The following is a 144179-nucleotide window of genomic DNA, read 5'->3' as shown; positions in this document are numbered from 1 at the left end:
ACTTTCTGCCCCAGTCAGTCCTCCAGAGGCTCTCCAGCCAGTGGAGGGGCACTAGGGGCCCCAGAGATTTTCATGTTGGGGGGGGGGGGCACGTTGATATTGGTGTGTAGGTAGGGATTGGGGGAGAACTCCGTAGTATGTGTCTGAAGGAGGCTAAGAACAGGGGGAGCAGCACCCTCTGGTGCGGAGAGTGGAGTGATCCCACTCTGAAGGGTTTGCTCTGGGAACCGACCCACTGCCTTATCCTGCCCTCCCAGAGCGCCTACGTTCCTCACTTTGCTCTCTCCTCTCACTCCCTTCTCTCCACCTCCTCCTCTCTCCTCTCACTCTCTCCTCTCACTCTCTCCTCTCCACCTCCTATCTCCTCTCACTCTCTCCTCTCCACCTCCTCCTCTCTCCTCTCACTCTCTCCTCTCCACCTCCTCCTCTCTCCTCTCACTCTCTCCTCTCCACCTCCTCCTCTCACTCTCTCCTCTCCACATCCTCCTCTCATTCTCTCCTCTCCACCTTCTCCTCTCACTCTCTCCTCTCCACCTCCTCCTCCTCTCTCCTCTCACTCTCTCCTCTCCACCTCCTCTCTCCTCTCACTCTCTCCTCTCCTCCTCTCTCCTCTCACTCTCTCCTCTCCACCTCCTCCTCTCACTCTCTCCTCTCCACCTCCGCTCTCCTCTCACTCTCTCCTCTCCACCTCCCCTCTCTCCTCTCACTCTCTCCTCTCACTCTCTCCTCTCCACCTCCCCCCCCTCTCTCTCTCTCCTCTCACTCTCTCCTCTCCACCTCCTCCTCTCACTCTCTCCTCTCCACCTCCGCTCTCCTCTCACTCTCTCCTCTCCACCTCCCCTCTCTCCTCTCACTCTCTCCTCTCCACCTCCCCCTCTCACTCTCTCCTCTCCACCTCCCCTCTCTCCTCTCACTCTCTCCTCTCCACCTCCCCCCCTCTCTCTCTCTCTCCAGCGTGTCCTCCTCGACCGCCCGCCTGCCTTAAAAATAAGTGCAGATTAGGAGATGGAGCATGTTTAATATAATTACACATGGACTTCTTGTAATGCAGGACCACGTGAGGCAGAGCTAATCCCTAAACAGCTACCTGCGGGGACGACGATGTGGAACAGCTGTTTGGACTGCAGCAACTGAACCGCGTGAACTAGGATACTCTGCTCCACAATACAGCATTTTAAATAGTGTTCCGTTAAAGAGAGCAGTGTTAGCCGATGGTTTCGTCAATGTGGCTCTGTGGCCTTCGTAACACAATCACACAAAAGACGACAGCTCTGCGGCTATGCAGGAGGGCCTTGAAAAAGACACGAGGCCGACCGTCGTCCCTTTAGATCGTCCCGTTGCTTCGTTTATTTTATTTAGATCCACTCATATCAGCAGCTCTTCTTCCTGGGATAAATATAAAATAATAAAACACAAAACGTACAAATACATGACAAAGTACAGAACAGTTATAGACAAGAACATCATAAGATACATTTAATTAAAACGTTGATTACTGTGCACTGTCCCCTGTACAAATACAAATACAAAAATTAACTCAAACTCAAACATTACATTACATTTTAAATAAATACATCATAACTATGAAGATTAAAACATGAGATTAATAGCAGGGGGACATTGACGTGCCTGAGTGTGACATCATAACTATGAAGGTTAAAACATGAGATCAATAGCAGGGGGGACATTGAGTGTTTTTTAACGATGATAACAATTTGTTATAACATCCTTGTTACAGCACTGGAGAAGGTAAACTAAGCATTATTAAAAGTGAATTAAAAGTGAATACTTCACCAATCTATGGAAAACCAAAGCTCCAAAGGCTGGACCTAATATTGTGTACTGACTGTTAGCACTTGGTGGTCTATAGCAGATTCCTACAACAATGGGTTTAGGTGAGTCAGATGAACCTGTAGTCATATTAAATTCAACAGTATTTGACATTTGAAATCTAAGCTTTACTGTACATTCTGTATATGTTATAACCATGTATTGCTACCACTATATCAAAATGTATTGTCTAAGTGAGTTTGAGATAGGGGTGGCAGGTAGCCTAGTGGTTAGAGCGTTGGACTAGTAACCGAAAGTTTGCAAGATCGAACCCCCGAGCTGTCGTTCTGCCCCTGAACAGGCAGTTAACCCACTGTTCCCAGGGCCGTCATTGAAAATAAGAGTTTGTTCTTAACTGACTTACCTAGTTAAATAAAGGTAAAATAATTTAAAAAATAAAACATAATATCCTTGTTACAGTACTGGGTAAATAAACTGGTGTAATAGTAGACATGATTACAATAAAACAACATTTGTATAATTGATTTTAAGATCTTTACATCTTCCGTTTAAAACAAAATCGATCATCAGTTGTAATTTTCAGGAAAAGACTGGAACATTGCTATGAAATGCAAATCAAAATGTCTTCCTCACAAGATGCCGCTGGCCCTGTGTGAATACATCTTTGAGTGTTAGGAATTGAATGGTGCTCAATCACATGATTAGGCTCCATTTACTGCCAGACCTGACGATCTACAGGGGCAGACTGGGACAAGAAGTCAGCCCTGGCATTTCAGTCACACCAGCACACATCACTGCACGTGCTCAACCCCCCCCCCCCCCCCCCTTACCTCCCTGTCTGTCTCTGCATCTCGCCTGTCTGTCTGTCTGTCTGTCTGTGCATCTCTTCTGTCTGTCTGTCTGTCCGTCCGTCCGTCCGAGATGAGTAATGTAGGGTATGTAAACATTATATAAAGTGGCATTGTTTAAAGTGACTAGTGATACATTTATTACATCCAATGTTTTCCATTATTAAAGTGGCTGGAGTTGAGTCAGTGTGTTGGCAGCAGCCACTCACTATGTTAGTGATGGCTGTTTAACAGTCTGATGGCCTTGAGATAGAAGCTGTTTTTCAGTCTCTCGATCACAGCTTTGATGCACCTGTACTGACCTCGCCTTCTGGATGATAGCGGGGTGAACAGGGAGTGGCTCGGGTGGTTGTTGTCCTTGATGATCTTTATGGCCTTCCTGTGACATCAGGTGGTGTAGGTGTCCTGGAGGGCAGGTGGTTTGCCCCCCCGGTGATGCGTTGTGCAGACCTCACTACTCTCTGGAGAGCCTTGCGGTTGTGGGCGGAGCAGTTGCCGTACCAGGCGGTGATACAGCCCGACAGGATGCTCTCGATTGTGCATCTGTAAAAGTTTGTGAGTGTTTTTGGTGACAAGACACATTTCTTCAGCCTCCTGAGATTGAAGAGGCGCTGCTGCGCCTTCTTCACCACGCTGTCTGTGTGGGTGGACCAATTCAGTTTGTCCGTGATGTGTACGCCAAGGAACTTAAAACTTTTCACCTTCTCCACTACTGTCCCGTCGATGTGGATAGGGGGGTGCTCCCTCTGCTGTTTCCTGAAGTCCACAATCATCTCCTTTGTTTTGTTGACGTTGAGTGTGAGGTTATTTTCCTGACACCACATTCCGAGGGCCCTCACCTCCTCCCTGTAGGCCGTCTCGTCGTTGTTGGTAAACAGGCCTACAACTGTAGTGTCGTCTGCAAACTTGATGATTGATTTGGAGGCGTGCGTGGCCACGCAGTCGTGGGTGAACAGGGAGTACAGGAGAGGGCTCAGAATGCACCCTTGTGGGGCCCCAGTGTTGAGGATCAGCGGGATGGAGATGTTGTTTCCACCACCTGGGGCGGCCCGTCAGGAAGTCCAGGACCCAGTTGTACAAGGTGGGATCGAGACCCAGGGTCTCGAGCTTAATGACGAGTTTGGAGGGTACTGTGGTGTTAAATGCTGAGCTGTAATCAATGAATAGGATTCTTACATAGGTATTCCTCTTGTCCAGCCCACACTGTGCTGGGCCCAGCAACATCCTAGTTGTGAATGAATAAACACATTTATTAGATGAAGAAGATTAGTGCTAATATATAATATAATAATATAATAATATAATATAATATATAATACCTTATGGAAGCCAACTACTTATACTGTTAATAGAAGTGCCTGGCTGTCATAGATGCCACCCCCCCCCCCCCGCCCATCCCCCTAAGGGTTAATTACTATTACATATAGAGCCAAACAAATAAAATGGCAGTATCTCTCTCTCTCTCCCTCCCTCCCTCCCCTTGACTGCAGCTGAGCTGTCTGTGCTGCTAAGCCTAGCATCACTGAGACCAGAAGACCAGGTTGACCACACTGCCTGTGCTGGAACCAGCGACATTCCAGGGTAACACTTTATTTAAAGGTTCATTTACTAATGATTAGTAAATGTTTTATTCATGTGGGAGTAATGATTAATAAATGGTGAACACACGATTTATAAACGCCTTATGAATTGTTTATTATATTAGACAAAGAAGAAAACCACTGAATACATACCTTATAATACTTTATAACAGTTTATAAATGCCTTATGAATTGTTTATTATATTAGACAAATAAGAAAACCACTGAATACCTTATAATACTTTATAACAGCCTAACGACATCTTTCAAATGTTCCCCCCTGCCCACTAAGCGTTGCAATATTAGGCTACATATAATTCAATAGAGGAGGTATAGAACTGCCAGCTCCAACTTCTTATGGTTTAGATCCGGCTGCCGAGATCGCTATGACAACAGCCAGTTGAAAGTGCAGGGCGCCAAATTCAAAACAACAGAAATCTCATAATTAAAATTCCTCAAACATACAAGTATTTGACACCATTTTTAAAGATAAACTTGTTGTTAATTCCACCACAGTGTCCGGTTTCAAAAAGGCTTTATAGCGAAAGCACACCATGCGATTATGTTATGTGAGTGCCTAGTCACAGAAAAACACAGCCATTTTTTCAGCCAAAGAGAGGAGTCACAAAAAGCAGAAATAGAAATATATTAAATAAAATTCATCACTAACCGTTGATCTTCATCTGATGTTTTGTTCGATAAAGTTAATATTTATATCCAAAAATCTCAGTTTACATTGGCGCGTTATGTTCACTAGTTCCAAAACATCTGGTGATTTTGCACAGAGTCACATCAATTTACAGAAACACTCATAATAAACATTGATAAAAGATACAAGTGTTAAACATAGAATTATAGATCCTTAATGCAACTGCTGTATCAGATTTTTTTTAAACTTCACGGAAAAAGCACACCAAGAAATAATCTGAGTACAGCGCTCAGACACAAAAACAAGCCATACAGATGTGGAGTGAGAAATAGCATTATAAATATTCACTTACCTTTGATGATCTTCATCAGAATGCACTCCCAGGAATCCCAGTTCCAAAATAAATGTTTCTTTATTCGATAAAGTCCATCATATATGTCCAAATACCTCCTTGTTGTTCGACATTTTGTTCACAAATCCAAATTCATGAGGCGCGATCACTAGGTCCAGACGAAAAGTCAAAAGGTTCCGTTACAGTCCTTAGAAACATGTCAAACGATGTATAGAATCAATCTTTAGGATGTTTTTAATATAAATCTTCAATAATGTTCCACCCGGAGAATTCCTTTGTCTTTTAGAAATGCAATGGAACGCAGGTCGCTCTCACGGGTGAGCTCGTGATCAGCTCATGGCACTTGCCAGACCTCTGGTTGAAACAGCTGTCATTCTCTCCCCCTTCACAGGTAGAAGCCTGAAACAAGGTTCTAAAGACTGTTGACATCTAGTGGAAGCCTTAGGACGTGTAATATGACCCCATAGACATTGTATATTCGATAGGCAATGAGTTGAAAAACCACAATCCTCATATTTCCCACTTCCTGGTTTAATTTTTTCTCATGTTTTTGCCTGCCATATGAGTTCTGTTATACTCACAGACATCATTCAAACAGTTTTAGAAACTTCAGCGTGTTTTCCAGCCAAATCTACTAATAATACGCATATCTTAGCTTCTGGGCCTGAGCAGCAGGCAGTTTACTCTGGGCGATCTAGAAGAAAAAGAAACGCACACCTATTAAAGACGAGGTGCTGGCTAGCGGAGTAGAAACTTTAAAATAAAAGAGAGCCGCACACTCTAGGAGCTCAGATGCAAAAATGTAATACCAACCAACCAGCCAAGCTGTCTTCATCAGGGTATAATCACAAACACTGTGGAATGACTCGTTTATATAGTGTCAAAAGACACAGGTGTCTGTAATCATGGCCAAGAGTGGCCTAATATCATTGGTTAATAATCAAATATTAAAATGTCATACAAAGAACAGCATACAAACAAATGGATAGCATACAATTATAGATTAATTTAACTACACAAGTTTACACACAATTACAATGGCAAAGTTACAATAATCACAAGAATGGCTTCAGATCAAAGTCTACGTTGAGACCGAAGGGAGCAAGGGTCTTTAAATTAAAGATCCAGGCAGCCTCTCGTTTTAACAATAAATTATCAAGGTCACCCCCTCTCCTAGGGAGGGTGACATGTTCGATGCCAATGTAACGCAGAGATGAATTCGAGTGGCCTGCCTCCAAGAAGTGGGCCGCAACTGGATAAGTAAAGTTTTTACACCTAATGGTGCTAAGATGCTCTGAGATACGTACTTTTAATTTGCGCTTTGTTTTACCTACATAATTTTTACCACAAGGACAAGTTATAAGGTAAATAACTGCCTTAGTGGAGCACGTAATAACACCTTTTATTGGGATCGATTTCCCTGTTTGTGGGTGTTTGAAGGATCTACATTTATAAGTGCCATTGCATTGAGCACAGCCATTACATTTGTAATTTCCATCCAGTAGGGGAACAAATAGACGTTGTTCAGGAATATCTTGAGGTGGTAAATCAGAGTGTACCAATTGGTCTCTGAGATTTCTGTCCCACGAGAATACGACCAAGGGAAGGTCCGAAAACACATTACCAAGACTATCATCGGATTTTAGGATGTGCCAATGTTTGTGAACAATTCCCTTAATTTGTTCAGAGGAATTTGAATAGCGGGTAGTTAGAACGCAAGAATGCGTCTTTTTGCAAGACTGACCTTGAAAAAGGTCATGTCTCATTTTGTTTTGAATTTTCTCAATGGCAATATTAATCTGATCATTCTTGTAGCTTCTCTCTTTGAACTTTCTTTGCATCTCAGCCATATTTCTGTTGAAATCGGATTGTTTTTTGCAAATTCTTATAATTCGACAGAATTGGCTGTAGGGCAAACTATTTTTCAAGTTTACTCTGGGTACCTTATTCATCCAAGCTACTCAATACTGCCCCCCAGCCATAAGAAGTTTTTAATGTGTTGACTGTATAATACAACCAATGACTACATTAAAGAACTGGCAGTCTCTCTCTCTCTGGTTCCTTCTCTCTCTCTGTTTCCTTCTATTGAATTCAATATAATATAATATAATACAATATATATAATATTGTAATATATAATATAATATAATATATATAATATATGTAATATATTATATAATATAATACAGTATATATAATATTGTAATATATAATAATATAATATATATATTATATAATATAATATATTACATATATAGTATATAATATAATATAATACAATATATATAATATATGTAATATATTATATAATATAATACAGTATATATAATATTGTAATATATAATAATATATATTATATAATATAATATATGTAATATATAGTATATAATATAATACAATATATATATATAATATATGTAACATATAATATATAATATAATACAATAGATATATAATATTGTAATAGATAATAATATAATATATATTATATAATATAATAAATATAATATATATAATATATAATATATAATATATAATATAATATAATTCAATATATATAATATGTAATATATAATATATATAATATATGTAATATATTATATAATATAATACAGTATATATAATATTGTAATATATAATAATATATATTATATTATATAATATATGTAATATATCGTATATAATATAATATAATACAATATATATAATATATGGAACATATAATATATAATATAATACAATATATATATAACATTGTAATATATAATAATATAATATATATTATATAATATAATATATAATATAATATAATTCAATATATATAATATATGTAACATATTATATAATATACAACCTTCTGTGTTTGTCAAAGAATGACGCCATATCTTTCTATGCGTATCTTTTCTGCCAACTAGTGACTTTGCCTTTCAGCAAATGAAATAATTTTCGTCTTTACAGTCTATGTAATCTGACACCAGTCACGTGTTACTCCATGAATCCGTAATCTGACACCAGTCACGTGTTACTACATGAATCCGTAATCTGACACCAGTCACGTGTTACTACATGAATCCATAATCTGACACCAGTCACGTGTTACTCCATGAATCCGTAATCTGACACCAGTCACGTGTTACTCCATGAATCCGTAATCTGACACCAGTCACGTGTTACTACATGAATCCATAATCTGACACCAGTCACGTGTTACTCCATGAATCCGTAATCTGACACCAGTCACGTGTTACTACATGAATCCGTAATCTGACACCAGTCACGTGTTACTACATGAATCCATAATCTGACACCAGTCACGTGTTACTACATGAATCCGTAATCTGACACCAGTCACGTGTTACTCCATGAATCCGTAATCTGACACCAGTCACGTGTTACTACATGAATCCGTAATCTGACACCAGTCACGTGTTACTCCATGAATCCGTAATCTGACACCAGTCACGTGTTACTACATGAATCCGCTGTAGAGACTGATTCAGAAGTGAATTGAACATTGATAAAACAAATCAAATACACCGAATTGGGGTATGGCCTATGACAGGAGAATGCTACCTGCCCCAATGCAAAATGCAGACTGTAAAGTTTGGTGGAGGGGGAATAATGGTTTGGGGCTGTTTTTCATGATTCAGGCCCCTTAGTTCCAGTGAAGGTAAACCTTAACACTACAGCTTACAATTACATTCTAGACGATTCTGTGCTTCCAACTTTGCGGCCATGGTTTGATGAAGGCCCTTTCAGCATGACAATGACCTCAAAGAGCCCTGACCTCAACTGCATCGAACGCCTTCGGTGTCGCCCAACATCAGTGTCCGACCTCACTAATGATCTTGTGGCTGAATGGAAGCAAGTCCCCGCAGCAATGTTCCAACATCTAGTAGAAAGCCTTCCCAGAAGAGTGGAGGCTGTTATAGCAGCAATGTTCCAACATCTAGTGGAAAGCCTTCCCAGAAGAGTGGAGGCTCTTATAGCAGCAATGTACCAACATCTAGTGGAAAGCCTTCCCAGAAGAGTGAAGGCTGTTATAGCAGCAATGTTCCAACATCTAGTGGAAAGCCTTCCCAGAAGAGTGGAGGCTGTTATAGCAGCAATGTTCCAACATCTAGTGGAAAGCCTTCCCAGAAGAGTGGAGGCTGTTATAGCAGCAATGTTCCAACATCTAGTGGAAAGCCTTCCCAGAAGAGTGGAGGCTGTTATAGCAGCAATATTCCAACATCTACTGGAAAGCCTTCCCAGAAGAGTGGAGGCTGTTATAGCAGCAATGTTCCAACATCTAGTGGAAAGCCTTCCCTGAAGAGTGGAGGCTGTTATAGCAGCAATGTTCCAACATCTAGTGGAAAGCCTTCCCTGAAGAGTGGAGGCTGTTATAGCAGCAAAGGGAGGACCAACTCCATATTAATGCTTATTATTTTGGAATGAGATGTTTGATGAGCAGCTGTCCACATACTTTTGGTCATGCAATGTATATGATATAGTACCAGTCAAAAGTTTGGACACACCTACTCATTTATTTTTTATTGTTTCCTACTCATTCAAGGGGTTTTCTTTATTTTTAACATTTTCTATATTGTAGAATAACAGGGAAGACATCAACTATGAAATAAGACATATGGAATCATGTAGTAACCAAAAAAGTGTTAAACTTCAAAGTATCCACCCTTTGCCTTGATGACAGCTTTGTACACTCTTGGTTTTCTCTCAACCAGCTTCATGAGGAATGCTTTTTCAACAGTCTTGAAGGAGTCCCCACATATGCTGAGCACTTGTTGGCTGATTTTGTTTCACTCTGCAGTAAACTCAACCCACAATGATTTTATTGTCATGAAAATTATTTCTGTTCCAGGTTTATTTTTTTTTCAGTATAAGGACTATGATTTGGAAGCCTTTAGGTACAAATGCATTATTCAAACCAAATTAAATTGTATTTGCACGAAAAAGGAACACTTAAAAGAAGCTTAACAGCATTGGGGGGAGGGGGGGGATATGATGTCTTAGATATCTATTAGATTTGATGGCCCTGCAACAAGATAACTACACAGGGTGGTTTATCCAGGAGGCGTTGGCCAATCAGCAACTTTCACACTTCTTTTGATTCTCTATTTGATTCCAGAACAGAAACAAACAAACAGGAAATCAGCAGTTAAAATGCTTTTTTAGTTTTGGGGGTTTTAGGGTTTGAGGGTGGTCATAAATAGCTAATGTGTGTGTGTGTGTGTGTGTGTGTGTGTGTGTGTGTGTGTGTGTGTGTGTGTGTGTGTGTGTGTGTGTGTGTGTGTGTGTGTGTGTGTGTGAACCTCTGCTACCGTGTGTGTATATGTGTGTGCGTGTGAACCTCTGCTACCGTGTGTGTATGTGTGTGTGCGTGTGAACCTCTGCTACCGTGTGTGTATGTGTGTGTGCGTGTGAACCTCTGCTACCGTGTGTGTATGTGTGTGTGCGTGTGAACCTCTGCTACCGTGTGTGTATGTGTGTGTGCGTGTGAACCTCTGCTACCGTGTGTGTATGTGTGTGCGTGTGAACCTCTGCTACCGTGTGTGTATGTGTGTGTGTGAACCTCTGTTACCGTGTGTGTATATGTGTGCGTGTGAACCTCTGCTACCGTGTGTGTATGTGTGTGTGTGTGTGAACCTCTGCTACCGTGTGTGTATATGTGTGTGCTTGTGAACCTCTGCTACCGTGTGTGTATATGAACCTCTGCTATAGTGTGTGTATGTGTGTGTGCATGTGAACCTCTGCTACCGTGTGTGTATATGTGTGTGCGTGTGAACCTCTGCTACCGTGTGTGTATGTGTGTGTGCATGTGAACCTCTGCTACCGTGTGTGTATGTGTGTGTGCGTGTGAACCTCTGCTACCGTGTGTGTATATGTGTGTGCGTGTGAACCTCTGCTACCGTGTGTGTATGTGTGTGTGCGTGTGAACCTCTGCTACCGTGTGTGTATGTGTGTGTGCATGTGAACCTCTGCTACCGTGTGTGTATGTGTGTGTGCGTGTGAACCTCTGCTACCGTGTGTGTATATGTGTGTGCGTGTGAACCTCTGCTACCGTGTGTGTATGTGTGTGTGAGTGTGAACCTCTGCTACCGTGTGTGTGCGTGTGAACCTCTGCTACCGTGTGTGTATGTGTGTGTGTGTGCGTGTGAACCTCTGCTACCGTGTGTGTATGTGTGTGTGTGTGTGAACCTCTGCTACCGTGTGTGTATGTGTGTGTGCGTGTGAACCTCTGCTACCGTGTGTGTATGTGTGTGTGCGTGTGAACCTCTGCTACCGTGTGTGTATGTGTGTGCGTGTGAACCTCTGCTACCGTGTGTGTATGTGTGTGTGTGAACCTCTGTTACCGTGTGTGTATATGTGTGCGTGTGAACCTCTGCTACCGTGTGTGTATGTGTGTGTGTGTGTGAACCTCTGCTACCGTGTGTGTATATGTGTGTGCGTGTGAACCTCTGCTACCGTGTGTGTATATGAACCTCTGCTATAGTGTGTGTATGTGTGTGTGCATGTGAACCTCTGCTACCGTGTGTGTATATGTGTGTGCGTGTGAACCTCTGCTACCGTGTGTGTATGTGTGTGTGCATGTGAACCTCTGCTACCGTGTGTGTATGTGTGTGTGCGTGTGAACCTCTGCTACCGTGTGTGTATATGTGTGTGCGTGTGAACCTCTGCTACCGTGTGTGTATGTGTGTGTGAGTGTGAACCTCTGCTACCGTGTGTGTGCGTGTGAACCTCTGCTACCGTGTGTGTATGTGTGTGTGTGTATGTGTGAACCTCTGCTACCGTGTGTGTATATGTGTGTGCGTGTGAACCTTTGCTACCGTGTGTGTATGTGTGTGTGCGTGTGAACCTCTGCTACCGTGTGTGTATGTGTGTGCGTGTGAACCTCTGCTACCGTGTGTGTATGTGTGTGTGTGAACCTCTGTTACCGTGTGTGTATATGTGTGCGTGTGAACCTCTGCTACCGTGTGTGTATGTGTGTGTGTGTGTGAACCTCTGCTACCGTGTGTGTATATGTGTGTGCGTGTGAACCTCTGCTACCGTGTGTGTATATGAACCTCTGCTATAGTGTGTGTATGTGTGTGTGCATGTGAACCTCTGCTACCGTGTGTGTATATGTGTGTGCGTGTGAACCTCTGCTACCGTGTGTGTATGTGTGTGTGCATGTGAACCTCTGCTACCGTGTGTGTATATGTGTGTGCGTGTGAACCTCTGCTACCGTGTGTGTATATGTGTGTGCGTGTGAACCTCTGCTACCGTGTGTGTATGTGTGTGTGAGTGTGAACCTCTGCTACCGTGTGTGTGCGTGTGAACCTCTGCTACCGTGTGTGTATGTGTGTGTGTGTATGTGTGAACCTCTGCTACCGTGTGTGTATATGTGTGTGCGTGTGAACCTTTGCTACCGTGTGTGTATGTGTGTGTGCGTGTGAACCTCTGCTACCGTGTGTGTATGTGTGTGTGTGAACCTCTGCTACCGTGTGTGTATGTGTGTGTGTGAACCTCTGCTACCGTGTGTGTATATGTGTGTGTGAACCTCTGCTACCGTGTGTGTATGTGTGTGTGTGAACCTCTGCTACCGTGTGTGTATATGTGTGTGTGAACCTCTGCTACCGTGTGTGTATGTGTGTGTGTGAACCTCTGCTGGCTCGCTCAGAAACCCAGAGGACAGTTAGAATGTTTAACACGGTACACAGAAACATTTAAATTCTCAATCTGATGAAGAGAAGGAACAACAACAACAACAACAACAACAACAACAACGGCAGCAGCGGCAGCAGAAGCAGACAGATTAGTCATGCTATCAGACCATGATCCACTACTGCCAGACAGATTAGTCATGCTATCAGACCATGATCCACTACTGCCAGACAGATTAGTCATGTTATCAGACCATGATCCACTACTGCCAGACAGATTAATCATGCTATCAGACCATGATCCACTACTGCCAGACAGATTAGTCATGCTATCAGACCATGATCCACTACTGCCAGACAGATTAGTCATGCTATCAGACCATGATCCACTACTGCCAGACAGATTAGTCATGCTATCAGACCATGATCCACTACTGCCAGACAGATTAGTCATGTTATCAGACCATGATCCACTACTGCCAGACAGATTAGTCATGCTATCAGACCATGATCCACTACTGCCAGACAGATTAGTCATGCTATCAGACCATGATCCACTACTGCCAGACAGATTAGTCATGCTATCAGACCATGATCCACTACTGCCAGACAGATTAGTCATGCTATCAGACCATGATCCACTACTGCCAGACAGATTAGTCATGCTATCAGACCATGATCCACTACTGCCAGACAGATTAGTCATGCTATCAGACCATGATCCACTACTGCCAGACAGATTAGTCATGCTATCAGACCATGATCCACTACTGCCAGACAGATTAGTCATGCTATCAGACCATGATCCACTACTGCCAGACAGATTAGTCATGCTATCAGACCATGATCCACTACTGCCAGACAGATTAGTCATGCTATCAGACCATGATCCACTACTGCCAGACAGATTAGTCATGCTATCAGACCATGATCCACTACTGCCAGACAGATTAGTCATGCTATCAGACCACGATCCACTACTGCTTCACACGGAAACGCAGCCTGGGAAGGAAAAGTGGAGCAACATTTCCGCTGGTCTATGGCAGCTGAACTGCCCTCATACTTTCCTTTCACTCTAGTCACTGTGACTTGGCCCAACAACAATCAGATGTGAAGAAAACACACTCGGGTAGCCATTTTTGAGATCTCAACCTTATAGCTCTGCTCTGTTCTGTGATAACTGTCATCAACATCACACGGGAGGCTGCGTTTACAACCCATTGTGGTTCTGGTTGGGTGTATAAAAACAAATTTAAAAAGCTGTGTTCACAGCCAAACTGTGTTCGGGTGGTTGGGTGCAAAAAGTTTTTAAAAACCAGAACTGTGTTCTTAGGCCTCAGCATTAATGTTACTGTTTGTTTCATGAAACATTCATACGTTTTCATTCATCAATCATTTAGTAAGGAAATGATTGCAGTTAAACATGAAGTGTCATCCCACATTGCGTAGTGGGGAAAAAAAAAAGAAAAAGCTTTTTAAGTCATAAATTATGACTTGGCGTTGGTTCATTCTCTCTGCCAAGGGCCTATCCTCCCATCTCACCACTCTGCCAAGGGCCTATCCTCCCATCTCACCACTCTGCCAAGGGCCTATCTCACCACCCTGCCAAGGGCCTATCCTCCCATCTCACCACTCTACCAAGGGCCTATCCTCCCATCTCACCACTCTGCCAAGGGCCTATCCTCCCATCTCACCACTCTGCCAAGGGCCTATCCTCCCATCTCACCACTCTGCCAAGGGCCTATCCTCCCATCTCACCACTCTGCCAAGGGCCTATCCTCCCATCTCACCACTCTGCCAAGGGCCTATCCTCCCATCTCACCACTCTGCCAAGGGCCTATCCTCCCATCTCACCACTCTGCCAAGGGCCTATCCTCCCATCTCACCACTCTGCCAAGGGCCTATCCTCCCATCTCACCACTCTGCCAAGGGCCTATCCTCCCATCTCACCACTCTGCCAATGGCCTATCCTCCCATCTCACCACTCTGCCAAGGGCCTATCCTCCCATCTCACCATTCTGCCAAGGGACTATCCTCCCATCTCACCACTCTGCCAAGGGCCTATCCTCCCATCTCACCACTCTGCCAAGGGCCTATCCTCCCATCTCACCACTCTGCCAAGGGCCTATCCTCCCATCTCACCACTCTGCCAAGGGCCTATCCTCCCATCTCACCACTCTGCCAAGGGCCTATCCTCCCATCTCACCACTCTGCCAAGGGCCTATCCTCCCATCTCACCACTCTGCCAAGGGCCTATCCTCCCATCTCACCACTCTGCCAAGGGCCTATCCTCCCATCTCACCACTCTGCCAAGGGCCTATCCTCCCATCTCACCACTCTGCCAAGGGCCCATCCTCCCATCTCACCACTCTGCCAAGGGCCTATCCTCCCATCTCACCACTCTGCAGTAGTTCCTTCCTCCACTCAACACATTTTCATTTCAGATGGTGAAGAAACAACACTCCCTTGGAGCAGAATTCTTGTAGCAAGAGTGGCTTCCCGAAACATAGTGTGAATCCCAAACAGCCGACTATTCTCTAGACTTTAGACCAGAGCCCTATAGAGAAATAGTGCACTACTTTGGACCAGAGCCCTATAGAGAACTAGTGCACTACTTTGGACCAGAGCCCTATAGAGAAGTAGTGCACTACTTTGGACCAGATTCCTATAGAGAAGTAGTGTACTATATAGGGACTAGCGTGTCATTTGGGATGCAGATTTTCTTTCATAGGTTGCAGTACTGTACCTACCTACTGAGAGTGGTTTTCCCAAACCACATCATTTTACCTCAGCTGAATCTCACTCAAATGCTGTCCATAAATATATATTTATGTTTATGTTATAGTAAAATAAAGTTATACCACTGGTGTTCACAAAGCACAGAGGAAGGATTATTTTTATAGTCAGAACGCAAATTGGTATCAGTTTATGAGAATCTGTTGCATGTAAATAGCATTATGTAAGAGAGAGATTTTGGTGATTTGTTGCTTTTTTTTTGGGGGCCAAATAAAATAAATGCCTCAATGAATCCACTTATCATCCCCCTTTTGTGGATATTTAAACTCATGTAACACTGTATAATAATGTATGTAGGGTCATCTCCAAACCTTGTACTGATGGGTAGTCTGCACCAAGGCACAGAATAGTGTTCTTTTGTTTAATGCAACAACGAGACATCTGTTTGTTCTGTTGTTTGAAACCCATCCAGCCTGTTACAGTTGGTCCTCGGGGGGTCACTTCCTGCTTCTCACTAAACCATTTATAATGTTCCTAAATCATTAATAGAGATTCCAACTGAAGTTCCTGTGGAGAGGAATGGAATAGGGAAAGTGGCTGGTGCCTGGGTCAGGGTTAATCACTCATGTGTCCACACTTTTTTACCTTTATTTAACTAGGCAAGTCAGTTAATTAAGAACAAATTCTTATTTTCAATGACTGCCTAGGAACAGTGGGTTAACTGCCTGTTCAGGGGCAGAACGACAGATTTGTACCTTGTCAGCTCGGGGATTTGAACTTGCAACCTTCAGGTTACTATTCTAAAGCTCTAACCACTAGGCTACCCTGCCGCCTCTACACTCTAACCACTAGGCTACCTGCCGCCTCTACACTCTAACCACTAGGCTACCTGCTGCCTCTACACTCTAACCATTAGGCTACCTGCCGCCTCTACACTCTAACCACTAGGCTACCTGCCGCCTCTACACTCTAACCACTAGGCTTTTAAAGGTCCTCAATGATGTCACCACTACCCTCGTTTCAAACAAGGGTAGTGGCATGACTGATGGGAGGATAGGCCCTTGGCAGAGTGGTGAGATGGGAGGATAGGCCCTTGGCAGAGTGGTGAGTACTATTTTTATTGACTTGGCCAAAGCTTTTGATGTGGTCGACCATTCCAGTCTTGTCAGGCGGCTAAGGAGTATTGATGTTTCAGAGGGGTCCTTGGCCTGGCTTGCTAACTACTTCTCTCAAAGATTTCAGGGTATAAAGTCAGAATATCTGCTGTCTCAGCTAGAGGTCGACCGATTAATCAGAATGGCCGATTTCAAGTTCTCATAACAATCGGAAATTGGTATATTTTGGGCACCGATTTGCCGATTTAAACCCATTTTTTATTTATTTCACCTTTATTTAACCAGGTAGGCAAGTTGAGAACAAGTTCTCATTTACAACTGCGACCTGGCCAAGATAAAGCAGAGCAGTTCGACACATACAACAACACAGAGTTACACATAAACAAATGTACAGTCAATAACACAATATAAAAATCTATGTACAGTGTGTGTAAATGTAGAAGAGTGGGGAGTTAGGCAATAAATAGGCAATAGAGGTGAAATAATTACAATTTAGCATTAACACTGGAGTGATAGATGTGCAGATGATGATGTGCAAGTAGAGATACTGGGGGGGAAATGAGCAAGAGGGTAAGTAACAATATGGGGATGAGGTAGTTTGGTGGGCTATTTACAGATGGGCTGTGTACAGGTGCAGTGATCGGTAAGGTACTCTGACAGCTGATGCTTAGAGTTAGAGAGGGAGATTTCAGACTCCAGCTTCAGTGATTTTTGCCATTTGTTCCAGTCATTGGCAGCAGAGAACTGGAAGGAAAGGCGGCCAAAGGAAGTGTTGGCTTTGGGGATGACCAGTGAAATATACCTGCTGGAGCGTGTGCTACGGGTGGGTGTTGCTATGGTGACAAGTGAGCTCAGATAAGGCGGGACTTTACCTAAAGACTTATAGATGACCTGGAGCCAGTGGGTTTGGCAACGAATATGTAGTGAGGGCCAGCAAACAAGAGCATACAGGTAGGTCGCAGTGGTGCGAACCAGCAACACAATGACAATTAGCGCGCGCTAACTAGCTAGCCATTTCACTTCGGTTACACGATCCTCATCTCGGGAGTTGATAAGCTTGAAGTCATAAACAGCACAATGCTTGATGCACAACGAAGAGCTGCTGTCAAAACGCACGAAAGTGCTGTTTGAATTAATGTTTACGTGCCTGCTTCTGCCTACCACCGCTCAGTCAGATACTTAGATACTTGTATGCTTGTATGCTCAGTCAGATTATATGCAACGCAGGATGTTGTATGTTAGATCATATCTAGTAATATCATCAACCATGTGTAGTTAACTAGTGATTATGATTGATTGTTTTTTATAAGATAAGTTTAATGCTAGCTAGCAACTTACCTTGGCTTACTGCATTCGCGTAACATCATTGATGGGCTCCAAGATGGCGTAGCAGTAAGTGTCCTGTCGTATCGTCTCTCTGTAAATATCGTCTCTTTTTCGTTTTAGATATTTTTAGATGTTTTTTATTTCTTCGCATATCTTTAAAAACATTTTGCTAAACCTAAGCTTCCAAATACTCTTCTGCAGCCCGCCAATGTAGCTACTTTTCCTAAAGTAGTTATATTTACTTCAGAACCGGACCCCCTCAACTGAAGCTAGCCAGCTAACTACCAGCTATGCTAGTGGTCTTCAGCTAACCGGTCATCAACTAACCTTTAGCTCGGAAAGCTCTCGCCAGTTCAAACAACGCGACGCGAAGCATAACGGACCTATTTCATTTTTTTTTTTTTACCCCCGGATTCCCACCACAAACGGAACATTCTTCAGCTGGATCTTCGCAACTAGCTATCGAGCTAAACAGCAACCCTGGTTGATTACTCCTGGCTAGCGTTTCCACCCACGTAGCTTGAAGCTAGCCCGGCCAGAGCTCCTAGCATACTCCTGGGCTACAATACCTTGACTACGACCGGTCTATCGATATCACTGCATGAAGAGGAATAAACAGACTCACCCCATCGCGACGTCCTCCAAAGGCTAACTCTCTAGCCCTCGCTATCTCCTTGCTTGCTAGTTCGGCATGCTAACTGCTAGCTTGTTTAGCCCAGGCCCGCTAACTACTACCTTGTTTACCCCGGCCTGCTAATCTGTTAGCTTGTTAGCACAGGCCTGCTAACCGTCTTCGTCGCCGCGTCCCAAAAACGCAGTGGCCCATATGTACTCTATCTCTTCCCGATTTAAAAAAAAATTGTTTATACCTTCCGGAAACCTGCCTCACCCAATGTGATACGGAATCGCTATTATCTTTATTTTTAGAACACACTCAAGAACCTCCAGAAGCTAACCAGCTAGCTAGCTACAAGCTATTTAGTCATTGTTAGTTTTCTTAACCTGGATAACACTCGCCAGCCCAGCCCCCCTGCCCCATCCACCGCTGCCCCCTGGACTCTGATCACTTGGCTACATAGCTGATGCACGCTGGACTGTCCATTAATCACGGTACTCCATTCTGCTTGTTTGTTTTATCTGTCGGCCGAGTTGCCTAGTCACCTAGTCTCACCTGCTGTTGTTATGCTAGCTGATTAGCTGTTGTCTCACCCACTGTTTTAGCTAGCTTTCCCAATTCAACACCTGTGCTTACTGTATGCCTCGCTGTATGTCTCTCTCAAATGTCAATATGCCTTGTATACTGTTGCTCAGGTTAGTTATCATTGTTTTAGTTCACAATGGAGCCCCTAGTCCCATTCCTCAGACCCCTGATACCTCCTTTGTCCCACCTCCCACATATGCGGTGACCTCACCCATTACAACCAGCATGTCCAGAGATAAAACCAATCTCATCATCACCCAGTGCCTGGGCTTACCTCCGCTGTACCCGCACCCCACCATACCCCTGTCTGTGCATTATGCCCTGAATATATTCTACCATGCCCAGAAACCTGCTCCTCTTATTCTCTGTCCCCAACGCTCTAGGCGACCAGTTTTGATAGCCCTTAGCCGCACCCTCATACTACTCCTTCTCTGTTCCGCGGGTGATGTGGAGGTAAACCCAGGCCCTGCATGTCCCCAGGCACCCTCATTTGTTGACTTCTGTGATCAAAAAAGCCTTGGTTTCATGTATGTCAACATTAGAAGCCTCCTCCCTAAGTTTGTTTTACTCACTGCTTTAGCACACTCTGCTAACCCTGATGTCCTTGCCGTGTCTGAATCCTGGCTCAGGAAGGCCACCAAAAATTCAGAGATTTCCATACCCAACTATAACATCTTCCGTCAAGATAGAACTGCCAAAGGGGGAGGAGTCGCAGTCTACTGCAGAGATAGCCTGCAAAGTAATGTCATACTTTCCAGGTCCATACCCAAACAGTTCGAACTACTAATTCTGAAAATTACTCTCTCCAGAAATAAGTCTCTCACTGTTGCCGCCTGCTACCGACCCCCCTCAGCTCCCAGCTGTGCCCTGGACACCATTTGTGAATTGATTGCCCCCCATCTAGCTTCTGAGTTTGTTCTGTTAGGTGACCTAAACTGGGATATGCTTAACACCCCAGCAGTCCTACAATCTAAGCTAGATGCCCTCAATCTCACACAAATCATCAAGGAACCCACCAGGTACAACCCTAACTCTGTAAGCAAGGGCACCCTCATAGACGTCATCCTGACCAACTGGCCCTCCAAATACACCTCCGCTGTCTTCAACCAGGATCTCAGCGACCACTGCCTCATTGCCTGTATCCGCTACGGTGCCGCAGTCAAACGACCACCCCTCATCACTGTCAAACGCTCCCTAAAACACTTCTGTGAGCAGGCCTTTCTAATCGACCTGGCTCGGGTATCCTGGAAGGACATTGACCTCATCCCGTCAGTTGAGGATGCCTGGTCATTCTTTAAGAGTAACTTCCTCACCATATTAGATAAGCATGCTCCGTTCAAAAAATGCAGAACTAAGAACAGATACAGCCCTTGGTTCACTCCAGACCTGACTGCCCTCGACCAGCACAAAAACATCCTGTGGCGGACTGCAATAGCATCGAACAGTCCCCGCGATATGCAACTGTTCAGGGAAGTCAGGAACCAATACACGCAGTCAGTCAGGAAAGCTAAGGCCAGCTTCTTCAGGCAGAAGTTTGCATCCTGTAGCTCCAACTCCAAAAGTTCTGGGACACTGTGAAGTCCATGGAGAACAAGAGCACCTCCTCCCAGCTGCCCACTGCACTGAGGCTAGGGAACACGGTCACCACCGACAAATCCATGATTATCGAACACTTCAACAAGCATTTCTCAACGGCTGGCCATGCCTTCCGCCTGGCTACTCCTACCTCGGCCAACAGCTCCGGCCCCCCCGCAGCTCCTCGCCCAAGCCTCTCCAGGTTCTCCTTTACCCAAATCCAGATAGCAGATGTTCTGAAAGAGCTGCAAAACCTGGACCCGTATAAATCAGCTGGGCTTGACAATCTGGACCCTCTATTTCTGAAACTATCCGCCGCCATTGTCGCAACCCCTATTACCAGCCTGTTCAACCTCTCTTTCATATCGTCTGAGATCCCCAAGGATTGGAAAGCTGCCGCAGTCATCCCCCTCTTCAAAGGGGGAGACACCCTGGACCCAAACTGTTACAGACCTATATCCATCCTGCCCTGCCTATCTAAGGTCTTCGAAAGCCAAGTCAACAAACAGGTCACTGACCATCTCGAATTCCACCGTACCTTCTCCGCTATGCAATCTGGTTTCCGAGCCGGTCACGGGTGCACCTCAGCCACACTCAAGGTACTAAACGACATCATAACCGCCATCGATAAAAGACAGTACTGTGCAGCCGTCTTCATCGACCTTGCCAAGGCTTTCGACTCTGTCAATCACCATATTCTTATCGGCAGACTCAGTAGCATCGGTTTTTCGGATGACTGCCTTGCCTGGTTCACCAATTACTTTGCGGGCAGAGTTCAGTGTGTCAAATCGGAGGGCATGTTGTCCGGTTCTCTGGCAGTCTCTATGGGGGTGCCACAGGGTTCAATTCTCGGGCCGACTCTTTTCTCTGTGTATATCAATGATGTTGCTCTTGCTGCGGGCGATTCCCTGATCCACCTCTACGCAGACGACACCATTCTATACACTTTCGGCCCGTCATTGGACACTGTGCTATCTAACCTCCAATCGAGCTTCAATGCCATACAACACTCTTTCCGTGGCCTCCAACTGCTCTTAAACGCTAGTAAAATCAAATGCATGCTTTTCAACCGATCGCTGCCTGCACCCGCTTGCCCGACTAGCATCACCACACTGGATGGTTCCGACCTTGAATATGTGGACACCTATAAGTACCTAGGTGTCTGGCTAGACTGCAAACTCTCCTTCCAGACCCATATCAAACATCTCCAATCGGCAACAAAGCCTCCTTCACTCACGCTGCCAAGCTTACCCTAGTAAAACTGACTATCCTACCGATCCTCGACTTCGGCGATGTCATCTACAAAATTGCTTCCAACACTCTTCTCAGCAAACTGGATGCAGTTTATCACAGTGCCATCCGTTTTGTCACTAAAGCACCTTATACTACCCACCACTGCGACTTGTATGCTCTAGTCGGCTGGCCCTCGCTACATATTCGTTGCCAGATCCACTGGCTCCAGGTCATCTACAAGGCCATGCTAGGCAAAGCTCCGCCTTATCTCAGCTCACTGGTCACGATGGCAACACCCATCCGTAGCACGCGCTCCAGCAGGTGTATCTCATTGATCATCCCTAAAGCCAACACCTCATTCGGCCGCCTTTCGTTCCAGTACTCTGCTGCCAGTGACTGGAACGAATTGTAAAAATCGCTGAAGTTGGAGACTTTTATCTCCCTCACTAACTTCAAACATCAGCTATCTGAGCAGCTAACCGACCGCTGCAGCTGTACATAATCTATTGGTAAATAGCCCACCCATTTTCACCTACCTCATCCCCACAGTTTTTATTTATTTACTTTTCTGCTCTTTTGCACACCAATATCTCTACCTGTACATGATCATCTGATCATTTATCACTCCAGTGTTAATCTGCAATATTGTAATTACTCGCCTCTCTCCTCATGCCTTTTGCACACATTGTATATAGACTCCCCTTTTTTCTCTACTGTGTTATTGACTTGTTAATTGTTTACTCCATGTGTAACTCTGTGTTGTCTGTTCACACTGCTATGCTTTATCTTGGCCAGGTCGCAGTTGCAAATGAGAACCTGTTCTCAACTAGCCTACCTGGTTAAATAAAGGTGAAATAAATTTAAAAAATTAAAAAACAGGCAGTCTCCTTGTGGAGTGCAACGAGAGAGAAGCAGGTCGTTATTGCGTTGGACTCATTAACTGTAAGGTTTCAAGTTTGGATCCCCCGAGCCGACAAGGTGCAAATCTGTCGTTCTGCCCCTGAACAAGGCAGTTAACCCACCGTTTCTAGGCCGTCATTTAAAATAAGAATTTGTTCTTAACTGACTTGCCTAGTTAAATAAAGGTGAAAATATATATATATATATATTGTCCCCCTACTGTATTATAATTATGTAATAATTATGTACTATAATTATGTAGATACTGTATTTACAGTAGGGGGGCCATTATATAGATACTGTATTTACAGTAGGGGGGTATTATGTAGATACTGTATTTACAGTAGGGGGCCATTATATAGATACTGTAGTTACAGTAGGGGGGCCATTATATAGATACTGTATTTACAGTAGGGGGCCATTATATAGATACTGTAGTTACAGTAGGGGGCCATTATATAGATACTGTAGTTACAGTATGGGGGCCATTATATAGATACTGTAGTTACAGTAGGGGGGCCATTATATAGATACTGTATTTACAGTAGGGGGCCATTATATAGATACTGTAGTTACAGTAGGGGGCCATTATATAAATACTGTATTTACAGTATGGGGGGGCATTATATAGATACTTTATTTATAGTAGGGGGCCATTATATAGATACTGTATTTACAGTAGGGGGCCATTATATAGATACTGTATTTACAGTAAGGGGCCATTATATAGATACTGTATTTACAGTAGGGGCCATTATATAGATACTGTAGTTACAGTAGGGGGCCATTATATAGATACTGTATTTACAGTAGGGGCCATTATATAGATACTGTAGTTACAGTAGGGGGGCCATTATATAGATACTGTAGTTACAGTATGGGGGCCATTATATAGATACTGTAGTTACAGTAGGGGGGCCATTATATAGATACTGTATTTACAGTAGGGGGGCCATTATATAGATACTGTAGTTACAGTAGGGGGGCCATTATATAAATACTGTATTTACAGTATGGGGGGGGGCATTATATAGATACTTTATTTACAGTAGGGGGCCATTATATAGATACTGTATTTACAGTAGGGGGCCATTATATAGATACTGTATTTACAGTAGGGGGCCATTATATAGATACTGTATTTACAGTATGGGGGCCATTATATAGATACTGTATTTACAGTAGGGGGGCCATTATATAGATACTGTAGTTACAGTAGGGGGCCATTATATAGATACTGTAGTTACAGTAGGGGGACCATTATATAGATACTGTAGTTACAGTATGGGGGGCCATTATATAGATACTGTAGTTACAGTATGGGGGGGGGCATTATATAGATACTGTAGTTACAGTAGGGGGACCATTATATAGATACTGTATTGACAGTATGGGGGCCATTATATAGATACTGTATTGACAGTATGGGGGCCATTATATAGATACTGTATTTACAGTAGGGGGACCCTGCGTTTCAGCTCAAGGTCACCTGCATCTCCCTCAGGGTAGATCAAGCCTTGCAAGCCACCTGATCCCGCGAGCTTACATGAGTGGTTCTCTGCTTGGCTGTAATCAGTCTGTTACAAGTAATTACTGGGCTGGCAATTATGAGGCAAGTCTCGCGAGGACATCCTTCCAAATGTTTTATTTTATTGTTGTTGACTCGAGCAAAGCCTGGTGTACCGTGTCTGAGGCTAGCCTTAGAAAGAGAGAGAGAAGATATACACTGTGTCAAATTTCATTAAGGAGATAATTATTCAATCTAACAGATGTAATGTCTCTGTCATTTCCTGTTGTCTCCTAGATGCACTGTATCTAGGGGACAACAGGAAATGACAGAGACATTTACAACTGCGACCTGGCTTCTACACCTGCATTGCTTGCTGTTTGGGGTTTTAGGCTGGGTTTCTGTACAGCACTTTGAGATATCAGCTGATGTACGAAGGGCTATATAAATACATTTGATTTGATTTGATAAGTGCATTAGCTACACCAACATTAGCTACACCAACATTAGCTACTGTTGGTGTAGCTAATGTTGGTGTAGCTAATGTTGGTGTAGCTAATGTTGGTGTAGCTAATGTTGGTGTAGCTAATGCACTTATCAAATCAAATCAAAGGTATTTATAAAGCCCTTCTTACATCCGCTGATATCTCAAAGTGCTGTACAGAAACCCAGCCTAAAACCCCTAAACAGCAAGCAATGCAGGTGTAGAAGCACGGTGGCTAGGAAAAACTCCCTAGAAAGGCCAAAACCTAGGAAGAAACCTAGAGAGGAACAAGGCTATGTGGGGTGGCCAGTCCTCTTCTGGCTGTGCCGGGTGGAGATTATAACATAACTATTATCAGGTGCCTAAATCCATCTTAACAATTAACCACGTGTCTCTGCTCCCATATCTTTTTTTGTGTGTGTTTGATACCAAACATGCATGAATAAAACAATACCCCCTTTGTATCTCCAGGGGTCTGATGGGGCTTCCAGGCAGAAAGATAACTGGAGGAGTGAGTACCAGATGCTCAACAGGCTCTGCTCACACTTACTGGTCTGAGGCCAAACCACACGAACAGCAACATTTGGACACTTTGTGGAACACAAAGCCTTCACTATCTCATCCTGGAATATCCAAGGCCTGAGGTCATCTGCCTTTGGCCTAAAGAGCAGGAACCTGGACTTCACCAAAGAAATCGGTAATACAGACATTGTCATCCTGCAAGAAACCTGGTATAGAGGAGACGGACCCACTGGTTGCCCTCTAGGTTACAGAGAGCTGGTAGTCCCATCCACCAAACTACCAGGTGGGTGGTATAGAGGAGATGGACCCACTGGTTGTTCTCTAGGTTACAGAGAGCTGGTAGTCCCATCCACCACACTACCAGGTGGGTGGTATAGAGGAGATGAACCCACTGGTTGTCCTCTAGGTTACAGAGAGCTGGAAGTCCCATCCACCACACTACCAGGTGGGTGGTATAGAGGAGACGGACCCACTGGTTGTCCTCTAGGTTACAGAGAGCTGGTAGTCCCATCCACCACACTACCAGGTGGGTGGTATAGAGGAGATGGACCCACTGGTTGTCCTCTAGGTTACAGAGAGCTGGAAGTCCCATCCACCACACTACCAGGTGGGTGGTATAGAGGAGACGGACCCACTGGTTGTCCTCTAGGTTACAGAGAGCTGGTAGTCCCATCCACCAAACTACCAGGTGGGTGGTATAGAGGAGACGGACCCACTGGTTGCCCTCTAGGTTACAGAGGGCTGGTCGTCCCATCCACCACACTACCAGGTGTGAAACAGGGTATAGAGGAGACGGACCCACTGGTTGCCCTCTAGGTTACAGAGAGCTGGTAGTCCCATCCACCAAACTACCAGGTGGGTGGTATAGAGGAGATGGACCCACTGGTTGCCCTCTAGGTTACAGAGAGCTGGTAGTCCCATCCACCAAACTACCAGGTGGGTGGTATAGAGGATACGGACCCACTGGTTGCCCTCTAGGTTACAGAGGGCTGGTCGTCCCATCCACCACACTACCAGGTGTGAAACAGGGAAGGGACTCAAGGGTTATGCTAATTTGGTATAGAGCAGACCTAACTCACTCCATTAAATTAATCAAAACAGGAACATTCTACATTTGGCTAGAAATTCAAAAGGAAATTATCCTAACAGAGAAAAAAGTCCTCCTGTGTGCTACCTATATACCCCCACTAGAATCCCCATACTTTAATGAAGACAGCTTCTCCATCCTAGAGGGGGAAATCAATCATTTCCAGGCCCAGGGACATGTACTAGTCTGTGGTGACCTAAATGCCAGAACCGGACAAGAACCTGACACCCTCAGCACACAGGGGGACAAACACCTGCCTGCAGGTGACAGCATTCCCTCCCACATATGCCCCTCTAGGCACAACTACGACAACATAACCAACAAAAATGGGTCACAACTCCTGCAGCTCTGTCGCACGCTGGTTATGTACATAGTCAACGGTAGGCTTCAAGGGGACTTCTATGGCAGGTACACAATAACTCATCACTTGGCAGTAGTACTGTAGACTATTTTATCATGAACCTCAACCCAGAGTCTCTCAGAGCATTCACAGTCAGCCCACTGACACCCCTGTCAGACCACAGCAAAATCACAGTGTACTTGAACAGAGCAATACTCAATCATGAGGCATCAAAGCCAAAGGAACTGAATAACATTAAGAAATGCTATAGATGGAAGGAAAGCAGTTTGGAAACCTACCAAAAAAACAATTAGGCAACAACAAATTCAATCCCTTTTAGACAATTTCCTGGGTAAAACGTTCCACTGTAATAGTGAAGGTGTAAACTTGGCAGTAGAAAACCTCAACAGAATATTTGACCTCTCAGCTTCCCTATTCAAATCTAAACATTTCAAGCAGAAAACATAAGAAAATTAACAACAATGATAAATAGTTTGATGAAGAATGCAAAAAACCTAAGAAAAGAAAGTGAGAAACCTATCCAACCAAAAACATAAAGACCCAGAAATCCTGAGCCTACTGTCGTGGAAAATTACATAATTAGTCACGCTATCCTGTGTTATACAGCTTAAAGAATAGTCTCTTGTTATATGCTAGTGTTTTTTCTAACCTGATACAAACGTATCTCTGTGTGACTTAGTCATAAGGAGGGTTGCCATGCCGACAACAACTCAACGCCGGAGACTGGGCGTATAGCTAAGATCCGCTTGGGTGCAACGGCATCATGTGACATCCCGTGGATTTACTTTCTACGGGAAGTCACATGTTGTAATGGACGGGGCGGGGCGGTGAGTTGGAAGCAGGTGAAACGTTGTAATAAAACAACAAAAACCAAGAACACGACACTAACAGAAGACCGATACACAAGAACAATACCAACTGGTGAGTGAACCTGGGAGAGTGACATGTAAAGGGGAAGAAATTATGAAGGTAATGAAGGTGTGAATCATAATGATTTACATGTACGCGTAATGATGAGTACCAGGTGTGCGTAACGATGAATCTCAGGACCGGTGGCTAGTACTCTGGCGACGTCATACGCCGGAGAAGGAGGAGCAGGATCAGACATGTATGGAAACTTGCAGAAAGGAGCACATTATAGTGTTTTGCTGTTGTGAATGCAGTTAGATGGTTGAGACCATCAGGCAAATCAAACGCGTGCTATCTTAAATCTACACAGACAATTAATGACCTTTTACATACTATCTGCTGATTGCCACGTATACAAAAGGGATGTGCTTCTCTATAAAAGCTGAGAACCAACACTGTTCATTGGGCCTTAACTGCACAACTGTTGAAGTGCATAGTTGACTGCTTCAATTTTGCAAATCTTATAATAAAGTTGTTTTGAAGAATACAGTCTCTCTCCTTTTGGGTAGAATTAACACCACAATTTGGCGATGAGGATGGGATGCCAACTCCGCTTGCTTATTGCTCCCAGGGAGACCGAGGTTAACTGGGCTGCGTTAGATGTGGCAGGGAGTCCCACACAGGAAAGGCACCCACCTCAGACCTGGCAGACTGACAATAAAAGGTCACTCTAAGATGTGTGGTTTTGTCACACTTCCCGTTGACTCAACTTTTGAGGGAGCGTTCAATTGACATGTTGATTGCATAAATGTCCACCAGAGCTGTTGCCAGAGAATTGAATGTTCATTTCTCTAACATAAGCCGCCTCCAATGCCATTTTAGAGAATTTGCAGTATGTCCAACAGGCCTCACAACCCGCAGACCAGGTGTAACCACGCCAGCCCAGGACCTCCACATCCGACTTCTACACCTAGGGGATCGTCTGAGACCAGCCACCCGGACAGCTGATGAAAATTCGGAATATTTCTGTCGGTAATAAAGCCCTTTTTTGGGGGGGAAACTCATTCTGATTGGCTGCGCCTGACTCCTCAGTGGGTGGGTGCCCTCCCAGGCCCACCCATGGCTGCGCCCCTGCCCAGTCATGTGAAATCCATAGATTAGGGATTTAATTGATTTTATTGACTGATTTCCTTACATGAACTGTAACTCACAAACATTTGCGTTTATATTTTTGTTCAGTGTACATTGGAGAAAGACTGACACTTAAGTGTGTGGTCCGTTTGTATTACCTTGTGAATTAAATGAAAAATATAGTGGCTGGCTGGACTCTACTTGGAGAGAATGGGGTCCACCGAGAGACTGAAGTGAGATGAGTGGAGACCCCACACATACTTCAGCGTAGTGTCTGATGTTCTCCCAGAACCCCCCTGTCCCAACCCCTCAGTTTAACCCCCTTCTCCTCTAACAAACAAGTAATAATAGTGAATCAACATTCTCTCCTAATCTGTCCAGAACTCTTATTTCATTTTGAAGCAGGTTTGCAAGTCACAAAAAATCTTTTTTTTTTGTAGTATAGTTGAAATCATTCCTTCTCTCTCTCTCTCTCTCCCAAGCCAAACCCTTCCCCAAAACCCCGATGGAATTCAGTTCATTCTAACAATATACTGTTCACAGAATTATTTATTTTCTAAACATAGGATCATATGCATTTGAGCTGTACACATTAATAAAGGAAAGTGATTCTAACTTCTTGGTCTTCCACTTTAACCAAGATGGTGATTTAGAGTTTCTTATGTATCATTATGATTACACCATTAGTTGTGTTTTGGGGCTGATGAAAAAGCTGTCACTTTGTGATCTCTATATTCTATAGGAACAGATGTGTTTCTTGGAACATGGCTATATAAACATGGTTTCTTGCTAGGATATCAAGACAGCTGGAAGGTTTAATAGGACTGTTAAGGCCTCTCAAATTCCAAGAGAGAATAGCTAGCATTGCCATTGTTTTTTTGTATTTTTAAAAGAAGAATGTATTATTAATAATATAATTGTTATATTTAGTGTTGATAAATTCAGTAGCTTAACAGGAATAATTTAAAATAATTTAAAAAATACAGAATTTTTGTGTTAGCCCATATGTGACTGGCCATCTGCCTTTAGGAAACGTTATATAGCCAACACCTCATTTGGCCGCCTTTCCTTCCAGTTCTCTGCTGCCTGTGACTGGAACGAATTGCAACAATCGCTGAAGTTGGAGACTTTTATCTCCCTCACCAACTTTAAACATCTGCTATCTGAGCAGCTAACCGATCGCTGCAGCTGTACATAGTCCATCGGTAAATAGCCCACCCAATTTACCTACCTCATCCCCATACTGTTTTTATTTATTTACTTTTCTGCTCTTTTGCACACCAGTATCTCTACCTGCACATCTGATCATTTATCACTCCAGTGTTAATCTGCTAAATTGTAATTATTCGCCTACCTCCTCATGCCTTTTGCACACAATGTATATAGACTCTCTTTTTTTCTACTGTGTTATTGACTTGTTTATTGTTTACTCCATGTGTAACTCTGTGTTGCTGTCTGTTCACACTGCTATGCTTTATCTTGGCCAGGTCGCAGTTGTAAATGATAACTTGTTCTCAACTAGCCTACCTGGTTAAATAAAATAAAATAAAAATGTTGAAATACTGAAAATACACAGAAGAACGCTGTTTCTTAACGTTCGCTGAACTACTTGAGAACTAAATGTCAAACCAGTTGGAGAACATGCCTAAAACATTATAAATTATATAATTATATATATTATATAATAAATGTAACCACGTTTGAATGTTTAGGAAACGTTCTGTTAAACTAATGAAATAACTTTATTTAGTCCATTTCCTTTAACGTTGCTGGGAAAGTTCCAGAGCCAATCAAACTGTCCTGCATCACTGGTGGGAAGGTGGAATGCATTAATAACCATTAGGACAACCATGTCACCAGCCAGCTCTACGAAACGTATGCTTCTCAGAACGTTATACGCTAGCTGGGTAGGCTGGCATATTGCAGTCCAATACACTTTACACACATAGCTAACAATTAAATAGGCCAAAATACACAAAAAAAAGATAGACAATAAACACAAAACCAAACGGAAACCGCCAAAAAGCACAGTGATACTGTGTAAAACAAAAAGAACTACACATTAGAACAGATGACAGATATTGTAGCAGACTGCTGCTCTGATCTGGTTTCCCTCTCCTCTCAGAGAGCAGACTGGTCCAATGGTGTTGTAACAGGCCGTGTCCCAAAATGCCACCCTATTCCCTACGTAGTGCACTACTTTTGACCAGGGCTTACATAATGAATAGGGTGCCATTTGTGACGCAGATACAGTAACAGTGGCATGAGTCAGTCAGTCAGTCAGTCAGTCAGTCATCGAAGGGACATGATGTTCATATGGCCTCAGTCCACCAACTGTCAGGACCAGGACAGGACACTGATGGCATGGTATGAGCAGCCTACTGAGGTTATGGCCTGGTCTGGTCTGGCCTGGTCTGGTCTGGCATGGTATGGCCTGGTCTAAAGGTGAAAACAAAACGGATACATGGAAAAGTTATATTTCAGTATCGATAACATCAGTTAAACATAATGCAGTAATCTGGTCTGTCACACCACTGCTTAGATGGCTACAGGATGAAATACATGTTTACTCCCATCATGCAGGCGGTTAAACTGACCAACCTGTTTCAGATGAGTCAACCCCATCTGAGGATCTCATCAGGGGGCCACTAGAGGTTAGTAGATGGTTGATGCGGCGGCTGCCCCGTTCTGTGGTGCTGGACCCATAAAGCGTCTCAAAACAGTCAATCTGTCCATATAATCTTATTCATTATGATTTAAAAGACGAAACTGATCCTAGATCAGCATTATGGATACAGGCCGTGGTTTAAACCATCCTAAAAGCAGGCCTTCGATGCAGGACCACCAGTTGTCTACCATCTAAAATGGCCCCCTATATGCCTTATGTCAGGGCCCGTGGGTCAATTCAGTCAGTCTCAATTTACCGTTGACAGTTTGAAATGTGGTTGATCCTAGATCTGCATTATGAATACAGTTTACTGTTGACAGTTTGAATAGTAGAATACAGTTTGAAATGTGGTTGATCCTAGATCTGAATTATGAATACAGTTTACTGTTGACAGTTTGAATAGTAGAATACAGTTTGAAATGTGGTTGATCCTAGATCTGAATTATGAATACAGTTTACTGTTGACAGTTTGAAATGTGGTTGATCCTAGATCTGCATTATGAACACAGTTTACTGTTGACAGTTAGAAATGTGGTTGTGCACCAGCAGTTTTTCCTTTACATCAGTCACTCAATTAGCACATTTATTTTCTGGGGGGGGTCAGTTAGTCTAGAGGCCAACTACCTAAACTTGTAGTTAATCGAATTACTGACCGGGGGATCCCCATTGATTTTGTTAGTCACCCAGATATATTCAAAACTGCAACAACAACAACAAATCTCCACCCTATAGCAAATGTGTATAATTGCAGGAAATGTGTTACATAATTGTACAATCTTCTCTCCGCCCCATATGGCAAAATGTGTAGAATTGCCGGAAATTAACAACAACAAAAATCTCCAGTGTCAAGAGGAGGTCCGCTAAAATTAGGGCCCCCAAAACGCTAGGGCCAGCTCTGGCTGCTTAGGGCCCCCAAAACGCTAGGGCCAGCTCTGGCTGCTTAGGGCCCCCAAAACGCTAGGGCCAGCTCTGGCTGCTTAGGTCCCCCAAAACGCTAGGGCCAGCTCTGGCTGCTTAGGGCCCCAAAACGCTAGGGCCAGCTCTGACTGCTTAGGGCCCCCAAAACACTAGGGCCAGCTCTGACTGCTTAGGGCCCCCAAAACACTAGGGCCAGCTCTGGCTGCTTATGGCCCCCAAAACGCTAGGGCCAGCTCTGGCTGCCTAGGGCCCCCAAAACGCTAGGGCCAGCTCTGGCTGCTTAGGGCCCCCAAAACGCTAGGGCCAGCTCTGACTGCTTAGGGCCCCCAAAACACTAGGGCCAGCTCTGACTGCTTAGGGCCCCCAAAACACTAGGGCCAGCTCTGACTGCTTAGGGCCCCCAAAACACTAGGGCCAGCTCTGGCTGCTTATGGCCCCCAAAACGCTAGGGCCAGCTCTGGCTGCCTAGGGCCCCCAAAACGCTAGGGCCAGCTCTGGCTGCTTAGGGCCCCAAAACGCTAGGGCCAGCTCTGACTGCTTAGGGCCCCCAAAACGCTAGGGCCTCCAAAACGCTAGGGCCCCCAAAACACTAGGGCCAGCTCTGACTGCTTAGGGCCCCCAAAACACTAGGGCCAGCTCTGGCTGCTTATGGCCCCCAAAACGCTAGGGCCAGCTCTGACTGCTTAGGGCCCCCAAAACACTAGGGCCAGCTCTGACTGCTTAGGGCCCCAAAACGCTAGGGCCAGCTCTGGCTGCTTAGGGCCCCCAAAACGCTAGGGCCAGCTCTGGCTGCTTAGGGCCCCCAAAACGCTAGGGCCAGCTCTGGCTGCTTAGGGCCCCCAAAAAGCTAGGGCCAGCTCTGACTGCATGTGTGGGTATGAATAGCAGACATTTTTAATTGTAAATAAGAATAGAATGTTACAACACTTCTACATTAATGTGGATGCTAACATAATTACGGATAAACCTGAACGAATTGTGACTAATAGTGAGTGAGAAAGTTAAACATATTTACAAATGAGTGTGTGGTTTAGAAACAAAGTCTATTCTTATTTGCAATAAAAGTGACTCCAAAATGACACAATACATTATTTACCATTCATTTCTACTGGGCACAAAATAATCTGAAACACAACCGAAACAAACAGCAAATTAATCCAACAAGTTTGTAGAGTCAGAAACTTGATGTAGTCATTGAGTGGTAGTAATATGGTACCAAATACTACACTTTTGACTACTTTAACACACAAATTGATTTGTCCCAATATTGTTGGTACCCTAAAATGGAAGGACTATGTACAAAAAGTGCTGTAATTTCTAAACGGTTCACCAGATATGGATTAAAATACTCTCAAATGAAAGCTGACAGTCTGCACTTTAACCACATAGTCATTGTATGGTTTCAAATCCAAAGTGCTGGAGTACAGAGCCAAAACAACCATAACAATGTGTGACTGTCCCAATACTTTGAGTTCACTGTATTGTTCAATTTGAGCCCTGGTCAAAAGCTGTTTTTATTATATAGAGAATAGCAGGATGCCATTTCACTTTAACATAGATGTCTCTGTCCTTAGAGGTACAACCAGTAAGAGGATATTGCTGTGCATTGGGATTTCTTCATTATGTGTTTTAAAAACTTAGCCAATGGAATGATATGCCTCTAACATAACCCCCAACGCGTGGACTAACGCCGTACGCAGCTAGCAACAGCAAACAGGAAATCAAATCAAACCACCCGCGTCAATTAAAAACGGTACAATTTTAGAACGGTATCATTGATGTTTTTGATTTAAAAAATAAATAACAATTAATGTCAAGTTCACGGTGGTTTACGTTTGTAGTAGTTCATTATGCCGGTGGTAAAAGCTCTCTTTTCTGTCATTCTGGTTGCTGTGATTCTATTGAAGGAAGAACCTTCGGTTGATTTATTCTCTTCCTGTCTTCGGGCAGCAGCCACAGCTGAGCTTCGTCATGACACAATTTATGAAAACCCTTCCATAATATAAGCTACTAACTTGTCCTCTTCTGATCACTCAATTTATAAATCACAGTCAAAATGTCAAAACGGAATAGTACACACACACACATACGTTTTGTCAGAGAAATGTTTTATTTGGTCAAATGATTATTTTATTTTTTAAATAGGCCTTAACTGCCAATGCAGATGATCGATTTTTCAAAAATAACAAGGATTTTTCTCAATATGGTAAATTATGTTTATCATAAATTAAAAGACAGAAAGTGCCAAGAATTAAAATAAATGCACAGGCCTAAATGAGCTTATAACAAAAACTAATTTAGTCATCTAGCAGCCTTGATCTTGGTTTGATTAGGAGTAGCATCGTCAACAATTCTCTGTTATATTAACACAGTGTTGTCCCAGTTTAAAGAATAATTACACCACTTTTCATTTTAACAATATAAATAAACATATCAATATTTGTTTTTTAATGCAAATTAAAACATATCCCCAGCAACATCATTTTTTTTTTGTATCCACGGTAGAAATGTTAATTAATTACCAAGAGATCCTGTGTAATTACAGAAATTCCATTATTTTATTTTTGCATGTTATGTTTATACAAAAACTGAAGAGAATTACTGTAAAAAAAAAAAAATCTCTCACAATTAACTGAAATCACCTCTCGCAAATATTGTTTCCCCAAAAATTCAGAAAGAGGACAAATATAACAGAGCCCGTATTTCTGATGAAATCAACCGTTCAGCGGAAAACAAGAGCTCTCTTGAAGTGCGGTAGGCGCCCATCGATTGTGTAAGACGTTATAGCAAAGCCTTTGGTGACACGATGTGGTCAAAAAATGGCATTACATCATCCTCGTCCCCATTCAGAAGTGGACTCACGCACCTGTTGGTGCTCGAGATGCTGCTACCGTCAAACTCCTTCACCTGGGATTCTTCCCTTTTTTTGCAGTAGACTTAGTCATAAGCATGTCCACGGGGATGATCAGTGCTTGAAGACGACTGGTACATTTCGGTGCCGGAACGCTGCAATATTTTACAATAGATAACAGGAACTCCAGCAGTAGAAAACATGACGTACCCTTGGGAACTCCATTTTCCTCGTCTTTGTGAATGGTGGTTAGGAAGATTTATGTTTAAACTTTTCAAAAAAATTCAAGAGACATGAAATACCGATGTGCCTTTGAAAAAGGATTGTGTTTATTTACATTGTTTTTTTCTGAATTACATTTTTATTTATTTTTTAATGTTTTTTTTAAATGAATTGAGCGAGTTGCCTCGCCGAGGTCATTTCACCGGCAGAACAGAGGAGCACAAACTCGTATAAACGTTAGGTTGATGCGTGTGTCCCAAATGACTCCCTATACAATGCACTACTTTTGACTGATGACACCTCTGGATCAAAGCCAGACTTCAGGATGGATATCAGGCCCCCCCCCAAAAAATATATAGTGTACTTTAAAAAGGGAATTAGGGTGCGATTTGGAACACACATTTGGTTGGTCTGTATTGTGTTAAAGTGGAGCAGACCCTAACCCTCCCAGTGGCAGCTTTGGCAGACAGACAAGAGGCTAAGTCCTGGGAGGGATCGTCGCAGCAATACGGGCAGTCTTCTCCTCCTCTCTTCCTTATCAGTGACTCTCTCCTTTCTTGCCCACAACCTACGTTGAATAGAAAACACAGCCGTGTAAACAGTGCAGGAATCCTCCTCGTCCCAAAGGAATAGACGTCAACTAAAAACCTCCTACATTGTATGCAGTAGCAAATAACATTATTATTATTAGCACCAAGTGAAAATTTAAAAAAATCATATTGACATGTATAGTGGAACAACTGCACATTGTTGATTTAATTTAAATCTCCACATTAGCCTGATTTAATTGCTGAAATCAATGTAATGTACCATTGAAATTATATTGCTATGATTGTATCATTACTGTTAGGCCTCATCTGACGAGTGGCCTGATCCCAATGCAGGATACAAGAATCACAATTCAATACCGTCAACATTATAGTCTCATAGCTGTTGGGGGGGGCGACCAGATCTTACCCGTTTGAAGTCATTCATGTTCGTTGCCTGTACAGGGGTCCCAATAAAAGTAAGGTAATTGATTTTCGTTGTCTCTTCATCCCCTTGGTTGTTCTTCACAAACATCTGTTACAACACATGGGGGAAGAACACAACTTCATCATAATGGAACACAACTTCATCATAATGGAACACAACTTCATCATAATGGAACACAACTTCATCATAATGGAACACAACTTCATCATAAAGGAACACAACTTCATCATAATGGAACACAACTTCATCATAATGGAACACAACTTCATCATAATGGAATACAACTTCATCATAATGGAACACAACTTCATCATAATGGAACACAACTTCATCATAATGGAATACAACTTCATCATAATGGAATACAACTTCATCATAAAGGAACACAACTTCATCATAAAGGAACACAACTTCATCATAAAGGAACACAACTTCATCATAAAGGAACACAACTTCATCATAAAGGAACACAACTTCATCATAATGGAATACAACTTCATCATAATGGAATACAACTTCATCATAAAGGAACACAACTTCATCATAATGGAACACAACTTCATCATAATGGAATACAACTTCATCATAAAGGAACACAACTTCATCATAAAGGAACACAACTTCATCATAATGGAACACAACTTCATCATAAAGGAACACAACTTCATCATAAAGTGTTGCCCTGGCATGCTCAATAGAGAACCTACTTTTGAAAGAGCTTTCTCGTCTAGGACCATTGTCTGGGAAACTGCCCATAAAGGATATCATTCACACAGTCTTAGTTCGAACTTATGTTGCCAATCAAGCAACAAATATCTGATTTTTCTGTTCTGTAAACATGCATTCTACATTATATCACATCTGTGTGTAGCCTAGTGGGCTGTATGGTTCTACATTATATCACATCTGTGTGTAGCCTAGTGGGCTGCGGTTGAGACAACAAAAAATCATCACTATTTTGTGCCACTAGATGGCTGTATGGTTCTACATTAACACAACTCATTATTTATTTAACTAGGGAAGTCAGTTGAGAACAAATTCTTAATTAAAATTGGAATGCATGTCGGCACAACATTATATTGACAAGATAATGGGCAATGGGAATAAAAGTCTACAAAGGCAGAAGGAGGCGGGATCAGGTGGGAGCATTCTAGCCAATGAGAGAGTAGATACGCATTTGACCAACAGACACAACTCTGATATAAAATAAGTGTTTCTCAAAAGTTTCCAGGATACCACGTGCATCTATCTATCAGTAATTCATAACCTAAACATTACCAAACTTTATTTAATCAAATCAATTACATTTTATGTTGACCAAGTTCAAAGCTCATTGACCTCCATACAGAAACTCTCCCATTGGTCTGCTTCACATTTTATTCTCATGGGGGCGGAGTCAGTCCTCTGGCGTCGCCTCCTCCTCTTTGTCTGCAGTTCAGAACTGGACAACACCTCCTTCTTCTTCTTCTAGCTTGAGAACAGGAACCAACTGAGGTACATGCAGTGTTTCAATATCATGTGACCTCAGGGAGAAAAAAGAGGGAAGGAAAGAACCAGGAAATGAGAGGCCTGCAGGTGATTGGTTGGTGTTAAATGACTTACGGTGACGCTCTGGACATTCTGGAATTTGACGTATCTCAGTGGGATCAGTCCGTCGTCCTTCAAGTCCTCCTCGGCCAGGTCCAGGGTCTGTGTGGCCTCGCTACGCTCAGCATCGTCAAAGTCCATGGAGCGAGGAAGGTTCATGAAGATCTTCACACACTTTGGTGCCTGGGCTGTAAAACAGGGAGAAAAGGAAGTAGGCAGAGGGGGAGTAGGCAGAGAGGGGGGAGTAGGCAGAGAGGGGGAAAGGAAGTAGGCAGAGAGGGGGGTAGGCAGAGAGGGGGGAAAGGAAGTAGGCAGAGGGGGAAGGAAGTAGGCAGAGAGGGGGAAAGGAAGTAGGCAGAGAGGGGGGGGGAGGAGTAGGCAGAGGGGGGGGGGTAGGCAGAGAGGGGAGGGGGTAGGCAGAGAGGGGGGGAAGGAAGTAGGCAGAGAGGGGGGGAAAGGAAGTAGGCAGAGAGGGGGGATGAAGTAGGCAGAGAGGGGGGATGAAGTAGGCAGAGGGGGGGATGAAGTAGGCAGAGAGGGGGGATGAAGTAGGCAGAGGGGGGGATGAAGTAGGCAGAGAGGGGGGTGAAGTAGGCAGAGAGGGGGGGTGAAGTAGGCAGAGAGGGGGGTGAAGTAGGCAGAGAGGGGGGATGAAGTAGGCAGAGAGGGGGAAAGGCAGTAGGCAGAGAGGGGGAAAGGCAGTAGGCAGAGGGGGAGTAGGCAGAGAGGGGGAGGGGGAGTAGGCAGAGAGGGGGGGAAAGGGAGTAGGCAGAGAGGGGGAAAGGAAGCAGGCAGAGAGGGGGAAGTAGGCAGAGAGGGGGAAGTAGGCAGAGAGGGGGGAGTAGGCAGAGAGGGGGGGGAGTAGGCAGAGAGGGGGAAGTAGGCAGAGAGGGGGAAGTAGGCAGAGAGGGGGAAGTAGGCAGAGAGGGAGGAAAAGGAAGTATGCAGAGAGGGAGGAAAAGGAAGTATGCAGAGAGGGGGGAAAGGAAGTAGGCAGAGAGGGGGAAAGGAAGTAGGGAGAGAGGGGGAAAGGAAGTAGGGAGAGGGGGAAGTAGGCAGAGAGGGGGAAAAGGAAGTAGGCAGAGAGAGGGGGAAAAGGAAGTAGGCAGAGAGGGAGGAAAAGGAAGTAGGCAGAGAGGGGGAAAAGGAAGTAGGCAGAGAGGGGAAAGGGAAGTAGGCAGAGAGGGGGGGAGCAGAGAGGGGGAGGAAGTAGGCAGAGAGGGGGAAAAGGAAGTAGGCAGAGGGGGAGAGTAGGCAGAGAGGGGGAAAGGAAGTAGGCAGAGAGGGGGAAAGGAAGTAGGCAGAGAGGGGGAGTAGGCAGAGAGGGGGAGTAGGCAGAGGGGGGGAGTAGGCAGAGAGGGGGAGTAGGCAGAGAGGGGGAAAGGAAGCAGGCAGGGGGAGTAGGCAGAGAGGGGGAAAGGAAGTAGGCAGAGAGGGGGTAGGCAGAGAGGGGGCGTAGGCAGAGAGGGGGAAAGGAAGTAGGCAGAGAGGGGGAGTAGGCAGGGAGGGGGAAAGGAAGTAGGCAGAGAGGGGGAAAGGAAGTAGGCAGAGAGGGGGAAAGGAAGTAGGCAGAGAGGGGGAAAGGAAGTAGGCAGAGAGGGGGAAAGGAAGTAGGGAGAGGAAGTAGGCAGAGAGGGGAAAAGGAAGTAGGCAGAGAGGGAGGAAAAGGAAGTAGGCAGAGGGGGGAAAAGGAAGTAGGCAGAGAGGGGAAAGGGAAGTAGGCAGAGAGGGGGAAAGGGAAGTAGGCAGAGAGGGGGAAAGGGAAGTAGGCAGAGAGGGAAAAGAAGTAGGCAGAGAGGGGGGGAAAGAAGTAGGCAGAGAGGGGAAGGAAGTAGGGGAGGGGGGGAGGAAGTAGGCAGAGAAGGGGGGAAGTAGGCAGAGAAGGGGGGAAGGAAGTAGGCAGAGGGGGGGAAGGAAGTAGGCAGAGAGGGAGGGGGGAAAAGGAAGTAGGCAGAGAGGGAGGAAAAGGAAGTAGGCAGAGAGGGAGGAAAAGGAAGTAGGCAGAGAGGGAGGGAAAGGAAGTAGGCAGAGAGGGAGGAAAAGGAAGTAGGCAGAGAGGGAGGAAAAGGAAGTAGGCAGAGAGGGAGGAAAAGGAAGTAGGCAGAGAGGGAGGAAAAGGAAGTAGCCAGAGAGGGAAAGGAAGTAGGCAGAGAGGGAAAGGAAGTAGGCAGAGAGGGAAAGGAAGTAGGCAAAGTAGGCAGAGAGGGAAAGGAAGTAGGCAGAGAGGGGAAGGAAGTAGGCAGAGAGGGAAAAGTCAGTTGTACAACTGAATTCCCTCAACTTAAATGTGTCTTTTGCATTTAACCCAACCCCTCTGAATAAGAGAGGGGGGGGGGGGCAGAAAACAGGGCAACCAAAGAAAGCGTGGGAACTCAACAAAAACAAACGATAAACCACGATCTAATAAAGGACAACATCTATTCCGTCGACAAACGGTCAAATTTAAAAATGTTTTCCATTTCAACTACATGTACTTTTACTAGGAAGCGGAGCAACATTTAGGAGCTGACCAGGAAGAATAAGGACTCACCGAATTCAGAGGACAGGAGCTTCATGGAGAACAGCTTGACAGGCTGGTTGAAGGACATAGTAATTAGGAGCTGAAAAGGAGAAAATATGAGTTTAGTACTATACATCTATTAGTCTGGTCTGTCAGTGAGGGGTGATACTATACATCTATTAGTCTGGTCTGTCAGTGAGGGGTGATACTATACATCTATTAGTCTGGTCTGTCAGTGAGAGGTGATACTATACATCTATTAGTCTGGTCTGTCAGTGAGAGGTGATACTATACATCTATTAGTCTGTCAGTGAGGGGTGATACTATACATCTATTAGTCTGGTCTGTCAGTGAGAGGTGATACTATACATCTATTAGTCTGGTCTGTCAGTGAGGGGTGATACTATACATCTATTAGTCTGTCAGTGAGGGGTGATACTATACATCTATTAGTCTGGTCTGTCAGTGAGGGGTGATACTATACATCTATTAGTCTGGTCTGTCAGTGAGGGGTGATACTATACATCTATTAGTCTGGTCTGTCAGTGAGAGGTGATACTATACATCTATTAGTCTGGTCTGTCAGTGAGGGGTGATACTATACATCTATTAGTCTGGTCTGTCAGTGAGAGGTGATACTATACATCTATTAGTCTGGTCTGTCAGTGAGAGGTGATACTATACATCTATTAGACTGTCAGTGAGGGGTGATACTATACATCTATTAGTCTGGTCTGTCAGTGAGGGGTGATACTATACATCTATTAGTCTGGTCTGTCAGTGAGGGGTGATACTATACATCTATTAGTCTGGTCTGTCAGTGAGAGGTGATACTATACATCTATTAGTCTGTCAGTGAGGGGTGATACTATACATCTATTAGTCTGGTCTGTCAGTGAGAGGTGATACTATACATCTATTAGTCTGTCAGTGAGGGGTGATACTATACATCTATTAGACTGGTCTGTCAGTGAGAGGTGATACTATACATCTATTAGTCTGGTCTGTGAGGGGTGATACTATACATCTATTAGTCTGGTCTGTCAGTGAGGGGTGATACTATACATCTATTAGTCTGGTCTGTCAGTGAGGGGTGATACTATACATCTATTAGTCTGGTCTGTCAGTGAGGGGTGATACTATACATCTATTAGTCTGGTCTGTCAGTGAGAGGTGATACTATACATCTATTAGTCTGGTCTGTCAGTGAGGGGTGATACTATACATCTATTAGTCTGGTCTGTCAGTGAGGGGTGATACTATACATCTATTAGTCAGGTCTGTCAGTGAGGGGTGATACTATACATCTATTAGTCTGGTCTGTCAGTGAGGGGTGATACTATACATCTATTAGTCTGGTCTGTCAGTGAGGGGTGATACTATACATCTATTAGTCTGTCAGTGAGGGGTGATACTATACATCTATTAGTCTGGTCTGTCAGTGAGGGGTTATACTATACATCTATTAGTCTGGTCTGTCAGTGAGAGGTGATACTATACATCTATTAGTCTGTCAGTGAGGGGTGATACTATACATCTATTAGTCTGGTTTGTCAGTGAGAGGTGATACTATACATCTATTAGTCTGGTCTGTCAGTGAGGGGTGATACTATACATCTATTAGACTGGTCTGTCAGTGAGGGGTGATACTATACATCTATTAGTCTGGTCTGTCCGTGAGGGGTGATACTATACATCTATTAGTCTGGTCTGTCAGTGAGAGGTGATACTATACATCTATTAGTCTGTCAGTGAGGGGTGATACTATACATCTATTAGTCTGGTCTGTCAGTGAGGGGTGATACTATACATCTATTAGTCTGGTCTGTCAGTGAGGGGTTATACTATACATCTATTAGTCTGTCAGTGAGAGGTGATACTATACATCTATTAGTCTGGTCTGTCAGTGAGAGGTGATACTATACATCTATTAGTCTGTCAGTGAGGGGTGATACTATACATCTATTAGTCTGGTCTGTCAGTGAGAGGTGATACTATACATCTATTAGTCTGTCAGTGAGGGGTGATACTATACATCTATTAGACTGGTCTGTCAGTGAGAGGTGATACTATACATCTATTAGTCTGGTCTGTGAGGGGTGATACTATACATCTATTAGTCTGGTCTGTCAGTGAGGGGTGATACTATACATCTATTAGTCTGGTCTGTCAGTGAGGGGTGATACTATACATCTATTAGTCTGTCAGTGAGGGGTGATACTATACATCTATTAGTCAGGTCTGTCAGTGAGGGGTGATACTATACATCTATTAGTCTGGTCTGTCAGTGAGGGGTGATACTATACATCTATTAGTCTGTCAGTGAGGGGTGATACTATACATCTATTAGTCTGGTCTGTCAGTGAGGGGTTATACTATACATCTATTAGTCTGGTCTGTCAGTGAGGGGTTATACTATACATCTATTAGTCTGTCAGTGAGGGGTGATACTATACATCTATTAGACTGGTCTGTCAGTGAGGGGTGATACTATACATCTATTAGACTGGTCTGTCAGTGAGGGGTGATACTATACATCTATTAGTCTGGTCTGTCAGTGAGGGGTGATACTATACATCTATTAGTCTGTCAGTGAGGGGTGATACTATACATCTATTAGTCTGGTCTGTCAGTGAGAGGTGATACTATACATCTATTAGTCTGGTCTGTCAGTGAGGGGTGATACTATACATCTATTAGTCTGGTCTGTCAGTGAGGGGTGATACTATACATCTATTAGTCTGGTCTGTCAGTGAGGGGTGATACTATACATCTATTAGTCTGGTCTGTCAGTGAGGGGTGATACTATACATCTATTAGTCTGGTCTGTCAGTGAGGGGTTATACTATACATCTATTAGTCTGGTCTGTCAGTGAGGGGTGATACTATACATCTATTAGTCTGTCAGTGAGGGGTGATACTATACATCTATTAGTCTGGTCTGTCAGTGAGGGTGATACTATACATCTATTAGTCTGTCAGTGAGGGTGATACTATACATCTATTAGTCAGGTCTGTCAGTGAGGGGTGATACTATACATCTATTAGTCTGGTCTGTCAGTGAGGGGTGATACTATACATCTATTAGTCTGGTCTGTCAGTGAGGGGTGATACTATACATCTATTAGTCTGTCAGTGAGGGGTGATACTATACATCTATTAGTCTGGTCTGTCAGTGAGGGGTTATACTATACATCTATTAGTCTGTCAGTGAGGGGTGATACTATACATCTATTAGACTGGTCTGTCAGTGAGGGTGATACTATACATCTATTAGTCTGGTCTGTCAGTGAGGGTGATACTATACATCTATTAGTCTGGTCTGTCAGTGAGGGGTGATACTATACATCTATTAGTCTGTCAGTGAGGGGTGATAATATACATCTATTAGTCTGGTCTGTCAGTGAGAGGTGATACTATACATCTATTAGTCTGGTCTGTCAGTGAGGGGTGATACTATACATCTATTAGTCTGGTCTGTCAGTGAGGGGTGATACTATACATCTATTAGTCAGGTCTGTCAGTGAGGGGTGATACTATACATCTATTAGTCTGGTCTGTCAGTGAGGGGTGATACTATACATCTATTAGTCTGTCAGTGAGGGGTGATACTATACATCTATTAGTCTGGTTTGTCAGTGAGAGGTGATACTATACATCTATTAGTCTGGTCTGTCAGTGAGGGGTGATACTATACATCTATTAGTCTGGTCTGTCAGTGAGGGGTGATACTATACATCTATTAGTCTGTCAGTGAGGGGTGATACTATACATCTATTAGTCTGGTCTGTCAGTGAGAGGTGATACTATACATCTATTAGTCTGGTCTGTCAGTGAGGGGTGATACTATACATCTATTAGTCTGGTCTGTCAGTGAGGGGTTATACTATACATCTATTAGTCTGTCAGTGAGGGGTGATACTATACATCTATTAGTCTGGTCTGTCAGTGAGGGGTGATACTATACATCTATTAGTCTGTCAGTGAGGGGTGATACTATACATCTATTAGTCAGGTCTGTCAGTGAGGGGTGATACTATACATCTATTAGTCTGGTCTGTCAGTGAGGGGTGATACTATACATCTATTAGTCTGGTCTGTCAGTGAGGGTGATACTATACATCTATTAGTCTGTCAGTGAGGGGTGATACTATACATCTATTAGTCTGGTCTGTCAGTGAGGGGTTATACTATACATCTATTAGTCTGGTCTGTCAGTGAGGGGTTATACTATACATCTATTAGTCTGTCAGTGAGGGGTGATACTATACATCTATTAGACTGGTCTGTCAGTGAGGGGTGATACTATACATCTATTAGTCTGGTCTGTCAGTGAGGGGTGATACTATACATCTATTAGTCTGGTCTGTCAGTGAGGGTGATACTATACATCTATTAGTCTGTCAGTGAGGGGTGATAATATACATCTATTAGTCTGGTCTGTCAGTGAGAGGTGATACTATACATCTATTAGTCTGGTCTGTCAGTGAGGGGTGATACTATACATCTATTAGTCTGGTCTGTCAGTGAGGGGTGATACTATACATCTATTAGTCTGGTCTGTCAGTGAGGGGTGATACTATACATCTATTAGTCTGGTCTGTCAGTGAGGGGTGATACTATACATCTATTAGTCTGGTCTGTCAGTGAGGGGTTATACTATACATCTATTAGTCTGGTCTGTCAGTGAGGGGTGATACTATACATCTATTAGTCTGTCAGTGAGGGGTGATACTATACATCTATTAGTCTGGTCTGTCAGTGAGGGGTGATACTATACATCTATTAGTCTGTCAGTGAGGGGTGATACTATACATCTATTAGTCTGGTTTGTCAGTGAGAGGTGATACTATACATCTATTAGTCTGGTCTGTCAGTGAGGGTGATACTATACATCTATTAGTCTGGTCTGTCAGTGAGGGGTGATACTATACATCTATTAGTCTGTCAGTGAGGGGTGATACTATACATCTATTAGTCTGGTCTGTCAGTGAGAGGTGATACTATACATCTATTAGTCTGGTCTGTCAGTGAGGGGTGATACTATACATCTATTAGTCTGGTCTGTCAGTGAGGGGTTATACTATACATCTATTAGTCTGTCAGTGAGGGGTGATACTATACATCTATTAGTCTGGTCTGTCAGTGAGGGGTGATACTATACATCTATTAGTCTGGTCTGTCAGTGAGGGGTGATACTATACATCTATTAGACTGGTCTGTCAGTGAGGGGTGATACTATACATCTATTAGTCTGTCAGTGAGGGGTGATACTATACATCTATTAGACTGGTCTGTCAGTGAGAGGTGATACTATACATCTATTAGTCTGGTCTGTGAGGGGTGATACTATACATCTATTAGTCTGGTCTGTCAGTGAGAGGTGATACTATACATCTATTAGTCTGTCAGTGAGGGGTGATACTATACATCTATTAGACTGGTCTGTCAGTGAGAGGTGATACTATACATCTATTAGTCTGGTCTGTGAGGGGTGATACTATACATCTATTAGTCTGGTCTGTCAGTGAGGGGTGATACTATACATCTATTAGTCTGGTCTGTCAGTGAGGGGTGATACTATACATCTATTAGTCTGTCAGTGAGGGGTGATACTATACATCTATTAGTCAGGTCTGTCAGTGAGGGGTGATACTATACATCTATTAGTCTGGTCTGTCAGTGAGGGGTGATACTATACATCTATTAGTCTGGTCTGTCAGTGAGGGGTGATACTATACATCTATTAGTCTGTCAGTGAGGGGTGATACTATACATCTATTAGTCTGGTCTGTCAGTGAGGGGTTATACTATACATCTATTAGTCTGGTCTGTCAGTGAGGGGTTATACTATACATCTATTAGTCTGTCAGTGAGGGGTGATACTATACATCTATTAGACTGGTCTGTCAGTGAGGGGTGATACTATACATCTATTAGACTGGTCTGTCAGTGAGGGGTGATACTATACATCTATTAGTCTGGTCTGTCAGTGAGGGGTGATACTATACATCTATTAGTCTGTCAGTGAGGGGTGATACTATACATCTATTAGTCTGGTCTGTCAGTGAGAGGTGATACTATACATCTATTAGTCTGGTCTGTCAGTGAGGGGTGATACTATACATCTATTAGTCTGGTCTGTCAGTGAGGGGTGATACTATACATCTATTAGTCTGGTCTGTCAGTGAGGGGTGATACTATACATCTATTAGTCTGGTCTGTCAGTGAGGGGTGATACTATACATCTATTAGTCTGGTCTGTCAGTGAGGGGTTATACTATACATCTATTAGTCTGGTCTGTCAGTGAGGGGTGATACTATACATCTATTAGTCTGTCAGTGAGGGGTGATACTATACATCTATTAGTCTGGTCTGTCAGTGAGGGGTGATACTATACATCTATTAGTCTGTCAGTGAGGGGTGATACTATACATCTATTAGTCAGGTCTGTCAGTGAGGGGTGATACTATACATCTATTAGTCTGGTCTGTCAGTGAGGGGTGATACTATACATCTATTAGTCTGGTCTGTCAGTGAGGGGTGATACTATACATCTATTAGTCTGTCAGTGAGGGGTGATACTATACATCTATTAGTCTGGTCTGTCAGTGAGGGGTTATACTATACATCTATTAGTCTGGTCTGTCAGTGAGGGGTTATACTATACATCTATTAGTCTGTCAGTGAGGGGTGATACTATACATCTATTAGACTGGTCTGTCAGTGAGGGGTGATACTATACATCTATTAGTCTGGTCTGTCAGTGAGGGGTGATACTATACATCTATTAGTCTGGTCTGTCAGTGAGGGGTGATACTATACATCTATTAGTCTGTCAGTGAGGGGTGATAATATACATCTATTAGTCTGGTCTGTCAGTGAGAGGTGATACTATACATCTATTAGTCTGGTCTGTCAGTGAGGGGTGATACTATACATCTATTAGTCTGGTCTGTCAGTGAGGGGTGATACTATACATCTATTAGTCTGGTCTGTCAGTGAGGGGTGATACTATACATCTATTAGTCTGGTCTGTCAGTGAGGGGTGATACTATACATCTATTAGTCTGGTCTGTCAGTGAGGGGTTATACTATACATCTATTAGTCTGGTCTGTCAGTGAGGGTGATACTATACATCTATTAGTCTGTCAGTGAGGGTGATACTATACATCTATTAGTCTGGTCTGTCAGTGAGGGGTGATACTATACATCTATTAGTCTGTCAGTGAGGGTGATACTATACATCTATTAGTCTGGTTTGTCAGTGAGAGGTGATACTATACATCTATTAGTCTGGTCTGTCAGTGAGGGGTGATACTATACATCTATTAGTCTGGTCTGTCAGTGAGGGGTGATACTATACATCTATTAGTCTGTCAGTGAGGGGTGATACTATACATCTATTAGTCTGGTCTGTCAGTGAGAGGTGATACTATACATCTATTAGTCTGGTCTGTCAGTGAGGGGTGATACTATACATCTATTAGTCTGGTCTGTCAGTGAGGGGTTATACTATACATCTATTAGTCTGTCAGTGAGGGGTGATACTATACATCTATTAGTCTGGTCTGTCAGTGAGGGTGATACTATACATCTATTAGTCTGTCAGTGAGGGGTGATACTATACATCTATTAGTCAGGTCTGTCAGTGAGGGGTGATACTATACATCTATTAGTCTGGTCTGTCAGTGAGGGGTGATACTATACATCTATTAGTCTGGTCTGTCAGTGAGGGGTGATACTATACATCTATTAGTCTGTCAGTGAGGGGTGATACTATACATCTATTAGTCTGGTCTGTCAGTGAGGGGTTATACTATACATCTATTAGTCTGGTCTGTCAGTGAGGGGTTATACTATACATCTATTAGTCTGTCAGTGAGGGGTGATACTATACATCTATTAGACTGGTCTGTCAGTGAGGGGTGATACTATACATCTATTAGTCTGGTCTGTCAGTGAGGGGTGATACTATACATCTATTAGTCTGGTCTGTCAGTGAGGGGTGATACTATACATCTATTAGTCTGTCAGTGAGGGGTGATAATATACATCTATTAGTCTGGTCTGTCAGTGAGAGGTGATACTATACATCTATTAGTCTGGTCTGTCAGTGAGGGGTGATACTATACATCTAATAGTCTGGTCTGTCAGTGAGGGGTGATACTATACATCTATTAGTCTGGTCTGTCAGTGAGGGGTGATACTATACATCTATTAGTCTGGTCTGTCAGTGAGGGGTGATACTATACATCTATTAGTCTGGTCTGTCAGTGAGGGGTTATACTATACATCTATTAGTCTGGTCTGTCAGTGAGGGGTGATACTATACATCTATTAGTCTGTCAGTGAGGGGTGATACTATACATCTATTAGTCTGGTCTGTCAGTGAGGGGTGATACTATACATCTATTAGTCTGTCAGTGAGGGGTGATACTATACATCTATTAGTCTGGTTTGTCAGTGAGAGGTGATACTATACATCTATTAGTCTGGTCTGTCAGTGAGGGGTGATACTATACATCTATTAGTCTGGTCTGTCAGTGAGGGGTGATACTATACATCTATTAGTCTGTCAGTGAGGGGTGATACTATACATCTATTAGTCTGGTCTGTCAGTGAGAGGTGATACTATACATCTATTAGTCTGGTCTGTCAGTGAGGGGTGATACTATACATCTATTAGTCTGGTCTGTCAGTGAGGGGTTATACTATACATCTATTAGTCTGTCAGTGAGGGGTGATACTATACATCTATTAGTCTGGTCTGTCAGTGAGGGGTGATACTATACATCTATTAGTCTGGTCTGTCAGTGAGGGGTGATACTATACATCTATTAGACTGGTCTGTCAGTGAGGGGTGATACTATACATCTATTAGTCTGGTTTGTCAGTGAGAGGTGATACTATACATCTATTAGTCTGGTTTGTCAGTGAGAGGTGATACTATACATCTATTAGTCTGGTCTGTCAGTGAGGGGTGATACTATACATCTATTAGTCTGTCAGTGAGGGGTGATACTATACATCTATTAGTCTGGTCTGTCAGTGAGGGGTGATACTATACATCTATTAGTCTGGTCTGTCAGTGAGGGGTGATACTATACATCTATTAGTCTGGTCTGTCAGTGAGGGGTGATACTATACATCTATTAGTCTGGTCTGTCAGTGAGGGGTGATACTATACATCTATTAGTCTGTCAGTGAGGGGTGATACTATACATCTATTAGTCTGGTCTGTCAGTGAGAGGTGATACTATACATCTATTAGTCTGGTCTGTCAGTGAGGGGTGATACTATACATCTATTAGTCTGGTCTGTCAGTGAGGGGTGATACTATACATCTATTAGTCTGTCAGTGAGGGGTGATACTATACATCTATTAGTCTGGTCTGTCAGTGAGAGGTGATACTATACATCTATTAGTCTGGTCTGTCAGTGAGGGGTGATACTATACATCTATTAGTCTGGTCTGTCAGTGAGAGGTGATACTATACATCTATTAGTCTGGTCTGTCAGTGAGGGGTTATACTATACATCTATTAGTCTGTCAGTGAGGGGTGATACTATACATCTATTAGTCTGGTCTGTCAGTGAGGGGTGATACTATACATCTATTAGTCTGTCAGTGAGGGGTGATACTATACATCTATTAGTCTGGTCTGTCAGTGAGGGGTGATACTATACATCTATTAGTCTGGTCTGTCAGTGAGGGGTGATACTATACATCTATTAGTCTGTCAGTGAGGGGTGATACTATACATCTATTAGTCTGGTCTGTCAGTGAGGGGTGATACTATACATCTATTAGTCTGGTCTGTCAGTGAGGGGTGATACTATACATCTATTAGTCTGTCAGTGAGGGGTGATACTATACATCTATTAGACTGTCAGTGAGGGGTGATACTATACATCTATTAGTCTGGTCTGTCAGTGAGGGGTTATACTATACATCTGTTAGTCTGGTCTGTCAGTGAGGGGTGATACTATACATCTATCTATTAGTCTGGTCTGTCAGTGAGGGGTGATACTATACATCTATTAGTCTGGTCTGTCCGTGAGGGGTGATACTATACATCTATTAGTCTGGTCTGTCAGTGAGAGGTGATACTATACATCTATTAGTCTGTCAGTGAGGGGTGATACTATACATCTATTAGTCTGGTCTGTCAGTGAGGGGTGATACTATACATCTATTAGTCTGGTCTGTCAGTGAGAGGTGATACTATACATCTATTAGTCTGGTCTGTCAGTGAGGGGTGATACTATACATCTATTAGTCTGGTCTGTCAGTGAGGGGTGATACTATACATCTATTAGTCTGGTCTGTCAGTGAGGGGTGATACTATACATCTATTAGTCTGGTCTGTCAGTGAGGGGTGATACTATACATCTATTAGTCTGGTCTGTCAGTGAGGGGTGATACTATACATCTATTAGTCTGTCAGTGAGGGGTGATACTATACATCTATTAGTCTGGTTTGTCAGTGAGAGGTGATACTATACATCTATTAGTCTGGTCTGTCAGTGAGGGGTTATACTATACATCTATTAGTCTGTCAGTGAGGGGTGATACTATACATCTATTAGTCTGGTCTGTCAGTGAGGGGTGATACTATACATCTATTAGTCTGGTCTGTCAGTGAGGGGTGATACTATACATCTATTAGTCTGGTCTGTCAGTGAGGGGTGATACTATACATCTATTAGTCTGGTCTGTCAGTGAGAGGTGATACTATACATCTATTAGTCTGGTCTGTCAGTGAGGGGTGATACTATACATCTATTAGTCTGGTCTGTCAGTGAGGGGTGATACTATACATCTATTAGTCTGTCAGTGAGAGGTGATACTATACATCTATTAGTCTGGTCTGTCAGTGAGGGGTTATACTATACATCTATTAGTCTGTCAGTGAGGGGTGATACTATACATCTATTAGTCTGGTCTGTCAGTGAGGGGTGATACTATACATCTATTAGTCTGTCAGTGAGGGGTGATACTATACATCTATTAGACTGTCAGTGAGGGGTGATACTATACATCTATTAGTCTGGTCTGTCAGTGAGGGGTTATACTATACATCTGTTAGTCTGGTCTGTCAGTGAGGGGTGATACTATACATCTATCTATTAGTCTGGTCTGTCAGTGAGGGGTGATACTATACATCTATCTATTAGTCTGGTCTGTCAGTGAGGGGTGATACTATACATCTATTAGTCTGGTCTGTCAGTGAGGGGTGATACTATACATCTATTAGTCTGGTCTGTCAGTGAGGGGTGATACTATACATCTATTAGTCTGGTCTGTCAGTGAGGGGTGATACTATACATCTATTAGTCTGGTCTGTCAGTGAGGGGTGATACTATACATCTATTAGTCTACTTTCCACGCTGACGTCAATAGAAGGTGACGTCAATAGAAGGTGTCGTCAATAGAAGGTGTCGTCAATAGAAGGTGTCGTCAATAGAAGGTGTCGTCAACAGAAAGTGACGTCAACAGAAGGTGACGTCAATAGAAGGTGACGTCAATAGAAGGTGACGTCAATAGAAGGTGACGTCAATAGAAGGTGACGTCAATAGAAGGTGACGTCAATAGAAGGTGACGTCAATAGAAGGTGGCGTCAATAGAAGGTGGCGTCAATAGAAGGTGGCGTCAATAGAAGGTGGCGTCAATAGAAGGTGACGTCAATAGAAGGTGACGTCAATAGAAGGTGACGTCAATAGAAGGTAACATCAATAGAAGGTGACGTCAATAGAAGGTGACGTCAATAGAAGGTAACGTCAATAGAAGGTAACATCCCACACTAAGAAGGAAAAAATAGCTGTGTTCCACTTGGGTCTCGTCAATTACTTCCATAACCAGGGCAAACATTTTCGAATGAACACACTCAGACCACTCTGACCTAAAGAGAAGAACCTAACATCCATCCATCTTCAGACTCACCTGTTCATCACAGTCAGACTCCAGGTAGGTGGTGTCCTTGACTAAGCAGTTTTCAAAGCCGCTTTCATCACTCTCATTTAGACACTCACAGCCAGCTTTGTTCACAAACGGCATCAGGTCCATCTGAACACACAGACAGAGTACAAAGATATATTTTTTTAAAAGGACGCACACAAGCTGAACCCATGTTAAGTGCACGGTACAAGCGAGCACAAAAACAAAGATTTCATTCTAGTCAAGAGGTTCTACCACCTACTTGTGTAGCTTTGTAAAGCACCACCCTAAAGGTTGACACTGCTTTACTGAAATGTGAGCTTATCGTATGGTTAGCTTCGACTTATGCTAAACCTTGCTACTGCCTTCCTGTCCTGGGATACCGTCACCACAGAACCAGAAATTCCTAAAGTTTTCTGAGTCAGCATTGACAGTGCAAGACAGGGAGGGGTTCTGAGTTCACCTCCTGTCTCGGGAAGACAGGGAGGGGTTCTGAGTTCACCTCCTGTCTCGGGAAGACAGGGAGGGGTTCTGAGTTCACCTCCTGTCTCGGGAAGACAGGGAAGGGTTCTGAGTTTGCATCCCAGGTCTGGGAAGACAAGGACAGAACTCAGAAGTATATCTAGCCTAGGGCGAGTTTCCCCCCCAAAAAAACAAAGATCAGTTAGCTAGTTGCTAGGCAATAGACAAACTATGATCTTAATTCTAAAGATTATCTTTCCGTTTTGGGAAACTCACCCGAGTGATACCAATTCATTATATACTCACATATCCCTTGGGAATGTCGGAGTGATACCAATTCATTATATACTCACATATCCCTTGGGAATGTCGGAGTGATACCAATTCATTATATACTCACATATCCCTTGGGAATGTCGGAGTGATACCAATTCATTATATACTCACATATCCCTTGGGAATGTCGGAGTGATACCAATTCATCATATACTCACATATCCCTTGGGAATGTCGGAGTGATACCAATTCATTATATACTCACATATCCCTTGGGAATGTCTGAGTGATACCAATTCATCATATACTCACATATCCCTTGGGAATGTCTGAGTGATACCAATTCATCATATACTCACATATCCCTTGGGAATGTCGGAGTGATACCAATTCATCATATACTCACATATCCCTTGGGAATGTCTGAGTGATACCAATTCATCATATACTCACATATCCCCTGGGAATGTCAGAGTGATATCAATTCATCATATACTCACATATCCCTTGGGAATGTCTGAGTCCTCGTTGCTTCCAGGGTCATTTTCTACATGCTGCTTGATCTTCTCCTCTAGTCCTGAGGCATCTGCACCCTGATACAGGTCGACACGCACTTTGTTACGGAAAAACAAAAACGTTGGCGTCGCCGAGATGTTGTTGGCGGCAGCCGTTGCCTGAAAGAGAGAGAGATTGACATTCAAGTCTTAGTCCCGTGTCTCAACACACATAGCAGACTTCTTCATCTGTATTGGCTCAATGAATAACATGAGAGGACGTTGACATGTCCGAGGCTATGCATCACTTCTTGTTGACCAAGTCTCCTATGACGACGACAACAACAACATAATGGAGTACCTGGTGTTTTGATAACGACACAGTAGGCTGTATTGATAAAAGTCTTAACACAAAAACAACCTCACCTGACAGACGTGTACATCTACTTCGAGAAAAATGACATGAGGGTATTTGTTACTCAACATGTTGAAAGCAGGTGATATCCTGACACAGGGTCGACACCTGGGGAGCGAAGAAGAGTTCAATTGGAAGCTATTGTCAACTAAACCGGAAGTTTAGTTCATTGGCTAACGTGGCTTAGCTAGCTATTAACAAAGGCTGTTAAAAAAACAAAACAGAAATGCAAAAGTAAGCCTTACATGTGCAGTAGCTAAAACAATAGCTAGCTAAGCATTATTCTTCATGGCTCGCTAGTTGATGCCTATTATTAAAAACCACTAGCCAGACAGGTGGCTAGCTAGATAACATAACCTCTATGTACCACACATTATATCCCACATATCTGACTGTATTGTTAGATAGCTAGTACCAGACCTCTGTCATGCTGTTAAACAAAGTTGTCTAGCTAGCTTAGCCAGTCTGCTATTGCTAAGTCATAGCTGGCTAAGCTATCTATCTATCTAGCTAACGTTAGTTACCTAACAGCGTGGTATGTGGTCCGAGTTAAATTATCATTAGTTATTTTAAAATAGCTATTTGAAAGTATTCCAACAACTGATGTAACTGTGAAATCTGTTTTTTTAAATGGACTAACTATCTAGTTATACATTGACAAATGAAAGTGAATCATTCATTTCAGTGTAGATCATAGCTAGCTGGTAAAACCAAGGGCCTGGGAACAGATTTGAAACCTTACCCTGCCATTGTGAACTTCACTACCGCAAGCCTTGATCCGGCGTCTGCTAGTTCAGGTTGGAATTCTGAATCATTCCCGATTACTTTTACCCCGACCATTTTTACAGCTGTAAATATGTATCTTATTTATGACAGATTATATACAAAATAGTGTCACGGGTGTAAGGACACACTGTCCAAACTCAACTCTTCTGTGGAATCACACACTTTTCTGAAGCGCCTTGACGAAGGTTGGCCATTAAACCAATGAAAACCGAGCAGGGCGTGGTCAACTCCACAGCTAAAACAAAATCACAGAAATATAATGAATTTATTCTCTATAGATTTAACAAATAATGATCCAAGGTAAGTTTTTATTTCACGTGAATCAATCGAAATCAAATCAAATTGTATTTGTCACATGACCCCCGAATACAACGGGTGTAGACTGAACCCTGAAATGCTTATGAGCCCTTCCCAATGATGCAGAGTTAAACAATTATAATAAAAATACAAATATTAACAGGAGGAATAAAATACACATAATGGTGCTATATACAGGAAGTACCAGATCAATGTGGAGCTATATACAGGAAGTACCAGCTCAATGTGGAGCTATATACAGGAAGTACCAGATCAATGTGGAGCTATATACAGGAAGTACCAGATCAATGTGGAGCTATATACAGGAAGTACCAGATCAATGTGGAGCTATATACAGGAAGTACCAGATCAATGTGGAGCTATATACAGGAAGTACCAGATCAATGTGGAGCTATATACAGGAAGTACCAGATCAATGTGGAGCTATATACAGGAAGTACCAGATCAATGTGGAGCTATATACAGGAAGTACCAGATCAATGTGGAGCTATATACAGGAAGTACCAGATCAATGTGGAGCTATATACAGGAAGTACCAGATCAATGTGGAGCTATATACAGGAAGTACCAGATCAATGTGGAGCTATATACAGGAAGTACCAGATCAATGTGGAGCTATATACAGGAAGTACCAGATCAATGTGGAGCTATATACAGGAAGTACCAGATCAATGTGGAGCTATATACAGGAAGTACCAGATCAATGTGGAGCTATATACAGGAAGTACCAGATCAATGTGGAGCTATATACAGGAAGTACCAGATCAATGTGGAGCTATATACAGGAAGTACCAGTACCAGATCAATGTGGAGCTATATACAGGAAGTACCAGATCAATGTGGAGCTATATACAGGAAGTACCAGTACCAGATCAATGTGGAGCTATATACAGGGAGTACCAGATCAATGTGGAGCTATATACAGGAAGTACCAGATCAATGTGGAGCTATATACAGGAAGTACCAGATCAATGTGGAGCTATATACAGGGAGTACCAGATCAATGTGGAGCTATATACAGGAAGTACCAGATCAATGTGGAGCTATATACAGGAAGTACCAGATCAATGTGGAGGTATATACAGGAAGTACCAGATCAATGTGGAGCTATATACAGGGTTTACCAGTACCAGATCAATGTGGAGCTATATACAGGAAGTACCAGATCAATGTGGAGCTATATACAGGAAGTACCAGATCAATGTGTAGCTATATACAGGGAGTACCAGATCAATGTGGAGCTATATACAGGGAGTACCAGTACCAGATCAATGTGGAGCTATATACAGGGAGCACCAGATCAATGTGGAGCTATATACAGGAAGTACCAGATCAATGTGGAGCTATATACAGGAAGTACAAGATCAATGTGCAGCTATATACAGGAAGTACAAGATCAATGTGGAGCTATATACAGGGAGTACCAAGTCAATGTGGAGCTATATACAGGGAGTACCAGATCAATGTGGAGCTATATACAGGGAGTACCAGATCAATGTGGAGCTATATACAGGGAGTACCAGATCAATGTGGTGCTATATACAGGGAGTACCAGATCAATGTGGAGCTATATACAGGGAGTACCAGTTCAATGTGGAGCTATATACAGGGAGTACCAGTACCAGATCAATGTGGAGCTATATACGGGGAGTACCAGTACCAGATCAATGTGGAGCTATATACAGAAAGTACCAGTACCAGATCAATGTGGAGCTATATACAGGAAGTACCAGATCAATGTGGAGCTATATGCAGGGAGTACCAGTACCAGATCAATGTGGAGCTATATACAGGAAGTACCAGTACCATATCAATGTGGAGCTATATACAGGGAGTACCAGTACCAGATCAATGTGGAGCTATATACAGAAAGTACCAGTACCAGATCAATGTGGAGCTATATACAGAAAGTACCAGTTCAATGTGGAGCTATATGCAGGGAGTACCAGTACCATATCAATGTGAAGCTATATACAGGAAGTACCAGTACCAGATCAATGTGGAGCTATATACAGGAAGTACCAGATCAATGTGCAGCTATATACAGGAAGTACAAGATCAATGTGGAGCTATATACAGGGAGTACCAAGTCAATGTGGAGCTATATACAGGGAGTACCAGATCAATGTGGAGCTATATACAGGAAGTACCAGATCAATGTGGAGCTATATACAGGGAGTACCAGTTCAATGTGGAGCTATATACAGGGAGTACCAGTACCAGATCAATGTGGAGCTATATACAGGAAGTCCCAGATCAAAGTGGAGCTATATACAGGGAGTACCAGTTCAATGTGGAGCTATATACAGGGAGTACCAGATCAATGTGGAGCTATATACAGGGAGTACCAGATCAATGTGGAGCTATATACAGGAAGTACCAAGTCAATGTGGAGCTATATACAGGGAGTACCAGATCAATGTGGAGCTATATACAGGGAGTACCAGATCAATGTGGAGCTATATACAGGGAGTACCAGATCAATGTGGAGCTATATACAGGGAGTACCAGATCAATGTGGAGCTATATACAGGGAGTACCAGATCAATGTGGAGCTATATACAGGGAGTAACAGATCAATGTGGAGCTATATACAGGGAGTACCAGTACCAGATCAATGTGGAGCTATATACAGGGAGTACCAAGTCAATGTGGAGCTATATACAGGGAGTACCAGATCAATGTGGAGCTATATACAGGGAGTACCAGATCAATGTGGAGCTATATACAGGGAGTAACAGATCAATGTGGAGCTATATACAGGAAGTACCAGATCAATGTGGAGCTATATACAGGGAGTAACAGATCAATGTGGAGCTATATACAGGAAGTACCAGATCAATGTGGAGCTATATACAGGAAGTACCAGTACCAGCTCAATGTTTGAATGTGTGTTTGTGTTGTCAGTATGCGTGTGTGTGAGTATGTAATGTGTGGGGTTTTTGTGTGGGCGTGTCAGTGTAGTGTGTATACTGTATATAGTGTGTACAGTACCAGTCAAAAGTTTGGACATACCTACTCATTCAAGGGTTTTTTCTTTATTTTCACTATTTTCTACATTATAGAATAATAGTGAAGACATCAAAACTATGAAATAACAGATATGGAGTCATGTAGTAACCAAAAAAATGTGTTAAACAAATCAAAATATATATTTAGATTTTAGATTCTTCAACGTTAAAATCTGTCATCAACATTTTTGAAGAAAACATTTTTTTGGTTACTACATGACTCCATATGTGTTATTTCATAGTTTCATAGTCATAGAAAAACCCTGGAATGAGAAGATGTATCCAATCTTTTGACTGGTACCGTATATATAGTTTTGTGAGGGTGCGTAGAGTCTGATCCAGGATAGGGTCAGTGCAGATAGTCCAGATAAACATTAATGAACTATTTATCAGTCTTGTGGCTTGTGGGTGGAAGCTGCCTATTGGTCCGAGAGCCGATGCTCCGGTACCGTTTCCTGGATGGTCGCAGAGTGAACAGTCTATGGCTTGGTTGGCTTGAGTCTTGAGCAATTGTTTGGCCCCAGTGATGTACTGGGCTGTCCCTACCAAGCAGTAAAGCAGCCATTCAACATGCTCTCGAGGATGTAAGACTTTTTGTGGATTCGGGGGCCAAAATTATTTTTATCCTCCTGACTGTCGAAGAGGCGCTGTTGTGCCATTTTCATGACTGTACGGGTGTGTGTGGACCGTGTTAAGTCCTTAGTGATGTGGACGCCAATGAACTTGAAGCTCTTGACCCACCCCACTACAGCCCCCGCAAATATGGATGGGAGAATGCTCTCCCCTCTTTCTCCTGGAGTTCACGATCAGCTGCTTGGTCTTACTGACTTTGAGGGAGAGGTTGTTGTCATGGTACCACACTGCCAAATCTCTGACCTCCTCCTCCCTGTAGACTGTCTCATCGCAGTCGGAGACCAGGCATACCACTGTCATGTCGTCAGCAAACTTGATGATGGTGTTCGGGTCGTGCGTGGCCACGCAGTCGTGGGTGAACAGGGACTACAGGAGGGGACTGAGCACACACCCTTGAGGGGACCCCGTGTTGAGGGTCAGCATGCCGTAGGTGTTGGTGTTATTGCCTATCCTCAATACCTGGGGCCGTCCCGTCAGGAAGTCCAGGATCCAGTTGCAGAGGGAGGTGTCCAGTCCCAGGGTCCCCAGCTTGGTGATGAGTTTCGGAGGGGACTATGGTGTTGAACGATGGTGTCAACGAACAGCATTCTCACATAGTTATTTCCCCTCTTATCCAGATGGGAGAGGGCAGGCTGAAATGCAATTGAGATTGCGTCATCTGTGGATTTCTTGGGGCGGGATATGTGAATTGGAGTGGGTCCAGGATGTCTGGGATGATGGTGTTGATGTGTGTCATGGCCAGCCTTTAAAAGCACTTTGTCATTACAGATGTGAGTGCTACAGGGGTTATTTAGCCAGGTCATCTTGGAGCTCTTGGGAACAGGGACAATGGTGGTCAGCTTGAAACATGTTGGGATTACAGACTGGGACTAGGAGAGATTGAAAATGTCCGTGAAGACACTTGCCCTTCGTACATCAGCTGATATCTCAAAGTGCTGTACAGAAACCCAACCTAAAACCCCAAACAGCAAGCAATGCAGGTGTAGAAGCACGGTGGCTAGGAAAAACTCCCTAGAAAGGCCAAAACCTAGGAAGAAACCTAGAGAGGAACCAGGCTATGTGGGGTGGCCAGTCCTCTTCTGGCTGTGCCGGGTGGAGATTATAACAGAACATGGCCAAGATGTTCAAATGTTCATAAATGACCAGCATGGTCGAATAATAATAAGGCAGAACAGTTGAAACTGGAGCAGCAGCATGGCCAGGTGGACTGGGGACAGCAAGGAGTCATCATGTCAGGTAGTCCTGGGGCATGGTCCTAGGGCTCAGGTCAGTTGAAACTGGAACAGCAGCATGGCCAGGTGGACTGGGGACAGCAAGGAGTCATCATGTCAGGTAGTCCTGGGGCATGGTCCTAGGGCTCAGGTCCTCCGAGAGAGAGAAAGAAAGAAAGAGAGAAGGAGAGAATTAGAGAACGCACACTTAGATTCACACAGGACACCGAATAGGACAGGAGAAGTACTCCAGATATAACAAACTGACCCTAGCCCCCCGACACATAAACTACTGCAGCATAAATACTGGAGGCTGAGACAGGAGGGGTCAGGAGACACTGTGGCCCCATCCGAGGACACCCCCGGACAGGGCCAAACAGGAAGGATATAACCCCACCCTCTTTGCCAAAGCACAGCCCCCACACCACTATAAATAAATGTTTTGTATGTTTGCAATTCAGAGGGTGAATGGGCAAGACAAAATATTTTTGTGTCTTTGAACGGGGTATAGTAGTAGGTGCCAGGCACACCGGTTTGTGTCAAGAAGTGCAACGCTGCTGGGTTTTTTCACGCTCAAAAGTTTCCCGTGTGTATCAAGGATGTGCCACCACCCAAAGGACATCCAGTCAACTTGACACAACTGTGGGAAGCATTGGAGTCTACGTGGACCAGCATCCCTGTGGAACGCTTCTGACACATTGTAGACTCCATACCCCAATGAATTGAGGCTGTTCTGAGGGCAAAAGGGGGTGCAACTCAATATTAGGAAGGTGTTCCTAATGTTTTGTACACTCTGTATGTACAGTGCATTCAGAAAGAATTCAGACCCCTTGACTTTTTCCACATTTTGTTACCTTACAGCCTTATTATAAAATTGATTTTTTAAAATTCCCACCCACTCATAAGATGTACACACTATACCCCAAAATGACAAAGCAGAAACAGGTTTAGATATTTTAGAAAATGTGTACCAAAAAAAATGGAAATACTCATTTACATAAGTATTCAGATCCTTTACTCAGTACTTTGTCGAAGCACCTTTGGCAGTGATTACAGCCTCAATTCTTCTTGGGTATGACGCTACAAGCTTGGCACACCTGTATTTGGGGAGTTTCATCAATGCTGCAGACATTTTTTGGTACCCTCTCCCAGGTCTGTACCTCGGCTCAATCCTGTCTCCGAGCTCTACGACAATTCTTTCGACCTCATAGCTTGGTTTTTGCTCTGACAAGCATTGTCAATTGTGAGACCGTATATACAGTGCCTTGCACAAGTATTCATCCCCCTTGGCATTTTTCCTATTTTGTTGCATTACAACCAATAATTTGTATATATTTTTTATTTGGATTTCATGTAATGGAACAAAATAGTCCAAATTGTTGAAGTGAAATGAAAAAAAGGTTGTTTAAAAAAATTATTATAATAAATGGTGAGTGCATATAAATTATAAATGAAAAAAATAACTTGTTTCAAAATGTAAAAATAAATAAATTAAAAACAGAAAAATCGTGTGTACAGATGTATTCACCCCCTTCGCTATGAAGCCCCTAAATAATATCTGGTGCAACCAATTACCTTCAGAAGTCACATAATTAATTCAATAAAGTCAACCTGTGTGCAATCTAAGTGTCACAATTTGTCACATGATCTCAGTATATATATATACACACCTGTTCTGAAAGGCCCAAGAGTCTGCCAAGCAAGCGGCACCATGAAGACCAAAGAGCTCTCCAAACAGTTCAGAGAGTCTGCCAAGCAAGCGGCACAATGAAGACCAAAGAGCTCTCCAAACAGTTCAGAGAGTCTGCCAAGCAAGCGGCACCATGAAGACCAAAGAGCTCTCCAAACAGTTCAGAGAGTCTGCCAAGCAAGCGGCACCATGAAGACCAAAGAGCTCTCCAAACAGTTCAGAGAGTCTGCCAAGCAAGCGGCACCATGAAGACCAAAGAGCTCTCCAAACAGTTCAGAGAGTCTGCCAAGCAAGCGGCACCATGAAGACCAAAGAGCTCTCCAAACAGTTCAGAGACAAAGTTGTGGAGAAGAACAGATCAGGGTTGGGTTATAAAAAAATATCCGGAACATTGAACATCCCCACGGAGCACCATTAAATCCATTATTATAAATTGGAAAGAATATGGCACCACCACAAACCTGCCAAGAGAGGGCCGCCCACCAAAACTCACAGACCAGGCAAGGAGGGCATTAATCAGAGAGGCAACAAAGAGATCAAAGATAACCCTGAAGGAGCTGCACAGCTCCACAGTGGAGATTGGAGGAGCTGTCCATAGGACCACTTTAAGCCATACACATACCCCAGAGCTGGGCTTTACGGAAGAGGGGCCAGAAAAAAAGCCATTGGTCAGATGAGACTAAAATCTGACTAAAAATGAGACTAAACATCCCTCCCAACACCACGTAACCATCCCTCCCAACACCACGTTAACATCCCTACCAACACCACGTAAACATCCCTCCACAAGCCAATACCACGTAAACATCCCTCCCAACACCACGTAACCATCCCTCCCAACACCATGTAACCATCCCTCCCAACACCACGTAACCATCCCTCCCAACACCACGTAACCATTCCTCCCAACACCACATAACCATCCCTCCTCAAGCCAACACCACGTAACCATCCCTCCCAACACCACGTAAACATCCCTCCCAACACCACGTAACCATCCCTCCCAACACCACGTTAACATCCCTCCCAACACCACGTAACCATCCCTCCCAACACCACGTAACCATCCCTCCCAACACCACGTAACCATCCCTCCCAACACCACGTAACCATCCCTCCCAACACCACGTAACCATCCCTCCCAACACCACGTAACCATCCCTCCCAACACCACGTAACCATCCCTCCTCAAGCCAACACCACGTTAACATCCCTCCCAACACCACGTTAACATCCCTCCCAACACCACGTAACCATCCCTCCCAACACCATGTAACCATCCCTCCCAACACCACGTAACCATCCCTCCCAACACCACGTAACCATCCCTCCCAACACCACGTAACCATCCCTCCCAACACCACGTTACCATCCCTCCTCAAGCCAACACCACGTAACCATCCCTCCCAACACCACGTAACCATCCCTCCCAACACCACGTTACCATCCCTCCTCAAGCCAACACCACGTAACCATCCCTCCCAACACCACGTTACCATCCCTCCTCAAGCCAACACCACGTAACCATCCCTCCCAACACCACGTAACCATCCCTCCCAACACCACGTTACCATCCCTCCTCAAGCCAACACCACGTAACCATCCCTCCCAACACCACGTAACCATCCCTCCCAACACCACGTAACCATCCCTCCCAACACCACGTAACCATCCCTCCCAACACCACGTAACCATCCCTCCTCAAGCCAACACCACGTAACCATCCCTCCCAACACCACATAACCATCCCTCCCAACACCATGTAACCATCCCTCCCAACACCACGTAACCATCCCTCCCAACACCACGTAACCATCCCTCCTCAAGCCAACACCACGTAACCATCCCTCCCAACACCACATAACCATCCCTCCCAACACCATGTAACCATCCCTCCCAACACCACGTAACCATCCCTCCCAACACCACGTAACCATCCATCCTCAAGCCAACACCACGTAACCATCCCTCCCAACACCACATAACCATCCCTCCCAACACCACGTAACCATCCCTCCCAACACCACGTAACCATCCCTCCCAACACCACGTTAACATCCCTCCCAACACCACGTTAACATCCCTCCCAACACCACGTAACCATCCCTCCAAACCCCACGTAACCATCCCTCCCAACACCACGTAACCATCCCTCCCAACACCACGTAACCATCCCTCCCAACACCACGTAAACATCCCTCCCAACACCACATAATCATCCCTACCAACACCACGTAAACATCCCTCCACAAGCCAACACCATGTAACCATCCCTCCCAACACCACGTAACCATCCCTCCCAACACCACGTAACCATCCCTCCCAACACCACGTAACCATCCCTCCCAACACCATGTAACCATCCCTCCCAACACCATGTAACCATCCCTCCCAACACCACGCAACCATCCCTCTACAACACCACGTAAACATCCCACCCAACACCACGTAAACATCCCTCCTCAAGCCAACACCACGTAACCATCCCTCCCAACATCACGTAAACATCCCACCCAACACCACGTAACCATCCCTCCTCAAGCCAACACCACGTAACCGTCCCTCCTCAAGCCAACACCACGTAACCATCCCTCCCAAGACCACGTTAACATCCCTCCCAACACCATGTAAACATCCCTCCCAACACCACGTAACCATCCCTCCTCAAGCCAACACCACATAACCATCCCTCCCAACACCACGTAACCATCCGTCCACAAGCCAACACCACGTAACCATCCCTCCCAACACCACGTTAACATCCCTCCCAACACCACGTAACCATCCCTCCCAACACCACGTAACCATCCCTCCCAACACCACGTAACCATCCCTCCCAACACCACGTAACCATCCCTCCCAACACCACGTTAACATCCCTCCCAACACCACGTTAACATCCCTCCCAACACCACGTAACCATCCCTCCAAACACCACGTAACCATCCCTCCCAACACCACGTAACCATCCCTCCCAACACCACGTAACCATCTCTCCCAACACCATGTAACCATCCCTCCACAAGCCAACACCACGTAACCATCCCTCCCAACACCACGTTAACATCCCTCCCAACACCACGTTAACATCCCTCCCAACACCACGTAACCATCCCTCCCAACACCACGTAACCATCCCTCCCAACACCATGTAACCATCCCTCCCAACACCACGTTTAACATCCCTCCCAACACCATGTAACCATCCCTCCCAACACCACGTAACCATCCCTACCAACACCACGTAAACATCCCTCCACAAGCCAATACCACGTAAACATCCCTCCCAACACCACGTAACCATCCCTCCCAACACCACGTAACCATCCCTCCCAACACCACGTAACCATCCCTCCCAACACCACGTAACCATCCCTCCCAACACCACGTAACCATCCCTCCTCAAGCCAACACCACGTAACCATCCCTCCCAACACCACGTAACCATCCCTCCCAACACCACGTAACCATCCCTCCCAACACCACGTAACCATCCCTCCCAACACCACGTAACCATCCCTCCCAACACCACGTTAACATCCCTCCCAACAGCACGTAACCATCCCTCCCAACACCACGTAACCATCCCTCCCAACACCACGTTAACATCCCTCCCAACACCATGTAACCATCCCTCCCAACACCACGTTTAACATCCCTCCCAACACCACGTAACCATCCCTCCCAACACCACGTAACCATCCCTCCCAACACCATGTAACCATCCCTCCCAACACCACATAACCATCCCTCCCAACACCACGTAACCATCCCTCCCAACACCACGTAACCATCCCTCCCAACACCACGTTAACATCCCTCCCAACACCACGTTAACATCCCTCCCAACACCACGTAACCATCCCTCCAAACCCCACGTAACCATCCCTCCCAACACCACGTAACCATCCCTCCCAACACCACGTAACCATCCCTCCCAACACCACGTAAACATCCCTCCCAACACCACGTTAACATCCCTCCCAACACCATGTTAACATCCCTCCCAGCACCACGTAACCATCCCTCCCAACACCACGTTAACATCCCTCCCAACACCACATAACCATCCCTCCCAACACCACGTTAACATCCCTCCCAACACCACGTTAACATCCCTCCCAACACCACGTTAACATCCCTCCCAACACCATGTAACCATCCCTCCCAACACTACGTTAACATCCCTCCCAACACCACGTTAACATCCCTCCCAACACCATGTAACCATCCCTCCCAACACCACGTTAACATCCCTCCCAACACCATGTAAACATCCCTCCCAACACCACGTTAACATCCCTCCCAACACCACGTAACCATCCCTCCCAACACCACGTTAACATCCCTACCAACACCACGTTAACATCCCTCCCAACATCACGTTAACATCCCTCCCAACACCATGTAAACATTCCTCCTCAAGCCAACACCATGTTGCCATTCAATGAAAAGTATGGGGCCATAAACAAACTCGAGGCAGCATCTCTGGTGGGCAAAGACTAACTGGAGGGAGACTTAAAAAACATTTTCACACACACACACACTCACGAACACACGCACGCGCACACACACACACACACACACACACTCACACACACACACACACACACGCACTCTCACACACACACACACACACACACACACACACACACACACACACACACACACAACACACACACACACACACACACACACACACACACACACACACACACACACACACACACACACACACACACACACACACACACTCACGAACACACACACTCACGCACGCACACACACACTCACGAACACACACACACACACACACGCACGCACTCACACACACACACACACACACACACAAACACACACACTCACGAACACACACACACACACACGCACGCACACACACACACACACACACGAACACACACACACACACACACCACCACTCGAACTCTAAACCACTTTTAGACTACCTACAAAAAACAATGAGGAGCTCCCTCAGCCTCCCTTTGGCAATTCTGACCTATGAACTATTTTCCTGCTCAAACAGGATGTAGCTCAATACAGAAGTGGTTCGATAAAGCAAACACGAGGCTACAAGACTGTCTTTCGAGTACCGACTGTGATGCTCACATCGAGGAATACAACCACTGGGTCTTGCGTGAAAGCCCCTGTTCCCGGATGACTTTGTGATGTCTCTCTCTGGCCGATATGAGGATTAGACCCAGGTGGAGGAGAAGAGACCAGACATCAATGGTTAAGGATAAACATAAATACTTTACTGAGAACACGGTACACCTAGGAGAAAAACAATAAAACAATAAACAAAACAAAAACAATAAAACACTAACATTTAACATTTACATTTAAGTCATTTAGCAGACGCTCTTATCCAGAGCGTCTTACAAATTGGTGCATTCACCTTATGACATCCAGTGGAACAGTAGTGCATCTAAATCTTTTAAGGGGGTGAGAGGGATTACTTTATCCTATCCTAGGTATTCCTTAAAGAGGTGGGGTTTCAGGTGTCTCCGGAAGGTGGTGATTGACTCCGCTGTCCTGGCGTCGTGAGGGAGTTTGTTCCACCATTGGGGGGCCAGAGCAGCGAACAGTTTTGACTGGGCTGAGCGGGAACTGTACTTCCTCAGTGGTAGGGAGGCGAGCAGGCCAGAGGTGGATGAACGCAGTGCCCTTGTTTGGGTGTAGGGCCTGATCAGAGCCTGGAGGTACTGAGGTGCCGTTCCCCTCACAGCTCCGTAGGCAAGCACCATGGTCTTGTAGCGGATGCGAGCTTCAACTGGAAGCCAGTGGAGAGAGCGGAGGAGCGGGGTGACGTGAGAGAACTTGGGAAGGTTGAACACCAGACGGGCTGCGGCGTTCTGGATGAGTTGTAGGGGTTTAATGGCACAGGCAGGGAGCCCAGCCAACAGCGAGTTGCAGTAATCCAGACGGGAGATGACAAGTGCCTGGTTAGGACCTGCGCCGCTTCCTGTGTGAGGCAGGGTCGTACTCTGCGGATGTTGTAGAGCATGAACCTACAGGAACGGGCCACCGCCTTGATGTTAGTAAGAGAGAGTCTTGAAAACTCACACAGTAAACAATTCAAGCATCTGTAAATGACCACAGAAACCACACCTATTTCACCTACAATCGAGAAATAATAAGACACGATAAAAGTTTCTAGGGCGGTCTCTGTCGCCCTCTGGTGACCAGGAGGAACCCTGACAGCCGATGTGAGTAAAACCATTAAACAGGTTAACAGTCACAAGGCTGCCGGGCCAGATGGAATAGCAGGGCGCGTTATCAAAGAATGGCCAGACCAAAACATTTGATCATATTACTCCAGTACTAGCCTCCCTACACTGGCTTCCTGTCAAAGCAAGGGCTTGATTTCAAGGTTTTACTGCTAACCTACAAAGCATTACATGTGCTTGCTCCTACCTATCTCTCTGATTTGGTCCTGCCGTACATACCTACACGTACGCTACGGTCACAAGACGCAGGCCTCCTAATTGTCCCTATAATTTCTAAGCAAACAGCTGGAGGCAGGGCTTTCTCCTATAGAGCTCCATTTTTTATGGAACGGTCTGCCTACCCATGTCAGAGACGCAAACTCGGTCTCAACCTTTAAGTCTTTACTGAAGACTAATCTCTTCAGTGGGTCCTATGATTGAGTGTAGTCTGACCCAGGAGTGGGATGGTGAACGGAAAGCCTCTGGAGCAACCCTTGCTGTCTCTGCCTGGCCGGTTCCCCTCTTTCCACTGGGATTCTCTGCCTCTAACCCTATTACAGGGGCTGAGTCACTGGCTTATTGGGGCTCTCTCATAACGTCCCTGGGAGGGGTGCGTCACCTGAGTGGATTGAGTCACTGATGTGGTCATCCTGTCTGGGTTGCCCCCCCCCCCCCCCCCTTGGGTTGTGCCGTGGCGGAGATCTTTGTGGGCTATACTCAGCCTTGTCTCAGGATGGTAAGTTGGTGGTTGAAGATATCCCTCTAGTGGTGTGGGGGCTGTGCTTTGGCAAAGTGGGTGGGGTTATATCCTTCCTGCTTGGCCCTGTCCGGGGGTGTCCTCGGATGGGGCCACAGTGTCTCCTGACCCATCCTGTCTCAGCCTCCAGTATTTATGCTGCAGTAGTTTATGTGTCGGGGGGCTAGGGTCAGTTTGTTATATCTGGAGTACTTCTCCTGTCCTATTCGGTGTCCTGTGTGAATTTAAGTGTGCTCTCTCTAATTCTCTCATTCTCTCTTTCTTTCTCTCTCTCGGAGGACCTGAGGCCTAGGACCATGCCTCAGGACTACCTGACATGATGACTCCTTGCTGTCCCCAGTCCACCTGGCCGTGCTGCTGCTCCAGTTTCAACTGTTCTGCCTTATTATTATTCGATCATGCTGGTCATTTATGAACATTTGAACATCTTGGCCATGTTCTGTTATAATCTCCACCCGGCACAGCCAGAAGAGGACTGGCCACCCCACATAGCCTGGTTCCTCTCTAGGTTTCTGCCTAGGTTTTAGCCTTTTCTAGGGAGTTTTTCCTAGCCACCGTGCTTCTACACCTGCATTGCTTGCTGTTTGGGGTTTTAGGCTGGGTTTCTGTACAGCACTTTGAGATATCAGCTGATGTACGAAGGGCTATATAAATAAATTTGATTTGATTTGATTTGATTATTCAGATGTACCCATCAGTAGCTCTGAGAACAGCCCAAAAAAAAAAATATTGCAGGCAGAGTGTTGTGTAACTGCATTTCAGCAATTACTGCTTCTAAAATACAACAGTCGAGAGCAGTTTTGAAACTGCAATCTTTTTTTTTCCTACGGGAAGTATACCAAAGAAAATTTTTTATGTAATTAATGTATGGACATTAATGGGTTCAAATGGATTTTGCAACAATATATGCACGATGTAATGGATTGAATTAAATATGCATGAATCATATATAGCCTCATCCTCTATTAGCTCCATATACATCTGTCCAACATCTCTACAGTCCAACACACCAGATATGGTCCTTTCATCATGTCAGGGCGTGACTACAATGACGGTCAGGAACTGTGAACCAATCCGCGTTCAATTTACTGCACACTGTAACCAATCAACGTTCCCGACCTTTTCGGAAGTTGCATGCGCAGTTAATCATACGAGCGCTCACAAACCAACGGGAGAAGCGAAGGCCGGTTTATTTCACTATTATTATTACCTAGCTAGTAATTCATAAAAATATACAGATTTTATATAATTTCTATATGGATATGGCGGAGAAGGTAACGAAAACTGCAGGTAAACTCATTGGGTGACGTTATGTAGCTAGCTACTATACAATGCTGAAATCATGTGTCAAGTGTTTCATCAGACCGGTGTGGCTAGTTAGCTTGCATACTTGTTTAAATTATTTTATTTAACCTTTATTTAACTAGGTTAAGTCGGTTAAGAACCAATTCTTATTTTACAATGACGGCCTAACCCCCGGACAAACCCTCCCCTATCCCGGACGACGCTGGGCCAAGTGTGCGCCGCCCTATGCGACTCCCAATCATGGCCGGTTGTGATACAGCCCGGGAATCGAATCAGGGTCTGTAGTGACGCCTCTAGCACTGAGATGCAGAGCCTTAGACCGCTGCGCCACCGGGAACCCACCGGTAGCACAACCGTATCTTGACTGTCTAGCTAGCTAAAACAAGCTAGTTAAACACCGTACGCGTTTGTTTGAGTGCCCTTTTCACTTCTGTCATACCTGTCTGTACCTAGCTGAGGTTCTCAACTCCACAATATGTAAATACAGTGCATTCGGAAACTATTCAGACGCCTTGACTTTTCCCACATGTTGTTACGTTATAGCCTTATTCTAAAGTTGATTAAATATATCCCCCCCTTATCAATATATACACAATACCGCATAATAACAAAGCGAAAACAGGGTTTTAGAAGTTTAAGTACATCTCTGGAGAGACCAGAATATAGCTGTGCAGGGCTGCTCCCCATCCAACAGAGCTTGAGAGGATCTGCAGGGAAGAATGGGAGGAACTCCCCAAATACAGGTGTGTCAAGCTTGTAGCATCATACCCAAGAAGACTGGAGGCTGTAATCGCTGCCAAAGGTGCTTCAATAAAGTACTGAGTAAAGGGTCTGAATACTTATGTAAATCTGATATTTCAGTTTTTTAAATATTTTAATAAATGTGCAAACATTTCTAAAAAAAAAACAGTTTTTTTCCTTGTCAATATGGGGTATTGTGATGTCATTATGGGGTACTGTGATGTCATTATGGGGTACTGTGATGTCATTATGGGGTACTGTGATGTCATTCTGGGGTATTGTGATGTCATTATGGGGTATTGTGATGTCATTATGGGGTACTGTGATGTCATTCTGGGGTATTGTGTGTTGATTGAGGAGGGAAAACAATTTAATCCATTTTAGAATAGGGCTGTAAACGTAACAAAATGTGGAAAAGGTCCAGGGGTCTGAATACTTTGCCAATGCACTGTAGCTCCAACCTTTGAGTGGGTGAAATAGGCTGCGTAGTGGGATGTCAAATATGGGATTTAGCGTCGTGACTGATAATTGATCATGTCAAGTGCTAGGTTTTAGAGGAAATGACAGGCATGCATGATCAAGTATTACAGTGCTTTCACTTTTTTTTCTCCAGATGAACTGTATGTGTCTGACAAAGAGGGAAATGACCAGGATGGTGATGGAACAGAACAGAAGCCCTTCAAGACCGCATTGAGGGTAAGAGGAATCAGCGTTGTCTCTTTTGCCTTGAATTATTTACACCATTCAACAGAATTGATATGTCTACGATCCCTTGAATAAAATCACAGTTAAGTGCTGTAACAACAGCTATGTGATTTCACAGGCGTTGACATTTGCTGGAAAAGAACCATTCCCAACCATCTATGTGGACTCTCAGAAGGAAGGGGAGGTACACAGTTACAACAAGCAATCCCCCCAAAAATAATAATAATCAAAACACAAACCCAGCAAAATGTGAAGATGTTTTCCTCTGGTTTCCCTTACGGATTTTGTTTCTCCTATTCATCCAGCGTTGGGCAGTGATCTCCAAGACACAGAGGAAAAATGTGAAAAAGTTATTTGCTAGAGAGCAGATGAAGAGCGACTCCAAAGACAAAAAGGAGGTACGTTGGGGAGGCGGAAATAGGGAAGTGTGGCACCCTATAATGCGCTACCTCTGGTCAAAAGTAGTGCACTAGGTAGGGAATAGGGTGCACTATGTAGGGAATAGGATGCACCATTATAATTATACACACTATTGTCTTCAGCCATAAACTGTATACTCACTGCTCACAGGTAAGCAGTAGTGTATGTAAGTGGCAATTTATGTAAATTATTTTCAACTTTGATTTGAAGGCAGAGGATTCTGAGAGACGAGAGAAGAATCTGGACGGAGCTAAGAAAGTCACCATTGAGAATGACTCCAGCCTTCCAGAGCCCAAAACGGTCAGATCCACTATATTCTCTTTAGTCAGCATCCTGTCAGAAACTCCTCATCTTTGGAAATAAAGAGTATAATTTTTGTCTTCCGTTATGTTTAAATATTGAAATTGAATCAACACTTTCCCAAAAGGTTAAAATCTATCAGCTGGAGCCTCTCCGGGGGCAGAGGGTGAAGGTGTTTGGTTGGGTGCACCGAATGAGAAAACAAGGTGAGGATTGTAGAACGACAAAGTCCACTATGAAGGAAGATAGAGGTAGTTTTAGCGCTAGCTTAGCGCAAAGACTGGAAGTCTCTGGGTACAGCTAGCTACCCACCAAAAATGTGTTCCGTGACCCAGAAAACAGAACTGAAACATTTCTGCAACACTGTAAATAATGTTATGAACATGAATACTGTGTGATTCAAAACTTGTAAAAGTTGCACTTAATTTAAAAAATAAAACTTAGATTAAAGATTATGATATTTAGCATCGAAATCACAGCGCATCTTGGGTAATCTCCATAGCAACCTTGCTTACTTTTGTTGCACACTGGTCAGAACCAGTTGTGAGTTCGGTGTTCGTCTCAAGCAACACATGTTACCTTCACTGATGAGTTTTAACAGTTTATTTTTTAAATTTTAATTAATTAAGTAACTTTTTTTTAAACATTCTTTAAGAGTTTTATACAGTGGTTTTCTCAGTTAATATAAGACATTCTGGCAGCTGCATTTCAGTTTAGGCTCCTCAGAGGAGGAAGGGGAGGACTTATCATTTTGTAAAAAAAAAACACAATTTTATATTAAGATTTCTATACTAAAAATGATCCTTTTTATACTAAATATTTTCACATCACCAAATAATGGATTAAAACACACTGTTTTTCAATTTAAGTTCACAGTAGTCTCATCAGCACTTTGTAGGGTAGCACCATGGTGTAGCCGGAGGACAGCTAGCTTCCTCTGTGTACATTGACTTAAATACAAAACCTAGGAGGTTCATGGTTCTCACTTCCTTCCATAGACTTACACAGTAACTATGACAACTTCCGGAGGACCACCTCCAACCTATCGGAGCTCTTGCAGCATTAACTGACATGTTGTCCACCCAATCAAAGGATCAGAGAATGAATGTAGTACTGAAAGCATAAGCTACAGCTAGCACTGCAGTGCATAAAATGTGGTGAGTAGTTTTTTTTTTCCTACCCCTTTTTATTGAGTAATATCCAATTGGTAGTTAGTCTTGTCCCAACTCGGGAGAGGCGAAGGTCGAGAGCCATGGGTTCTCCGAAAACACGACCCTGCCAAGCCGCACTGCTTCTTGACACACTGCTTGCTTAACCCGGAAGCCAACCGCACCAATGTGTCGGAGGAAACGCCATACAACTGGTGTCTGAAGTCAGCGTGCATGCGCCCGGCCCACCACAAGGAGTCGCTAGAGCGCAATGGGAGAAGAATATCCCGGCAGGCCAAACCCTGGGCCAATTGTTCGCTGCCTCATGGGTCTCCCGGTTGCGGCCGGCTGCAACACAGCCCGGGATCAGGCTAGTGATGCCTATAGCACTGTGATGCAGTGCCTTAGACCGCTGGGCCACTCGGGAGATCACGTGGAATTTGACTCGTGGCGGTAATACGGTCACAGCAACAGCTCTAACGTTGACACGATCAGTCCAATCAAAGCTACTGTAGATCTAATGTGAATTTACATAATTTTATCTGTGTCCAATGACCTTTGAGCCTTCTTGGATGGGCACTTCTAATGTAACTATGGCAGCACCCAAGGGGCGTGATTTTATTTTTAGCTCTCCCCATAGATTTTGCGGTGACGTAGTGTCCCCTTGAGTGACAGAACACTGAGCCAATCACGGCTCAACTAGAGAACATTACAACCTCCTACGCTCCGTATGTTTCCCTGGCTTCCCCACCACCACAGAAAGCACTGAGTTAAGATGAAACGCCTGCATTTTTAAGCTCAAGAAAGGAACCTTGTTTTTTATGCGGCTTTTTTTAACTGAAATATAACAATGTTTTACATTGTTTGCAAACTGATATGTGACACGTATTAATGTCGAAATAACATGCAAAACAGGCAACAAAATGTTACATTTTTTATATATGTTTTTTTTAGCTAAACACAGAGATGCAAACCAGTTACCTTTTGGCGAAATTCGCCGTTTTGAATCCAAAATAGTTAAAAGTACTTGATTCGTTTTTTGGGGGGGTTCTAAATATCCGCGTTTGGGTCACTAATGACTGTAAGCGAACCAGTGATACATGTTTGAAGCAATTGTGTCTGCAGCCTGTGCTCAGCCAGTCATTCACCTAACAGAATGCAGCACGCGACTGAAGAGACAACCAACTTGCTAGTTACAGCATCAGCGCGCGTTCTGGAAGTCAGCGGAGAGTGGAAAGGCAGTTTTGATTTTGTGATGAAGCATACTTCATGAGCTGTAACCGAAAAACTGGCATTTGGAAAGTTTGAGTTGAGGGAGTAAGCGTGGTTAGCAATGTTAAGTACTGTTTTCTTGCTACAGTAGCTGGATCTAGTTATCCGTTAGCTAGCCAGATAAATTTTGAGCGACATTATCTAACTTAGCTGATGAAATAATTGAGTTAATGGTGTGGAAATTATGCTTAATTAATTAGATTAATATTATGGTGTGTCTATTCAAAGGGAAAACGAAAAACCATTAGGATGCAACGGAAAATATGTCGCTGTACAACCAACATGACAGTCAGGAGTAGGCTACCGTACTTGGCTATTTTGCTAAAGAATCCCTGTGTCGTTCGGGGCACGCGGGAGACCGGGGTTCAATTCCCTGACGGGGAGAAAGGAGTAGACTGTCCTTGTAAATAAGAATTTGTTCTTAACTGACCTGCTTAGACCAGCTAACACAGAGCATAACATGTCTACACCCTATATATATATATATATATATATATATATCCTCCTAGCAGGGATTTTTTTTTGCATGTTTCAGTGCAGAAAAAAAACGTCAATTTTGGTCCCTCACTAATTTGCATCCTTGTAAACAGACGGTGCTCTGCACTACCTGCCCTGAAGGACGGGTCGCCACTGATTGTCATCATGATGCAACTTCTCCACCTTTCAAGCCAAGATGTTTTCCCGTCAACTTTAGCATCCAGACAACCTTTTCCACCCTTTTTTGTTATATCTGAAAGGTGTTGCCTGTATCGAAGCCTAAACTTTTATTTCCACGAACCAACCTGGTCATGGTTGCAGGAAAGTTCTGCCTGCGGCTTATTATGAAATGAACTGTAATGCTGAGGCGTTATTGACACCCACTACGCTCTTAAGCTCTAGACGGTGGCCGTTACTAGTATCTAGTAACGGCAGTTGTACACTTTTTGGCAGTTGTACACTTTTTGGTAGGTGTATAGTTCTGTAGTTCTATTTGGGGCGGCAAGGTAGCCTAGTGGTTAGAGCGTTTGACCAGTAACCGGAAGGTTGCAAGTTCAAACCCCTGAGCTGACAAGGTACAAATCTGTCACTCTGCCCCTGAACAGACAGTTAATCCACTGTTCCTAGGCCGTCATTGAAAATAAGAATTTGTTCTTAACTGACTTGCCTAGTTAAATAAAGATAAAATATCACTGATCAGAAACATTTAGCATGCAAGGTAGCCTAGTGGTTAGAGCGTTTGACCAGTAACCGGAAGGTTGCAAGTTCAAACCCCTGAGCTGACAAGGTACAAATCTGTCACTCTGCCCCTGAACAGACAGTTAATCCACTGTTCCTAGGCCGTCATTGAAAATAAGAATTTGTTCTTAACTGACTTGCCTAGTTAAATAAAGATAAAATATCACTGATCAGAAACATTTAGCATGCTAGCCTAAATCAAGTTTTTAAAATAATTTTTATAATTTTTTAAATTTCACCTTTATTTAACCAGGTAGGCTAGTTGAGAACAAGTTCTCATTTACAACTGCGACCTGGCCAAGATAAAGCATAGCAGTGTGAACAGACAATACAGAGTTACACATGGAGTAAACAATTAACAAGTCAATAACACAGTAGAAAAAAGGAGAGTCTATATACATTGTGTGCAAAAGGCATGAGGAGGTAGGCGAATAATTACAATTTTGCAGATGAACACTGGAGTGATAAATGATCAGATGGTCATGTACAGGTAGAGATATTGGTGTGGTCATCTATCATTGATCAGAAACATTTAGCATGCTGTAATGGAGCCTAAATGCTACATGCTGTAATGGAGCCTAAATGCTACATGCTGTAATGGAGCCTAAATGCTACATGCTGTAATGGAGCCTAAATGCTACATGCTATAATGTAGCCTAAATGCCACATGCTATAATGTAGCCTAAATGCCACATGCTATAATGTAGCCTAAATGCCACATGCTATAATGTAGCCTAAATGCCACATGCTATAATGTAGCCTAAATGCCACATGCTATAATGTAGCATTTAGGCTCCATGCTGTAATGTAGCCTAAATGCTACATGCTACAATGTAGCCTAAATGCCACATGCTGTAATGTAGCCTAAATGCCACATGCTGTAATGTAGCCTAAATGCCACATGCTGTAATGTAGCCTAAATGCTACATGCTACAATGTAGCTTAAATGCTACATGCTACAATGTAGCCTAAATGCCACATGCTGTAATGGAGCCTAAATGCTACATGCTACATGCTACAATGTAGCCTAAGTGCTACATGCTGTAATGTAGCCTAAATCAAGTCTAGGCCTATTATTTTGCTCGATCGTGTGGCGGCAACTCTAAAACGAAGCAGAGTGAGGGTAGGAACCTGGATCAAAAAAGCATGGGCTTGGGCTCTGTTTCAAAATATCACTTTTATATGGTTGGGAAAAATATTATTGGTATTTTTCTTATATTGTGACTATAAAATGTGACTATAAAATGTGTGTTGACTGCCTACTTACTGTAAGTGTGTCTCGTTAAGTTGTTTTGTTCAACTCATACCTGTCGTTTTATCATATTTTAATTAACGTGCAACTTTTAACAGGTTTGGAACCACACTGTGTTCATATTCATAATATTCTGTATGTGATGATTAAACTTTGAAGTTTTGTTTCCTGGGTCACGGATAGCCTTTTCTGAAGCCTTTATTTGGTGGGTGACCCTGACGTCTAACCAACACCATCTAGGGTTCCCATTTCCTTTGTATGATGCACTACAGTCCATTTTATATTTTAGGCAGTTTTATATTTTTATTTATTTATTTTTGTAATCTTTTTTTAGGGGTTAGATCAGCTTAAATAGTGCAGATAGATTGTAGCTTCCATCAATCTAATTATTTGCATCACTTCCAATTCCATATATATATATATATTTTTTTTTTTGTAAATATATTTTTGAGTTCTTTGCATGAATGAATGAGAGAGGCTCATAGCGTGTTTGCTATTCTCTTGCTAGGAAAGAACCTGCTGTTCATCGTGCTGAGAGATGGAACTGGTTTCTTGCAGTGTGTTCTCAACGATAAATTGGTATTTAAAATAAATAAATAAATAAATTGCTCTCTTTTAAAACACTTGTTACCAAAACTCTTAAAACTTCTGTTGAAAAAAAAAAAATAATAATTACGACAAAATTAATGATATAATTTTTTTTTTTTTATGGTCCCACCTTTTCATTTTTTTCATTTGTAATATCCTTTTGGCCCCTTGTCACCGTTATAGTGTCAGTGCTACAATGCCTTGGTGCTGTCCACTGAAAGCACAGTGGCCCTGTATGGGACAGTGCAAGAAGTACCTAAAGGAAAACAGGTAAACATTCCTCAAATGTAATATCCATTATTGTTTCAAGTTTAGCATACACACACATATATATATATATATATATATATATATATATGGTCAAGTTTCCCAGACCCAGATTAAGCCTAATCTTTGACATGTTCAATGAAAAATCTCCAATCGTTCGTTTTTGTTGTTGTCCATGACTAGGCTTAAACTGTGTCCCGGGTCCCAATTAGTATTACATTTGAATGAATTATAATAACGGTATTATGACTGTCTTCTCTTCTCCTCCTCCACGAGGCCCCTGGAGGCCATGAGCTGACCTGTGACTTCTGGGAGCTGGTGGGTCTGGCGCCGCCTGGAGGAGCTGACAACCTGCTGAATGAGGAGTCTGATGTGGACGTTCAGCTCAACAACAGACACATGATGATCCGCGGGGAGAACGTGTCCAAGATCCTCCGGGTCCGCTCCACTGTCACACAGTGCTTCAGGGATCACTTCTTCAACCGCGGATACCATGAGGTACAGTCAAAACTAGTACCCATCCACACAGACACAACCGGATGGATATTCTATTTAACATGTGGGTACATCACAATCTTTCCATGTTTCCGATCTCTTTTTATAGTATAAATAGACACTGTAATGTCCATCACCTGCTGTCGTAGGGTTCCTATTGCTGATGTTTTTGTTTTGTTTTATTGTTGATGTTAAAGATTTCGGTCTGAATTGTGAATAATTCTATGTTGTCACCCTTGTGCATGTTTACACATCTTTGTGACTTATTTAAAACGTCTTAAGGATCTCTACAGATCGGTGTCCCACCCTCGGGTTGAGCTAACGTGCGCTAATGTGATTAGCATGACGTTGTAAGTAAACAAGAACATTTCCCAGGACATAGACATATCTGATATGGGCAAAAAAGCTTAAAATCTTGTTAATCCAACTGCACTGTCCAATGTACAGTAGCTATTACAGTGAAAACATACCATGATATTGTTTGAGGATATTATCACAATTATCTACTTGAAAATGTATATATTGACCAATTAGGCAGACTTGATACAACATGTTGAACAGAAATACAATGGTTCATTGGATCAGTCTAAAACTTTGAACATACTGCTGCCATCTAGTGGCCAAAACCTAAATTGAGCCTTGTGTCCTAAGTCAGATAATGGCCTTTCTCTTGCATTTCAAAGATGATGGTACAAAAAGAAAAAAACATGTATGTTTTTTTTTCTTTGTATTGTCTTTTACCAGATCCAATGTGTTACATTCTCCTACATTCATTTCACATTCCCACAAACTAAAAGTGTTTCCTTTCAAATGGTACCAAGAATATGCATATCCTTGCTTCAGGTCCTGAGCTACAGGAAGTTACATTTGGGAATGTCATTTTAGGCGAAAAAAAAAAAAAGGTTCCGATCCTTAAGAGGTTTTTATATCTATATATATATATTTATATATTAAGGGGTTTAAATCCTTTTGCTCTTTGGAGAGGATAGGTCATCCACAAATGTACACTACCGTTCAAAAGTTTGGAGTCACTTATACATTTCCTTGTTTTTGAAAGAAAAGCATGTTTTTTTTTGTCCATTTAAAATAGCATCAAATTGATCAGAAATACAGTGTAGACATTGTTAATGTTGTAAATGACTGTAGCTGGAAACAGCATGGAATATCTACATAGACGTACAGAGGCCCATTATCAGCAGCCATCACTCCTGTGTTCCAATGACACGTTGTGTTAGCTAATCCAAGTTTATCATTTTAAAAGGCTAATTGATCATTAGAAAACCCTTTTGCAATTATGTTAGCACAACTGAAAACTGTTGTGCTGATTAAAGAAGCAATAAAACTGGCCTTCTTTAGACTAGTTGAGTATCTAAAGCATCAGCATTTGTGGGTTTGATTACAGGCTCAAAATGTCCAGAAACAAAGACATTTTCTGAACCTCATCAGTCTATTCTTGTTCTGTGAAATGAAGGCTTTTCCATGAGAGAAATTGCCAAGAAATTGAAGATCTCGTACAACGCTGTGTACTACTCCCTTCACAGAACAGGGCAAACTGGCTCTAACCAGAATAGAAAGAGGAGTGGGAGGTGCATAACTGAGCAAGAGGACAAGTACATTAGAGTGTCTAGTTTGAGAAACAGACGCCTCACAAATCCTCAACTGGCAGCTTCATTAAATAGTACCCGCAAAACACCAGTCACAACGTCAACAGTGAAGAGGCGACTCCGGGATGCTGGCCTTCTAGGCAGAGTTCCTCTGTCCAGCCACAACGTCAACAGTGAAGAGGCGACTCCGGGATGCTGGCCTTCTAGGCAGAGTTCCTCTGTCCAGTCACAACGTCAACAGTGAAGAGGCGACTCCGGGATGCTGGCCTTCTAGGCAGAGTTCCTCTGTCCAGTCTCAACGTCAACAGTGAAGAGGCGACTCCGGGATGCTGGCCTTCTAGGCAGAGTTCCTCTGTCCAGTCACAACGTCAACAGTGAAGAGGCGACTCCGGGATGCTGTCCTTCCAGAAGAAAAGTCTTTGTTTCTGGCCATTGGAACACAGGAGTGATGGTTGCTGATAATGAGCCTATGTAGATATTTCATTTTAAAAATCATCAGTTTCCAGCTACAATAGTCATTTACAACATTAATAATGTCTACACTGCATTTCAGATCATTTTGATGTTATTTTAATGGACCAAAAAAATGTTTATTTTTATTTTTTTAAGGACATTTCTAGGTGACCCCAAACTTTTAAATGGTAGTGTGTATGTATAGAATTATCTCTTTGTAAAGCCATTTTAAAGCTATGTTTCTTTGTGTTTGTTTTCCCACAGATCACCCCACCCACCCTGGTGCAGACCCAGGTGGAGGGAGGTTCCACCCTGTTCAACCTGAACTATTTTGGGGAAGAGGCGTTCCTGACCCAGTCCTCTCAGCTCTACCTGGAGACCTGCATCCCTGCTCTGGGAGACACCTTCTGTATCGCTCAGTCCTACCGCGCAGAGCAGTCCCGCACCCGCAGGCACCTGTCTGAGTGAGTGGATGGGAGGAAGTCATTAAGGCACCCAATGTGCACTATAGCATGGAGGGAATACCTGAACTTGTACAATAAGAAACATTCACTTTTTTTGTTTTTCGATGCAAAGCATTTAAAAAAAATGCTTTGCACAATATTATTTTATATATGATATATATTATTAAAAAATAATATATAATAATAATATATTATTATATAATAATATCATAATAATATATATTATTTTATCTACAGTATTTTTTTCTTTTTTGAGGTATTCTGATGATTAATAACTTTTAGTCTACAGTATATTCTCAGGAAATCCTTGAGTTCTGTTTGTTTACCATAGTACTATGTTCCTCCCTCCCTCTGTAGGTACACTCACATAGAGGCAGAGTGCCCCTTCATGACCTATGAGGACCTACTGAGCAGGCTGGAGGATCTGGTGTGTGATGTGGTGGACAGAGTCCTGAAGTCTCCTGCTGCTTCTCTACTCTACCAAGTCAACCCTGTACGTCGTCTGTTTTATAAGGAGCTCTTTGCAGCTACTCGCTCTCTCTGTCTCTCTCTGTCTCTCTCTGTCCCTCTCTGTCTCTCTGTCTCTCTCTCTCTCTCTGTCTCTCTCTGTCTCTCTCTCTCTGTCTCTCTCTCTCTCTCTCTCTCTGTCTCTCTCTCTCTCTCTCTCTCTCTCTCTCTCTCTCTCTGTCTCTCTCTCTCTCTCTCTCTCTCTCTCTCTGTCTCTCTCTCTGTCTCTCTCTCTCTGTCTCTGTCTCTCTCTCTGTCTCTCTCTGTCTCTGTCTCTCTCTCTGTCTCTCTCTCTGTCTCTCTCTCTGTCTCTCTCTCTCTCTGTCTCTCTCTCTGTCTCTCTCTCTGTCTCTCTCTCTGTCTCTCTCTCTGTCTCTGTCTCTCTCTCTGTCTCTGTCTCTCTCTCTCTCTCTGTCTCTCTCTCTCTCTCTCTGTCTCTCTCTCTCTCTCTCTGTCTCTCTCTCTCTCTCTCTGTCTCTCTCTCTCTCTCTGTCTCTCTCTCTCTCTCTGTCTCTCTCTCTCTCTCTCTCTACCTCTCTCTGTCTCTCTCTCTGTCTCTCTCTCTCTGTCTCTGTCTGTCTCTCTCTCTCTGTCGCTCTCTCTCTCCTCTCCTCTCCTCCCCCCTCCCCCCGTAGTCTTGATCACTGAGGTAGATGTATTCTTAAAGATTTCTTCTCATACATTTTTTTTTTCTATTTAAGATTCAAACTTCCTTTTTGACCTCATTCAAAACGCCTTCCTCAAATCCTTAGTGCGGTGGTGAAAATCTGAACCCGATTTTATGTGGTCTGTCCTTTGCCTCTTTTGTCGACCCCAGGACTTCAAGCCCCCCAAGAGGCCCTTCAAGAGGATCAACTACTCTGATGCCATCATCTGGCTGAAGGAGCATGACATCAAAAAAGATGATGGGACCTACTATGAGTTCGGAGAGGTACATTTTGACTATGAATAAATGACATTTGACAAATGGTTTAAGGTCGGCATGAACCACAGTCAATTATAATCACTCCATCTAATCACTATCTCACTCCAGAATTAATCTTTGGCTAGCATGAACCCGTGGTTGTGTTTTTTTAGGACATTTAGTGCTGGTTTCCTGGGCACAGATTGTGTCTAGTCCTGGATTACTGCTACTTTTAATATGGTTCTTTGTCTAGCACTAGGTTTAATCTGTGTTGAGGAAACTGGCACAGATACGCAAAATGGCCGCTAACTGTTTACCCACTCATCAATGTATTGTTCAGTGGACCTTCTCTTCGTCCAGCTCCTGTTATTATTGTGACGTTATAAAACCACTCTCCCTCCTTGGTTTCAGGACATCCCAGAGGCCCCAGAGAGGCTGATGACTGATGCCATCGGTGAGACCATCCTGCTGTGCCGCTTCCCGGCTGAGATCAAGTCCTTCTACATGCAGCGCTGTCCTGAGGACCGACGCCTCACTGAGTCGGTGAGTCCCCGACCAGCAGAGAGCTTATGTCACCGAAAACCATGACCAGACCTGGAAAACAAACAGCATCTTCATCTACCTTACATCAGAGCTTACCTCACCCAAACCATCACCCTTTTCCCCATTTTTTTCAAAAATGTTTGAGTTCTGATCTAGAATCAGTTTAGCATTTTAGTCTTACTGAATAGGCTGCGGATCCATAGGTAACCATAGTTAACCACCCCGTCTCCCCTCCCTTCCATTTTAGATCCATAGGTAACCATAGGTAACCACCCCGTCTCCCCTCCCTTCCATTTTAGATCCATAGGTAACCACCCCGTCTCCCCTCCCTTCCATTTTAGATCCATAGGTAACCACCCCGTCTCCCCTCCCTTCCATTTTAGATCCATAGGTAACCATAGGTAACCACCCCGTCTCCCTTCCATTTTAGATCCATAGGTAACCGCCCTGTCTCCCCTCCCTTCCATTTTAGATCCATAGGTAACCATAGTTAACCACCCCGTCTCCCCTCCCTTCCATTTTACATCCATAGGTAACCACCCCGTCTCCTCTCCCTTCCATTTTAGATCCATAGGTAACCATAGGTAACCACCCCGTCTCCCCTCCCTTCCATTTTAGATCCATAGGTAACCACCCCGTCTCCCCTCCCTTCCATTTTAGATCCATAGGTAACCATTGGTAACCACCCCGTCTCCCTTCCATTTTAGATCCATAGGTAACCATAGGTAACCACACCGTCTCCCCTCCCTTCCATTTTAGATCCATAGGTAACCATAGTTAACCACCCCGTCTCCCCTCCCTTCCATTTTACATCCATAGGTAACCATAGGTAACCACCCCGTCTCCTCTCCCTTCCATTTTAGATCCAGAGGTAACCATAGGTAACCACCCCGTCTCCCCTCCCTTCCATTTTAGATCCATAGGTAACCACCCCGTCTCCCCTCCCTTCCATTTTAGATCCATAGGTAACCATAGGTAACCACCCCGTCTCCCTTCCATTTTAGATCCATAGGTAACCATAGGTAAACACACCGTCTCCCCTCCCTTCCATTTTAGATCCATAGGTAACCATAGGTAACCACCCCGTCTCCCCTCCCTTCCATTTTAGATCCATAGGTAACCACCCCGTCTCCCCTCCCTTCCATTTTAGATCCATAGGTAACCATAGGTAACCGCCCCGTGTCCCCTCCCTTCCATTTTAGATCCATAGGTAACCACCCCGTCTCCCCTCCCTTCCATTTTAGATCCATAGGTAACCATAGGTAACCGCCCCGTGTCCCCTCCCATTTTAGATCCATAGGTAACCATAGTTAACCACCCCGTCGACCCTCCCTTCCATTTTAGATCCATAGGTAACCATAGGTAACCGCCCCGTCTCCCCTCCCTTCCATTTTAGATCCATAGGTAACCATAGGTAACCACCCCGTCTCCCCTCCCTTCCATTTTAGATCCATAGGTAACCACCCCGTCTCCCCTCCCTTCCATTTTAGATCCATAGGTAACCATAGGTAACCACCCCGTCTCCCTTCCATTTTAGATCCATAGGTAACCATAGGTAACCACACCATCTCCCCTCCCTTCCATTTTAGATCCATAGGTAACCATAGGTAACCACCCCGTCTCCCCTCCCTTCCATTTTAGATCCATAGGTAACCATAGGTAACCACCCCGTCTCCCCTCCCTTCCATTTTAGATCCATAGGTAACCATAGGTAACCGCCCTGTCTCCCCTCCCTTCCATTTTAGATCCATAGGTAACCACACCGTCTCCTCCCTTCCATTTTAGATCCATAGGTAACCATAGGTAACCACACCGTCTCCCCTCCCTTCCATTTGAGATCATAGGTAACCATAGGTAACCACCCCGTCTCCCCTCCCTTCCATTTTAGATCCATAGGTAACCATAGGTAACCGCCCTGTCTCCCCTCCCTTCCATTTTAGATCCATAGGTAACCACACCGTCTCCCCTCCCTTCCATTTTAGATCCATAGGTAACCATAGGTAACCACACCGTCTCCCCTCCCTTCCATTTGAGATCATAGGTAACCATAGGTAACCACCCCGTCTCCCCTCCCTTCCATTTTAGATCCATAGGTAACCATAGGTAACCACCCCGTCTCACCTCCCTTCCATTTTAGATCCATAGGTAACCACCCCGTCTCCCCTCCCTTCCATTTTAGATCCATAGGTAACCATAGGTAACCGCCCCGTCTCCCCTCCCTTCCATTTTAGATCCATAGGTAACCATAGGTAACCACCCCGTCTCCCCTCCCTTCCATTTTAGATCCATAGGTAACCACCCCGTCTCCCCTCCCTTCCATTTTAGATCCATAGGTAACCATAGGTAACCACCCCGTCTCCCCTCCCTTCCATTTTAGATCCATAGGTAACCATAGGTAACCACCCCGTCTCCCTTCCATTTTAGATCCATAGGTAACCACACCGTCTCCCCTCCCTTCTATTTTAGATCCATAGGTAACCATAGGTAACCATAGGTAACCACCCCATCTCCCCTCCCTTCCATTTTAGATCCATAGGTAACCATAGGTAACCACACCGTCTCCCCTCCCTTCCATTTTAGATCCATAGGTAACCACCCCGTCTCCCCTCCCTTCCATTTTAGATCCATAGGTAACCACCCCGTCTCCCCTCCCTTCCATTTTAGATCCATAGGTAACCATAGGTAACCACCCCGTCTCCCCTCCCTTCCATTTTAGATCCATAGGTAACCACCCCGTCTCCCCTCCCTTCCATTTTAGATCCATAGGTAACCACTCCGTCTCCCCTCCCTTCCATTTTAGATCCATAGGTAACCATAGGTAACCGCCCCGTCTCCCCTCCCTTCCATTTTAGATCCATAGGTAACCACCCCGTCTCCCCTCCCTTCCATTTTAGATCCATAGGTAACCATAGGTAACCACCCGTCTCCCCTCCCTTCCATTTTAGATCCATAGGTAACCACACACCGTCTCCCCCTCCCCCCTTCCATTTTAGATCCATAGGTAACCATAGGTAAACCCCGTCTCCCCTCCCTTCCATTTTAGATCCATAGGTAACCGCCCTGTCTCCCCTCCCTTCCATTTTAGATCCATAGGTAACCATAGGTAACCACCCCGTCTCCCCTCCCTTCCATTTTAGATCCATAGGTAACCATAGGTAACCACACCGTCTCCCCTCCCTTCCATTTTAGATCCATAGGTAACCATAGGTAACCGCCCCATCTCCCCTCCCTTCCATTTTAGATCCATAGGTAACCATAGGTAACCACACCGTCTCCCCTCCCTTCCATTTTAGATCCATAGGTAACCATAGGTAACCACCCCGTCTCCCCTCCCTTCCATTTTAGATCCATAGGTAACCATAGGTAACCCCGTCTCCCCTCCCTTCCATTTTAGATCCATAGGTAACCATAGGTAACCACCCGTGTCCTCCCTTCCATTTTAGATCCATAGGTAACCACCCGTCTCCCCTCCCTTCCATTTTAGATCCATAGGTAACCATAGGTAACCCCCCGTCTCCCCTCCCTTCCATTTTAGATCCATAGGTAACCATAGGTAACCACCCCGTCTCCCCTCCCTTCCATTTTAGATCCATAGGTAACCATAGGTAACCGCCCCGTCTCCCCTCCCTTCAATTTTAGATCCATAGGTAACCATAGGTAACCACCCCGTCTCCCCTCCCTTCCATTTTAGATCCATAGGTAACCATAGGTAACCCCGTCTCCCCTCCCTTCCATTTTAGATCCCTCCCTTCCATTTTAGATCCATAGGTAACCATAGGTAACCACCCCGTCTCCCCTCCCTTCCATTTTAGATCCATAGGTAACCATAGGTAACCACCCCGTCTCCCCTCCCTTCCATTTTAGATCCATAGGTAACCATAGGTAACCACCCCGTCTCCCCTCCCTTCCATTTTAGATCCATAGGTAACCACCCCGTCTCCCCTCCCTTCCATTTTAGATCCATAGGTAACCATAGGTAACCGCCCCGTCTCCCCTCCCTTCCATTTTAGATCCATAGGTAACCATAGGTAACCACCCCGATCTCCTCCCTTCCATTTTAGATCCATAGGTAACCACCCGTCTCCCCTCCCTTCCATTTTAGATCCATAGGTAACCATAGGTAACCACCCCGTCTCCTCCCTTCCATTTTAGATCCATAGGTAACCCCGTCTCCCCTCCCTTCCCATAGGTAACCACCCCGTCTCCCCTCCCTTCCATTTTAGATCCATAGGTAACCACCCGTCTCCCCTTCCATTTTAGATCCATAGGTAACCACACCGTCTCCTCCCTTCCATTTTAGATCCATAGGTCCATAGGTATAGGTAACCACCCCATCTCCTCCCTTCCATTTTAGATCCATAGGTAACCATAGGTAACCACACCGTCTCCCCTCCCTTCCATTTTAGATCCATAGGTAACCATAGGTAACCACCCCCGTCTCCCCTCCCTTCCATTTTAGATCCATAGGTAACCACCACGTCTCCCCTCCCTTCCATTTTAGATCCATAGGTAACCATAGGTAACCACCCCGTCTCCCCTCCCTTCCATTTTCGATCCATAGGTAACCACACCGTCTCCCCTCCCTTCCATTTTAGATCCATAGGTAACCATAGGTAACCGCCCCGTCTCCCCTCCCTTCCATTTTAGATCCATAGGTAACCGCCCTGTCTCCCCTCCCTTCCATTTTAGATCCATAGGTAACCATAGGTAACCACCCCGTCTCCCCTCCCTTCCATTTTAGATCCATAGGTAACCATAGGTCCATTTTAGATCCATAGGTAACCATAGGTAACACCCGTCTCCCCTCCCTTCCATTTTAGATCCATAGGTAACCATAGGTAACCACCCGTCTCCCCTCCCTTCCATTTTAGATCCATAGGTAACCATAGGTAACCACCGTCTCCCTCCCTTCCATTTTAGATCCATAGGTAACCACCCCGTCTCCCCTCCCTTCCATTTTAGATCCATAGGTAACCATAGGTAACCGCCCGTGTCCCCTCCCTTCCATTTTAGATCCATAGGTAACCACCCCGTCTCCCCTCCCTTCCATTTTAGATCCATAGGTAACCGCCCCGTCTCCCCTCCCTTCCATTTTAGATCCATAGGTAACCATAGGTAACCGCCCCGTCTCCCCTCCCTTCCATTTTAGATCCATAGGTAACCATAGGTAACCACCCCGTCTCCCCTCCCTTCCATTTTAGATCCATAGGTAACCATAGGTAACCACCCCGTCTCCCCTCCCTTCCATTTTAGATCCATAGGTAACCACCCCGTCTCCCCTCCCTTCCATTTTAGATCCATAGGTAACCATAGGTAACCGCCCCGTCTCCCCTCCCTTCCATTTTAGATCCATAGGTAACCATAGGTAACCACCCCGTCTCCCCTCCCTTCCATTTTAGATCCATAGGTAACCATAGGTAACCACACCGTCTCCCCTCCCTTCCATTTTAGATCCATAGGTAACCATAGGTAACCACCCCGTCTCCCCTCCCTTCCATTTTAGATCCATAGGTAACCATAGGTAACCACCCCGTCTCCCTTCCATTTTAGATCCATAGGTAACCACACCGTCTCCCCTCCCTTCTATTTTAGATCCATAGGTAACCATAGGTAACCACCCCATCTCCCCCTCCCCTTCCATTTTAGATCCATAGGTAACCATAGGTAACCACCCCGTCTCCCTCCCTTCCATTTTAGATCCATAGGTAATTTTAGATCCATAGGTAACCACCCCGTCTCCCCTCCCTTCCATTTTAGATCCATAGGTAACCATAGGTAACCACCCCGTCTCCCCTCCCTTCCATTTTAGATCCATAGGTAACCACCCCGTCTCCTCCCTTCCATTTTAGATCCATAGGTAACCATAGGTAACATAGGTAACCCCCCTCTCCCTCCCTTCCATTTTAGATCCATAGGTAACCATAGGTAACCACCCCGTCTCCTCCCTTCCATTTTAGATCCATAGGTAACCACCCGTCTCCCCTCCTTCCATTTTAGATCCATAGGTAACCATAGGTAACCACCCCGTCTCCCTCCCTTCCATTTTAGATCCATAGGTAACCATAGGTAACCACCCGTCTCCTCCCTTCCATTTTAGATCCATAGGTAACCATAGGTAACCACCCTCCTCCCCTCCCTTCCATTTTAGATCCATAGTCTCTAACCCCCCTCCCTTCCATTTTAGATCCATAGGTAACCACCCCGTCTCCCTCCCTTCCATTTTAGATCCATAGGTAACCATAGGTAACCGCCCGTCTCCCCTCCCTTCCATTTTAGATCCATAGGTAACCATAGGTAACCACCCCGTCTCCCCTCCCTTCCATTTTAGATCCATAGGTAACCATAGGTAACGCCCGTCTCCCTCCCTTCCATTTTAGATCCATAGGTAACCACCCGTCTCCTCCCTTCCATTTTAGATCCAGGTAACCATAGGTAACACACCGTCTCCCCCTCCCTTCCATTTTAGATCCATAGGTAACCATAGGTAACCACCCCGTCTCCCCTCCCTTCCATTTTAGATCCATAGGTAACCACCCCTGTCTCCTCCCTTCCATTTTAGATCCATAGGTAACCATAGGTAACCACCCGTGTCCCTCCCTTCCATTTTAGATCCATAGGTAACCATAGGTAACCACACCGTCTAACCGCCCCTCCCCCTTCCATTTTAGATCCATAGGTAACCATAGGTAACCACCCGTCTCCCCTCCCTTCCATTTTAGATCCATAGGTATCCATAGGTAACCACCCCGTCTCCCCTCCCTTCCATTTTAGATCCATAGGGTCTCCCCTCCCTTCCAATCCATAGGTAACACCGTCTCCCCTCCCTTCCATTTTAGATCCATAGGTAACCATAGGTAACCACCCCGTCTCCCCTCCCTTCCATTTTAGATCCATAGGTAACCATAGGTAACCACCCCGTCTCCCCTCCCTTCCATTTTAGATCCATAGGTAACCATAGGTAACCACCGTCTCCCCTCCCTTCCATTTTAGATCCATAGGTAACCATAGGTAACCACCCCGTCTCCCCCTCCCTTCCATTTTAGATCCATAGGTAACCATAGGTAACCGCCCCGTCTCCCCTCCCTTCCATTTTAGATCCATAGGTAACCATAGGTAACCACCCGTCTCCTCCCCTTCCATTTTAGATCCATAGGTAACCGTCTCCCTCCCCTTCCATTTTAGATCCATAGGTCCATAGGTAACCACCCCGTCTCCCCTCCCTTCCATTTTAGATCCATAGGTAACCATAGGTAACCACCCGTCTCCCCTCCCTTCCATTTTAGATCCATAGGTAACCATAGGTAACCACCCGCCTCTCCCCTTCCTCCCTTCCATTTTAGATCCATAGGTAACCATAGGTAAACCCCGTCTCCCTTCCATTTTAGATCCGTCATAGGTAACCCCCCTCCCCCTTCCATTTTAGATCCATAGGTAACCATAGGTAACCACCCCGTCCCCTCCCTTCCATTTTAGATCCATAGGTAACCATAGGTAACCACCCCGTCTCCCCTCCCTTCCATTTTAGATCCATAGGTAACCATAGGTAACCACCCGTCTCCCCTCCCTTCCATTTTAGATCCATAGGTAACCATAGGTAACCACCCGTCTCCCCTCCCTTCCATTTTAGATCCATAGGTAACCATAGGTAACCACCCGTCTCCCCTCCCTTCCATTTTAGATCCATAGGTAACCATAGGTAACCGCCCTGTCTCCCCTCCTTCCATTTTAGATCCATAGGTAACCATAGGTAACCACCCCGTCTCCCCTCCCTTCCATTTTAGATCCATAGGTAACCACCCGTCTCCTCCTCCCTTCCATTTTAGATCCATAGGTAACCATAGGTAACCACCCGTCTCCCCTCCCTTCCATTTTAGATCCATAGGTAACCATAGGTAACCACCCCGTCTCCCCTCCCTTCCATTTTAGATCCATAGGTAACCATAGGTAACCACCCCGTCTCCCCTCCCTTCCATTTTAGATCCATAGGTAACCATAGGTAACCCCGTCTCCCCTCCCTTCCATTTTAGATCCATAGGTAACCATAGGTAACCCACCGTCTCCCCTCCCTTCCATTTTAGATCCATAGGTAACCATAGGTAACCACCCCGTCTCCCCTCCCTTCCATTTTAGATCCAGGTAAGGTCTCCCTCCCTTCCATTTTAGATCCATAGGTAACCATAGGTAACCACACCGTCTCCCCTCCTTCCATTTTAGATCCATAGGTCCATTTTAAACCATAGGTAACCACCCCGTCTCCCCTCCTTCCATTTTAGATCCATAGGTAACCATAGGTAACCTTCCGTCTAACCCCCTCCCTTCCATTTTAGATCCATAGGTAACCATAGGTAACCACCCCGTCTCCCCTCCCTTCCATTTTAGAGGTAACCATAGGTAACCACCCCGTCTCCCCTCCCTTCCATTTTAGATCCATAGGTAACCATAGGTAACCACCCGTCTCCCCTCCCTTCCATTTTAGATCCATAGGTAACCATAGGTAACCACCCGTCTCCCCTCCCTTCCATTTTAGATCCATAGGTAACCATAGGTAACCACCCCGTCTCCCCTCCCTTCCATTTTAGATCCATAGGTAACCATAGGTAACCACCCCGTCTCCCCTCCCTTCCATTTTAGATCCATAGGTAACCATAGGTAACCACCCTGTCTCCCCTCCCTTCCATTTTAGATCCATAGGTAACCATAGGTAACCACCCGTCTCCCCTCCCTTCCATTTTAGATCCATAGGTAAACCTCCCTTCCATTTTAGGTAACCACACCGTCTCCCCTCCCTTCCATTTTAGATCCATAGGTAACCATAGGTAACCCTTCCATTTTTAGATCTCCCCTCCCTTCCATTTTAGATCCATAGGTAACCATAGGTAACCACACCGTCTCCCCTCCCTTCCATTTTAGATCCATAGGTAACCATAGGTAACCACCGTCTCCCCTCCCTTCCATTTTAGATCCATAGGTCCATCTCCTCCCTTCCATTTTAGATCCATAGGTAACCATAGGTAACCACCCGTCTCCCCTCCCTTCCATTTTAGATCCATAGGTAACCATAGGTAACCACCCCGTCTCCCCTCCCTTCCATTTTAGATCCATAGGTAACCATAGGTAACCACCCCGTCTCCCCTCCCTTCCATTTTAGATCCATAGGTAACCATAGGTAACCACCCCGTCTCCCCCTCCCTTCCATTTTAGATCCATAGGTAACCATAGGTAACCACCCCGTCTCTCCCTTCCATTTTAGATCCTCCCTCCCTTCCATTTTAGATCCATAGGTAACCATAGGTAACCACCCCGTCTCCCCTCCCTTCCATTTTAGATCCATAGGTAACCACCCCGTCTCCCCTCCCTTCCATTTTAGATCCATAGGTAACCATAGGTAACCACCCCGTCTCCCCTCCCTTCCATTTTAGATCCATAGTTAACCATAGGTAACCGCCCCGTCTCCCCTCCCTTCCATTTTAGATCCATAGGTAACCGCCCCATCTCCCTTCCATTTTAGATCCATAGGTAACCACACCGTCTCCCCTCCCTTCCATTTTAGATCCATAGGTAACCATAGGTAACCACCCCGTCTCCCCTCCCTTCCATTTTAGATCCATAGGTAACCATAGGTAACCACCCCGTCTCCCCTCCCTTCCATTTTAGATCCATAGGTAACCATAGGTAACCACCCCGTCGCCCCTCCCTTCCATTTTAGATCCATAGGTAACCATAGGTAACCAACCCGTCTCCCTTCCATTTTAGATCCATAGGTAACCATAGGTAACCACACCGTCTCCCCTCCCTTCCATTTTAGATCCATAGGTAACCATAGGTAACCACCCCGTCTCCCCTCCCTTCCATTTTAGATCCATAGGTAACCATAGGTAACCACCCTGTCTCCCCTCCCTTCCATTTTAGATCCATAGGTAACCATAGGTAACCACCCCGTCTCCCCTCCCTTCCATTTTAGATCCATAGGTAACCACCCCGTCTCCCCTCCCTTCCATTTTAGATCCATAGGTAACCACCCCGTCTCCCCTACCTTCCATTTTAGATCCATAGGTAACCACACTGTCTCCCCTCCCTTCCATTTTAGATCCATAGGTAACCATAGGTAACCACCCCGTCTCCCCTCCCTTCCATTTTAGATCCATAGGTAACCACCACGTCTCCCCTCCCTTCCATTTTAGATCCATAGGTAACCATAGGTAACCACACCGTCTCCCCTCCCTTCCATTTTAGATCCATAGTTAACCATAGGTAACCGCCCCGTCTCCCCTCCCTTCCATTTTAGATCCATAGGTAACCGCCCCATCTCCCCTCCCTTCCATTTTAGATCCATAGGTAACCACACCGTCTCCCCTCCCTTCCATTTTAGATCCATAGGTAACCATAGGTAACCACCCCGTCTCCCCTCCCTTCCATTTTAGATCCATAGGTAACCACCCCGTCTCCCCTCCCTTCCATTTTAGATCCATAGGTAACCATAGGTAACCACCCGTCTCCCCTCCCCTTCCATTTTAGATCCATAGGTAACCATAGGTAACCCCTCCCTTCCTTTTAGATCCATAGGTAACACCCTGTCCCTCCTCCCTTCATTTTAGATCCACATTTTAGATCCATAGGTAACCATAGGTAACCGCCCGTCTCCCCTCCCTTCCATTTTAGATCCATAGGTAACCATAGGTAACCACCCCGTCTCCCCTCCCTTCCATTTTAGATCCATAGGTAACCATAGGTAACCACCCCGTCTCCCCTCCCTTCCATTTTAGATCCATAGGTAACCATAGGTAACCACCCGTCTCTCCTCCCCTTCCATTTTAGATCCATAGGTAACCATAGGTAACCACCCCGTCTCCCCTCCCTTCCATTTCAGATCCATAGGTAAACATAGGTAACCACCCCGTCTCCCCTCCCTTCCATTTTAGATCCATAGGTAACCATAGGTAACCACCCTGTCTCCCTCCCTTCCATTTTAGATCCATAGGTAACCACCCCGTCTCCCCTCCCTTCCATTTTAGAGGTCCATAGGTAACCACCCCGTCTCCCTCCCTTCCATTTTAGATCCATAGGTAACCATAGGTAACCCCGTCTCCCTCCCTTCCATTTTAGATCCATAGGTAACCATAGGTAACCGCCCGTCTCCCCTCCCTTCCATTTTAGATCCATAGGTAACCATAGGTAACCACCCCGTCTCCCCTCCCTTCCATTTTAGATCCATAGGTAACCACCCCGTCTCCCCTCCCTTCCATTTTAGATCCATAGGTAACCATAGGTAACCGCCCCGTCTCCCCTCCCTTCCATTTTAGATCCATAGGTAACCATAGGTAACCACCCCGTCTCCCTCCCTTCCATTTTAGATCCATAGGTAATCCATAGGTAACCACCCGTCTCCCCTCCCTTCCATTTTAGATCCATAGGTAACCATAGGTAACCGCCCCGTCTCCTCCCTTCCATTTTAGATCCATAGGTAACCATAGGTAACCGCCCCATCTCCCCTCCCTTCCATTTTAGATCCATAGGTAACCATAGGTAACCACACCGTAGATCCTAACCCTCCCTTCCATTTTAGATCCATAGGTAACCATAGGTAACCACCCCGTCTCCCCTCCCTTCCATTTTAGATCCATAGGTAACCATAGGTAACCACCCGTCTCCTCCTCCCTTCCATTTTAGATCCATAGGTAACATTTAGGTAACCACCCCATCTCCCCTCCCTTCCATTTTAGATCCATAGGTAACCATAGGTAACCACCCCGTCTCCCCTCCCTTCCATTTTAGATCCATAGGTAACCATAGGTAACCACCCCGTCTCCCCTCCCTTCCATTTTAGATCCATAGGTAACCACCCCGTCTCCCCTCCCTTCCATTTTAGATCCATAGGTATCCATAGGTAACCACCCCGTCTCCCTTCCATTTTAGATCCATAGGTAACCATAGGTAACCACACCGTCTCCCCTCCCTTCCATTTTAGATCCATAGGTAACCATAGGTAACCGCCCCTGTCTCCCCTCCCTTCCATTTTAGATCCATAGGTAACCATAGGTAACACTGTCTCCCCTCCCCTTCCATTTTAGATCCATAGGTAACCATAGGTAACCACCCCGTCTCCCCTCCCTTCCATTTTAGATCCATAGGTAACCATAGGTAACCGCCCTGTCTCCCCTCCCTTCCATTTTAGATCCATAGGTAACCACACTGTCTCCCCTCCCTTCCATTTTAGATCCATAGGTAACCATAGGTAACCACCCCGTCTCCCCTCCCTTCCATTTTAGATCCATAGGTAACCATAGGTAACCACCCCGTCTCCCCTCCCTTCCATTTTAGATCCATAGGTAACCATAGGTAACCACCCCGTCGCCCCTCCCTTCCATTTTAGATCCATAGGTAACCATAGGTAACCAACCCGTCTCCCTTCCATTTTAGATCCATAGGTAACCACCCTGTCTCCCTCCCTTATTTTAACCACACCGTCTCCCCTCCCTTCCATTTTAGATCCATGGGTAACCATAGGTAACCACCCCCGTCTCCCCTCCCTTCCATTTTAGATCCATAGGTAACCATAGGTAACCGCCCTGTCTCCGTCTCCCCTCCCTTCCATTTTAGATCCATAGGTAACCATAGGTAACCACCCCGTCTCCTCCTCCCTTCCATTTTAGATCCATAGGTAACCACCCCATAGGTAACCACCCCGTCTCCCTACCTTCCATTTTAGATCCATAGGTAACCACACTGTCTCCTCCCTTCCATTTTAGATCCATAGGTAACCATAGGTAACCACCCCGTCTCCCCTCCCTTCCATTTTAGATCCATAGGTAACCATAGGTAACCACCCCGTCTCCCCTCCCTTCCATTTTAGATCCATAGGTAACCATAGGTAACCACCCCGTCGCCCCTCCCTTCCATTTTAGATCCATAGGTAACCAACCCGTCTCCCTTCCATTTTAGATCCATAGGTAACCATAGGTAACCACACCGTCTCCCCTCCCTTCCATTTTAGATCCATGGGTAACCATAGGTAACCACCCCGTCTCCCCTCCCTTCCATTTTAGATCCATAGGTAACCATAGGTAACCGCCCTGTCTCCCCTCCCTTCCATTTTAGATCCATAGGTAACCATAGGTAACCACCCCGTCTCCCCTCCCTTCCATTTTAGATCCATAGGTAACCACCCCGTCTCCCCTCCCTTCCATTTTAGATCCATAGGTAACCACCCCGTCTCCCCTACCTTCCATTTTAGATCCATAGGTAACCATAGGTAATCACCCCGTCTCCCTTCCATTTTAGATCCATAGGTAACCATAGGTAACCACCCCGTCTCCCTTCCATTTTAGATCCATAGGTAACCATAGGTAACTTCCATTTTAGATCCATAGGTAACCATAGGTAACCACACCGTCTCCCCTCCCTTCCATTTTAGATCCATAGGTAACCATAGGTAACCACCCCGTCGCCCCTCCCTTCCATTTTAGATCCATAGATAACCACCCCGTCTCCCCTCCCTTCCATTTTAGATCCATAGGTAAACATAGGTAACCACACCGTCTCCCCTCCCTTCCATTTTAGATCCATAGGTAACCATAGGTAACCACCCCGTCTCCCCTCCCTTCCATTTTAGATCCATAGGTAACCATAGGTAACCACCCCGTCTCCCCTCCCTTCCATTTTAGATCCATAGGTAACCACCCCGTCTCCCCTCCCTTCCATTTTAGATCCATAGGTAACCACCCCGTCTCCCCTCCCTTCCATTTTAGATCCATAGGTAACCATAGGTAACCGCCCCGTCTCCCCTCCCTTCCATTTTAGATCCATAGGTAACCACCCCGTCTCCCCTCCCTTCCATTTTAGATCCATAGGTAACCATAGGTAACCACCCCGTCTCCCTTCCATTTTAGATCCATAGGTAACCATAGGTAACCACCCCGTCTCCCTTCCATTTTAGATCCATAGGTAACCATAGGTAACCACACCGTCTCCCCTCCCTTCCATTTTAGATCCATAGGTAACCATAGGTATCCACCCCGTTTCCCCTCCCTTCCATTTTAGATCCATAGGTAACCATAGGTAACCGCCCTGTCTCCCCTCCCTTCCATTTTAGATCCATAGGTAACCACACCGTCTCCCCTCCCTTCCATTTTAGATCCATAGGTAACCATAGGTAACCGCCCCGTCTCCCCTCCCTTCCATTTTAGATCCATAGATAACCATAGGTATCCACCCCGTCTCCCCTCCCTTCCATTTTAGATCCATAGGTAACCATAGGTAACCACCCCGTCTCCCCTCCCTTCCATTTTAGATCCATAGGTAACCACCCCGTCTCCCCTCCCTTCCATTTTAGATCCATAGGTAACCACACCGTCTCCCTTCCATTTTAGATCCATAGGTAACCATAGGTAACCACACCGTCTCCCCTCCCTTCCATTTTAGATCCATAGGTAACCATAGGTAACCGCCCCGTCTCCCCTCCCTTCCATTTTAGATCCATAGATAACCATAGGTATCCACCCCGTCTCCCCTCCCTTCCATTTTAGATCCATAGGTAACCATAGGTAACCACCCCGTCTCCCCTCCCTTCCATTTTAGATCCATAGGTAACCATAGGTAACACCCATCTCCCCTCCCTTCCATTTTAGATCCATAGGTAACCATAGGTAACCACACAGTCTCCCCTCCTTCCATTTTAGATCCATAGGTAACCATAGGTAACCCCTGTCTCCCCTCCCTTCCATTTTAGATCCATAGGTAACCATAGGTAACCACACAGTCTCCCCTCCCTTCCATTTTAGATCCATAGGTAACCACCCCGTCTCCCCTCCCTTCCATTTTAGATCCATAGGTAACCATAGGTAACCACCCCGTCTCCCCTCCCTTCCATTTTAGATCCATAGGTAACCATAGGTAACTACCCCGTCTCCCCTCCCTTCCATTTTAGATCCATAGGTAACCATAGGTAACCACCCCGTCTCCCCTCCCTTCCATTTTAGATCCATAGGTAACCGCCCCGTCTCCCCTCCCTTCCATTTTAGATCCATAGGTAACCATAGGTAACCACCCCGTCTCCCCTCCCTTCCATTTTAGATCCATAGGTAACCATAGGTAACCATAGGTAACCACCCCGTCTCCCCTCCCTACCATTTTAGATCCATAGGTAACCACCCAGTCTCCCCTCCCTTCCATTTTAGATCCATAGGTAACCATAGGTAACTGCACCCGTCTCCCCTGGATCCCTTTCCACCAGAGCTGATCTGAATCACATTCTGGGTTTCCTTCTACTTCACACGTTTTTTTTGTAGTCACCCTCCTTTCAGTTTTACAGGTGACACGTCCATCTGCAGACCAACTATTTGATCTCAGTCAATTTCACGGAGGGCATTTAGATCTTATTTGAGTTCATGTCTGCGGCCCCGGAGATGAGCCTCCCAAACTCTGTCCTGGGCACCCCAAGCTATGTCCTGGGGACCCCAAACTCGGTCCTGGGCACCCCAAGCTAGGTCCTGGGGACCCCAAACTCGGTCCTGGGGACCCCAAGCTAGGTCCTGGGGACCCCAAGCTAGGTCCTGGGGACCCCAAACTCGGTCCTGGGGACCCCAAGCTAGGTCCTGGGGACCCCAAACTCGGTCCTGGGGACCCCAAACTCGGTCCTGGGGACCCCAAGCTAGGTCCTGGGGACCCCAAACTCTGTCCTGGGGACCCCAAGCTAGGTCCTGGGGACCCCAAGCTAGGTCCTGGGCACCCCAAGCTAGGTCCTGGGCACCCCAAGCTAGGTCCTGGGGACCCCAAACTCGGTCCTGGGGACCCCAAACTCGGTCCTGGGGACCCCAAGCTAGGTCCTGGGGACCCCAAACTCGGTCCTGGGGACCCCAAGCTAGGTCCTGGGGACCCCAAGCTAGGTCCTGGGGACCCCAAACTCGGTCCTGGGGACCCCAAGCTAGGTCCTGGGGACCCCAAACTCTGTCCTGGGGACCCCAAGCTAGGTCCTGGGGACCCCAAACTCGGTCCTGGGCACCCCAAGCTAGGTCCTGGGGACCCCAAACTCGGTCCTGGGCACCCCAAGATAGGTCCTGGGGACCCCAAACTCGGTCCTGGGCACCCCAAACTAGGTCCTGGGGACCCCAAACTCGGTCCTGGGCACCCCAAACTAGGTCCTGGGGACCCCAATCTAGGTCCTGGGGACCCCAAACTAGGTCCTGGGGACCCCAAACCAGGTCCTGGGGGACCCCAAACTCGGTCCTGGGCACCCCAAGCTAGGTCCTGGGCACCCCAAACTAGAGCGGCGTTTGTCATCCTGGAAATTCGGGTCTTCTCACTAAAACTTATGTAAGCATCCGAACGGTTTGGTCTACAAACTATTATGACCCCCCCCCACCTACTTAAACACGATGCTGTACTCCGTTTGGCTCTACGACCCCTCATAAGACTCCTCTGAAGGTAGCCGGGTACCAGTTTTCCGATTCCTTGTTGTTACATTACAGCCTTATTCTAAAATTGATAAAAATATTTTTTGTTCATCAGTCTACACACACAGAGTACCCCACCCATAATGACAAAGCACAAACTGTTTTTTTTTTATGTACATTTTATACAAAATTCTAAACAGAAATATCTTTATTTACGTAAGTATTCAGACCCTTTTGCTTTTGAGACTCGAAATTCAGCTCTGGACATCAGGACTGCGATTACTCACCACGGACAGGCAGAATCCTTTTTTTCCTTTTAACGAGTCTGACGAGCCCGACCCCAATGATATACTGCTTTCTTGGGGAAACAGGCCCAGATCCCCGTGATTTAGCGTGAAGAGGAGGCGAAGAAAAAAGGGTCCGGAGGGCGGGCAGCCTTCTGAGAATTCGTAAGCGATCAAATAAACGCCCACTTCCATCTATTGTGCTAGCAAACGTGCAATCTTTTGGACAATAAAATAGAAGACCTACGCGGAAGATTAAACTACCAACGAGACATTCAAAACTGTAATATCTTATGCTTCACGGAGACGTGGCTGAACGACGACACTATCAACATACAGCTGGCTGGTTATACGATGTACCGGCAGGATAGAACAGTACCTATGGTGAAAATTACAGGCCTCTCTCACCTTTTTTAAGTGAGAGAACTTGCACAATTGGTGGCTGACAATACTTTTTTGCCCCACTGTAGGACAGACACTTCAGAACTTCCTTTTTAGACTCTAGAGGGTTATAGCTATATTTTAGTTTCAATCAAATGAGGAAAAATCTCGTCATTCCACATGATCCTAAAATCAAAAAAAAAAAATGAGCAGGTGTTTGTCCTACAGTAACGTTATACTATGCTATTACTGTATATTCTTGTAATGAATCAGATTATATGGACAGACATCAGCACTGCGTCTCTGAAAGACGTTTTGAATATGGGCCCTAAAAAAACTACACCTGAATACCTCTGTATTATAGGATTAATATTATCCTCTCCAGTGAAATAACTGTTATTGTCTCAGCTGCTCCCCTCTCCAGTGAAATAACTGTTATTATCCCTGCTCCTCTCTCCAGTGAAATAACTGTTATTATCCCTGCTCCTCTCTCCAGTGAAATAACTGTTATTGTCTCAGCTGCTCCCCTCTCCAGTGAAATAACTGTTATTGTCTCAGCTGCTCCTCTCTCCAGTGAAATAACTTTTTGTCTCAGCTGCTCCTCTCTCCAGTGAAATAACTGTTATTGTCCCTGCTCCTCTCTCCAGTGAAATAACTGTTATTGTCCCTGCTCCTCTCTCCAGTGAAATAACTGTTATTGTCCCTGCTCCTCTCTCCAGTGAAATAACTGTTATTGTCCCTGCTCCTCTCTCCAGTGAAATAACTGTTATTGTCTCAGCTGCTCCCCTCTCCAGTGAAATAACTGTTATTATCCCTGCTCCTCTCTCCAGTGAAATAACTGTTATTATCCCTGCTCCTCTCTCCAGTGAAATAACTGTTATTGTCTCAGCTGCTCCCCTCTCCAGTGAAATAACTGTTATTGTCTCAGCTGCTCCTCTCTCCAGTGAAATAACTGTTATTGTCTCAGCTGCTCCTCTCTCCAGTGAAATAACTGTTATTGGCCCTGCTCCTCTCTCCAGTGAAATAACTATTATTGTCTCAGCTGCTCCCCTCTCCAGTGAAATAACTGTTATTGTCTCAGCTGCTCCTCTCTCCAGTGAAATAACTGTTATTGTCTCAGCTGCTCCTCTCTCCAGTGAAATAACTGTTATTGTCCCTGCTCCTCTCTCCAGTGAAATAACTGTTATTGTCTCAGCTGCTCCTCTCTCCAGTGAAATAACTGTTGTTGTCTCAGCTGCTCCTCTCTCCAGTGAAATAACTGTTGTTGTCTCAGCTGCTCCTCTCTCCAGTGAAATAACTGTTATTGTCTCAGCTGCTCCCCTCTCCAGTGAAATAACTTATTGTTGTCCCTATTGCTGTTCTCCTCAGGTGGATGTGCTGATGCCTAACGTTGGAGAGATAGTTGGAGGGTCTATGAGGATCTGGGATGCTGAGGAACTGCTGGAGGGATACAAGAGGGAGGGCATTGACCCAACCCCTTACTACTGGTACACTGACCAGGTATGTACATCTACCCCTTACTACTGGTACACCTACCCCTTACTACTGGTACACTGACCAGGTATGTACACCTACCCCTTACTACTGGTACACTGACCAGGTATGTACATCTACCCCTTACTACTGGTACACTGACCAGGTATGTACACCTACCCCTTACTACTGGTACACTGACCAGGTATGTACATCTACCCCTTACTACTGGTACACTGACCAGGTATGTACATCTACCCCTTACTACTGGTACACTGACCAGGTATGTACATCTAGAACCCAATGTTCACTCTGACAGAGCCTTCCAGAAGTACATCCGTCTCTGCAGCACTCCACCAATCAGGACTTTATGGTAGAGTGGCCAGACGGAAGCCACTCCTCAGTAAAAGGCACATGACAACTTTCGAGTTTGCCAAAAGGCACCTAAAGGACTCTCAGACCATGAGAAACATGATTCTCTGGTGTGATGAAAATGACATTGAACTCCCTGGCCTGAATGCCAAGCGTCACATCTGGAGGAAACCAGGCACCGCTCATCACCTGGCCAATAACATCCCTACGGTGAAGCATGGAGGAGGTGGCAGCATCATGCTGTGGGGATGTTTTTCAGTGGCAGGGACTGGAAGACTATAGGTTCTTCAACGTAGCCACCCTTTACCTTGATGACAGCTTTGCACACTCTTGGCATTCTCTCAACCAGTTTCATGAGGTAGTCACCTGGAATGCATTTCAATTAACAACTTTAAGTGCAGTCGCAAAAACCATCAAGAGCTATGATGAAACTGGCTCTCATGAGGACCGCCACAGGAAAGGAAGACCCAGAGGTATCCGCTCAATGCTTCATAGAGTTCAAGTAACAGACACATCTCAACATCAACTGTTCAGAGGAGACTGCGTGAATCAGTCCTTCATTGCCGAATTGCTGCAAAGAAACCACTACTAAAAAGGACACCAATAATAAGAAGACTTGCTTGTGCCAAGAACCATGAGTAATGGACATTAGACCGGTGGAAATCTGTTTTTTGGACCAAATTTGCGATTTTGTGTCTTTGTGAGACGCGGAGTAGGTGAACGGATGATCTCCACACGTGTGGTTCCCACCGTGAAGCATGGGGGAGGAGGAGGTGTGATGGTGTGGAGGTGCTTTGCTGGTGACACTGTCAGTGAATTATTTAGAATTCAAGGCACACTTAACCAGGCATGGCTACCACAGCATTCTGCAGCCATACGCCATCCCATCTGGTTTGCGCTTAGGAAATAATACAATATGAGACGTGCTTCACAAGTCTGATTTTGGCTTAGAATGCCTCTCGGAATGCCTCTCAGGAATGCCACTCGGAATGCCTCTCGGAATGCCTCATCGACGCTGTCAGTTTCATAATGTCATATATATATATAATCATTGTAATGGACCTATCCACTCGTTTTCCTGTTGTCCCTAATCACATCCCCTCACATCCCCTCATTGTAATGGACCTATCCACTGGTTTTCCTGTTGTCCCTAATAACATCCCCTCACACACAAACTGTTGTCAATAGTCTGTGATGGTATAGTTACTAACGTTAACGTTGTGTGTTCCAGAGGAAGTACGGTACCTGTCCCCACGGTGGCTACGGGCTCGGCCTGGAGAGGTTCCTAACCTGGCTGCTGAACAGACACCACATCAGAGACGTGTGCCTCTACCCCCGCTTCATCCAGCGCTGTCGACCCTAAACTAAACAACTACCCTGGTCCCCTCTGTCTGCAGCTAGATGGCACTGCAACAGACCCAAGGGTACGTCCCAAATGGCAACTTTTATATATAGTGCACTTCTTTTGATCAGGGTTCATATTAGTCTGGTAAAAAATAAAAAAATAAAGTAGTGCACTACTTGGGGTGCCATTTGGGACAAAGCCCCATTATCCTATTAAACTGCAGGAAACCAACTTACAACGCTTGAGAACCAAGACGAGATCACTTAATTAATCAAATCACATTTTTAATTTGTCACATACAAATGTTTAGGTAGATGTTACTACGGGTGTATCGAAATCCTTGTGTTTCTAACCTCATAACAACACAGTAGTATCTATTAATATATATATAGTATCTATTAATATATATATATATATAGTATCCATTAATTCACAACCTAAAAGTAAAAGAATGGAATTAAGAAATGTATCAATTAGGATGAGGATTATTTCAGGATACGAGACACAAATCTGCCAATTTTAAGGGTTTGAAATGTTATGGTGTTTTTTTGTTGTTGACAACTTGCAATTCACGCTGTCCAGCAAATCCAATATGTCTGCCAATAAATGTCTACTGTATGTGCTACTAAGATGATGCTTTTGCATTTTTTTCTGTGGGGAGTTCATCATTCCTGGGTCCCAATTGATACTCTATAACCTAATATAGTAGGTTGCTCCCGAGTGGCGCAGCGGTCTAAGGCACTATATCTCAGTGTCACTACAGACACCCTGGTTTGAATCCAGGCTGTATCACCACCAGACCGTCATTGGCCCAGTGCCGTCCGGGATTGGTCGGTGTAATATCTTGAAATAATTATTAAAGTACTGCTTTCAATATGATTTAAAACAAGTGTTTATCCTATCCGTTTTTAGGCTTAGCCCAATATTGGACTAAATGAGCCTAAAGTTACTCCTTACAGTCCAAGTACCAAGTAGCATGTTATGTTTTTAAAGGTTGAATTGGCTCTGGAAGCCAGAACAGCCAAATACTCCACATATTCTCAATTGCAGTACGATTCTAGAAACATAAATCCCTCTGCTTTCAAATCAAAATAATTTTACAAACGCAAAATACACACTTTACTGTACGCTTGTTTTCTACAGCCCACAGTATTTTCAGTGACGAGGCGTTGTGTGACGGCCTAGGAACAGTGGGTTAACTGCCTGTTCAGGGGCAGAACGACAGATTTGTACCTTGTCACCTCGGGGGTTTGAACTTGCAACCTTCCGGTTACTAGTCCAACGCTCTTAACCACTAGGCTACCCTGCCGCCTCTACACTCTAACCACTAGGCTACCTGCCACCTCTACACTCTAACCACTAGGCTACCTGCCGCCTCTACACTCTAACCACTAGGCTACCTGCCGCCTCTACACTCTAACCACTAGGCTACCCCGCCTACACTCTACACTAGTCTAACCACTAGGCTACCTGCCGCCTCTACACTCTAACCACTAGGCTACCTGCCGCCTCTACACTCTAACCACTAGTCTACCCTGCCGCCTCTACACTCTAACCACTAGGCTACCTGCCGCCTCTACACTCTAACCACTAGGCTACCTGCCGCCTCTACACTCTAACCACTAGTCTACCCTGCCGCCCGACGAGGCGTTGTGTGTTAACGGGCGCCTGACTGTCAAAGTGGGGGTGCAATGTTTTTCTCTTCTTCTTCTCACTCAAATCATCGACATGAACTCCAACTTGTAGCACCAGTCATGGAGATGTATTCTGATATAAACAGCATACAATTGCACGCAATGCTCCCACTGTGTAAGTCTGTTCCAAGGTTACTATTATTTCCTTGTTCCGTATAAGTCATCAATTTAAAGCCCAATTTAAAACTCAATCTATGCTACCCTTCCATGGTGGAAGACAACGATTTGTATCATTACTGATTGACGTGTTGAGGTATTTGGGAGTATCTACCAATTCATAAGAGGCTCCTGTTGAAGCCCATGCTGTTACACAGTTTAATTGGGTTAACGGTAACCATAGGTGGTGCATACCTGGTGAAATATCCTGAAATAGAGACTTCCATATAGTTTGGTCACATTATCCAACTGTTCACTCGGGCATGTACAAAACTAAAAGCTCTGCTCGCACGCTGCACCATACAACTCTGATTTGGTTCAACCTCACCAGAAACAGTAAGTTGCTAGCTAGCATTAGCTGGAATGCTCTATAACACAATTTGTGATGTTCGAATAATATTTACAAACAAATTGATATAAATTGTACATTCAAATCATCACTTATTAGTATAAAAATCACTTTTGACATACAGTGCCTTTGCAACCAACAAATTACCGCTGGTTTGGTGCTTGTTCACTGGGCCGATTCTGAACTGAAACATCCTCCCTCGTAAGCAAGCAACGCAAACCAGCCAATAAGATGTCATGTCGAGTGGGTGAAGGCAAGACAACTAAAACCAAAAACCCATGGGCTTAATAAGGATCCTTTTTTAAAAATGTTCTCCTAAAATGACGTACCCAAATCTAACTGCCTGTAACTCAGACCCTGAAGCAAGGATATGCATGTTATTGGTACCATTTGAAAGGAAACACTTTGAAGTTTGTGGAAATGTGAAATTAATGTAGGAGAATATAACACAATAGATCTGGTAAAGATAATACAAATAAAAAAAAAACGTTATTTTTGTATTTTTTTTGTACCGCCATCTTTGAAATGCAAGAGAAAGGCCATAAATGTATTATTCCAGCCCAGCTGCAATTTAGATATTGGCCACTAGATGGCAGCAGTATGTGCAACGTTTTTAGACTGATCCAATGAACCATTGCATTTCTGTTCAAATTGTTGTATTTTAGACTGCCCAAATGTGTCTAATTTGTTTATGAATAACTTTTCATGTTCAAAACTGCTCTCCTCAAACAATAGCATGGTATTCTTTTCACTGTAATAGCTGCTGTAAATCGGACAGTGCAATTAGATTACCAATTTAATTTAATCTTTCTGCCAATATCAGATATGTCTGTCTGGTGTCTTGTTTTGCACGCTTTGTACAAAATAATACAATGCAGTACTACGGGATATTTCTTAACGTAGCTCTTTATTAGCTAGCTACAACTTGCATGTTCACGTATCGCCGACCATGACCTAACCATCTGGGTGGTCTTAACCAATCATAACACAGTATGATATGGTGGTAAAATGCATCCAATTATAATTCAGTATGTTTACACATGAATATTACATCTGGGAAATGTTCTTGTTACGTACAACCTCATGCTAATCGCATTAGCCTACGTTAGCTCAACTGCCCCATGGATGGGACACCGATCCCGAAGAAGCTCTTAACAAAGTGGGAAGGGGAATCCCTAATATAACCCTGTTACACAATTCAACACTTTTTTTTACAGGGGCAATCCATATTTATGAACAGAATACAATGGGGTTTTTTTAGCTTCTGCCACAATAAATTATATATATTATATGTTTAGAACACAAGGCCAGAAAAAAATGTGCGCATTTATCTAGGCCTATATGCCAGCAGTGCGTTACAATGCACTGTGTTCATTTTTTATTTCCGAGCCCTTATCACAGTCAAGACACAACTCTTTTATAGTTAAAAAACAACAACCATGTAATATAACAGAATCAAATGGAACAATATTTTTCCAAGTGAAATAAAGTTGGCAATGCTAAGTGACGCTCATCTCGCATCTGGAACAGTTATTGTCAGTGATCATTTGAAATGGGTCTCCATTTGACGTGTTTAAAAATAATTTATTCAGGGTTACAAACCAAAACCAGTCTCTCCTATATACATATTTTAGTTTATTTTGCCTGTTTTGTAATTTTCTATATTGATATTTCCATTGAACACTGCATGCAAAGTGGCGATTTTGGACAAGATGTAGCTGTCACAGACACGTTTCGACATCGGGGACAATCCTCATGTCGTTGCCTACTCGGGGCGCGCGGCTGTCACCGACGCTCGTTTAACGTGACTGGGTCAGAGACTCAATCCGAGGGCTACGGATCTTTTTTCTTCAGTCCCAGACATCCCAAAATATTCAAACATGTTTGAGTTTATCAACACTCTCACACTATCTTCAATACTCTTGTAGTGTGAAATGTGCAACGACACGTTTTGAAAACGGGGACCAGCAATGGCCAATAAGAGCTCGCCAGACTAGAGGCCAGTGAGCTGATGACGTTGTACCGCATCACCCAGAATGTATAGAGTAGCAGGAGCAATAACTACAACTAGTATGCTTTTGTACTTGTCCTTAACAAATGCAATGCTATTCAATTCAAAATGTTGGCTAGATATTTCAACTCTGTATAGAAAGCGCGAATGTCTTACTGAAAACGTTCAAGCCACAAGCTCGTTGTAGATACATTAAATATAATCTTTATTTAGGGAGTTTTTAGGGAGCCTTTCTAGGGAGTTTTTCCTAGCCACCTAGCCACCGTGCTTCTACACCTGCATTGCTTGCTGTTTGTAGTTTTAGGCTGGGTTTCTGTACAGCACTTTGAGATATCAGCTGATGTAAGAAGGACTTTATAAATACATTTGATTTAACTCGGCAAGTCAGTTTAAGAACAAATTCTTATTTACAATGACGGCCTACCCCGGCCAAACCCTAACGACACTGGGCCAATTGAGCTCCGGGGTCTGTAGTGACTGCCTCTAGCACTGAGATGCAGAGCGTTAGACCGCTGTGCCACTCGGGAGCCCAATAATCACACTGTTTTTCGTGAGACCGCGTGGTATCGAGAACCACAATGAATAGTGAATAATATTGTAGTGTGACCCCCTCCCCCTGTCTGTGACACATCGTTTAGTGTGCTCACCACTACGATGGCAACACAAAACAGCTACAGGAATGCGAGGCTCAGCGATGTTAGGATTTTTAAGAGACACCATGTATTTATTCCAAAACTGCAACTCATTGTTGGAGCATCTTTCTCTACTTCAATCAACCAGCCCATTTTTTAATTTGTGATTTAACTGTCATTTGGCCAGAAATGTATTTTGTGTATCCTATCAGTTAGATGTAATTCTGTAGGTCTAAATGGGAGCTTGTGTGCGTGTAACCGATGTGAAATGGCTAGCTAGTTAGCGGTGGTGCGCGCTAATAGCATTTCAATCGGTGACGTCACTCGCTCTGAGACCTTGAAGTAGTGGTTCCCCTTGTTCTGAAAGTCTATACTGTTACATGCGCACACTCAAGATGCATGTGTAGAGGGAGCAATCAGTACAGGAGTGAGTGAGACATTTTAGGGTGAAGAGCTGCCTCATTCTTGGCTGAGTTTCCTGTTTGCTGGGCCCCCGCAAAATGCTCATGTAGGCCTATGGAGCACGAGTCAAAGCAAATGATGTCTTAAGGGCTTCCGCCTGGCCACGCTACTATTAAAGACCTGATTTGGTGGAGTGCTGCAGAGATGGTTGTCCTTCTGGAAGGTTCTCCCATCTCCACAGAGGAACTCTGGAGCTCTGTCAGAGTGACCATCAGATTCTTGGTCACCTCCCTGACCAAGGCCCTTTTCCCCCTGATTTCTCAGTTTGGCCGGGCGGCCGGCTCTAGGAAGAGTCTTGGTGGTTCCAAACTTCTTGCATTAAGAATGATGGAGGCCACTGTGTTCTTGGGGACCTTAAATGCTGCAGAAATGTTTTGGTACCCTTCCCCAGATCTGTGCCTTGATACAATTCTGTCTCGGAGCTCTACGAACAATTCCTTCAACCTCACGGCTTGGTTTTTGCTCTGACATGTACTGTCAACTGTGGGACCTTATATAGACAGGTGTGTGCCTTTCCAAATCATGTCCAATCAGTTGAATTTACCACAGGTGGGACACCAATCAAGTTGTAGAGACACCTCAAGGATGATATTTTTTTTTAAATGTATCCAGGTAAAACCCATTGTCACGTTCTGACCTTAGTTCCTTTGTTTTGTCTTTGTTTTAGTATGGTCAGGAGTTGGGGTGGTCAGGAGTTGGGGTGGTCAGGAGTTGGGGTGGTCAGGGGTTGGGGTGGTCAGGGTGGTCAGGGGTTGGGGTGGTCAGGGGTTGGGGTGGTCAGGAGTTGGGGTGGTCAGGAGTTGGGGTGGTCAGGGGTTGGGGTGGTCAGGGGTTGGGGTGGTCAGGAGTTGGGGTGGTCAGGAGTTGGGGTGGTCAGGAGTTGGGGTGGTCAGGGCGTGAGTTGGGGTGGTCAGGGGTTGGGGTGGTCAGGAGTTGGGGTGGTCAGGGCGTGAGTTGGGGTGGTCAGGGCGTGAGTTGGGGTGGTCAGGGTGTGAGTTGGGGTGGTCAGGGTGTGAGTTGGGGTGGTCAGGGCGTGAGTTGGGGTGGTCAGGGCGTGAGTTGGGGTGGTCAGGGCGTGAGTTGGGGTGGTCAGGGCGTGAGTTGGGGTGGTCAGGGCGTGAGTTGGGGTGGGTAGTCTGTTTGTTTTAGTATGGTCAGGGCGTGAGTTGGGGTGGGTAGTCTGTTTGTTTTAGTATGGTCAGGGCGTGAGTTGGGGTGGGTAGTCTGTTTGTTTTAGTATGGTCAGGGTGTGAGTTGGGGTGGGTAGTCTGTTTGTTTTAGTATGGTCAGGGCGTGAGTTGGGGTGGGTAGTCTGTTTGTTTTAGTATGGTCAGGGTGTGAGTTGGGGTGGGTAGTCTGTTTGTTTTAGTATGGTCAGGGTGTGAGTTGGGGTAGGTAGTCTGTTTGTTTTAGTATGGTCAGGGCGTGAGTTGGGGTGGGTAGTCTGTTTGTTTTAGTATGGTCAGGGCGTGAGTTGGGGTGGGTAGTCTGTTTGTTTTAGTATGGTCAGTGCGTGAGTTGGGGTGGGTAGTCTGTTTGTTTTAGTATGGTCAGGGTGTGAGTTGGGGTGGGTAGTCTGTTTGTTTTAGTATGGTCAGGGTGTGAGTTGGGGTGGGTAGTCTGTTTGTTTTAGTATGGTCAGGGCGTGAGTTGGGGTGGGTAGTCTGTTTGTTTTAGTATGGTCAGGGTGTGAGTTGGGGTGGGTAGTCTGTTTGTTTTAGTATGGTCAGGGTGTGAGTTGGGGTGGGTAGTCTGTTTGTTTTAGTATGGTCAGGGCGTGAGTTGGGGTGGGTAGTCTGTTTGTTTTAGTATGGTCAGGGCGTGAGTTGGGGTGGGTAGTCTGTTTGTTTTAGTATGGTCAGGGCGTGAGTTGGGGTGGGTAGTCTGTTTGTTTTAGTATGGTCAGGGTGTGAGTTGGGGTGGGTAGTCTGTTTGTTTTAGTATGGTCAGGGTGTGAGTTGGGGTGGGTAGTCTGTTTGTTTTAGTATGGTCAGGGCGTGAGTTGGGGTGGGTAGTCTGTTTGTTTTAGTATGGTCAGGAGTTGGGGTGGTAGGTTTGTTTTAGGGTGGTCAGGAGTTGGGGTCAGGGTAGTCTGTTTGTTTTAGTATGGTTGGGGTGAGTTGGGGTGGTCAGGTTTGTTTTAGTATGGTGGTCAGGAGTTGGGGTGGTCAGTCTGTTTTTTTTAGTGGTCAGGAGTTGGGGTAGGTAGTCTGTTTTTTTTAGGTGGTCAGGAGTGAGTTGGGGTGAGTTGGGGTGGTCAGGAGTTGGGGTGGTCAGGAGTTGGGGTGGTCAGGGCGTGAGTTGGGGGTGGTCAGGGTAGTTGTTTGGGTGGTCAGGGGTGAGTTGGGGTGGTAGTCTGTTTGTTTTAGTATGGTCAGGGCGTGAGTTGGGGTAGGTAGTCTGTTTGTTTTGGGGTGGTCAGGGTGTGAGTTGGGGTGGTAGTCTGTTTGTTTTGGGGTGGTCAGGGCGTGAGTTGGGGTGGGTAGTCTGTTTGTTTTAGTATGGTCAGGGCGTGAGTTGGGGTGGGTAGTCTGTTTGTTTTAGTATGGTCAGGGCGTGAGTTGGGGTGGGTAGTCTGTTTGTTTTAGTATGGTCAGGGCGTGAGTTGGGGTGGGTAGTCTGTTTGTTTTAGTATGGTCAGGGCGTGAGTTGGGGTGGGTAGTCTGTTTGTTTTAGTATGGTCAGGGCGTGAGTTGGGGTAGGTAGTCTGTTTGTTTTAGTATGGTCAGGGCGTGAGTTGGGGTGGGTAGTCTGTTTGTTTTAGTATGGTCAGGGCGTGAGTTGGGGTGGGTAGTCTGTTTGTTTTAGTATGGTCAGTGCGTGAGTTGGGGTGGGTAGTCTGTTTGTTTTAGTATGGTCAGGGCGTGAGTTGGGGTGGGTAGTCTGTTTGTTTTAGTATGGTCAGGGTGTGAGTTGGGGTGGGTAGTCTGTTTGTTTTAGTATGGTCAGGTGTGAGTTGGGGTGGGTAGTCTGTTTGTTTTAGTATGGTCAGGGCGTGAGTTGGGGTGGGTAGTCTGTTTGTTTTAGTATGGTCAGGGCGTGAGTTGGGGTGGGTAGTCTGTTTGTTTTAGTATGGTCAGGGCGTGAGTTGGGGTGGGTAGTCTGTTTGTTTTAGTATGGTCAGGCGTGAGTTGGGGTGGGTAGTCTGTTTGTTTTAGTATGGTCAGGGTGTGAGTTGGGGTGGGTAGTCTGTTTGTTTTAGTATGGTCAGGGCGTGAGTTGGGGTGGGTAGTCTGTTTGTTTTAGTATGGTCAGGGTGTGAGTTGGGGTGGGTAGTCTGTTTGTTTTAGTATGGTCAGGGTGTGAGTTGGGGTGGGTAGTCTGTTTGTTTTAGTATGGTCAGGGCGTGAGTTGGGGTGGGTAGTCTGTTTGTTTTAGTATGGTCAGGGCGTGAGTTGGGGTGGGTAGTCTGTTTGTTTTAGTATGGTCAGGGCGTGAGTTGGGGTGGGTAGTCTGTTTGTTTTAGTATGGTCAGGGTGTGAGTTGGGGTGGGTAGTCTGTTTGTTTTAGTATGGTCAGGGTGTGAGTTGGGGTGGGTAGTCTGTTTGTTTTAGTATGGTCAGGGTGTGAGTTGGGGTGGGTAGTCTGTTTGTTTTAGTATGGTCAGGGCGTGAGTTGGGGTGGGTAGTCTGTTTGTTTTAGTATGGTCAGGGTGTGAGTTGGGGTGGGTAGTCTGTTTGTTTTAGTATGGTCAGGGTGAGTTGGGGTGGGTAGTCTGTTTGTTTTAGTATGGTCAGGGTGTGAGTTGGGGTGGGTAGTCTGTTTGTTTTAGTATGGTCAGGGTGTGAGTTGGGGTGGGTAGTCTGTTTGTTTTAGTATGGTCAGGGTGAGTTGGGGTGGGTAGTCTGTTTGTTTTAGTATGGGGGCGTGAGTTGGGGTGGGTAGTCTGTTTGTTTTAGTATGGTCAGGGCGTGAGTTGGGGTGGGTAGTCTGTTTGTTTTAGTATGGTCAGGGTGTGAGTTGGGGTGGGTAGTCTGTTTGTTTTAGTATGGTCAGGGTGTGAGTTGGGGTAGGTAGTCTGTTTGTTTTAGTATGGTCAGGGTGTGAGTTGGGGTAGGTAGTCTGTTTGTTTTAGTATGGTCAGGGTGAGTTGGGGTGGGTAGTCTGTTTGTTTTAGTATGGTCAGGGCGTGAGTTGGGGTGGGTAGTCTGTTTGTTTTAGTATGGTCAGGGCGTGAGTTGGGGTGGGTAGTCTGTTTGTTTTAGTATGGTCAGGGCGTGAGTTGGGGTGGGTAGTCTGTTTGTTTTAGTATGGTCAGGGCGTGAGTTGGGGTGGGTAGTCTGTTTGTTTTAGTATGGTCAGGCGTGAGTTGGGGGGTAGTCTGTTTGTTTTAGTATGGTCAGGGCGTGAGTTGGGGTGGGTAGTCTGTTTGTTTTAGTATGGTCAGGGCGTGAGTTGGGGTGGGTAGTCTGTTTGTTTTAGTATGGTCAGGGCGTGAGTTGGGGTGGGTAGTCTGTTTGTTTTAGTATGGTCAGGCGTGAGTTGGGGTGGGTAGTCTGTTTGTTTTAGTATGGTCAGGGCGTGAGTTGGGGTGGGTAGTCTGTTTGTTTTAGTATGGTCAGGCGTGAGTTGGGGTGGGTAGTCTGTTTGTTTTAGTATGGTCAGGGTGTGAGTTGGGGTGGGTAGTCTGTTTGTTTTAGTATGGTCAGGGTGTGAGTTGGGGTGGGTAGTCTGTTTGTTTTAGTATGGTCAGGGCGTGAGTTGGGGTGGGTAGTCTGTTTGTTTTAGTATGGTCAGGGCGTGAGTTGGGGTGGGTAGTCTGTTTGTTTTAGTATGGTCAGGGCGTGAGTTGGGGTGGGTAGTCTGTTTGTTTTAGTATGGTCAGGGTGTGAGTTGGGGTGGGTAGTCTGTTTGTTTTAGTATGGTCAGGGCGTGAGTTGGGGTGGGTAGTCTGTTTGTTTTAGTATGGTCAGGGCGTGAGTTGGGGTGGGTAGTCTGTTTGTTTTAGTATGGTCAGGGTGTGAGTTGGGGTGGGTAGTCTGTTTGTTTTAGTATGGTCAGGCGTGAGTTGGGGTGGGTAGTCTGTTTGTTTTAGTATGGTCAGGGCGTGAGTTGGGGTGGGTAGTCTGTTTGTTTTAGTATGGTCAGGGTGTGAGTTGGGGTGGGTAGTCTGTTTGTTTTAGTATGGTCAGGGTGTGAGTTGGGGTGGGTAGTCTGTTTGTTTTAGTATGGTCAGGGCGTGAGTTGGGGTGGGTAGTCTGTTTGTTTTAGTATGGTCAGGGCGTGAGTTGGGGTGGGTAGTCTGTTTGTTTTAGTATGGTCAGGGCGTGAGTTGGGGTGGGTAGTCTGTTTGTTTTAGTATGGTCAGGGCGTGAGTTGGGGTGGGTAGTCTGTTTGTTTTAGTATGGTCAGGGCGTGAGTTGGGGTGGGTAGTCTGTTTGTTTTAGTATGGTCAGGGTGTGAGTTGGGGTGGGTAGTCTGTTTGTTTTAGTATGGTCAGGGTGAGTTGGGGTGGGTAGTCTGTTTGTTTTAGTATGGTCAGGGCGTGAGTTGGGGTGGGTAGTCTGTTTGTTTTAGTATGGTCAGGGCGTGAGTTGGGGTAGGTAGTCTGTTTGTTTTAGTATGGTCAGGGCGTGAGTTGGGGTGGGTAGTCTGTTTGTTTTAGTATGGTCAGGGTGTGAGTTGGGGTGGGTAGTCTGTTTGTTTTAGTATGGTCAGGCGTGAGTTGGGGTGGGTAGTCTGTTTGTTTTAGTATGGTCAGGGCGTGAGTTGGGGTGGGTAGTCTGTTTGTTTTAGTATGGTCAGGTGTGAGTTGGGGTGGGTAGTCTGTTTGTTTTAGTATGGTCAGGGTGTGAGTTGGGGTGGGTAGTCTGTTTGTTTTAGTATGGTCAGGCGTGAGTTGGGGTGGGTAGTCTGTTTGTTTTAGTATGGTCAGGGCGTGAGTTGGGGTAGGTAGTCTGTTTGTTTTAGTATGGTCAGGGCGTGAGTTGGGGTGGGTAGTCTGTTTGTTTTAGTATGGTCAGGCGTGAGTTGGGGTGGGTAGTCTGTTTGTTTTAGTATGGTCAGGTGTGAGTTGGGGTGGGTAGTCTGTTTGTTTTAGTATGGTCAGGCGTGAGTTGGGGTGGGTAGTCTGTTTGTTTTAGTATGGTCAGGGCGTGAGTTGGGGTGGGTAGTCTGTTTGTTTTAGTATGGTCAGGGCGTGAGTTGGGGTGGGTAGTCTGTTTGTTTTAGTATGGTCAGGGCGTGAGTTGGGGTGGGGTAGTCTGTTTGTTTTAGTATGGTCAGGCGTGAGTTGGGGTGGGTAGTCTGTTTGTTTTAGTATGGTCAGGGCGTGAGTTGGGGTGGGTAGTCTGTTTGTTTTAGTATGGTCAGGTGTGAGTTGGGGTGGGTAGTCTGTTTGTTTTAGTATGGTCAGGGTGTGAGTTGGGGTGGGTAGTCTGTTTGTTTTAGTATGGTCAGGGCGTGAGTTGGGGTGGGTAGTCTGTTTGTTTTAGTATGGTCAGGGCGTGAGTTGGGGTGGGTAGTCTGTTTGTTTTAGTATGGTCAGGGCGTGAGTTGGGGTGGGTAGTCTGTTTGTTTTAGTATGGTCAGGGCGTGAGTTGGGGTGGGTAGTCTGTTTGTTTTAGTATGGTCAGGGTGTGAGTTGGGGTGGGTAGTCTGTTTGTTTTAGTATGGTCAGGGCGTGAGTTGGGGTGGGTAGTCTGTTTGTTTTAGTATGGTCAGGGCGTGAGTTGGGGTGGGTAGTCTGTTTGTTTTAGTATGGTCAGGGCGTGAGTTGGGGTGGGTAGTCTGTTTGTTTTAGTATGGTCAGGGCGTGAGTTGGGGTGGGTAGTCTGTTTGTTTTAGTATGGTCAGGCGTGAGTTGGGGTGGGTAGTCTGTTTGTTTTAGTATGGTCAGGTGTGAGTTGGGGTGGGTAGTCTGTTTGTTTTAGTATGGTCAGGGTGTGAGTTGGGGTGGGTAGTCTGTTTGTTTTAGTATGGTCAGGCGTGAGTTGGGGTGGGTAGTCTGTTTGTTTTAGTATGGTCAGGGTGTGAGTTGGGGTGGGTAGTCTGTTTGTTTTAGTATGGTCAGGGCGTGAGTTGGGGTGGGTAGTCTGTTTGTTTTAGTATGGTCAGGGTGTGAGTTGGGGTGGGTAGTCTGTTTGTTTTAGTATGGTCAGGCGTGAGTTGGGGTGGGTAGTCTGTTTGTTTTAGTATGGTCAGGCGTGAGTTGGGGTAGGTAGTCTGTTTGTTTTAGTATGGTCAGGGCGTGAGTTGGGGTGGGTAGTCTGTTTGTTTTAGTATGGTCAGGGTGTGAGTTGGGGTGGGTAGTCTGTTTGTTTTAGTATGGTCAGGGTGTGAGTTGGGGTGGGTAGTCTGTTTGTTTTAGTATGGTCAGGGCGTGAGTTGGGTGGGTAGTCTGTTTGTTTTAGTATGGTCAGGCGTGAGTTGGGGTGGGTAGTCTGTTTGTTTTAGTATGGTCAGGGCGTGAGTTGGGGTGGGTAGTCTGTTTGTTTTAGTATGGTCAGGGCGTGAGTTGGGGTGGGTAGTCTGTTTGTTTTAGTATGGTCAGGGCGTGAGTTGGGGTGGGTAGTCTGTTTGTTTTAGTATGGTCAGGGTGTGAGTTGGGGTGGGTAGTCTGTTTGTTTTAGTATGGTCAGGGCGTGAGTTGGGGTGGGTAGTCTGTTTGTTTTAGTATGGTCAGGTGTGAGTTGGGGTGGGTAGTCTGTTTGTTTTAGTATGGTCAGGCGTGAGTTGGGGTGGGTAGTCTGTTTGTTTTAGTATGGTCAGGGCGTGAGTTGGGGTGGGTAGTCTGTTTGTTTTAGTATGGTCAGGGCGTGAGTTGGGGTGGGTAGTCTGTTTGTTTTAGTATGGTCAGGGCGTGAGTTGGGGTAGGTAGTCTGTTTGTTTTAGTATGGTCAGGGCGTGAGTTGGGGTGGGTAGTCTGTTTGTTTTAGTATGGTCAGGGTGTGAGTTGGGGTAGGTAGTCTGTTTGTTTTAGTATGGTCAGGGCGTGAGTTGGGGTGGGTAGTCTGTTTGTTTTAGTATGGTCAGGGCGTGAGTTGGGGTGGGTAGTCTGTTTGTTTTAGTATGGTCAGTGTGTGAGTTGGGGTGGGTAGTCTGTTTGTTTTAGTATGGTCAGGGCGTGAGTTGGGGTGGGTAGTCTGTTTGTTTTAGTATGGTCAGGGTGTGAGTTGGGGTGGGTAGTCTGTTTGTTTTAGTATGGTCAGGGCGTGAGTTGGGGTGGGTAGTCTGTTTGTTTTAGTATGGTCAGGGCGTGAGTTGGGGGTGGGTAGTCTGTTTGTTTTAGTATGGTCAGGGCGTGAGTTGGGGTGGGTAGTCTGTTTGTTTTAGTATGGTCAGGGCGTGAGTTGGGGTGGGTAGTCTGTTTGTTTTAGTATGGTCAGGGCGTGAGTTGGGGTGGGTAGTCTGTTTGTTTTAGTATGGTCAGGGTGTGAGTTGGGGTGGGTAGTCTGTTTGTTTTAGTATGGTCAGGGGCGTGAGTTGGGGTGGGTAGTCTGTTTGTTTTAGTATGGTCAGGGCGTGAGTTGGGGTGGGTAGTCTGTTTGTTTTAGTATGGTCAGGGCGTGAGTTGGGGTGGGTAGTCTGTTTGTTTTAGTATGGTCAGGGCGTGAGTTGGGGTGGGTAGTCTGTTTGTTTTAGTATGGTCAGGGCGTGAGTTGGGGTGGGTAGTCTGTTTGTTTTAGTATGGTCAGGGTGTGAGTTGGGGTGGGTAGTCTGTTTGTTTTAGTATGGTCAGGGCGTGAGTTGGGGTGGGTAGTCTGTTTGTTTTAGTATGGTCAGGGCGTGAGTTGGGGTGGGTAGTCTGTTTGTTTTAGTTTAGTAGTCTGTTTGTCAGGGTCAGTTGGGGTGGCGTGAGTTGGGGTGGGTAGTCTGTTTGTTTTAGTATGGTCAGGGCGTGAGTTGGGGTGGGTAGTCTGTTTGTTTTAGTATGGTCAGGGCGTGAGTTGGGGTGGGTAGTCTGTTTGTTTTAGTATGGTCAGGGCGTGAGTTGGGGTGGGTAGTCTGTTTGTTTTAGTATGGTCAGGGCGTGAGTTGGGGTGGGTAGTCTGTTTGTTTTAGTATGGTCAGGGCGTGAGTTGGGGTGGGTAGTCTGTTTGTTTTAGTATGGTCAGGCGTGAGTTGGGGTGGGTAGTCTGTTTGTTTTAGTATGGTCAGGGCGTGAGTTGGGGTGGGTAGTCTGTTTGTTTTAGTATGGTCAGGGCGTGAGTTGGGGTGGGTAGTCTGTTTGTTTTAGTATGGTCAGGCGTGAGTTGGGGTGGGTAGTCTGTTTGTTTTAGTATGGTCAGGGCGTGAGTTGGGGTGGGTAGTCTGTTTGTTTTAGTATGGTCAGGGTGAGTTGGGGTGGGTAGTCTGTTTGTTTTAGTATGGTCAGGGCGTGAGTTGGGGTGGGTAGTCTGTTTGTTTAGTATGGTCAGGGTGTGAGTTGGGGTGGGTAGTCTGTTTGTTTTAGTATGGTCAGGGCGTGAGTTGGGGTGGGTAGTCTGTTTGTTTTAGTATGGTCAGGGCGTGAGTTGGGGTGGGTAGTCTGTTTGTTTTAGTATGGTCAGGCGTGAGTTGGGGTAGGTAGTCTGTTTGTTTTAGTATGGTCAGGGTGTGAGTTGGGGTGGGTAGTCTGTTTGTTTTAGTATGGTCAGGCGTGAGTTGGGGTGGGTAGTCTGTTTGTTTTAGTATGGTCAGGGCGTGAGTTGGGGTGGGTAGTCTGTTTGTTTTAGTATGGTCAGGGTGTGAGTTGGGGTGGGTAGTCTGTTTGTTTTAGTATGGTCAGGGCGTGAGTTGGGGTGGGTAGTCTGTTTGTTTTAGTATGGTCAGGCGTGAGTTGGGGTGGGTAGTCTGTTTGTTTTAGTATGGTCAGGCGTGAGTTGGGGTGGGTAGTCTGTTTGTTTTAGTATGGTCAGGGCGTGAGTTGGGGTGGGTAGTCTGTTTGTTTTAGTATGGTCAGGGCGTGAGTTGGGGTGGGTAGTCTGTTTGTTTTAGTATGGTCAGGGCGTGAGTTGGGGTGGGTAGTCTGTTTGTTTTAGTATGGTCAGGCGTGAGTTGGGGTGGGTAGTCTGTTTGTTTTAGTATGGTCAGGCGTGAGTTGGGGTGGGTAGTCTGTTTGTTTTAGTATGGTCAGGCGTGAGTTGGGGTAGGTAGTCTGTTTGTTTTAGTATGGTCAGGGCGTGAGTTGGGGTGGGTAGTCTGTTTGTTTTAGTATGGTCAGGGTGTGAGTTGGGGTAGGTAGTCTGTTTGTTTTAGTATGGTCAGGGCGTGAGTTGGGGTGGGTAGTCTGTTTGTTTTAGTATGGTCAGGGCGTGAGTTGGGGTGGGTAGTCTGTTTGTTTTAGTATGGTCAGGGCGTGAGTTGGGGTGGGTAGTCTGTTTGTTTTAGTATGGTCAGGGTGTGAGTTGGGGTGGGTAGTCTGTTTGTTTTAGTATGGTCAGGCGTGAGTTGGGGTGGGTAGTCTGTTTGTTTTAGTATGGTCAGTGTGAGTTGGGGTGGGTAGTCTGTTTGTTTTAGTATGGTCAGGCGTGAGTTGGGGTGGGTAGTCTGTTTGTTTTAGTATGGTCAGGGCGTGAGTTGGGGTGGGTAGTCTGTTTGTTTTAGTATGGTCAGGGCGTGAGTTGGGGTGGGTAGTCTGTTTGTTTTAGTATGGTCAGGCGTGAGTTGGGGTGGGTAGTCTGTTTGTTTTAGTATGGTCAGGGCGTGAGTTGGGGTGGGTAGTCTGTTTGTTTTAGTATGGTCAGGGCGTGAGTTGGGGTGGGTAGTCTGTTTGTTTTAGTATGGTCAGGGCGTGAGTTGGGGTGGGTAGTCTGTTTGTTTTAGTATGGTCAGGGCGTGAGTTGGGGTGGGTAGTCTGTTTGTTTTAGTATGGTCAGGGCGTGAGTTGGGGTGGGTAGTCTGTTTGTTTTAGTATGGTCAGGGCGTGAGTTGGGGTGGGTAGTCTGTTTGTTTTAGTATGGTCAGGCGTGAGTTGGGGTGGGTAGTCTGTTTGTTTTAGTATGGTCAGGGCGTGAGTTGGGGTGGGTAGTCTGTTTGTTTTAGTATGGTCAGGGCGTGAGTTGGGGTGGGTAGTCTGTTTGTTTTAGTATGGTCAGGGCGTGAGTTGGGGTGGGTAGTCTGTTTGTTTTAGTATGGTCAGGGGCGTGAGTTGGGGTGGGTAGTCTGTTTGTTTTAGTATGGTCAGGGCGTGAGTTGGGGTGGGTAGTCTGTTTGTTTTAGTATGGTCAGGGCGTGAGTTGGGGTGGGTAGTCTGTTTGTTTTAGTATGGTCAGGGCGTGAGTTGGGGTGGGTAGTCTGTTTGTTTTAGTATGGTCAGGTGTGAGTTGGGGTGGGTAGTCTGTTTGTTTAGTATGGTCAGTGAGTTGGGGTGGGTAGTCTGTTTGTTTTAGTATGGTCAGGGCGTGAGTTGGGGTGGGTAGTCTGTTTGTTTTAGTATGGTCAGGGCGTGAGTTGGGGTGGGTAGTCTGTTTGTTTTAGTATGGTCAGGCGTGAGTTGGGGTGGGTAGTCTGTTTGTTTTAGTATGGTCAGGGCGTGAGTTGGGGTGGGTAGTCTGTTTGTTTTAGTATGGTCAGGGCGTGAGTTGGGGTGGGTAGTCTGTTTGTTTTAGTATGGTCAGGCGTGAGTTGGGGTGGGTAGTCTGTTTGTTTTAGTATGGTCAGGGCGTGAGTTGGGGTGGGTAGTCTGTTTGTTTTAGTATGGTCAGGGCGTGAGTTGGGGTGGGTAGTCTGTTTGTTTTAGTATGGTCAGGGCGTGAGTTGGGGTGGGTAGTCTGTTTGTTTTAGTATGGTCAGGGCGTGAGTTGGGGTGGGTAGTCTGTTTGTTTTAGTATGGTCAGGGCGTGAGTTGGGGTGGGTAGTCTGTTTGTTTTAGTATGGTCAGGGCGTGAGTTGGGGTGGGTAGTCTGTTTGTTTTAGTATGGTCAGGCGTGAGTTGGGGTGGGTAGTCTGTTTGTTTTAGTATGGTCAGGGCGTGAGTTGGGGTGGGTAGTCTGTTTGTTTTAGTATGGTCAGGGTGTGAGTTGGGGTGGGTAGTCTGTTTGTTTTAGTATGGTCAGGGTGTGAGTTGGGGTGGGTAGTCTGTTTGTTTTAGTATGGTCAGGGCGTGAGTTGGGGTGGGTAGTCTGTTTGTTTTAGTATGGTCAGGGCGTGAGTTGGGGTGGGTAGTCTGTTTGTTTTAGTATGGTCAGGCGTGAGTTGGGGTGGGTAGTCTGTTTGTTTTAGTATGGTCAGGGCGTGAGTTGGGGTGGGTAGTCTGTTTGTTTTAGTATGGTCAGGGGTGAGTTGGGGTGGGTAGTCTGTTTGTTTTAGTATGGTCAGGGCGTGAGTTGGGGTGGGTAGTCTGTTTGTTTTAGTATGGTCAGGTGTGAGTTGGGGTGGGTAGTCTGTTTGTTTTAGTATGGTCAGGCGTGAGTTGGGGTGGGTAGTCTGTTTGTTTTAGTATGGTCAGGCGTGAGTTGGGGTGGGTAGTCTGTTTGTTTTAGTATGGTCAGGCGTGAGTTGGGGTGGGTAGTCTGTTTGTTTTAGTATGGTCAGGGCGTGAGTTGGGGTGGGTAGTCTGTTTGTTTTAGTATGGTCAGGGCGTGAGTTGGGGTGGGTAGTCTGTTTGTTTTAGTATGGTCAGGGCGTGAGTTGGGGTGGGTAGTCTGTTTGTTTTAGTATGGTCAGGGCGTGAGTTGGGGTGGGTAGTCTGTTTGTTTTAGTATGGTCAGGGCGTGAGTTGGGGTAGGTAGTCTGTTTGTTTTAGTATGGTCAGGGCGTGAGTTGGGGTGGGTAGTCTGTTTGTTTTAGTATGGTCAGGGTGTGAGTTGGGGTGGGTAGTCTGTTTGTTTTAGTATGGTCAGGCGTGAGTTGGGGTAGGTAGTCTGTTTGTTTTAGTATGGTCAGGCGTGAGTTGGGGTGGGTAGTCTGTTTGTTTAGTATGGTCAGGCGTGAGTTGGGGTGGGTAGTCTGTTTGTTTTAGTATGGTCAGGGTGTGAGTTGGGGTGGGTAGTCTGTTTGTTTTAGTATGGTCAGGGCGTGAGTTGGGGTGGGTAGTCTGTTTGTTTTAGTATGGTCAGGTGTGAGTTGGGGTGGGTAGTCTGTTTGTTTTAGTATGGTCAGGGCGTGAGTTGGGGTGGGTAGTCTGTTTGTTTTAGTATGGTCAGGGCGTGAGTTGGGGTGGGTAGTCTGTTTGTTTTAGTATGGTCAGGGTGTGAGTTGGGGTGGGTAGTCTGTTTGTTTTAGTATGGTCAGGGCGTGAGTTGGGGTGGGTAGTCTGTTTGTTTTAGTATGGTCAGGGCGTGAGTTGGGGTGGGTAGTCTGTTTGTTTTAGTATGGTCAGGGCGTGAGTTGGGGTAGGTAGTCTGTTTGTTTTAGTATGGTCAGGGCGTGAGTTGGGGTGGGTAGTCTGTTTGTTTTAGTATGGTCAGGCGTGAGTTGGGGTGGGTAGTCTGTTTGTTTTAGTATGGTCAGGGCGTGAGTTGGGGTGGGTAGTCTGTTTGTTTTAGTATGGTCAGGGCGTGAGTTGGGGTGGGTAGTCTGTTTGTTTTAGTATGGTCAGGGCGTGAGTTGGGGTGGGTAGTCTGTTTGTTTTAGTATGGTCAGGGCGTGAGTTGGGGTGGGTAGTCTGTTTGTTTTAGTATGGTCAGGTGTGAGTTGGGGTGGGTAGTCTGTTTGTTTTAGTATGGTCAGGGCGTGAGTTGGGGTGGGTAGTCTGTTTGTTTTAGTATGGTCAGGGCGTGAGTTGGGGTGGGTAGTCTGTTTGTTTTAGTATGGTCAGGGCGTGAGTTGGGGTGGGTAGTCTGTTTGTTTTGTTTTAGTGGGGTGGTAGTCTGTTTGTTTTAGTATGGTCAGGCGTGAGTTGGGGTGGGTAGTCTGTTTGTTTTAGTATGGTCAGGGCGTGAGTTGGGGTGGGTAGTCTGTTTGTTTTAGTATGGTCAGGGCGTGAGTTGGGGTGGGTAGTCTGTTTGTTTTAGTATGGTCAGGCGTGAGTTGGGGTGGGTAGTCTGTTTGTTTTAGTATGGTCAGGCGTGAGTTGGGGTGGGTAGTCTGTTTGTTTTAGTATGGTCAGGGCGTGAGTTGGGGTAGGTAGTCTGTTTGTTTTAGTATGGTCAGGGGTGAGTTGGGGTGGGTAGTCTGTTTGTTTTAGTATGGTCAGGGCGTGAGTTGGGGTGGGTAGTCTGTTTGTTTTAGTATGGTCAGGGTGTGAGTTGGGGTGGGTAGTCTGTTTGTTTTAGTATGGTCAGGGCGTGAGTTGGGGTGGGTAGTCTGTTTGTTTTAGTATGGTCAGGGCGTGAGTTGGGGTGGGTAGTCTGTTTGTTTTAGTATGGTCAGGGTGTGAGTTGGGGTGGGTAGTCTGTTTGTTTTAGTATGGTCAGGCGTGAGTTGGGGTGGGTAGTCTGTTTGTTTTAGTATGGTCAGGGCGTGAGTTGGGGTGGGTAGTCTGTTTGTTTTAGTATGGTCAGGGCGTGAGTTGGGGTGGGTAGTCTGTTTGTTTTAGTATGGTCAGGGCGTGAGTTGGGGTGGGTAGTCTGTTTGTTTTAGTATGGTCAGGGCGTGAGTTGGGGTGGGTAGTCTGTTTGTTTTAGTATGGTCAGGCGTGAGTTGGGGTGGGTAGTCTGTTTGTTTTAGTATGGTCAGGGCGTGAGTTGGGGTGGGTAGTCTGTTTGTTTTAGTATGGTCAGGGCGTGAGTTGGGGTGGGTAGTCTGTTTGTTTTAGTATGGTCAGGGCGTGAGTTGGGGTGGGTAGTCTGTTTGTTTTAGTATGGTCAGGTGTGAGTTGGGGTGGGTAGTCTGTTTGTTTTAGTATGGTCAGGGCGTGAGTTGGGGTGGGTAGTCTGTTTGTTTTAGTATGGTCAGGGCGTGAGTTGGGGTGGGTAGTCTGTTTGTTTTAGTATGGTCAGGGTGTGAGTTGGGGTGGGTAGTCTGTTTGTTTTAGTATGGTCAGGGCGTGAGTTGGGGTGGGTAGTCTGTTTGTTTTAGTATGGTCAGGGCGTGAGTTGGGGTGGGTAGTCTGTTTGTTTTAGTATGGTCAGGGCGTGAGTTGGGGTGGGTAGTCTGTTTGTTTTAGTATGGTCAGGGCGTGAGTTGGGGTGGGTAGTCTGTTTGTTTTAGTATGGTCAGGGCGTGAGTTGGGGTGGGTAGTCTGTTTGTTTTAGTATGGTCAGGTGTGAGTTGGGGTGGGTAGTCTGTTTGTTTTAGTATGGTCAGGGTGGTCAGGCGTGAGTTGGGGTGGGTAGTCTGTTTGTTTTAGTATGGTCAGGCGTGAGTTGGGGTGGGTAGTCTGTTTGTTTTAGTATGGTCAGGGCGTGAGTTGGGGTGGGTAGTCTGTTTGTTTTAGTATGGTCAGGGCGTGAGTTGGGGTGGGTAGTCTGTTTGTTTTAGTATGGTCAGGCGTGAGTTGGGGTGGGTAGTCTGTTTGTTTTAGTATGGTCAGGGGCGTGAGTTGGGGTGGGTAGTCTGTTTGTTTTAGTATGGTCAGGCGTGAGTTGGGGTGGGTAGTCTGTTTGTTTTAGTATGGTCAGGGCGTGAGTTGGGGTGGGTAGTCTGTTTGTTTTAGTATGGTCAGGGCGTGAGTTGGGGTGGGTAGTCTGTTTGTTTTAGTATGGTCAGGGCGTGAGTTGGGGTGGGTAGTCTGTTTGTTTTAGTATGGTCAGGGCGTGAGTTGGGGTGGGTAGTCTGTTTGTTTTAGTATGGTCAGGGCGTGAGTTGGGGTGGGTAGTCTGTTTGTTTTAGTATGGTCAGGGCGTGAGTTGGGGTGGGTAGTCTGTTTGTTTTAGTATGGTCAGGGCGTGAGTTGGGGTGGGTAGTCTGTTTGTTTTAGTATGGTCAGGGCGTGAGTTGGGGTGGGTAGTCTGTTTGTTTTAGTATGGTCAGGCGTGAGTTGGGGTGGGTAGTCTGTTTGTTTTAGTATGGTCAGGGCGTGAGTTGGGGTGGGTAGTCTGTTTGTTTTAGTATGGTCAGGGTGTGAGTTGGGGTGGGTAGTCTGTTTGTTTTAGTATGGTCAGGGCGTGAGTTGGGGTGGGTAGTCTGTTTGTTTTAGTATGGTCAGGCGTGAGTTGGGGTGGGTAGTCTGTTTGTTTTAGTATGGTCAGGCGTGAGTTGGGGTGGGTAGTCTGTTTGTTTTAGTATGGTCAGGCGTGAGTTGGGGTGGGTAGTCTGTTTGTTTTAGTATGGTCAGGCGTGAGTTGGGGTGGGTAGTCTGTTTGTTTTAGTATGGTCAGGCGTGAGTTGGGGTGGGTAGTCTGTTTGTTTTAGTATGGTCAGGCGTGAGTTGGGGTGGGTAGTCTGTTTGTTTTAGTATGGTCAGGCGTGAGTTGGGGTGGGTAGTCTGTTTGTTTTAGTATGGTCAGGGCGTGAGTTGGGGTGGGTAGTCTGTTTGTTTTAGTATGGTCAGGCGTGAGTTGGGGTGGGTAGTCTGTTTGTTTTAGTATGGTCAGGCGTGAGTTGGGGTGGGTAGTCTGTTTGTTTTAGTATGGTCAGGCGTGAGTTGGGGTGGGTAGTCTGTTTGTTTTAGTATGGTCAGGGCGTGAGTTGGGGTGGGTAGTCTGTTTGTTTTAGTATGGTCAGGGCGTGAGTTGGGGTGGGTAGTCTGTTTGTTTTAGTATGGTCAGGGCGTGAGTTGGGGTGGGTAGTCTGTTTGTTTTAGTATGGTCAGGGCGTGAGTTGGGGTGGGTAGTCTGTTTGTTTTAGTATGGTCAGGCGTGAGTTGGGGGGTAGTCTGTTTGTTTTAGTATGGTCAGGCGTGAGTTGGGGTGGGTAGTCTGTTTGTTTTAGTATGGTCAGGGCGTGAGTTGGGGTGGGTAGTCTGTTTGTTTTAGTATGGTCAGGGTGTGAGTTGGGGTGGGTAGTCTGTTTGTTTTAGTATGGTCAGGGCGTGAGTTGGGGTGGGTAGTCTGTTTGTTTTAGTATGGTCAGGCGTGAGTTGGGGTGGGTAGTCTGTTTGTTTTAGTATGGTCAGGCGTGAGTTGGGGTGGGTAGTCTGTTTGTTTTAGTATGGTCAGGGCGTGAGTTGGGGTGGGTAGTCTGTTTGTTTTAGTATGGTCAGGGTGTGAGTTGGGGTGGGTAGTCTGTTTGTTTTAGTATGGTCAGGGCGTGAGTTGGGGTGGGTAGTCTGTTTGTTTTAGTATGGTCAGGCGTGAGTTGGGGTGGGTAGTCTGTTTGTTTTAGTATGGTCAGGGCGTGAGTTGGGGTGGGTAGTCTGTTTGTTTTAGTATGGTCAGGGCGTGAGTTGGGGTGGGTAGTCTGTTTGTTTTAGTATGGTCAGGCGTGAGTTGGGGTGGGTAGTCTGTTTGTTTTAGTATGGTCAGGCGTGAGTTGGGGTGGGTAGTCTGTTTGTTTTAGTATGGTCAGGTGTGAGTTGGGGTGGGTAGTCTGTTTGTTTTAGTATGGTCAGGCGTGAGTTGGGGTGGGTAGTCTGTTTGTTTTAGTATGGTCAGGGTGTGAGTTGGGGTGGGTAGTCTGTTTGTTTTAGTATGGTCAGGGCGTGAGTTGGGGTGGGTAGTCTGTTTGTTTTAGTATGGTCAGGGCGTGAGTTGGGGTGGGTAGTCTGTTTGTTTTAGTATGGTCAGGGCGTGAGTTGGGGTGGGTAGTCTGTTTGTTTTAGTATGGTCAGGGCGTGAGTTGGGGTGGGTAGTCTGTTTGTTTTAGTATGGTCAGGGTGTGAGTTGGGGTGGGTAGTCTGTTTGTTTTAGTATGGTCAGGCGTGAGTTGGGGTGGGTAGTCTGTTTGTTTTAGTATGGTCAGGGCGTGAGTTGGGGTGGGTAGTCTGTTTGTTTTAGTATGGTCAGGGTGTGAGTTGGGGTGGGTAGTCTGTTTGTTTTAGTATGGTCAGGCGTGAGTTGGGGTGGGTAGTCTGTTTGTTTTAGTATGGTCAGGGCGTGAGTTGGGGTGGGTAGTCTGTTTGTTTTAGTATGGTCAGGGCGTGAGTTGGGGTGGGTAGTCTGTTTGTTTTAGTATGGTCAGGGCGTGAGTTGGGGTGGGTAGTCTGTTTGTTTTAGTATGGTCAGGGCGTGAGTTGGGGTGGGTAGTCTGTTTGTTTTAGTATTTGAGTTGGGGTGGGTAGTCTGTTTGTTTTAGTATGGTCAGGCGTGAGTTGGGGTGGGTAGTCTGTTTGTTTTAGTATGGTCAGGTGTGAGTTGGGGTGGGTAGTCTGTTTGTTTTAGTATGGTCAGGTGTGAGTTGGGGTGGGTAGTCTGTTTGTTTTAGTATGGTCAGGGTGTGAGTTGGGGTAGGTAGTCTGTTTGTTTTAGTATGGTCAGGGCGTGAGTTGGGGTGGGTAGTCTGTTTGTTTTAGTATGGTCAGGGCGTGAGTTGGGGTGGGTAGTCTGTTTGTTTTAGTATGGTCAGGGCGTGAGTTGGGGTGGGTAGTCTGTTTGTTTTAGTATGGTCAGGGCGTGAGTTGGGGTGGGTAGTCTGTTTGTTTTAGTATGGTTGGGGTGGGTAGTCTGTTTGTTTTAGTATGGTCAGGGCGTGAGTTGGGGTGGGTAGTCTGTTTGTTTTAGTATGGTCAGGGCGTGAGTTGGGGTGGGTAGTCTGTTTGTTTTAGTATGGTCAGGGCGTGAGTTGGGGTGGGTAGTCTGTTTGTTTTAGTATGGTCAGGGCGTGAGTTGGGGTGGGTAGTCTGTTTGTTTTAGTATGGTCAGGCGTGAGTTGGGGTGGGTAGTCTGTTTGTTTTAGTATGGTCAGGGCGTGAGTTGGGGTGGGTAGTCTGTTTGTTTTAGTATGGTCAGGGCGTGAGTTGGGGTGGGTAGTCTGTTTGTTTTAGTATGGTCAGGGTGTGAGTTGGGGTAGGTAGTCTGTTTGTTTTAGTATGGTCAGGGCGTGAGTTGGGGTGGGTAGTCTGTTTGTTTTAGTATGGTCAGGGCGTGAGTTGGGGTGGGTAGTCTGTTTGTTTTAGTATGGTCAGGGCGTGAGTTGGGGTGGGTAGTCTGTTTGTTTTAGTATGGTCAGGGCGTGAGTTGGGGTGGGTAGTCTGTTTGTTTTAGTATGGTCAGGGTGTGGGAGTCTGTTTGTTTTAGTATGGTCAGGGTGTGAGTTGGGGTAGGTAGTCTGTTTGTTTTAGTATGGTCAGGGCGTGAGTTGGGGTGGGTAGTCTGTTTGTTTTAGTATGGTCAGGGCGTGAGGTCTGTTTGTTTTAGTATGGTCAGTGCGTGAGTTGGGGTGGGTAGTCTGTTTGTTTTAGTATGGTCAGGGCGTGAGTTGGGGTGGGTAGTCTGTTTGTTTTAGTATGGTCAGGGCGTGAGTTGGGGTGGGTAGTCTGTTTGTTTTAGTATGGTCACGGCGTGAGTTGGGGTGGGTAGTCTGTTTGTTTTAGTATGGTCAGGGCGTGAGTTGGGGTGGGTAGTCTGTTTGTTTTAGTATGGTCACGGCGTGAGTTGGGGTGGGTAGTCTGCTTGTTTTAGTATGGTCAGGGTGTGAGTTGGGGTAGGTAGTCTGTTTGTTTTAGTATGGTCAGGGCGTGAGTTGGGGTGGGTAGTCTGTTTGTTTTAGTATGGTCAGGGCGTGAGTTGGGGTAGGTAGTCTGTTTGTTTTAGTATGGTCAGGGGAGTTGAGTTGGGGGTGGGTAGTCTGTTTGTTTTAGTATGGTCAGGGCGTGAGTTGGGGTGGGTAGTCTGTTTGTTTTAGTATGGTTGGGGTGGGTAGTCTGTTTGTTTTAGTATGGTCAGGGCGTGAGTTGGGGTGGGTAGTCTGTTTGTTTTAGTATGGTCAGGGGGTGAGTTGGGGTGGGTAGTCTGTTTGTTTTAGTATGGTCAGGGCGTGAGTTGGGGTGGGTAGTCTGTTTGTTTTAGTATGGTCAGGGCGTGAGTTGGGGGGTGGGTAGTCTGTTTGTTTTAGTATGGTCAGGGCGTGAGTTGGGGTGGGTAGTCTGTTTGTTTTAGTATGGTCAGGCGTGAGTTGGGGTGGGTAGTCTGTTTGTTTTAGTATGGTCAGGGCGTGAGTTGGGGTGGGTAGTCTGTTTGTTTTAGTATGGTCAGGGCGTGAGTTGGGGTGGGTAGTCTGTTTGTTTTAGTATGGTCAGGGCGTGAGTTGGGGTGGGTAGTCTGTTTGTTTTAGTATGGTCAGGCGTGAGTTGGGGTGGGTAGTCTGTTTGTTTTAGTATGGTCAGGGCGTGAGTTGGGGTGGGTAGTCTGTTTGTTTTAGTATGGTCAGGGCGTGAGTTGGGGTGGGTAGTCTGTTTGTTTTAGTATGGTCAGGTGTGAGTTGGGGTGGGTAGTCTGTTTGTTTTAGTATGGTCAGGGCGTGAGTTGGGGGGGTAGTCTGTTTGTTTTAGTATGGTCAGGCGTGAGTTGGGGTGGGTAGTCTGTTTGTTTTAGTATGGTCAGGGCGTGAGGTCTGTTTGTTTTAGTATGGTCAGGGCGTGAGTTGGGGTGGGTAGTCTGTTTGTTTTAGTATGGTCAGGGCGTGAGTTGGGGTGGGTAGTCTGTTTGTTTTAGTATGGTCAGGGCGTGAGTTGGGGTGGGTAGTCTGTTTGTTTTAGTATGGTCAGGGCGTGAGTTGGGGTGGGTAGTCTGTTTGTTTTAGTATGGTCAGGCGTGAGTTGGGGTGGGTAGTCTGTTTGTTTTAGTATGGTCAGGCGTGAGTTGGGGTGGGTAGTCTGTTTGTTTTAGTATGGTCAGGGCGTGAGTTGGGGTGGGTAGTCTGTTTGTTTTAGTATGGTCAGGGCGTGAGTTGGGGTGGGTAGTCTGTTTGTTTTAGTATGGTCAGGGCGTGAGTTGGGGTGGGTAGTCTGTTTGTTTTAGTATGGTCAGGGGCGTGAGTTGGGGTGGGTAGTCTGTTTGTTTTAGTATGGTCAGGGCGTGAGTTGGGGTGGGTAGTCTGTTTGTTTTAGTATGGTCAGGGGCGTGAGTTGGGGTGGGTAGTCTGTTTGTTTTAGTATGGTCAGGGTGTGAGTTGGGGTGGGTAGTCTGTTTGTTTTAGTATGGTCAGGGCGTGAGTTGGGGTGGGTAGTCTGTTTGTTTTAGTATGGTCAGGCGTGAGTTGGGGGGGTAGTCTGTTTGTTTTAGTATGGTCAGGGTGTGAGTTGGGGTTAGTCTGTTTGTTTTAGTATGGTCAGGGCGTGAGTTGGGGTGGGTAGTCTGTTTGTTTTAGTATGGTCGTGAGTTGGGGTGGGTAGTCTGTTTGTTTTAGTTGGGGGTGAGTTGGGGTGGGTAGTCTGTTTGTTTTAGTATGGTCAGGGCGTGAGTTGGGGTGGGTAGTCTGTTTGTTTTAGTATGGTCAGGGCGTGAGTTGGGGTGGGTAGTCTGTTTGTTTTAGTATGGTCAGGGCGTGAGTTGGGGTGGGTAGTCTGTTTGTTTTAGTATGGTCAGGGCGTGAGTTGGGGTGGGTAGTCTGTTTGTTTTAGTATGGTCAGGCGTGAGTTGGGGTGGGTAGTCTGTTTGTTTTAGTATGGTCAGGCGTGAGTTGGGGTGGGTAGTCTGTTTGTTTTAGTATGGTCAGGCGTGAGTTGGGGTGGGTAGTCTGTTTGTTTTAGTATGGTCAGGCGTGAGTTGGGGTGGGTAGTCTGTTTGTTTTAGTATGGTCAGGGCGTGAGTTGGGGTGGGTAGTCTGTTTGTTTTAGTATGGTCAGGGCGTGAGTTGGGGTGGGTAGTCTGTTTGTTTTAGTATGGTCAGTGCGTGAGTTGGGGTGGGTAGTCTGTTTGTTTTAGTATGGTCAGGCGTGAGTTGGGGTGGGTAGTCTGTTTGTTTTAGTATGGTCAGGGCGTGAGTTGGGGTGGGTAGTCTGTTTGTTTTAGTATGGTCAGGTGTGAGTTGGGGTGGGTAGTCTGTTTGTTTTAGTATGGTCAGGGCGTGAGTTGGGGTGGGTAGTCTGTTTGTTTTAGTATGGTCAGTGCGTGAGTTGGGGTGGGTAGTCTGTTTGTTTTAGTATGGTTGGGGTGGGTAGTCTGTTTGTTTTAGTATGGTCAGGGCGTGAGTTGGGGTGGGTAGTCTGTTTGTTTTAGTATGGTCAGGGCGTGAGTTGGGGTGGGTAGTCTGTTTGTTTTAGTATGGTCAGGGCGTGAGTTGGGGTGGGTAGTCTGTTTGTTTTAGTATGGTCAGGGCGTGAGTTGGGGTGGGTAGTCTGTTTGTTTTAGTATGGTCAGGCGTGAGTTGGGGTGGGTAGTCTGTTTGTTTTAGTATGGTCAGGGTGTGAGTTGGGGTGGGTAGTCTGTTTGTTTTAGTATGGTCAGGCGTGAGTTGGGGTGGGTAGTCTGTTTGTTTTAGTATGGTCAGGCGTGAGTTGGGGTGGGTAGTCTGTTTGTTTTAGTATGGTCAGGCGTGAGTTGGGGTGGGTAGTCTGTTTGTTTTAGTATGGTCAGGCGTGAGTTGGGGTGGGTAGTCTGTTTGTTTTAGTATGGTCAGGGCGTGAGTTGGGGTGGGTAGTCTGTTTGTTTTAGTATGGTCAGGGCGTGAGTTGGGGTGGGTAGTCTGTTTGTTTTAGTATGGTCAGGGCGTGAGTTGGGGTGGGTAGTCTGTTTGTTTTAGTATGGTCAGGGCGTGAGTTGGGGTGGGTAGTCTGTTTGTTTTAGTATGGTCAGGCGTGAGTTGGGGTGGGTAGTCTGTTTGTTTTAGTATGGTCAGGCGTGAGTTGGGGTGGGTAGTCTGTTTGTTTTAGTATGGTCAGGGCGTGAGTTAGGGTGGGTAGTCTGTTTGTTTTAGTATGGTCAGGGCGTGAGTTGGGGTGGGTAGTCTGTTTGTTTTAGTATGGTCAGGGCGTGAGTTGGGGTGGGTAGTCTGTTTGTTTTAGTATGGTCAGGCGTGAGTTGGGGTGGGTAGTCTGTTTGTTTTAGTATGGTCAGGGCGTGAGTTGGGGTGGGTAGTCTGTTTGTTTTAGTATGGTCAGGGCGTGAGTTGGGGTGGGTAGTCTGTTTGTTTTAGTATGGTCAGGGTGTGAGTTGGGGTGGGTAGTCTGTTTGTTTTAGTATGGTCAGGGCGTGAGTTGGGGTGGGTAGTCTGTTTGTTTTAGTATGGTCAGGCGTGAGTTGGGGTGGGTAGTCTGTTTGTTTTAGTATGGTCAGGGCGTGAGTTGGGGTGGGTAGTCTGTTTGTTTTAGTATGGTCAGGCGTGAGTTGGGGTGGGTAGTCTGTTTGTTTTAGTATGGTCAGGGCGTGAGTTGGGGTGGGTAGTCTGTTTGTTTTAGTATGGTCAGGGCGTGAGTTGGGGTGGGTAGTCTGTTTGTTTTAGTATGGTCAGGGCGTGAGTTGGGGTGGGTAGTCTGTTTGTTTTAGTATGGTCAGGCGTGAGTTGGGGTGGGTAGTCTGTTTGTTTTAGTATGGTCAGGGTGTGAGTTGGGGTGGGTAGTCTGTTTGTTTTAGTATGGTCAGGGCGTGAGTTGGGGTGGGTAGTCTGTTTGTTTTAGTATGGTCAGGGTGAGTTGGGGTGGGTAGTCTGTTTGTTTTAGTATGGTCAGGGCGTGAGTTGGGGTGGGTAGTCTGTTTGTTTTAGTATGGTCAGGGTGTGAGTTGGGGTGGGTAGTCTGTTTGTTTTAGTATGGTCAGGGCGTGAGTTGGGGTGGGTAGTCTGTTTGTTTTAGTATGGTCAGGGCGTGAGTTGGGGTGGGTAGTCTGTTTGTTTTAGTATGGTCAGGGCGTGAGTTGGGGTGGGTAGTCTGTTTGTTTTAGTATGGTCAGGGGCGTGAGTTGGGGTGGGTAGTCTGTTTGTTTTAGTATGGTCAGGGCGTGAGTTGGGGTGGGTAGTCTGTTTGTTTTAGTATGGTCAGGGCGTGAGTTGGGGTGGGTAGTCTGTTTGTTTTAGTATGGTCAGGGCGTGAGTTGGGGTGGGTAGTCTGTTTGTTTTAGTATGGTCAGGGCGTGAGTTGGGGTGGGTAGTCTGTTTGTTTTAGTATGGTCAGGGTGTGAGTTGGGGTGGGTAGTCTGTTTGTTTTAGTATGGTCAGGGCGTGAGTTGGGGTGGGTAGTCTGTTTGTTTTAGTATGGTCAGGGCGTGAGTTGGGGTGGGTAGTCTGTTTGTTTTAGTATGGTCAGGGCGTGAGTTGGGGTGGGTAGTCTGTTTGTTTTAGTATGGTCAGGGTGTGAGTTGGGGTGGGTAGTCTGTTTGTTTTAGTATGGTCAGGGCGTGAGTTGGGGTGGGTAGTCTGTTTGTTTTAGTATGGTCAGGGCGTGAGTTGGGGGGGTAGTCTGTTTGTTTTAGTATGGTCAGGCGTGAGTTGGGGTGGGTAGTCTGTTTGTTTTAGTATGGTCAGGCGTGAGTTGGGGTGGGTAGTCTGTTTGTTTTAGTATGGTCAGGGCGTGAGTTGGGGTGGGTAGTCTGTTTGTTTTAGTATGGTCAGGGCGTGAGTTGGGGTGGGTAGTCTGTTTGTTTTAGTATGGTCAGGGCGTGAGTTGGGGTGGGTAGTCTGTTTGTTTTAGTATGGTCAGGCGTGAGTTGGGGTGGGTAGTCTGTTTGTTTTAGTATGGTCAGGGCGTGAGTTGGGGTGGGTAGTCTGTTTGTTTTAGTATGGTCAGGGGCGTGAGTTGGGGTGGGTAGTCTGTTTGTTTTAGTATGGTCAGGGCGTGAGTTGGGGTGGGTAGTCTGTTTGTTTTAGTATGGTCAGGGCGTGAGTTGGGGTGGGTAGTCTGTTTGTTTTAGTATGGTCAGGGCGTGAGGTCTGTTTGTTTTAGTATGGTCAGGGCGTGAGTTGGGGTAGGTAGTCTGTTTGTTTTAGTATGGTCAGGGCGTGAGTTGGGGTGGGTAGTCTGTTTGTTTTAGTATGGTCAGGCGTGAGTTGGGGTGGGTAGTCTGTTTGTTTTAGTATGGTCAGGGCGTGAGTTGGGGTGGGTAGTCTGTTTGTTTTAGTATGGTCAGGGCGTGAGTTGGGGTAGGTAGTCTGTTTGTTTTAGTATGGTCAGGGCGTGAGTTGGGGTGGGTAGTCTGTTTGTTTTAGTATGGTCAGGGCGTGAGTTGGGGTGGGTAGTCTGTTTGTTTTAGTATGGTCAGGGCGTGAGTTGGGGTGGGTAGTCTGTTTGTTTTAGTATGGTCAGGGCGTGAGTTGGGGTGGGTAGTCTGTTTGTTTTAGTATGGTCAGGCGTGAGTTGGGGTGGGTAGTCTGTTTGTTTTAGTATGGTCAGGGCGTGAGTTGGGGTGGGTAGTCTGTTTGTTTTAGTATGGTCAGGGCGTGAGTTGGGGTGGGTAGTCTGTTTGTTTTAGTATGGTCAGGCGTGAGTTGGGGTGGGTAGTCTGTTTGTTTTAGTATGGTCAGGCGTGAGTTGGGGTGGGTAGTCTGTTTGTTTTAGTATGGTCAGGGCGTGAGTTGGGGTGGGTAGTCTGTTTGTTTTAGTATGGTCAGGGCGTGAGTTGGGGTGGGTAGTCTGTTTGTTTTAGTATGGTCAGGCGTGAGTTGGGGTGGGTAGTCTGTTTGTTTTAGTATGGTCAGGGCGTGAGTTGGGGTGGGTAGTCTGTTTGTTTTAGTATGGTCAGGGCGTGAGTTGGGGTGGGTAGTCTGTTTGTTTTAGTATGGTCAGGGCGTGAGTTGGGGTGGGTAGTCTGTTTGTTTTAGTATGGTCAGGCGTGAGTTGGGGTGGGTAGTCTGTTTGTTTTAGTATGGTCAGGCGTGAGTTGGGGTGGGTAGTCTGTTTGTTTTAGTATGGTCAGGCGTGAGTTGGGGTGGGTAGTCTGTTTGTTTTAGTATGGTCAGGCGTGAGTTGGGGTGGGTAGTCTGTTTGTTTTAGTATGGTCAGGGCGTGAGTTGGGGTGGGTAGTCTGTTTGTTTTAGTATGGTCAGGCGTGAGTTGGGGTGGGTAGTCTGTTTGTTTTAGTATGGTCAGGGCGTGAGTTGGGGTGGGTAGTCTGTTTGTTTTAGTATGGTCAGGGTGAGTTGGGGTGGGTAGTCTGTTTGTTTTAGTATGGTCAGGCGTGAGTTGGGGTGGGTAGTCTGTTTGTTTTAGTATGGTCAGGGCGTGAGTTGGGGTGGGTAGTCTGTTTGTTTTAGTATGGTCAGGGTGTGAGTTGGGGTGGGTAGTCTGTTTGTTTTAGTATGGTCAGGGCGTGAGTTGGGGTGGGTAGTCTGTTTGTTTTAGTATGGTCAGGCGTGAGTTGGGGTGGGTAGTCTGTTTGTTTTAGTATGGTCAGGCGTGAGTTGGGGTGGGTAGTCTGTTTGTTTTAGTATGGTCAGGGCGTGAGTTGGGGTGGGTAGTCTGTTTGTTTTAGTATGGTCAGGCGTGAGTTGGGGTGGGTAGTCTGTTTGTTTTAGTATGGTCAGGGCGTGAGTTGGGGTGGGTAGTCTGTTTGTTTTAGTATGGTCAGGGCGTGAGTTGGGGTGGGTAGTCTGTTTGTTTTAGTATGGTCAGGGCGTGAGTTGGGGTGGGTAGTCTGTTTGTTTTAGTATGGTCAGGCGTGAGTTGGGGTGGGTAGTCTGTTTGTTTTAGTATGGTCAGGGCGTGAGTTGGGGGTAGTCTGTTTGTTTTAGTATGGTCAGGTGTGAGTTGGGGTGGGTAGTCTGTTTGTTTTAGTATGGTCAGGGCGTGAGTTGGGGTGGGTAGTCTGTTTGTTTTAGTATGGTCAGGGCGTGAGTTGGGGTGGGTAGTCTGTTTGTTTTAGTATGGTCAGGGCGTGAGTTGGGGTAGGTAGTCTGTTTGTTTTAGTATGGTCAGGGGCGTGAGTTGGGGTGGGTAGTCTGTTTGTTTTAGTATGGTCAGGGTGTGAGTTGGGGTGGGTAGTCTGTTTGTTTTAGTATGGTCAGGCGTGAGTTGGGGTGGGTAGTCTGTTTGTTTTAGTATGGTCAGGCGTGAGTTGGGGTGGGTAGTCTGTTTGTTTTAGTATGGTCAGGCGTGAGTTGGGGTGGGTAGTCTGTTTGTTTTAGTATGGTCAGGGCGTGAGTTGGGGTGGGTAGTCTGTTTGTTTTAGTATGGTCAGGGCGTGAGTTGGGGTGGGTAGTCTGTTTGTTTTAGTATGGTCAGGGTGTGAGTTGGGGTGGGTAGTCTGTTTGTTTTAGTATGGTCAGGGCGTGAGTTGGGGTGGGTAGTCTGTTTGTTTTAGTATGGTCAGGGCGTGAGTTGGGGTGGGTAGTCTGTTTGTTTTAGTATGGTCAGGCGTGAGTTGGGGTGGGTAGTCTGTTTGTTTTAGTATGGTCAGGGCGTGAGTTGGGGTGGGTAGTCTGTTTGTTTTAGTATGGTCAGGCGTGAGTTGGGGTGGGTAGTCTGTTTGTTTTAGTATGGTCAGGTAGTCTGTTTGTTTTAGTATGGTCAGGGCGTGAGTTGGGGTGGGTAGTCTGTTTGTTTTAGTATGGTCAGGGCGTGAGTTGGGGTGGGTAGTCTGTTTGTTTTAGTATGGTCAGGGCGTGAGTTGGGGTAGGTAGTCTGTTTGTTTTAGTATGGTCAGGCGTGAGTTGGGGTGGGTAGTCTGTTTGTTTTAGTATGGTCAGGGTGTGAGTTGGGGTAGGTAGTCTGTTTGTTTTAGTATGGTCAGGGTGAGTTGGGGTGGGTAGTCTGTTTGTTTTAGTATGGTCAGGCGTGAGTTGGGGTGGGTAGTCTGTTTGTTTTAGTATGGTCAGGGTGTGAGTTGGGGTGGGTAGTCTGTTTGTTTTAGTATGGTCAGGGCGTGAGTTGGGGTGGGTAGTCTGTTTGTTTTAGTATGGTCAGGGCGTGAGTTGGGGTGGGTAGTCTGTTTGTTTTAGTATGGTTGGGTTGGGTAGTCTGTTTGTTTTAGTATGGTCAGGGCGTGAGTTGGGGTGGGTAGTCTGTTTGTTTTAGTATGGTCAGGGCGTGAGTTGGGGTGGGTAGTCTGTTTGTTTTAGTATGGTCAGTGCGTGAGTTGGGGTGGGTAGTCTGTTTGTTTTAGTATGGTCAGGGCGTGAGTTGGGGTGGGTAGTCTGTTTGTTTTAGTATGGTCAGGGCGTGAGGTCTGTTTGTTTTAGTATGGTCAGTGCGTGAGTTGGGGTGGGTAGTCTGTTTGTTTTAGTATGGTCAGGGCGTGAGTTGGGGTGGGTAGTCTGTTTGTTTTAGTATGGTCAGGGCGTGAGTTGGGGTGGGTAGTCTGTTTGTTTTAGTATGGTCAGGGTGTGAGTTGGGGTGGGTAGTCTGTTTGTTTTAGTATGGTCAGGGTGTGAGTTGGGGTAGGTAGTCTGTTTGTTTTAGTATGGTCAGGGCGTGAGTTGGGGTGGGTAGTCTGTTTGTTTTAGTATGGTCAGGGCGTGAGTTGGGGTGGGTAGTCTGTTTGTTTTAGTATGGTCAGGGTGTGAGTTGGGGTGGGTAGTCTGTTTGTTTTAGTATGGTCAGGGCGTGAGTTGGGGTGGGTAGTCTGTTTGTTTTAGTATGGTCAGGGTGTGAGTTGGGGTAGGTAGTCTGTTTGTTTTAGTATGGTCAGGGTGTGAGTTGGGGTAGGTAGTCTGTTTGTTTTAGTATGGTCAGTGCGTGAGTTGGGGTGGGTAGTCTGTTTGTTTTAGTATGGTCAGGGCGTGAGTTGGGGTGGGTAGTCTGTTTGTTTTAGTATGGTTGGGGTGGGTAGTCTGTTTGTTTTAGTATGGTCAGGGCGTGAGTTGGGGTGGGTAGTCTGTTTGTTTTAGTATGGTCAGGGCGTGAGTTGGGGTGGGTAGTCTGTTTGTTTTAGTATGGTCAGGGCGTGAGTTGGGGTGGGTAGTCTGTTTGTTTTAGTATGGTCAGGGCGTGAGTTGGGGTGGGTAGTCTGTTTGTTTTAGTATGGTCAGGGCGTGAGTTGGGGTGGTCAGGGCGTGAGTTGGGGTGGGTAGTCTGTTTGTTTTAGTATGGTCAGGGCGTGAGTTGGGGTGGGTAGTCTGTTTGTTTTAGTATGGTCAGGGCGTGAGTTGGGGTGGGTAGTCTGTTTGTTTTAGTATGGTCAGGGTGAGTTGGGGTGGGTAGTCTGTTTGTTTTAGTATGGTCAGGTGTGAGTTCAGGTAGTCTGTTTGTTTTAGTATGGTCAGGGCGTGAGTTGGGGTGGGTAGTCTGTTTGTTTTAGTATGGTCAGGGTGTGAGTTGGGGTAGGTAGTCTGTTTGTTTTAGTATGGTCAGGGCGTGAGTTGGGGTGGGTAGTCTGTTTGTTTTAGTATGGTCAGGGCGTGAGTTGGGGTGGGTAGTCTGTTTGTTTTAGTATGGTCAGGGCGTGAGTTGGGGTGGGTAGTCTGTTTGTTTTAGTATGGTCAGGGTGTGAGTTGGGGTGGGTAGTCTGTTTGTTTTAGTATGGTCAGGGCGTGAGTTGGGGTGGGTAGTCTGTTTGTTTTAGTATGGTTGGGGTGGGTAGTCTGTTTGTTTTAGTATGGTCAGGGCGTGAGTTGGGGTGGGTAGTCTGTTTGTTTTAGTATGGTCAGGGCGTGAGTTGGGGTGGGTAGTCTGTTTGTTTTAGTATGGTCAGGGCGTGAGTTGGGGTGGGTAGTCTGTTTGTTTTAGTATGGTCAGGGCGTGAGTTGGGGTGGGTAGTCTGTTTGTTTTAGTATGGTCAGGCGTGAGTTGGGGTGGGTAGTCTGTTTGTTTTAGTATGGTCAGGCGTGAGTTGGGGTGGGTAGTCTGTTTGTTTTAGTATGGTCAGGGCGTGAGTTGGGGTGGGTAGTCTGTTTGTTTTAGTATGGTCAGGGCGTGAGTTGGGGTGGGTAGTCTGTTTGTTTTAGTATGGTCAGGTGTGAGTTGGGGTGGGTAGTCTGTTTGTTTTAGTATGGTCAGGGCGTGAGTTGGGGTGGGTAGTCTGTTTGTTTTAGTATGGTCAGGCGTGAGTTGGGGTGGGTAGTCTGTTTGTTTTAGTATGGTCAGGCGTGAGTTGGGGTGGGTAGTCTGTTTGTTTTAGTATGGTCAGGGTGAGTTGGGGTGGGTAGTCTGTTTGTTTTAGTATGGTCAGGCGTGAGTTGGGGTGGGTAGTCTGTTTGTTTTAGTATGGTCAGGCGTGAGTTGGGGTGGGTAGTCTGTTTGTTTTAGTATGGTCAGGGCGTGAGTTGGGGTGGGTAGTCTGTTTGTTTTAGTATGGTCAGGCGTGAGTTGGGGTGGGTAGTCTGTTTGTTTTAGTATGGTCAGGGCGTGAGTTGGGGTAGGTAGTCTGTTTGTTTTAGTATGGTCAGGCGTGAGTTGGGGTGGGTAGTCTGTTTGTTTTAGTATGGTCAGGGCGTGAGTTGGGGTGGGTAGTCTGTTTGTTTTAGTATGGTCAGGCGTGAGTTGGGGTGGGTAGTCTGTTTGTTTTAGTATGGTCAGGGGTGAGTTGGGGTGGGTAGTCTGTTTGTTTTAGTATGGTCAGGCGTGAGTTGGGGTGGGTAGTCTGTTTGTTTTAGTATGGTCAGGCGTGAGTTGGGGTGGGTAGTCTGTTTGTTTTAGTATGGTCAGGGCGTGAGTTGGGGTGGGTAGTCTGTTTGTTTTAGTATGGTCAGTCAGTGGGCAGCGTGAGTTGGGGTGGGTAGTCTGTTTGTTTTAGTATGGTCAGGTGTGAGTTGGGGTGGGTAGTCTGTTTGTTTTAGTATGGTCAGGGCGTGAGTTGGGGTGGGTAGTCTGTTTGTTTTAGTATGGTCAGGTGTGAGTTGGGGTGGGTAGTCTGTTTGTTTTAGTATGGTCAGGGCGTGAGTTGGGGTGGGTAGTCTGTTTGTTTTAGTATGGTCAGGGCGTGAGTTGGGGTGGGTAGTCTGTTTGTTTTAGTATGGTCAGGTGTGAGTTGGGGTGGGTAGTCTGTTTGTTTTAGTATGGTCAGGCGTGAGTTGGGGTGGGTAGTCTGTTTGTTTTAGTATGGTCAGGGCGTGAGTTGGGGTGGGTAGTCTGTTTGTTTTAGTATGGTCAGGGCGTGAGTTGGGGTGGGTAGTCTGTTTGTTTTAGTATGGTCAGGGTGAGTTGGGGTGGGTAGTCTGTTTGTTTTAGTATGGTCAGGCGTGAGTTGGGGTGGGTAGTCTGTTTGTTTTAGTATGGTCAGGTGTGAGTTGGGGTGGGTAGTCTGTTTGTTTTAGTATGGTCAGGGCGTGAGTTGGGGTGGGTAGTCTGTTTGTTTTAGTATGGTCAGGGCGTGAGTTGGGGTGGGTAGTCTGTTTGTTTTAGTATGGTCAGGGCGTGAGTTGGGGTGGGTAGTCTGTTTGTTTTAGTATGGTCAGGCGTGAGTTGGGGTGGGTAGTCTGTTTGTTTTAGTATGGTCAGGCGTGAGTTGGGGTGGGTAGTCTGTTTGTTTTAGTATGGTCAGGCGTGAGTTGGGGTGGGTAGTCTGTTTGTTTTAGTATGGTCAGGGCGTGAGTTGGGGTGGGTAGTCTGTTTGTTTTAGTATGGTCAGGCGTGAGTTGGGGTGGGTAGTCTGTTTGTTTTAGTATGGTCAGGCGTGAGTTGGGGTGGGTAGTCTGTTTGTTTTAGTATGGTCAGGCGTGAGTTGGGGTGGGTAGTCTGTTTGTTTTAGTATGGTCTGTGAGTTGGGGTGGGTAGTCTGTTTGTTTTAGTATGGTCAGGTGTGAGTTGGGGTGGGTAGTCTGTTTGTTTTAGTATGGTCAGGGCGTGAGTTGGGGTGGGTAGTCTGTTTGTTTTAGTATGGTCAGGGCGTGAGTTGGGGTGGGTAGTCTGTTTGTTTTAGTATGGTCAGGCGTGAGTTGGGGTGGGTAGTCTGTTTGTTTTAGTATGGTCAGGGTGAGTTGGGGTGGGTAGTCTGTTTGTTTTAGTATGGTCAGGCGTGAGTTGGGGTGGGTAGTCTGTTTGTTTTAGTATGGTCAGGGCGTGAGTTGGGGTGGGTAGTCTGTTTGTTTTAGTATGGTCAGGCGTGAGTTGGGGTGGGTAGTCTGTTTGTTTTAGTATGGTCAGGGCGTGAGTTGGGGTGGGTAGTCTGTTTGTTTTAGTATGGTCAGGGCGTGAGTTGGGGTGGGTAGTCTGTTTGTTTTAGTATGGTCAGGGCGTGAGTTGGGGTGGGTAGTCTGTTTGTTTTAGTATGGTCAGGGCGTGAGTTGGGGTGGGTAGTCTGTTTGTTTTAGTATGGTCAGGCGTGAGTTGGGGTGGGTAGTCTGTTTGTTTTAGTATGGTCAGGGCGTGAGTTGGGGTGGGTAGTCTGTTTGTTTTAGTATGGTCAGGGCGTGAGTTGGGGTGGGTAGTCTGTTTGTTTTAGTATGGTCAGGGCGTGAGTTGGGGTGGGTAGTCTGTTTGTTTTAGTATGGTCAGGGCGTGAGTTGGGGTGGGTAGTCTGTTTGTTTTAGTATGGTCAGGGCGTGAGTTGGGGTGGGTAGTCTGTTTGTTTTAGTATGGTCAGGGTGTGAGTTGGGGTGGGTAGTCTGTTTGTTTTAGTATGGTCAGGGCGTGAGTTGGGGGGTAGTCTGTTTGTTTTAGTATGGTCAGGCGTGAGTTGGGGTAGGTAGTCTGTTTGTTTTAGTATGGTCAGGCGTGAGTTGGGGTGGGTAGTCTGTTTGTTTTAGTATGGTCAGGCGTGAGTTGGGGTGGGTAGTCTGTTTGTTTTAGTATGGTCAGGGCGTGAGTTGGGGTGGGTAGTCTGTTTGTTTTAGTATGGTCAGGGCGTGAGTTGGGGTGGGTAGTCTGTTTGTTTTAGTATGGTCAGGGCGTGAGTTGGGGTAGGTAGTCTGTTTGTTTTAGTATGGTCAGGGCGTGAGTTGGGGTGGGTAGTCTGTTTGTTTTAGTATGGTCAGGCGTGAGTTGGGGTGGGTAGTCTGTTTGTTTTAGTATGGTCAGGGCGTGAGTTGGGGTGGGTAGTCTGTTTGTTTTAGTATGGTCAGGGCGTGAGTTGGGGTGGGTAGTCTGTTTGTTTTAGTATGGTCAGGCGTGAGTTGGGGTGGGTAGTCTGTTTGTTTTAGTATGGTCAGGGCGTGAGTTGGGGTGGGTAGTCTGTTTGTTTTAGTATGGTCAGGCGTGAGTTGGGGTGGGTAGTCTGTTTGTTTTAGTATGGTCAGGGCGTGAGTTGGGGTGGGTAGTCTGTTTGTTTTAGTATGGTTGGGGTGGGTAGTCTGTTTGTTTTAGTATGGTCAGGGCGTGAGTTGGGGTGGGTAGTCTGTTTGTTTTAGTATGGTCAGGGCGTGAGTTGGGGTGGGTAGTCTGTTTGTTTTAGTATGGTCAGGGCGTGAGTTGGGGTGGGTAGTCTGTTTGTTTTAGTATGGTCAGGCGTGAGTTGGGGTGGGTAGTCTGTTTGTTTTAGTATGGTCAGGGCGTGAGTTGGGGTGGGTAGTCTGTTTGTTTTAGTATGGTCAGGGCGTGAGTTGGGGTGGGTAGTCTGTTTGTTTTAGTATGGTCAGGGCGTGAGTTGGGGTGGGTAGTCTGTTTGTTTTAGTATGGTCAGGGCGTGAGTTGGGGTGGGTAGTCTGTTTGTTTTAGTATGGTCAGGGTGTGAGTTGGGGTGGGTAGTCTGTTTGTTTTAGTATGGTCAGGCGTGAGTTGGGGTGGGTAGTCTGTTTGTTTTAGTATGGTCAGGCTGAGTTGGGGTGGGTAGTCTGTTTGTTTTAGTATGGTCAGGGCGTGAGTTGGGGTGGGTAGTCTGTTTGTTTTAGTATGGTCAGGGCGTGAGTTGGGGTGGGTAGTCTGTTTGTTTTAGTATGGTCAGGGCGTGAGTTGGGGTGGGTAGTCTGTTTGTTTTAGTATGGTCAGGGCGTGAGTTGGGGTGGGTAGTCTGTTTGTTTTAGTATGGTCAGGGCGTGAGTTGGGGTGGGTAGTCTGTTTGTTTTAGTATGGTCAGGGCGTGAGTTGGGGTGGGTAGTCTGTTTGTTTTAGTATGGTCAGGCGTGAGTTGGGGTGGGTAGTCTGTTTGTTTTAGTATGGTCAGGGCGTGAGTTGGGGTGGGTAGTCTGTTTGTTTTAGTATGGTCAGGCGTGAGTTGGGGTGGGTAGTCTGTTTGTTTTAGTATGGTCAGGGCGTGAGTTGGGGTGGGTAGTCTGTTTGTTTTAGTATGGTCAGGGGGCGTGAGTTGGGGTGGGTAGTCTGTTTGTTTTAGTATGGTCAGGGCGTGAGTTGGGGTGGGTAGTCTGTTTGTTTTAGTATGGTCAGGGCGTGAGTTGGGGTGGGTAGTCTGTTTGTTTTAGTATGGTCAGGGCGTGAGTTGGGGTGGGTAGTCTGTTTGTTTTAGTATGGTCAGGGCGTGAGTTGGGGTGGGTAGTCTGTTTGTTTTAGTATGGTCAGGCGTGAGTTGGGGTGGGTAGTCTGTTTGTTTTAGTATGGTCAGGGCGTGAGTTGGGGTGGGTAGTCTGTTTGTTTTAGTATGGTCAGGCGTGAGTTGGGGTGGGTAGTCTGTTTGTTTTAGTATGGTCAGGGCGTGAGTTGGGGTGGGTAGTCTGTTTGTTTTAGTATGGTCAGGGGTGAGTTGGGGTGGGTAGTCTGTTTGTTTTAGTATGGTCAGGCGTGAGTTGGGGTGGGTAGTCTGTTTGTTTTAGTATGGTCAGGCGTGAGTTGGGGTGGGTAGTCTGTTTGTTTTAGTATGGTCAGGGCGTGAGTTGGGGTGGGTAGTCTGTTTGTTTTAGTATGGTCAGGGCGTGAGTTGGGGTGGGTAGTCTGTTTGTTTTAGTATGGTCAGGGCGTGAGTTGGGGTGGGTAGTCTGTTTGTTTTAGTATGGTCAGGGTGAGTTGGGGTGGGTAGTCTGTTTGTTTTAGTATGGTCAGGCGTGAGTTGGGGTGGGTAGTCTGTTTGTTTTAGTATGGTCAGGCGTGAGTTGGGGTGGGTAGTCTGTTTGTTTTAGTATGGTCAGGCGTGAGTTGGGGTGGGTAGTCTGTTTGTTTTAGTATGGTCAGGGTGTGAGTTGGGGTGGGTAGTCTGTTTGTTTTAGTATGGTCAGGGTGTGAGTTGGGGTGGGTAGTCTGTTTGTTTTAGTATGGTCAGGGCGTGAGTTGGGGTGGGTAGTCTGTTTGTTTTAGTATGGTCAGGGCGTGAGTTGGGGTGGGTAGTCTGTTTGTTTTAGTATGGTCAGGGCGTGAGTTGGGGTGGGTAGTCTGTTTGTTTTAGTATGGTCAGGGCGTGAGTTGGGGTGGGTAGTCTGTTTGTTTTAGTATGGTCAGGGCGTGAGTTGGGGTGGGTAGTCTGTTTGTTTTAGTATGGTCAGGGCGTGAGTTGGGGTGGGTAGTCTGTTTGTTTTAGTATGGTCAGGGTGTGAGTTGGGGTGGGTAGTCTGTTTGTTTTAGTATGGTCAGGGCGTGAGTTGGGGTGGGTAGTCTGTTTGTTTTAGTATGGTCAGGGTGTGAGTTGGGGTGGGTAGTCTGTTTGTTTTAGTATGGTCAGGGCGTGAGTTGGGGTGGGTAGTCTGTTTGTTTTAGTATGGTCAGGCGTGAGTTGGGGTGGGTAGTCTGTTTGTTTTAGTATGGTCAGGGCGTGAGTTGGGGTGGGTAGTCTGTTTGTTTTAGTATGGTCAGGGCGTGAGTTGGGGTGGGTAGTCTGTTTGTTTTAGTATGGTCAGGCGTGAGTTGGGGTGGGTAGTCTGTTTGTTTTAGTATGGTCAGGCGTGAGTTGGGGTGGGTAGTCTGTTTGTTTTAGTATGGTCAGGGCGTGAGTTGGGGTGGGTAGTCTGTTTGTTTTAGTATGGTCAGGGCGTGAGTTGGGGTGGGTAGTCTGTTTGTTTTAGTATGGTCAGGCGTGAGTTGGGGTGGGTAGTCTGTTTGTTTTAGTATGGTCAGGGCGTGAGTTGGGGTGGGTAGTCTGTTTGTTTTAGTATGGTCAGGGCGTGAGTTGGGGTGGGTAGTCTGTTTGTTTTAGTATGGTCAGGCGTGAGTTGGGGTGGGTAGTCTGTTTGTTTTAGTATGGTCAGGGCGTGAGTTGGGGTGGGTAGTCTGTTTGTTTTAGTATGGTCAGGGCGTGAGTTGGGGTGGGTAGTCTGTTTGTTTTAGTATGGTCAGGGTGTGAGTTGGGGTGGGTAGTCTGTTTGTTTTAGTA

At 45.7% G+C, this 144179-nt stretch overlaps 2 protein-coding genes across 2 annotated transcripts; one reads left to right on the top strand and one right to left on the bottom strand.

The window, feature by feature from the left end:
• Positions 1-35626: 35626 nt before the first annotated feature.
• LOC115126335 (thioredoxin-like protein 1) lies at positions 35627-55141 on the bottom strand. Its single transcript, XM_065007638.1, has 8 exons — positions 54944-55141; positions 54213-54309; positions 53793-53966; positions 52561-52683; positions 40642-40711; positions 38127-38299; positions 36507-36611; positions 35627-36117 (listed from the first exon to the last, which is right to left on the bottom strand). Exons 1-8 carry the CDS (start codon positions 55039-55041, stop codon positions 36088-36090), a joined length of 870 nt encoding a protein of 289 aa, XP_064863710.1. The 5' UTR covers positions 55042-55141; the 3' UTR covers positions 35627-36087.
• Positions 55142-69969: 14828 nt separating this feature from the next.
• Positions 69970-103889, top strand: LOC115126334 (asparagine--tRNA ligase, cytoplasmic-like). The gene is made up of 15 exons (XM_065007637.1): positions 69970-70124; positions 71494-71576; positions 71704-71769; positions 71891-71983; positions 72216-72305; positions 72433-72511; positions 77701-77771; positions 77964-78050; positions 78324-78545; positions 80864-81063; positions 81421-81556; positions 82388-82501; positions 82886-83017; positions 101439-101570; positions 103147-103889. The coding sequence occupies exons 1-15, from the start codon at positions 70091-70093 to the stop codon at positions 103276-103278; spliced, it is 1671 nt and encodes a 556-aa protein (XP_064863709.1). The 5' UTR covers positions 69970-70090; the 3' UTR covers positions 103279-103889.
• The last annotated feature ends 40290 nt before the right edge of the window (positions 103890-144179 follow it).

This window comes from Oncorhynchus nerka, linkage group LG22 (assembly GCF_034236695.1).
Source record: "Oncorhynchus nerka isolate Pitt River linkage group LG22, Oner_Uvic_2.0, whole genome shotgun sequence".
Taxonomy (NCBI): Eukaryota; Metazoa; Chordata; class Actinopteri; order Salmoniformes; family Salmonidae; genus Oncorhynchus; species Oncorhynchus nerka.
Note: the sequence above shows the minus strand (reverse complement) of the source record. Positions and strands in the feature narration are given on the sequence as shown.

What these genes read in the sequence shown, in the direction of transcription:
- LOC115126335 (XM_065007638.1), bottom strand. Translation starts at nt 55,041, where the DNA reads ATGGTCGGGGTAAAAGTAATCGGGAATGATTCAGAATTCCAACCTGAA. An exon ending in CAGACATTCCCAAGGGATAT is followed by an intron (nt 52,684 to 53,792) that starts GTGAGTATATGA and finishes CTGTGTGTTCAG; the next exon opens with ATGGACCTGATGCCGTTTGT. An exon ending in GCTCCTGTCCTCTGAATTCG is followed by an intron (nt 38,300 to 40,641) that starts GTGAGTCCTTAT and finishes CCTGTTTTACAG; the next exon opens with CCCAGGCACCAAAGTGTGTG.
- LOC115126334 (XM_065007637.1), top strand. Translation starts at nt 70,091, where the DNA reads ATGGATATGGCGGAGAAGGTAACGAAAACTGCAG. An exon ending in CCTTCAAGACCGCATTGAGG is followed by an intron (nt 71,577 to 71,703) that starts GTAAGAGGAATC and finishes GTGATTTCACAG; the next exon opens with GCGTTGACATTTGCTGGAAA. An exon ending in GCCTTCCAGAGCCCAAAACG is followed by an intron (nt 72,306 to 72,432) that starts GTCAGATCCACT and finishes CTTTCCCAAAAG; the next exon opens with GTTAAAATCTATCAGCTGGA.